Genomic DNA, 144179 nt, shown 5'->3' with positions numbered 1-144179 from the left:
TGCTCTTCTCTGAATTATTTCCAAACTCTCAACATCTTTTTTGTTATATGGTGACCAAAATTGGCTGCAGTAATCCAGGTGTGGTCTTACTAGGGTTTTATAAAGCAGTACTAATACTTTGTGTGATCTTGATTCTATGCCTCTGTTTATACAGCCCAGGATTGTATTAGCTTGTTTGGTTACTGCTGCACACTGCTGGCTCATAGTCAAGTGATTGTCCACCAGGACTCCAAGATCCCTCTCACAGTTACTGTTTTTAAACTAGGTCTCGCCCAATCTGTACTTGTACCTTTGATTTTTCCTGCCTAAATGTAAAACTTTGCTTTTCTCCACATTGAAACTCATTTTGTTGGATAGGGCCCATTGTTCAAGTTTGTCTAGATCTTTTTGAATCCTGAGTTTCTCTTCTGGCATGTTGGCTACTCCTGTCAGTTTAGTGTCATCTGCAAACTTGATGCATTCCCCTTCAATTCCCTCACCTAGGTCATTTATGAAGATACTGGATGGATAGGGTTACAATGAAAATGAAAAGGAAAGAAGATACAGAATATTTTCAAACATGGGATAACTTTTACAAATGGCTAGAAAAACAGAGTAGAGAGTAGGAATGGAAGTTGTATTTATTAGTATCAAATATGTGGATTCAGACAACATGTTGTTTATTAAGCACTAAAGATTTGTAACTATAAAAACTTAATTAAATAAAATTTTAAAAAGATAACTTTCACTGAAGTGGCTTACAACAATTCAGTGCACTCCAGGACTGGCTACACCCCTTTCCAGGTGGCTACAGGGCAGAGTTTTAATCTGATGCCTGAATTGCCAGCCAACAAACCCACCATCTGATCCCTGAAGGAGTGGATCACACAATTGCAGAATACATGGCCAGTGGTTAGAAAAGTGTTAAATGAGGCTAGAGAAGCTTATAAAGTGGAAGCAGACAAAAAAGGGTGGAGCCAAAACCTTTCAGGATGGGGGAAAGAGTATATCTTTCCACAACTGTCCTGAAATTATTACAACCCTCAAAGAAGTTAGAGCCAAAGTTTGTGGGATCTTTTCCTATCAAATTCATAATTAACCCAGTCACAGTAGAAATGGAACTCCCAAAAGCATTAAGACAGGTTCACCCATTGTTGTTTAAACCTAAGAACTGTTTATGGAAAAGAAAAACTTTGGCTTTTTGACTAACATTTTAGAGGAGAAACTGCAGGAAAGATTTAAAGTGGCTTAATATACTGAATCTGTAATTTTGACTGACTGATAAATTGAGTTTTGAATTAAAACATTGATGAAAGATTATTTGAAGGGGGGAGACAACATGGATATCACATATGTATCAAAAAATGATAGGATGCCACATTCAATATTTTCTCCTGAAGGACTTAGCCTGGAAAATCAAGGGCCTCCAGAAGCAATACTTCAAGGCACGATAAATACTTTCCCGGAGGAAATATATGTAATGTTAGGACAAATACAAATGACAATAGACTCAAACCATGACAAAATTTAAAACATATTTGAAGATTTAAAGAAGCATATTTCAATCTAAATCTACAATTAAAAAATACCCAGGAAAGAAAAAATGGAATTATTACGAGAACCATTAAAGTTTGGGGGACAGAAAGAATTTATCTTACTTACTTCATCTTTTGTATTCCCAACATTTGTAAAAATACAGAAACTGTTGAGTAAGCAGACTACATCAACTTGGAAAATTACTAGGCAAAAAAAGAAGATCAGAGACAGATACAAGAGATTTGACTCACCCTACCAGATGGACTATTACATGAATAAACATTTGTTTAAATATGGCTATAAGAATAGAGAATTTCGAACATAAGGGGGCCTCATAACAAGAAGGATAATGATATCTAAGTAATATAGTATGTTTTATAATATATTAAATGTTAAAATAGTAGGTTGATGTAACTGTTATTAATATATAAGGAAAATATAAACTGATTAAAAAGGATGTTATATCTAGATACTATAAGACAGATAAAAATTACAAAACAGAACAAAAATTATAAAAATAGGATGTATGCTGAACTAATGAGATAATGGTTATGAGAATATATAAGCTGAAAAAGATGTTATATAGAGACATTATTATTATTTGTATAAATATAAAAAATGCCTATACCTAATCATTTATATCCCCTTCATGGATTACTGCCTTGTCGTGGCGAAGGGGCTTGCGTAATTCAATGAAGCTATGAGCTATGCCGTGCAGGGCCACCCAAGATGGAAAGGTCATAGCAGAGAGTTCTGACAAAACGTGATCCACTGGAGAAGGAAATGGCAACCCACTCCAGTATCTTTGCCATGAAAACCCTATGGACAGTACCAAAAGGCAAAACGATATGATGCTGGAAGATGAGCCCCTCAGGTCGGAAGGCGTCCAATATGCTACTGGGGAAGAGCAGAGGGCTAGTACTAGTAGCGCCAGAAAGAATGAAGCGACTGGGCCAAAGCCGAAAGGACGCTCAGCTGTGGATATGTCTGGTGGTGAAAGGAAAGTCCGATGCTGTAAAGATTTTTTCTCCATAGGAACCTGGAATGTAAGATCCATGAATCAAGGCAAGCTGGACGTGGTCAAACAAGAGATGACAAGACTGAACATCGACATCTTAGGTATCAGCGAACTAAAATGGACAGGAATGGGTGAATTTAATTCAGGTGACCATCAGGTATACTACTGCGGGCAAGAATCCCTCAGAAGAAATGGAGTAGCCTTCATAGTCAATAAAAGAGTAGGAAAAGCAATACTGGGATACAATCCTCAAAATGACAGAATGATCTCAGTTCGAATCCAAGGCAAACCATTCAATATCACAGTAGTCCAAGTCTATGCTCCAACCACCGGTGCTGAAGAGGATGAAATTGACCAGTTCTATGAAGCCCTACAGCACCTTATAAAACTAACACCAAAAAATGATGTCCTTATCATCATGGGGGATTGGAATGCTAAAGTAGGAAGCCAAAAGATAACCGGAATAACAGGCAAGTTTGGCCTTGGAGTACAAAATGAAGCAGGGCACAGGCTGATAGAATTTTGTCAAGAGAATACGATGGTCATAGCAAACACTCTTTTCCAACAACCCAAGAGACGGCTCTACACATGGACATCACCAGACGGTCAACACAGAAATCAGATTGACTATATGCTCTGCAGCCAAAGATGGAGAAGCTCTATACAGTCAGTAAAAACAAGACCAGGAGCTGACTGTGGCTCAGACCATGAGCTTCTCGTTGCAAAGTTTAGGCTTAAACTGAAGAAAGTAGGGAAAAGCACCAGGCCAATCAGGTATGAATTAAATCATATCCCCATTGAATATACAGTAGAGGTGACAAATAGATTTAAGGAATTAGATCTGATAGACAGGATGCCTGAAGAACTATGGACAGAGGTTCGCAACATTGTACAAGAGGTAGCAACCAAAACCATCCCAAAGAAAAAGAAATGCAAGAAAGCAAAATGGCTGTCTGAGGAAGCTTTGCAAATAGCTGAGGAAAGGAGGGAAGCGAAAGGCAAGAGAGAAAAAGAAAGATACGCCCAATTGAATGCAGAATTCCAGAGAATAGCTAGAAGAGATAAGAATGCCTTCTTAAATGAACAGTGCAAAGAAATAGAAGAAAACAATAGAATAGGGAGGACCAGAGATCTTTTCAAGAAAATTGGGGAGATGAAGGGAACGTTCAATGCAAAAATGGGCATGATAAAGGACCAAAATGGCAGGGACCTAACAGAGGCAGAAGAGATTAAGAAGAGATGGCAAAATTACACAGAAGAACTATACAAGAATGAGCTTAATGTCCCTGATAATCACAATGAGGTCACTGACCTCGAGCCAGACATCCTAGAATGTGAAGTGAAGTGGGCCTTAGAAAAGCTGAGCAACAACAAAGCTAGTGGAGGTGACAGTATTCCAGCTGAGCTATTCAAAATCTTAAAAGACGATGCAGTAAAAGTGCTACACTCAATTTGCCAGCAAATTTGGAAAACTCAACAGTGGCCACAGGATTGGAAAAGATCAGTTTACATTCCAATTCCAAAGAAAGGCAGTGCCAAAGAATGTTCAAACTATCGCACCATTGCACTCATTTCTCATGCTAGTAAAGTTATGCTTAAAATCCTACAAGCTAGACTCCAGCAGTATGTGGATAGAGAACTACCAGAAGTACAGGCAGGATTTCGAAGAGGCAGAGGAACTAGAGATCAAATAGCCAACATACGCTGGATCATGGAGAAAGCTAGAGAGTTCCAGAAAAACATCTACTTCTGCTTCATTGACTATGCTAAAGCCTTTGATTGTGTGGATCATAACAAACTGTGGCAAGTTCTTAAAGAGATGGGAGTACCAGAACATCTTATTTGTCTCTTGAGAAACCTATATGCGGGCCAAGAAGCAACAGTGAGAACTGGACACGGAACCACTGATTGGTTCAAAATTGGGAAAGGAGTCCGGCAAGGCTGTATACTGTCGCCTTGCCTATTTAACTTATATGCAGAGCACATCATGAGAAAGGCAGGGCTAGATGAATCAAAAGTTGGAATTAAGATTGCTGGAAGAAATATCAACAACCTAAGATATGCAGATGATACCACTCTAATGGCAGAAAGTGAAGAGGAACTGAAGAGTCTCTTGTTGCGAGTGAAGAAGGAGAGTGCAAAAGTTGGGTTGAAACTAAACATTAAGAAAACCAAGATCATGGCATCCGGCCCTCTCAATTCCTGGCAAATAGATGGGGAAGAAATGGAGGTAGTGACAGATTTTATTTTCCTGGGCTCCAAGATCACTGCAGATGGGGACTGTAGTCAAGAAATTAAAAGACGCTTGCTCCTTGGGAGGAAAGCCATGGCAAATCTAGACAGCACACTAAAAAGCAGAGACATCACCCTGTCAACAAAAGTGCGTATAGTCAAGGCTATGGTCTTCCCAGTTGCAATGTATGGCAGTGAAAGTTGGACCATAAGAAAGGCTGAGCGCAAAAGAATTGAGGCCTTTGAACTCTGGTGCTGGAGAAGACTCCTGCGAGTCCCTTGGACTGCAAGGCGATCAAACCGGTCAGTCCTAGAGGAGATCAACCCTGACTGCTCTTTAGAAGGCCAGATCCTGAAGCTAAAACTCAAATACTTTGGCCACCTAATGAGGAAGGACTCACTGGAGAAGAGCCTAATGCTGGGAAAGATTGAGGGCAATAGAAGAAGGGGACGACAGAGAATGAGGTGGCTGGATGGAGTCACTGAAGCAGTAGGCGTGAGCTTAAATGGACTCCAGAAGATGGTAGAGGACATGAAAGCCTGGAGGAACATTGTCCATAGGGTCGCGATGGGTCGGACACGACTTCGCAACTAACAACAACAACAAATCATTTATATATTGAAAATATTAAGAATTATATTTTGGTTAAGGTTGAAGAAGGAAAATACAAATGGGAGAAGGGAAGATCAAACAAATGTATCATTAATCAATATATTAATTAGGGAATTCTTAAATTTAATCATTATTGACTGTTAATTACTTATTACTGACCTTTTTTCTAGTTAAAATATAAACCAAGACAACACGATGTAAACCAGGCAGACGACACCAAGCTGTTATGTACATAACTGTCTGTCTGTCTCTAATGTGTGTGTGTGTGTGTGTGTGTGTGTGTGTGTGCATGTGTGCGTGTGTGTGCACACCTATCAGTATGTCTTGACTAGGGTTCAGTTAGTCTAGGAAGGAAGGAAGGTTGCTTGTGTGCCATGTGTGATATTTATTCCTTTGGCCTGAGGTGAAACTGTCTGAATTGATATAAAGTGTACAATGCATTGCACTGTGCTTCATATTCCAATGATATGTGTCAGAATCCAGTTATATTTAATTTCTATCTATCTTCTCTGATTTAAAACTAATCCTTATTATCTCCTGGATTCTGTCATACTACTAAAGGGGAGGGCGTATGCATGGGTTTTTTACTACTTTCACTTCCTTTATTCACTACAAAGTAACCTTTTGTTGATTCACTTTGGGTCTGCTAACCATAACAATGTGGCCATCTGCCTTTCATCCTATGACCCTCTGAAACTCTCCTCTTTACCAACAGCAGAAATCAACTTCTTGAAGGGGGACCCTACGGACTTAAAAACCCAAGGAGATCAACCAAAATTAACAATGGAAAAACATCCATGGGAGAAGAAAAGGGGCTACCTGAAATACCAGAGGAATACAGAGATCTTGCTGAAGTTTTCAGCGAGAAGAGGGCAGATGAGCTTCCCCCCTACTGACCTACGGACTGTGCCATAGAATTAAAGGCTGGGGCAAAACTCCCAGATTATACTCCATGAGCCCAAAGGAGAAGGAGGAAATGGAAAGATTCATAAAGAAAAACCTAAAAAGGGGGTTCATTGAGCCAGCCAAGCCTAAAGTGGACACTCTGGTCCTCTTTAGAGAGAAGAAGGATGGGTCTTTATGCTTATGCGTTGACTATTGCCTATTGAACACAATCAGTGAGAGCAACCTATACCTCTTACCCCTCATGAAGGACATGTTATCACACCTCTCAAAAGGATTTTTTTTTTACTAAACTAGATCTAAGGGAAGTGTATTACCACATTACAATTAAGGAAGGGGATGAATGGCAAGCTGTATTTAATTGCCTAATGGGGTGCTACCAATTCAAAGTTTTGCCATTTGGATTACAAGGGGCCACCGCAGTATTTATGCAATTAATCAACGAGGTACTAAGGGAGCACCTATTTAAGGGTGTCCTGGTTTAACTAGATGACATCCTTATCTTCACTGAAACAAAAGAGGAACATGTCAACCTAGTCAGAGTGGTTTTAAAGAAACTGTGAGCTGCCCACCTACATGTCAAATTATCGAAATACCAATTCCACAAGGAAAGAATAGACAACCTGGGTTATCGCATATCCCCACAGGGTATTGAAATGGACCCAGAGAAGCTTAGAACAGCATTAGAATGGGCACCACCTTGCACAAGAAAGCAACTGCAAAGTTTCCTGGGCTTCGCAAACTTTTACCGCCAATTGATCCCCTCATTTGCCCAGATAGCCCTGCCCCTCATGAACTTATTAAAAACAAAGGGAGTATCCTCAGTAAAACCTAGCCAGACACTAAAATGGACAATGGAATGCCAAGCGGCATTTGAGAGATTAAAGAGACTCTTTTCTGCAGAACCTATCCTGAGACACCCAGACATGGATAAGCCCTTTGTAATACAGGCATATGCAAGTGATGTGGCAGTGGGGGCTGTACTATTTTACAAGAAAACGATGAAGGGGTATTGCAACCCTGCGTGTATACATCCAAGAAACTCACCAAAACAGAACAGCACTGGCCCGTGTGGGAGAAAGAGGCATACGGGATATGGTGGTCATTACTTATGTGGCACCAGTTCCTTGAAGGGAATAAAATCCCTTTTCAGGTGTGGACAGACCACAAATATCTGGAAGCATTGAAAACACCCAGGAAGCTCAATCCCAAGCAAGCCCGCTGGTCCCAACATTTTCACCAAACGCTCAAGCATTTGCCGGGGGGAAAGAACTTCCTGGCAGATGCACGATCTCGCATGCCCCAATATAACAGCATGCAAGCCACTGATTCTAAACCACTTATGGCGGGATCACAACTGGCAGTGCCAGTAACTACCAGAGCCCAAGCTAAATTAAAAATGCAGCTGGATAGCCAAACCAAAATTGAATTCCGGAAAACTTTGGAAATGGATGAATGATTCCAGAAAAATAGACATGTGTGCACAATGAATGATGGACTGCCTTGGGTGGGGAAAAAGTTATATATACCAACCACCCAGTGGGTCATATTCATGCAGCTTTGCCATGACACCAAATCAGCAGGGCATTTTTCACTGCCAAGAACAGTCACCATTACAGCCAAAATTCCCCCCCTCCAATCATGGTGGAAGGAGAAGAACACTTTGAAATAAAGGGAATCCTAGACTCTAGAAGATACCATGGGGCAACTCAATACCTAGTAGCATGAAAACACCTCCCCTCCTCACAAAACAAGTGGGTCCATAAACGTCATGTAAAAGCCCCAAAGCTATTAAAGAAGTTTCATTCAGAGTTTTCTAACAAGCCAGACTATCTTTTATACCAGTTTTGTTTTCTTTGCAGGTGAATTTCTTATTTTTAAGGGGAGCAGGATGTCAGAATCCAGTTATATTTAATTTCTATCTATCTTCTCTGATTTAAAACCAATCCTTACTATCTCCTGGATTCTGTCATACTACTAAAGGGGAGGGGGTATGCATGGGGTTTTTACTACTTTCACTTCCTTTGTTCACTACAAAGTAACCTTTTGTTAATTCACTTTGGGTCTGCTAACCATAACAATGTGGCCATCTGCCTTTCATCCTATGCCCCTCTGAAACTGAGGGAAAAAGAGAGGGGGAAAGATGCAACACCTGGGATCTGGGTAATAAGAGGATTGAATGTTTGTGCCGACAGAGCCAGACTGATGTTATCTTTTCTGAAGTTAACACGTAGAAATCTGCCGGTTTGAAACGCCCAGAAGAACTGCAGGGTGGGGGGACTGCTTGGGAACACTTTAAAACAGGGGTGTCAAACTCAATTTCATTGAGGGCCACATCAGCATTGTGGTTGTCCTTGGGGGGTGTGTGTGGCCAGGATGGGTGCAGCCTACTGGGTGGGTGTGGCTGGAGTGGGTGTGGCCTACTAGGTGGGCATGGTCAGCTCTACATCGTTCACATCAAGGGTGCCTGTGGGGGCCTGGGCAGAAATGTGACAGATCTGAGGGTCTCTGACAGAAGGGGGTAAGACTTGGGCAACTGTCAAGGCATGGTCCACTGGAGGAGCCTCACTGTTCCTCTCAGGCCATGTGAGGGGGGGGCTGGATGGTGCTACAGGCCACAGTGTTAAGTTGTAGCCGCCGCGTGGACACAATGAAGAGACTAGGTACATGACTGTTCTGTTTATTGATTACATAATGGAAGCCATGGTCCTTCCCTTGTTAACCCCTTATATACTACTGATGCCCCACCAGCTGACCAACCCGATTACTCCATTTTCCCGCCAGTCAGGTAACACCCAACCCGGTGTCGTATATTTCCCGCCAGACAGGTTTACCTATCACATCACCTGGGTGATGTCAGTGATGTTAGGTTGGCTCCGCCAGTCAAGCATCCTACATACACAACACCCCTTTTCCCCCCACGAGAACAATTACTATCCAATCCAAACACCAACAATCACCTCCAGTTATGGTCTCACGTAATCCTTAAGATAGGCCAGAGTTTTGTGAGTTCTGACAGGGTACCTTCCCGACGGCTTTCCGGACGGCTTTCTGGCCTCTGTATTAGCTGGCTTACTGTCCACAACATTCTTTTCATGTGAGGACTCTTTTCCCAATGACTGTTCTACAGTCCCTGTGTGGTCTGTAGCAGATTCCTGATTAGGCCGTCCAGCTGTGACTGCTTTGCTGCCAACTTCAGTTGTTTCTTGCCTAAAACGAGGTGCAGTTATGTTTGGTACAGAGAAGGCCGCCGTCGGTACTGGAGGTTGTAGACCCGCTGCCAAGTCCACTTGTGGTTCACTGATTGGCCTTTCTTCCATCTCTGAGTGAACCACTTGTTGTTGAGGTTGTTGAAGTTGCAGACTCTCAGGTACCCGCTTCCTCAGTTGATCAATATGTCATCTGATCTGCCTTCCCCCTTCCCCCTCAACAACATAAGACAATGGTCCCATTTTGTCAACCACCACCCCTTGCATCCACTTGTCACCCAGTCCATAGTTCCTGTACCAAACTAATTCCTCCACAGGACAGTTCCCTAGCTGTGTTGGGTTGTTCCGCCTCTGCGGCCACCCTGTCTGGGTGAAGTCTGTCCAATCTAGTGATAAGTCTCCTACCCCAACGCAGCTCAGCTGGGGTCTTACCCATGGCTGTACATGGAGTTGTGTGTTGAGCCAATAAAAATTGTGCCAGTCTCTGATGCCAGTCGCCCGCTATCACTTGTCGCAGTGCGGCTTTCGTTGATCTTACCATTCTCTCTGCCAATCCATTACTGGAGGGGTGAAAGGGTGCTGATGTTGTGTGTCTAATCAAGTTGGCCCTGATAAAATCCTGAAATTCAGTAGATGTGAATTGAGGGCCATTATCAGAAACAATTACGTCAGGTAACCCATGTGTGGCAAAGAGCCCTCTCAGCACCTGTATGGTCTTTGCAGATGTCATACTTTTTACAGGCACCACCTCTAACCATCTAGAATAACTGTCCACTATTACTAAGAATGTTTGTCCCTGGAATGGACCTGCATAATCTATATGTACCCTAGACCACGGGTTGTGCATTGTCTTTCACCTATGTACAGGAGCACGTGGTTGTTCAGGTCTGGATCTTTGGCACTGATAGCAACTTGCCACTTGTTCCTCAATAGCTTTATCCAGACCTGGCCACCATAAGTAACTCCTTGCTAATGCTTTCATACGTACAATTCCCGGGTGATCCTCATGCAAGTCTCTCAAGACCTTTTTTCTGAATTTTTCTGGTATTACCACTCTATTTCCCCATAATAGGCATCCTTTGTGTGAGGACATCTCATTCCTCCTCACAAAATAAGGCTGAAACTGCGATCCAGGGTTTTTTTCTTGCCAACCGGATTGTACCCACAGTGCCACTCTGCTGAGCACTGCATCACTCACTGTACCCGCTGCAATGTCCCTTGCCGTGAGGGGGCATTCAGGGAGTTCTTGTATGGCTAAGATTTGGCAGGCTGGAGCAGGATCTGGGTCATTGGACAGTAAAGGCAACCTACTTAATGTGTCAGCATGTCCCATCTCCTTCCCCGGCCTGTAAATCATTTTGAACGTATCGGCAGAAAGGAATATTGAGCATCTTAACACCCTTGGGGACATAATTTGTGGTGTTTGTCTGTCTGTTGTGAAAAGTTCCAGCAAGGGTTTATGGTCTGTGAAAATAGTGAACTCTCTTCCATACAGATAATCATGAAATTTTTTAATGCCTGCTACTATTGCTAATGCTTCTTTATCAATTTGAGCGTAGTTCCTCTCTGCCCTAGACAACATTCTGGAATAATAAGCAATGGGTTTCTGCGACCCATTTGCTTCCAAATGGCTTATTACAGCTCCCACTCCGTAAGGGGATGCATCACAAGCTAGGCAGATGGGCTTGTTCTCAATGAAATGTGTCACAGTGGAACTACTGGACAGTAACTGTTTAAGGTTCTCAAAACTATTGTTGTGAACCTTATTCCACGTCCACGGTGTTTTTTTTATCTAACAGCCTGTGTAAGGGTTCAGCTATAGCAGCCTTATGCAGAAGAAATGTGTGATTAAAAATTAATTAGCCCCCAAAAAGCTTGTAGTTCTGCCTTATTTTTTGGTGCAGGAGCCATTTTTATAGCCTTAATTTTTGATTCAGTAGGGTGTATGCCTTGGGCATCAATTTTATAGCCCAAGAACTCCATGGATGTTACCGCTATGGAACATTTCTCCCTTTTAAGTTTAAGGCCAGCTGCCCTGAATCTCTCCAAGACAGCTTCTAACCTGCTAGCTAAATTTTCCTCATCCTCCCCAGCAATTAATACATCATCAAAATAGGGACATACCCCAGGAATACCTTTCAAAGTTCTCTCCATCGCTTCTTGAAAGATGCCTGGGGCTGCTGAGATTCCAAATTGTAATCTGTTTACCTTGAACACCCCCTTGTGGGTGACGATGGTTTGGGCGTGCGCAGTTTCCGTAGCCACCGGTAACTGTTGGTAAGCTTGCATTAAATCTAACTTTGCAAAGATGGTGCCGGACTGCACAGCTGAGAGGACATGCTTCACCATCAGAACCGGGTAAGCATGCGGATTAATTGCTCTATTTAATGTCGCTTTATAGTCAGCGCAGATTCGAATCTCCCCATTGGGCTTGAGGGGGGTGACAATGGGGGTTTCCCAGGGCCCTCCATCTACCAGTTCTAACACCCCTTGGCCTACTAACTTTTCCAGTTCGCTCTCAATTTTGTGTTTGAGAGCGAATGGAACTCTCTGGGTCTTAATCCTGATTGGCAAGACCTCAGGATTTAAATTAAATTTAATGGGGGGCCCCGTGTATTTTCCCAGCGTCCCATCGAATACGTCTGCAAATTTTTTGCAGACATATTCGAGATTCTTTGACTGAATTGTATTTATTCCTCCTAACCAAATTCCTAGTGCCCCAAACCAGTTAAGCCCAATTAAACTAGCTCTTTTCCCCTCAGTTACCAGTAAATCCAATGGGCCCTTAAACTTTTTGTAACACACTTCTATTGTGGCTGTGCCCATTAATTTAATCGGTACCTGTGTTATTTCATCGATCTCCGCTTCGCAATCCAGCTCTCCCACCCCGCCTTCCACAATACCTTGTTGATGTATTGATCCTCTTTCGGCATTGCTATTTTGGGGGGGCTCCCGTAACTCACTGTCCTCATGAGTCATTAATTCTTCCATGACCTGCAACAGAGTTCGGGTGGGCTTAGCGATTACTTTATTTTGTAACCGCTCGTCCCTCAGACCAAAACTATTCTGTCTCAGATCCTGTTCTCCAGGTCTGGGAATGTGCATCTGCAAGCAGCTTCACGCACAGCAGCTACAAAATCTGTCAGGGATTCGCCCGGGAGTTGGTTCCGACGCACGAATTTCCTTCTCCAGTATAGTTCTGAACGATTAGGTGTAAAATGCTGGCTCAATTTCCTTGCTAATTCAGCGTAAGTGATGGTTGCCACAGGAGTCGGGTGACACAGGGACCTGGCTACCTTATAGACTGCCGGTCTGCTGAGGGATAGTAATGCAGCCGCTTTCTTTTGGTCTTCCATGATGTTATTGACTAACAAGTATCCCTCCACTTGTCCCACATGGGCTTCCCACTCTTCTGGGTGATGCACATCGAATTCTCTGATCACTCCCAGGTTCGCCATTCTGTTGTCTTCTTGACAGTATTTTCAAAAATTCCCGCTTCGTGCTGCTGCACCTCCGCTCTTTGCGCTGTCTCCGCTCTTTGCGGAACTTGCTTGATCCGGCCGCTTTTTCTGCATTCAGCTCAAAGCACTTCACGGGATCCCACCTTTGTCACCACTGTTAAGTCGTAGCCGCCGCGTGGACACAATGAAGAGACTAGGTACATGACTGTTCTGTTTATTGATTACATAATGGAAGCCATGGTCCTTCCCTTGTTAACCCCTTATATACTACTGATGCCCCACCAGCTGACCAACCCGATTACTCCATTTTCCCACCGGTCAGGTAACACCCAACCTGGTGTCGTATATTTCCCACCAGACAGGTTTACCTATCACATCACCTGGGTGATGTCAGTGATGTTAGGTTGGCTCTGCCAGTCTCGGCGACTGTTGCTTCTGTCCCTCGGTGGTCTCGCTATTGTTGTTGCTGGTCTTCTTTGTCATCCTGCGTTGTCGCGGCGATCGCTCCTCATCGGTGTCTTCTCAAACCTCTGTGTTATTTCATCGATCTCCGCTTCGCAATCCAGCTCTCCCACCCCACCTTCCACAATACCTTGTTGATGTATTGATCCTCTTAGAGCATTGCTATTTTGGGGGGGCTCCCGTAACTCACTGTCCTCATGAGTCATTAATTCTTCCATGACCTGCAACAGAGTTCCGGTGGGTGTAGCGATTACTTTGTTTTGTAACCGCTCATCCCTCAGACCAAAACTATTCTGTCTCAGATCCTGTTCTCCAGGTCTGGAAATGTGCATCTGCAAGCAGCTTCATGCACAGCAGCTACAAAATCTGTCAGGGATTCGCCTGGGAGTTGGTTCCGACGCACGAATTTCCTTCTCCAGTATAGTTCTGAACGATTAGGTGTAAAATGCTGGCTCAATTTCCTTGCTAATTCAGCATAAGTGACGGTTGCCACAGGAGTCGGGCGACACAGGGACCTGGCTACCTTATAGACTGCCAGTCTGCTGAGGGATAGTAATACAGCCGCTTTCTTTTGGTCTTCCCTGATGTTATTGATTAACAAGTATCCCTCCACTTGTCCCACATGGGCTTCCCACTCTTCTGGGTGATGCACATCGAATTCTCTGATCACTCCCAGGTTCGCCATTCTGTTGTCTTCTTGACGGTATTTTCAAAAATTCCCGCTTCATGCTGCTGCACCTCCGCTCTTTGCGCTGTCTCCGCTCTTTGTGGAACTTGCTTGATCCGACCGCTTTTTCTGCATTCAGCTCAAAGCGCTTCACGGGATCCCACCTTTGTCGCCACTGTTAAGTCGTAGCCGCCGCGTGGACACAATGAAGAGACTAGGTACATGACTGTTCTGTTTATTGATTACATAATGGAAGCCATGGTCCTTCCCTTGTTAACCCCTTATATACTACTGATGCCCCACCAGCTGACCAACCCGATTACTCCATTTTCCCGCCGGTCAGGTAACACCCAACCCGGTGTCGTATATTTCCCACCAGACAGGTTTACCTATCACATCACCTGGGTGATGTCAGTGATGTTAGGTTGGCTCTGCCAGTCAAGCATCCTACATACACAACACACAGAGTGGTGGGAAAGTATTTGAGATGAGGGAAGGAGAAAAACAGGCAAGAAACACAGCTGGGGAAGTGTCACCCTTTGTGAGGAATGAAGAAATACACCATTGCCTGGAAGTGGCCAACACATGGCCCTCTTCTACTTCGCATATCTGGCTTGGTGGGCTCTGGGGGAGGGGATGCCATGAGCAGCATAAGAGTTGAATTTACCTGTGCAATGCTGCCCAGCCCCCAGCCTCCCCAGTTTCAGCAGGCAGCAGGGCAGTCTCCTCACAGCACCAAGAGGCTGAGCCAGGCAGTGCAAAGCTTGCCAGCTTTGCACCTTGCTGCCTGCTGAAACTGGGCAGGCTGAGGGCTAGGCAGCATTGCACTTATCATCAGATTCATACCACCCAGCTCAGCTCTTGGCACTGTGAGGAGAGTGCCCCGCTGCCTGCCAAAACCAGGCAGGCTGGTGACTGGGCGTCATCATGCTTCTCTTTGGATTCATGCTGCCTGGCTCAGCCTCTCAGTGCTGTGAGGAGAGTGCCCTGCTGCCTGCCGAAACCAAACAGGCTGAGGGCTGGGTGGCATCACACTTCTCTTCGGATTTGTGCTGCTTGGCTCAGCCTCTCGGCACTGTGAAGAGAGCACCCTGCTGTCTGCCAAAACCGGGCAGGCTGGGGGCTGAGTGGTGGCATGCTTCTCTTCGGATTCATGCTGCTCAGCTCAACCTCTCAGTGCTGTGAGGAGAGTGCCTCACTGCCTGCCAAAACCAGGCAGGCTGGGGGCTAGACAGCATCACACTTCTCTTCAGATTCATGCCATCTGGCTCAGCCTCTCAGTGCTGTGATGAAAGCACCCCACTGCCTGCCGAAACCCCTCCCCTAGAGCCCATCAAGCTAGATATATGAAGTAGGTGAGGGCCATGTTCTGGCCACTTCCAGGCAATGGTGCATTTCTTCATTCCTCACAAAGGGTGATACCTCCCCATTGTGCGCCCAGTTGGCGGGGCCAACATGGCAGGGACCAGTCCCTCGCTGTTTCCAGATGGCCTTGCAGAGCTAAGACTGAATGCATTTTAGCATAGATGGCCACCACAAAATTGTACATTGGCTCCTGGCTGGCCTGGGCCAGGGCCAAGGCAGCATGGGCTGTTCCCTCAGTTTCCAGGATGGCTTCACGGGCCACATGAAACCATTTCGTGGGCCGCATCTGGCCCCTGGGCTTTGTGTTTGACATGTCTGTGTTATAATATAAAAACAGGCTCCATCATGCAATTTCACCTGCTATTTTGACTTTTTTGATGACCTCCCTCATGGGTGAGTACAACTGGTTCCTGTGTACACTTTACAATATTTACAATTTATAGCTCTTCATGTCTTGTGTCCTGTTGACCTATGGGAATTTGCAGCAAAGCATGTCCTTGCCTCTTGAAGTGAAACAATTGGGAGGGGAGACTTGCTATGGCCTTCCCATTGTTAACCTTTAGCAGAAAAGTAAAAAAAAAATCCAATTTCTCTGAACTTTTGGATTATAGTAACAGCAGGAGGAGCAGGTTTTTGTGGCTTTTACTTATTATCTTTGATTCACTAATGCTGTTTTACAGTTTTGCTCTTGCTTTGCTTAGGTGAGCTTAAATGATTGGGGTAACATATAAAGTAAAAAATAAATAAAATAAAATAAAAATGTCAGTTCGGCAATCTATTAAGGAAAGGAGATACTCATTTTTTAAAAAGGGCTTTCATTTAACAGGCACTGTCAAACGGGCAGGCTACCTCTGCCCCGCTTCCACCAGCAGCGTTGTCCTCCAGGAAGGGAGACTGAAGGAAGGAGCCTTTATCCACTGCTTGGTGCCCAGAGAAAAGAACTTGGTGTTGTTTTTTTCGGAGGGTCCTTGCCATCCCCGCCCATAATCCCCCCCTGCCTGCCTGGCTCCGCAGATCTTTGCAACTCAGGAGTTCCTACGAATGCAGACAAAGGTCCTCATGTACTGTATAAATGAGCTTTACCAATTGGAATAAGAATACAGTATTATATTGTACACAGGGAACATCAGATTGCCTGACAGTGTATCTTGCTATTAGGTCCTTGGTCCCAGGTGCTTCGGTGGCTGGTCTCTTCTGATCTACTGTATAGAGGTTTAGGATCAGAAGAACTGGGCATTTAATTCCTGTCTGCAGCAAGAATGACACAGCTGCAAACTACAATATCCCAGTATAATACCGGTAGCTGCTTTAGCTCAAGTAGTACAATAGCATTCCCCATAATTGATGGGTTGATTTATTACCTTACTTGTGGTTGTAACAATAATTAGCCCAGTATGGGGATCACACTCCTTGACGTTGCTTTTTTTCTCTCTCAGATTTGTTGGCTTGTGCTGGATGTACCCTTGGAGTATTCAAAAGAGTCTATCTGTGAAATAGTGGGGGGGAAAGAGTAAAGAAAGGGATGGTGGTGAATGCCTCAAGGGCAAAATAAAGCATATTTTATTTGTAGGAAAGCCTGACAAATTTTGGATGTCAAGAGTATTATAAAACAAAAGCCATGCAATTTTTGTACAATTTTATAGAATATATTTTATTAACTTTTAAATGTGTAAGATAAAGACAATTCTTTAGCCCACTATATTGTGTGTTGAATGATGGATTTCACTGGTATTTTGGGATAACACTGCCATTTGTGTATGTATATATGCATGCACTTGCCTGTATGTAAATGAGAGAAAGCTGACATAGTGTTCAGTTTATGTTGCAAATCAAGGAACAACGTGTATACACTTATTTCATTCATAGATCCAGAAATGGGATAGGATCTTTTCAGGGATTCATTTAACAGGGGTGTCAAACTGCTAGCCCGCGGGCCTGTTTCATCATACCAAAGCCACACACACCCAGTTGCTGGCAATGCAAAAAGAGTCACAATATGTCTTGACACATCATGTGACATGGCGAGTTTGACACCCGTGATTTACAGGTTTGAATCTGACTTGGCAGTTGGAGGAAAAAGAGGTGGTTTTTTTCTCACTTACATCTGACCCCAGCAACATCCAGCCTAGGAAACCTCAGTCTTCCCTCTTATTTGCAGTAGGCTATCCTTCTTGAGTCCCCAGCCCTCTTTTGCCTCTTATAGTTAGCACTGAGATGATCCTCAGCTCAACAATGGCTGGCTGATGCTGTAAACCAATTCTGTATATATTTTGGAATAAAAGCAGTTTTTAAAACCACTTCAAGATGATAAAATTTGTAACTTTTTAAAGAGTTAGTTTATTCCCCACTCTACCCCAAATTAAGGGACTACAGAGTATAAAAATTAAAAAGAAATCTTTCAGCATATTTGTATTTATATAAATGTATAAATCAATATAAATTATGTTCATTATATGTATACAGCTGTAGGCAAAGACACACACACACACACACACACACACACACACACACACACACACACACACACACACACACACAGAGACAGACAGACTCTCAGCTCCCTATTTTAGGAAACAAATTCTCAACCAAGCATTGAGTGGAAGAGGAAGCTTCTGTTATTTTATTTGGGGAAGAAATGGAGGTGCATTCATACAATTCCATTTTAACAGAACCTCTGAAATGGAGTCGATGGGGACCTTAACTGCAATTGTCGTAGGCCTGCTTTTCTTCATTGCATTTCAGAGTTAGGGATATGGAACATGGCTTTTCTTACTTATTTGCACTATTTGTCTGAATCTGGGAGCTTCAAGGACTTCCTTCTCAAACTGATTTCACTTAGCTTACTTGCTAGTTGGTAACTGGCCTTGCTCCTAAACAGTTTTTTTTCCTGCATACAGTATTTAGTTCAGATATTTTTGACTTGGCTGTCGCCCATATGAGTTATGAGTTACTGTATGAGAAAAACAGCCTGAAAAACTCAGTTTAACATAGTGCCTAAATATGGGTTGCAAAATTTGAGGCAACCCCACCTTTATGCACTTGAGTGCAACGGATTGTGTTTTGTTATTAGGCATTAACTTGGTTAGGAATGGATATTCAAGAGGACAGAATACTGAAGTGGAACCCATTGATTTGTGCTACAGAGCTCAGCTAGAGGGCAGCAAAGGCAGAGGAACAAATACTGGTGGGACAGCCCTAGGAATTGCCATAATTCAGTGAGAAACCACATGCAGAAGGTCTGGACTCCGAGACCAGTAGAACTGCCCCAATCTGGAGAAGCCACTGCCAGTTATTGTAGATTAGTCATCTACAACCTCATGCCATCTATAAAAGCTGGACTAGACCTTTCCTTATCTTCATGTGTAGCTCAACAAATGGAAGGTATAATATAAACCTGAGCTTAGATAGACCTTAGTTATCCGGACAGTACAAGCAGTTTCTTCTGAGCCCCCCTCTCCCCCATAAAATTTCCCCACAGTTTCCAGGTCACATGAGAATTCTGGGACTTGCCCGAATGTGTTACTTTAGCCATGAATGGAGATGTGCACCGAGGGTACAGTGTAAAGAAGGATGAAGATGGGCCGTTTTCCAACTACTGGAGACACACAGTTCAACTCTCACTGTAGGAATTTCCAGCTTTAGATCAAGGGAGGGTTGCGCGCTGTGGGAGGACCGAATGGGGACGAAGGTGGATGGCTTTGCGTCTCTTTGGAAGAAAGGTGAATCCGGAAACGAAGCCCGCGAAGAGGTCCAACAGGAGAAGAATTTCTCGGTTATTGGCGCTTTCCAGCCAAAGGCACCTGCGGTGAGAACCGAGGCGCGCGTCTAGGGGCGCGCGAGAAGGGCGCCTCCCTTTCGCCGCCCACCCGCTTGTCATCATCGACCCCAGCCTGCCTCCTCTTCTTCCAACCTGTCGCCGTCTCGGCCCCTTTTGATGCTGCTGCGAGGAGGAGCCTGAAGCCTCGCCGGCGCCGGTGGACAGAGCGGTGGCGGCGGCTCCTGCTGCTGCCATTGGTAACGGCCGCGAGGCTTAGCGAAGAAGCCCAAAGGGAGAGAGCGATCTAGGCGCGCCTTAGGTGTCTCTTCCCCGCGCTACTCGCCTGGCTTCCCCCGGGGAACTCCTAGCATTGCCCCACGCGCGACGCGTTCTCCGGCTCTTTTTTTGCCACTGTTGACAGGGGAGGCTTCGGGTTTCGAGACGCCGGGAGGATGCTGCTCTCGGCTTGACACAGCCGGGAGGATGCTGCGAGCTTTGTGACTGGCTCTGACCTTGTTGACCTTCGCCTGCGGGATCTTCAGTTTGTCCTGAGGGAAAAGAGCCGCCGAGAGGGAAAGCTTGGGAGGCTTCGAGCATTGCTTTTTTCGCCGCGATCCTCTTCCTGAGGACTATGGACTGATCACCGCTCCCTCTCCAGCCCTATGGAGTTTCCGCCGGTATCAGCGAGCACTTTGTGCCTGCTCTTCTGCCTGAGCTCCGGTAAGGGCAAGGAGCCGTGGGTTCCCCACCAATCCCCCTTTTCCCCGAACCCCCGCGAGGTGGCCTTGATCCGACCGGCTCTTTGTTTCTCATGGGGAGAATCGAAGTCTGTCTCCGCCAGGGAAGAGGTCGGGAGGATTGTTGGGAGCCAACATCCGACTCCCAGAACTTTGTCAATAGACTGCACGACACTAGGTCTCGCAGCCTGACTGGCAGGTGCGGCTGATCTAAGGGGAGCTCGGGTCCTGGGTCGTTAGAGAGGTGAAAACCGGGGTCGGGTGAAGAAAACGTCGGAGGGAGAAAAGTTGCCCCTATTCCGTGGTAATCTTATTTTATTTTTCTGGATCCAGTGTTCGGCATTGGCGTGGACCCTTCGGTGCAGATTGATGTGCTGAGCGAGTTGCAGTTGGGGGACTCTGTGGCTGGAGTGCGGCAAGTTCAGGGACTGCACAACGGCAGCAAAGCTTTCTTCTTTCAAGGTAGGGACGCCCACCCTTTCTGGGTTGCAGCGGTGGCCGAGAGCTGATTCTCCGGGAAGGGTCGGCTGAGTCCACCTGAACAATTCCAGAGCTTGCTGACTCAGGCATTTGATTGAACCTTTTCCATTAGTTTTGAAGGCAGGCACTATTCCATTGGGCTCATCAGGCAAGATTTGCTCAGCAAGGATTCTCCTGCTCCCCCACCCCACACTCCCCCACCTCCCTTCACCTTTCTAGTTCTTCTTTGACTGATAGGCCTTTCATTAAGGGTCAGCATGAAATCTGGTGACAGATGGCTTATTTTGCTAGCCATAGAAAGCCCTGCATAATAAATACGGATTGGTTTAGACAGGCTGAAATTGGTTTATTTGCTTGATTAAGTTGTTGCTTAGAAGAGAATGCTGGCAATAAGTACATTGCAGCCTGTATCTGGCATTGCAAATGTTGCATGAATAATGTCAGTCACTCAAAAATATTTGCCTTTTCCTTTGATTAAAACTCCCTGAAAGAACAAAATAGAAGAAACCCCATTATTTCTGTATACAATAACTTTAGCAGTTTCTAATTAAGCTATTTTTCCCCTTATAGTTCCTTTATTCCTTAGTTTACAAACAGCAACATCTTCCATGATTTAATGATTTTATAAAGATAAAATATTTTCTGTTGAAAGTGCATTCGTTGTTTCCATTCTGATTTATTTTGGCCAAATTACATAAATTAATGTGTTGTGAAACTAAACTGTAGAGCTGATTGCCTTTTTAAAAAAATAATTAATACATAATTTCTTTAATGCTGATAATTATTTTAATGTAGTCAAATTTTAGAGAGTGAACTAGTAATAATATATTGTTAGGTATTCCAGTAATGGGAAAAGTTTTTCCCCCCTGGTGTCAAATGTAAGATAAGTGTAACTTTATAAAACAAATGTAAAACAAGTGTTTTTAAATGTCAACAAAAATTACAGCCTTTTTCAGATTGGGGTAGAATCCAAAAACCCAATCAATTTCAGATTTTGATAATGAACAATTCCAGATATTTTTAGAGGTCACCAAGTTGGGAAAAGCAAGTCCATAGCTGCCCACATAATCACTGGAAGTTCTGTAGACACTGTTCTTTTAGAGATCAACCAGAGTGTGTCACTGTAACCATTATCATAGAATATTTTGGGCATTTAAATAGAAAGATTGGCACATGCAATTTTTATATAGAGGAAGCCTCATTGCCCCAAGATCTACATTAACGGTCACTCAACAGAATGAAAATCTCAAAAGTCAGCTTTGGTACTAGTAACACGAACACTTCAGAATGCTGCTCATTGTTGTAAGAGATAGATTTATTCTTGTCTTTTGTTTAAAGAAAAAAATTAATGGATTTTTTTTTTGACATTTTAAAGGTTTTAACATTTATTTTTGTTTTGCTTCTAGTTTCCCTTTTTATTCTCTCCCTTATCAAGTCATTCAGTAGAATGTTGCGATGAGCGACCGGTCAGGGTTCTGGCTTCAACTCTTAGAGCCCCGTAACAGGGGTGGGAATTTAGAGGGACCCTCGCAAGGGTGATCACCTTGAATATGGAAGGATCCTGCCCTTTGCCACCGACCCAGTGTGCCGGACTTTCAACGGTCACACTTGGGAACTGCGATAGTTTAGAGCAGAGTCCTAGGACAAACTGAGACACCAATACAAGTTTGCTCAAGGTGAGGAGCACGGGAGTGCCCGGTGTGGATGTTGTGCCCCCCGAACAGCTCTGGACACTCTCTCTTTATTAGGCTGTTTCATTTGGGAGGGGCAGGTACACACATGAGGGAGCAACATATGGAAGTATAGAAGGTCAAAGGGAAAACATAACTCATTGTATACATCTGCTAATGAAGAGAGCAAAGGTCATCACAGGAAACAATAAAGCATAGCTTATCATATTACAAATGCTAACAAAGAATACAAGGGTTGTCATCAGTCAAGAAGGCATATCTTAACTTGCAAGGCATGACTTGAAAAACATGATTTGAAACATAACTTGAAACATAACTTGAAACATAGACAATTATAAAAGACAAGTCTTTGTTATAAATGAAGCAAGGGGCAAAGGTTTATCACAGGAATGCAGACTTAAATGGGGGAAGGCAGAGGCCCCATCTTGAAGCAAGGACAACTATGAACAAGTGTAAAGAGATTTATCACTACAACTCAAGAATGCAAAACTGTATAACTTTTAATATAGAAATTAAAAGGGTCTTTTGTAGGTAGAGGAAAGCAACTATGAACAAGTGTAAAGAGATTTATCACTACAACTCAAGAATGCAAAACTGTATAACTTTTAATATAGAAATTAAAAGGGTCTTTTGGAGTCTGGGATAATTACAACTCCTCCTTTTCTGTTTTTTAAAGCCAATTACTGAGAAGGCCCCTCAATGTCCAAAACTTTCTCTTCTGGGATACTTACGCGGGAAAAAGAGAAATCCTACGATACCTCCTGTGCCGGCGTCAGTGTTCCTTTCAAAGAGTGTTGGTGTGAGGGTGCATCAGTCTCTGGGTCAGAAGTGAATTCTAAAAGAGGATGTTTGTATTCACTGTCAACAGTGTTTTTCATCAACAGAATGTCATCGCTAATGCTGCTCAACCTTCGTTGTAGAAAATTTAAAAGTTTACCCATGATACATGGGCCAATTGCGCATGCAAGTAGTAATAAAATTAAAGGACCAGCTATAGCTGAGAAAAGGGTGGTCAGCCAGGGAGAAAAGTTAAACATTCCTTGATACCAAGTATAATGCTGGGAGCGTTCCCTTTCTCTGTCTTTTAATCGTTTGTCTAATTCTGCCATGGAGTCAAGCACAATACCTGAGCTATCAGTGTAAAAGCAACATTCCTCTTTCAAAGCTACACATAGGCCTCCATTTTTTAAGAAAAGCAAATCCAAGCCTCTTCTATTCTGTAAAACAACTTCCGATAGTGAGGTGAGAGAATTTTGGAGAGCGACCATAGACTGTTCGATTCGTTTAAGGTCTGCATCAACTTCGATACTTAACTTGCGGATGTTTTGGTCACCCAGGACCATACCTGTAATACCTGTTGCTGCGCCAGTGGCTCCCAGGCCTAAGAGAATGGCTAAGGTCACAGTGCTGATTACCTCGCGTTTAGCTCGAAGAGAATATTGGGGTGGTTCCATACGGGAGATAAAGTCATTATCAGAAAAAACAGACATTTTTGGGAGAAGGTAAACCTGGATACAAAAGGCTTTTTGTGTGTGTAATATGTCTCCACTGACACATGCAGTGGCACCAGTGGAGCAGGCCCAGATGGATCCATTGGAAGGAATGAAGAACTGACCCTTAAGTCGTTTGGAAAGATCTGCTGTTGTAGAGTGAGTATACATTATAGACCACCCCTGAGCTCCATAAGGAAGTCCTAACCTTTCATTTGGTAAAAATATCATACAAGATATATAAGCGTCAGATGAGGCATTAATACAATAGTGGGAGTAATTAGAGGGTACATATCCAAGACAGCATCCTTGGCCTTCAATGGAAAATATAGTTATAGAAGAATTGGACCACCTGCAAGTGGCATCAGAGGTGCTATTTGCAAATGGGGAGGGGGAGCCAATAGCTTCATAATAAGGGGGTAGAGAAGATAAACACAACCAACATTTAGTATCATTGTCAGGGAAAGCATGGGCTGCTATTAGGGCGTCGTGTGTGGAGGAAACAAGAGTTATCAATGGATTGGTTTCCCTTGGAAAGGGTTGTAAAAAAGGAGAGTTATTTTGCTTATTCGGACCCACAGGTGGGGATACTTCTAGGGACATGGTGAGTCGAATTATAAAAATATTACCTGGATGATTGTATGTGGATTTACCATAGGATCTGCCCCCCCACCTCTTCCCTGCTAACCAAGCAGCAAGCGGGAGCCCTTTTCCATGTGATGTGAAGGTAACGTACATTGGGTTGAGGCGAACACCACAGCAGGCCCAATTGCTGCATGATGACCAAGGCAAGTTGGAGTCCGGCCCCAGTCCTGCCTCGATGTAATCAGTAGTGTAAGGTGCAGTCCACCAAATTTTTCCTGTGGATACACATTGCCAGGATTTGCAATACCAATCAGAAGCGGTTCCACATTCATCTATATGGGATAGGTCTGTACTATAGCCTGGGCAAATGTACAGGCCTGGGCCTATGTTCCAGACCTCACGAGGGGAAGGATTGCACTTTGTTTTATGCTTAAATCCATGGGCTCCTACGAGCATTTCAGCAAAGTCAAAGTAGAGCGTGGGAAACCAGGGCCACAGGGTACGGTTGGAAATGGAGTATAGGGTGTTTCCTTGAAAGTCAATGATAGTCCAGGTGTAGTTTGCAGGGCGATGCTGGTTGTTAGGGACGGAGGGCAAAGAGCGCCGTGGTCGAAAAAAATGTTGTCGTGGTGATGAGGCTTGTAGGATGTTTCTTGGAGTGGTTGGTGCAGCAGGCTGCGCATCGGTCCAAGCAATGTTACGCGGCCGGCGGGGAAGTGACAAAGGACGTTGGTTGTGTCCTCGCTGGCTGTGACTTGGCGAAGCCCGTTGATGAATGCGATGATGAGGCGGCGGGGAAATTTTGCTTCCTCCTTCACAGTGGCCGATGAGGCGATCAAAAGACCAGAGGCACTTTAGCGTGTTGACAGGAAAGGGGTGTCTGCAGCGGACGTAGCGTACAGCACAGGGATCCTTTGAATAGGGTGGGTATCTGGAGAGCCAAGAAGCAAGCAGAGAAGGAATAGGAGGGTAGGAGGCAGAATATGAAGAGAAAAGATACACGGTTTGATTGAAACGAGTGCCATTGGCTAGAAATCCAAGGCAGGAGTAAGAGCCAATAGTGGAGGGGGTGACTGTTACATGAAGGAAAATAGCACATGGAAAATAAGTGTATTTAATATGTGCCGGAAAAGGAGAAGCAAGATAACGACCACGGTGTTGCAATGTATAATTACAGTGAGGTAGAGAGTCATCTCGAAAAGTGAAAGTGACAGATGTGAAGGGGGGTGCAAGTATAATATGCGGGTCAGCCCTCAATTGAGCTGTCGCTAAAGAGTAAAGGCAAAGACATAGAGTCAGCAGCAGGGGAAGGCTTTGTGATAGCATGATAGGGCCGTACACAACGTGCAGGGACCCACAATGTGCGATCTGGAAGTTGGACTGCAGCGTAGCCTTTTCCCCAGGTGATCAGGGGTACCGGTCCTTTCCAAGCAGGATCTGGTAGTTGCCTATAATAAACAGAAGGTCTGGAGGTTGGACAAGGAGGGTTAGAAAAATGTCGAGAGGCGGCTGAAGTAGCTGGTGACCCTGTAAGGTTCAAAAAATTGAGAGTATAAAGACAAACATTAAGAACATTTTGCAACACTGGGAGTGTCGGGGGGCTTGCGCCTTTTGCCCCTAAATATCGTTGCAATGCATTTTTGAGTGTTTGATTTGTGCGTTCCACAATAGCTTGCCCTTGGCTATTAAATGGAATACCAAATTTGTGTACAATGTCCCACCGATAGCAGAATTCCGAAAATGCAGTACTTGTATACGCAGGACCATTGTCAGTTTTTAAAACTTTAGGACATCCCAGTGTTATGAAAGATCTAATACAATGATTGATTGTTTGTTTGGCCGTTTCCCCTCTTTGTAGGGTGGCCATGATAAAGCCTGAATACGTATCTACGGATACATGAATATACTTCCAAGGGGCAAATGGAGGAAATTGTGTAACGTCCATTTGCCAAGTCTCACAAGCTTGTGTACCTCTAGGATTTACTCCTTCAGGGGTACTTCGAGCTTGAAGACTACAAGTAGGGCATTGTTGAATGATTGCAGCAGCTTCTTGGTGTGTGAGTCCGAATTGCTTTACAAGAGCCTTTTTGTTTTGATGAAAATATGAGTGACTTTCTCCGGCTGTTAAAGCATAAATCTGTAAGACAGATTTACAGGCTTCGTCCGCCATATGATTCCCTTCTGATAGGAATCCTGGAAGATGTTGATGACTCCTAATGTGTGCTACAAATAGTGGTGTTGTCCGTTTTTGTAACAATTGTTGCAGCTGTAAAAATAAAGTCATTAATGATGGTGGTAAAGAAGGAGAAATATAGGCATCAAAAATGGAAAAAACAATGTTGGCAACATAAAGACTGTCTGTGATTATGTTCAATGGCTGATTTTGAAAAATGGAAAGAGCCAGATTAAAAGCAGCTAATTCAGCTTGTTGAGCTGATGATTGTCCCATAGTGAGACGTTTGTGCCATGTGGAATCAAGTTGCCAAACACATGCTCCAATGGCTTTTGAACCATCCGTAAACACTGTTAGTGCCTGTGGGATAGGTTGTTTTGCTATTGGATTAAAAATTGTAGTTGGGATTGTTTTGATCAATTGTAGTCGAGGGTCTGTGGGGAGGTGGCAAGATAATTTTCCATTCCAATTTTCAAGAGCAATTTGAAGGACATCTGAATTTAAAAACATTTCTTCCCATTGTGTCAATCGGAAGGGGAGATAAATTGTGTCTATTTCAAGACCCATCATTGCCTTTGCCCGTTTCCGAGCTTTGGTAAAAAGAGCAGCAAGTTGGGTGATTCGAGAAAAAATAGAAGTTTTTGGAGTGTGAGAAAGGTGTAACCATTCCAAGATTAAAAGTTTTTTGCTGCTACTAATTTGCATAAGAATTCCTGTATACAATTGCGGAGTGGAAAGAACAGCCAAAGATATTGGAATATTGGCTTCTAATCGATCCACCCACAAAGTACGAAGGGCCAGATTAACCTCTCGAACCACTTGTAATTGATGTGAATCTAGGATGATTTTATCTGCAGGATGCTTGGGGCCTATTAAGGCCTTAAATAAAGGAGATAAGATATTAGTAGGAAGAGAAAAATAAGGTCTAGCCCAATTCAAAGTACCAAGATATTGTTGTAATTTGACCAAGGTAGTAACTGGTCCAATATTTAAAAGTGGAAGATCGGGGGCAGCTGCAGCTGCAAGTACCTTATGACCCAAATATTGTACCGGATATTGTGACTGTATTTTGTCTGGGGCTATAAAAAGACCAGCAGAATTTAAAAGCTGAGTAAGGAAAGGGACTGTTTGCATAACAGTACCCTTTGGGCCTTCTGCTGCGATCAATATGTCATCCATATAGTGATAGACCAAGATTTTCGGATATTTTTGTCTAAATGGTTCTAAAACTTTATCTACATAGTATTGGCACATTGTTGGAGAATTTAACATTCCCTGAGGAAGAACTTTCCATTGGTACCTTTTAGTAGGTCTGCTATTATTAAACTCAGGAATAGTAAAAGCAAAAAGAAGACGGTCAGGTTCTGCAAGCGGAATAGAAAAGAAACAGTCCTTTAAATCAATTACAACAAGGTCATAATTTTGAGGAATCAGATTAGGATTAGGTAGGCCACATTGCAATGGGCCCATTGGTTGGAGAATGTCGTTGATCCTTCTGAGGTCTTGTAAGAGACGCCATTTTCCTGATTTCTTTTTGATAACAAAAATTGGTGTGTTATAGGGGCTAGTAGAAGGCTCAATATGACCCTGCTGCAACTGTTGTTGGACTAAATCTATTAAAGCAGTGAGTTTTTCAATAGGAAGTGGCCATTGATCTACCCACACGGGAAGACTAGATTTTAGAGCAAGTGACAAAGGTTTAGGCAGCATATTTAAGGAATATGTAGAGTAGCCCGAAGTTGAGAAAGAAGATCTCGTCCCCAGAGGTTACAATGAAGAGGCAAGACGTAAGGTTTAAGAAAAGCAGTAGCCGAAGAATCAGGAGTGGAGGCAGACAGCCAGTTAGTGCTAACCTTGGCAGCCTGTGCTCCTCCCACTCCCTGAACGGCAGAGGTATTGGTAAGAGGCCAATCAGCAGGCCATTCAGCTGTACGGATCACGGAAACATCAGCTCCTGTATCTATTAGACCAGAAAAAGAACGGCCTTGTAAGGAAACAGTAAGAAAGGATTTGGAAACATGAATAGGTTGATGCAAAGAAAAAACACCAGGGGTATCGTCAGTTGGTGGCGACAGAAAAATTAGTGTGGCGACTTGTGTGCCTGCTTTAAGGTGGAAGGTCCTATCGCCATAGGCAGATAAAGAAAGATTATGAAGTGAAGTAGAGTCATAAAGGAAAGGAGCAGCGACTACTCCTTCAACAATTAAAACAGAATTAGGAATAAGTAAAGCCGGAATATTAGAGGGGACAGGCTTCTGTAATGTAATTGATAATGGCATGGTAAAAATTGATCCAGGATCATCATATGTTATATCTGAAGTTAAAGTAACAGGCAATGAAAATGTATTTGAAGATTGAGTGTTTGCCAAATCAAAAGGAAGTGTGGAAATAGTTCCAACCTTTGGTGCGGGGCTGGTTGATCGCCCCGTGTCTAGTTTCCCTGATTTTGTTGAATGGAAACATTTGCTCGACATTGTGAAGCCCAGTGGAAGCCTTTGCGGCAACGTGGGCAGACTGTTTTTGGCTTTGGGTTGGGGGGTGGCTGTGGTCCCCGTGCTTGGCCACGAGGCGCACCCCCTCCCCCAGGTTGTCGACACTGATTTTTGAAGTGACCCGGTTTGCCACAGTTAAAACAATTCCCTGTTCTTGTAATAGGAAAAGCTTCCGGAGAAGTTTCAGGAGATGTTTTGTTAGCAGAAATAACTGCCGCCAGTGCTTGCATCTTATAGGAAGTTGTCCCTACACTGCGACAGAGTTCTAAAAATTCTGCAAGTGTAACTCCTGGTTTGTTAGCAATGGGTTGTAAGACTTTCTGACAGTCATCATTAGCATTGCTATAAGCCAATTTAATAATCAATTCATCCCTGCCAGCTTTATTATCAAATTGTCGTTCTAATGCCAATTGAAGGCGACTGATAAATGTAGCATATGGTTCTGTAGGTCCTTGAACAATTTTGAGAAAATTTTGAGCAGATTCTCCAGAGGCATCATCTACGTGGCGTAAAGCTGCCATTGCACAGAGATGTATTATGGCAAAAGCACGCCGGGGACAATTTTGCTGTTGAATTAAGGTGGCAAATTGACCGATGCCCAACAAGTGGTCACGTGTTACACCCTGAGGGAGTCCTTTTCGGACCTCAGATTCAACATTTTTTTGGTATTCTGATTGCCAGATGACATATTGAGCAGGAGTTAAAAGCATAGAAAAAAGAGTTTTCCAATCATAAAGTAGCATTGTCGAATTGGCATCTACTAATGAATTAAGTAATCCTTTAACATATGGCGATTGGATACCATATTCTTTTACTGCCATTTTCAAATCTTTTAATAATTTCATAGGTATGTTTTGATGAATTGCGGGACCCCCTCCCGGGGCTATACTTAAAGGGTAAAGAGAAGTTTCTTCAGGAGAATTCATCAGAAAAACAGATGAAGTTAGAAGATTTGTTAATTGGCCTCCTGGCAATAAGGTTGGAGAAGAGGAGTCTAGAAATTCAGAGGAGGATGGAGAAGGCAAGGAAGGTTTCTCAGAAGATGTTGTAGATGGTGCAGAAGGATAGGGTGGTGGTGCTTCAGGTGAAGGCGAAAGATCAGAAGAAGGATCAAGAGGTTTAGAAGTAGAAGATGTCAGATCTAGAGGAGATGGCAAAAGTTTTAATGCTGCCATCACTGCTTGCCATGCGGACAGAATGTCAGCAGGCGCCCTGGGATGATTGTGAAGATATTTCCCTAGCTTTTCCCAGGTTACAACAGACAAAGTGCCTGATTCCGGATAAGCCGGACAATTCTTGTTAATATATCGTAAAAGTTTTGTTAAAAGTCTCTTTCCTACAGGATGGACCATGGTGCCATTGTGTTTTTGAACAAAATTAGCATTCTGCACTATATTAAAAAGTTTGTCCCTATGACCTGACGAAACTTTGGAAATTGGGGAGCCCATTTACTCACGATTTGAAGCCTTCTCCGAGGTGCGTGAGAACAGGGAGTGCAGGCAGCACACGCCTGGACAGGAGTCGTGCTGTGGAGTTGAAGCCGCGATCCAACGGACGAGCCCCCAGTTGTTGCGATGAGCGACCGGTCAGGGTTCTGGCTTCAACTCTTAGAGCCCCGTAACAGGGGTGGGAATTTAGAGGGACCCTCGCAAGGGTGATCACCTTGAATATGGAAGGATCCTGCCCTTTGCCACCGACCCAGTGTGCCGGACTTTCAACGGTCACACTTGGGAACTGCGATAGTTTAGAGCAGAGTCCTAGGACAAACTGAGACACCAATACAAGTTTGCTCAAGGTGAGGAGCACGGGAGTGCCCGGTGTGGATGTTGTGCCCCCCGAACAGCTCTGGACACTCTCTCTTTATTAGGCTGTTTCATTTGGGAGGGGCAGGTACACACATGAGGGAGCAACATATGGAAGTATAGAAGGTCAAAGGGAAAACATAACTCATTGTATACATCTGCTAATGAAGAGAGCAAAGGTCATCACAGGAAACAATAAAGCATAGCTTATCATATTACAAATGCTAACAAAGAATACAAGGGTTGTCATCAGTCAAGAAGGCATATCTTAACTTGCAAGGCATGACTTGAAAAACATGATTTGAAACATAACTTGAAACATAACTTGAAACATAGACAATTATAAAAGACAAGTCTTTGTTATAAATGAAGCAAGGGGCAAAGGTTTATCACAGGAATGCAGACTTAAATGGGGGAAGGCAGAGGCCCCATCTTGAAGCAAGGACAACTATGAACAAGTGTAAAGAGATTTATCACTACAACTCAAGAATGCAAAACTGTATAACTTTTAATATAGAAATTAAAAGGGTCTTTTGTAGGTAGAGGAAAGCAACTATGAACAAGTGTAAAGAGATTTATCACTACAACTCAAGAATGCAAAACTGTATAACTTTTAATATAGAAATTAAAAGGGTCTTTTGGAGTCTGGGATAATTACAGTAGAAGCATTCATTTTTACTTCCTATCCATTCCCACATACCATTAATCTGTGGTGTATCATAGGAAGTGGTATAATTTTTTCAGCTAGGATGAAAAATTAATGAATATAGATAGGCATCTGCCCTACTTTATTTTGATTCTTAATGTTGCCATTTTCCCATTCTCAGAGTTCTGAAAATCTATGTAACTTCTTGTCCAAATCATGACAATATATTTTGATATATTTGGCAAATAGAGATCTAGAGGTATTCAAGAGTATTCCTTACCTAAACTAGGCATTTTGCTTAAAATATTAGTGCTTTATAGCTAATTGTAAATTGATTCCAAAATCTGGGTAGATGCCTGGAGATCTTACAGAGAGAAGAGTGATGGTTCCATGAGCCAATAGTGAAATGCTACATAAAAATTGCCTACTATTAAGGAAATGCCTCTTTCTCTGTGGCCCTACCTCAGCACAAAAGAGAGAAATCTGGAATGAAAGACAAAACAGGAATTGGATTACCTCTAACTACTCAAGATTGTTATCTGATCAAATTAAGACTGATGAAGGGAATTGGGGAGAATATAAAGACATAACAATGGGGCCATATAAAATTGTTTTGCCATGCAGATTTGCTTTGTTCTGCTATTCCTGGAGTAATATCACTAAGAAGCCAATCAGATGTTTCCTTGTGATGCATTCTCATGAAACTCATTAGCTCTGTGCTGATCAGGTTGTGTAGACTTGGCCATATAGATGGTATTTCTGGTTTTCATTGCCTCTATTGGGATTATTTTTGCCATTAATTATTCCACCCCTGTGTTTATCTCTCTCTCCCTCTCTCCCTCCCTCCCTCCCTCCCTCCCCCCTCTCTCTGTGTGTGTGTGTGAGAGAGAGAGAGAGAGAGAGAAACACACAGAGAGAGAAACAAAAAGAGAGGGAGGGAGGGAGAAAGGGAGGGAGATGACTACTTTTTTGTCACTGGGAAATCTGTCAGGCTTCCCTTCCCTTTCCCTGGCAAAGCAACAAAACAAACAAATAATCAAATAAACCCTTTGAAGAAGAGATTCCAAGGCAGCAAATTTTTAGATAAATAGGCATAAATAAAGTTTATTTATGCAAAGTTTCAGATAAATTGTACAAAAGCAATATAGCTATTGTAAATGAATCTCTGTGACTCTGGTATCAAATATAAGCTTTATTTATAGTGAACTTAAGGCTTAAATTCTTTCATTTTTTCTGTTGCCTGTATAATGTGGCATCTGTCTTTAGCAACAAACAGATCTGGTATGTTTTTGACCATGTAAGCTTTCACATCACCTCCCACTTCAAAAGCAATTCTTCCTATCCACTTTAGGTAAGGAAGATTGGTGCTTCTTTCCTCCCTCTTTTCCACATAGCCAACTCAGCAAGGTTCTGTATTTTTTCTGCAGATTCTCTGCATCTATTGATGTTGAACACCTCTCCTCCCTTCTCTCCCCCTCTAGGAGAACCTGGTGAAAAGCAGTATCTCTTCCCTTTTCCCATCCTAAAATGTAATTTTGTCTGAGGGAGAGAAGATGGAAATCTATCTTTACATACCCCAGAGAGATAACTACAAGTGGGCAGTTTCTGATACAATAGCTTGATCAGATGCAGTTCCCAGATCAAAACTCATCCCTGAAGGATCTAGTAAAGCTGGGTGGGAGGCAGGAAACTGCCTATTGTAATTTGGGGATAAGAGGCAGGCAAGGAAAGAATATTCATTTGAGAAATGTATTCACTTATTATTCTCCCATCCCCATCCAGAAGGGTGTCCTGCAGAAGGTTTCTGGTTGACAGTTAACATAACATCTACCAGACCAAGTGCTTTTTCCTTCAGGGTTTGAATTGCTAGCAAATGTTATAGGAGGACTGTAGGGCCACTTAGGAGGCCTGGACATGTGTGGATATAACAAATGGAATTGGTAAAGAATACAGAATTCATGGACATTCTCTGCTGCTTCCCAGGTTCTATATTCATTTCTGCCAAATCATATATCCCAATTTGCTCCTTTTCATTGAGACCCCAAATTATATTCCATTTTGAATTCCTCACCCAACTGAGATTGGAATATAAGGAGCATGAAAGACATTCAAGGACTGAAACAGAACACTGGGAAGTGGATGTACTTTTATTATAGTTGGATGTTGCAGATAAAAAAGTAACTGGATTAATCTTAGCTGGTATATTGAAAGGACCAATAAATTTGTCATTGTGGATTTGCTGGTTTCAGGGATACGTGAAAAGTAGTAAGTAGTAAGCAATGTGCAATCCCTAGTAGACTATCACCACCAGGCCTTGCTGGTGATGATAATCAGCAGTACATTTATAGGAAGCTTTGACAAGATTAATATGTTGCTTGAGGAGCTAGTATGCTGTAGAGGATGTGGGGCACTGGTGTGTAGAGTTAAGCAGTTGATATCGGGAAACTATAAGTTGTTTGAAAATGTAGCATGCATGTAGAATAATAATAACTTTATTGTCACTTTGAATACTAATTGACATACATTAAAATAAAATTTAGTTACATACAGTTCTCAAAGGGTCACCACCTCTGATATACACCACATAAATACGACATAAATAAATAAATAAATAAATAAATAAATAAATACAAAATTATGCATATACCCACATATTTAATATGACAGAGAAACAACAGTCTAGTTCAGGTTATGTATACATGTGTATAGCGAGAAAAACGAATCTTGCAAGTTTACCAGATGAACGGCATAGAGAACAAATGTAGAATATGAAGCTGTTATATGAAAATTCAGCCATAGGCCAGTTGCCTTGCTGGTAGTTTTCAGTGAAAGTGTTATTCCAGGACTAAATATGTTCTTTAAGTATCATCATAAGCTTGTGGTTTATGTATCCAAGAAAAATAGAGCTTAACATCTATATATTGGGAAAGGGAATATACTTCCAAAACAATCCATGAGTTGAATGCTATTTGAGATAAGGTGATTGGGGACATCTTAGTACCAAAAATATAGCAGATGAGTAAACAAGCATTCTGTACTGCACAGACAAGGCTGTTACAGAAAACAAAATGATCCACCTTGTTAAAAGGTTAACTAGTATAGCAGCTTAAAGTCTTGAAAAGTGATAGATCAGTAATAAAATCCAAGAAAACAATGTTCCATGGTTTCCATGGGACTACAGGCTGATATGGCTAAAGATTTCATGGCTAAAGGTTTAGCCATGATAAGTTATGACAAGAAGACATATATGATAGGTTTTGACATTTGCTTGGATGTGAGGGCACTCAAATCTTCAAGTTAAAAATGGATAGTTTTAAATATTCAAACATGCCTGGCTAGTCTACTGTCATAGCAAAGCTTCACTAGCCTCATGTATTAAAATGTATATTTGGAATGCATAATCAATTTTGGGCAATTCTCCCTATTCCCAAGAAAAGAGAAAGAATGAACTCCAAGTTCCCAAGAAAAAGGGAAAGATGAAGTTTTTACAAAAAAGCCTTGTCACTGTTGCATACACATTTATTCAGTGTGGGGTGTGTATCTCAGTGTCAGATCCACCATCTTCAGCTTGGCGCCTTGCTGTGTTCTGCCATTAACTGAGGAAGGGGGGTAACAAAAGGGCAATAAAGCTGGATTACTTTATGATGGGAAATTGGGAGGGGGTTATGATGGGAAATTGGGAGGGGGAAGTTGAGGGAGAACAGAGCACTTTGAAATCTAGTTCAGGCTAGCGTGCTGGTATCTTCAAGGCTGTTTTGCCCTGAGAGTGGAATTTCACCATCCCAAACACCTCAGCATTTCCCAAAACATCTCAGCTGTACTGGATTGGCTACACAGAGATGGACCACAGGGGGAGGGCTAGGGGAAACCAGGGGTTTAGTTCTGTATTGGTGCCCAGGAATTTTAGATTCCACTTGATTTTACTATAATCAGTATCTCTTAGTAAAACTATCTTTTGTTTTCAACCAAATGGGGTCAAGAGTTTACTTCCCTAGGAGATCAGACTGGGGCAGGTCTGACACTCAGCTTCTAGAGTCTCTCCAAACAAGACTAGTTTTCGTGGTGAGATGGGATGGGATGTTTAAGTTTTCAGATCACCAGATACAAATGAAATTATTCAGGTCATTAAGGTCAAGGAAGGGATGTTGGTAACCCTGAATGTTAAAGGCATACTACCAGTGCTCAGGGATGCTGATAACAACAAAATCAGGTATGACTGCCTTTATGTTAAATCTGGCTATGTAGAGAAGCTAGGAATGTTCCTGGTATAATGACTGAAACTGGTTTCCTGGCTGATGATGGAAAATCTCCTCTCTTTGGTAGTTGAGGAATTCAATCTGCCAACTCTGTGGCCAGCTTCATTAAAGTTTGGAAGCTCATGTGCTCTATGGAGACCATGGACTTATATCTAGTAATCTCAAATCCAACCATCTTGGTGAGCATAACTTGGTTTTTGTCTTTATATTAGAGCAGCTAATGGATGATGCAAAGAGAGGAAGGAGTTTTAATCACCCCCATTGATATGAACAAAACATCCCAGATGAATTCCCTGATCTGATTATAATACAAAATTACCTGTGATATCCTTAAGGTGGTTGAACCCAAATGGGCTCAACGCAATACTGTAGGGGAATTTCACAGCACTTTAGCACTCAATTCTGTCCACTCTCTGATATGTAATTGGCAGCAAGAAATGCACTGGGCACTCGACAGCATTGTCCTGAGAGACCTTTTCTTGATGGTTGGTCCCTTTGTTTTTCAAGGTTATCTGGAAAATAAAGCACCAGACATGGAGCCTGGAGTGTACAGAATAAGGAAGATGACCTTGATGAAGTATACAGAAACCATTACCTATGGAAAGGGGGCTGAAAGATGGCCAAAGAAGAAGATTTGAAAGTGGCTCAGAGAGATGACTCTTTAATGCACTGAAATATAAGGAAAAGATATAGCACAAACTGACTTGCAACATTTTATTAACAAACTAATAAAAGTAGTTTTAGTCTTCCTCTGGAGTTCATTTCTTGGTATGGTTTACCTGTTGGATTGTGCTGTACCTCATCTTTTACCCAATTTTACCCCAAGCCATAGGGAAGATTCTGTTGACATTCCTTCCTGTTGATGGGAGGCTATAAGGGTCTGGATGGGACAGGTAAACAGACTGAAGCTGAATTAAGGTAAGACAGAGTTAGTGCTTATACATTGGGGTGTCTATTAATGTCAACGTTGCCTCTGGATAAGCAGACACTACCTCTGAAAGAGCAGGTACAAGATTTTGGTGCTCTTCTGGATTCACAGCTCCTGTTACAACATAGGTAGAGGCCATGGCTATAGGGACTTCTGTGGATCTGGCTACAGTGATTCACACATTTATCATCACTTGGCTTGATGCAGTTTACCTGAGGTTATCTTAAAAACCATTTGGAAACTGCCATTGGTCCAGAATGTGAAGGCCTATATACTTACTAGTTCCAGTGTTGGGCTGTATAGTACTGATTCTGCAGGTCCTGCAATGATTGCTTGTTAGTTCTGGGTGCAGTTTAAAGTGCCTTTAATCCCTCACAGCAGTCACCTGGGTATCACAGAGCTACTTTTCCCAACCAGAACCAGCCTGACTTATTAGATTTTGTAGGGAAGGGCTGCTGGTGGCCCCAAATTTCTCATTTCTTACTGAAATGAGATTGTGCTGCTTCTCTGTAGGTGATTTTGCTATTCTAGAATGGTTTCCCCTTAAAGATCAGACTTGTTCTGTCCCAACTGACTTTTAGGAAATTTCTAAAACAACTATTCTGAGGGGTCATATTCTTGATTTAATGCATTGTGCCATTTTCATTATATTATTTGCTTGTAGTTTTATTGTCATTTTTATTGTTATTTTACGATGGATGTTTATTTATGTGTGATATACTCAGGGCTTTTTTTTCTCATAGAATGCTCAGAACGGAGTTCTGGCACCTTTTTTGGATGGAACCTTGTAGGGTAGGCAAGGCGGGTTGTATGACATGTGTGAGTTCCAGCACCTTTTTCTTTTACAAAAAAAGCACTGGATATACTTACAAGCTACCAAGATTTAGTTGAATGAAGAAATGCATAGGTCAAAGAAGCAAATAATTCACATGTACAAAACAGTTCCACTTGCTTATTTTTTGAACCAGGAATAAAGTTGACATGAAAGTTAAAATGGGGGGGAAATGTATTCATCTAATTTTATGTTCTGTTGGCTTTTGCAAAGTTTTGTAGTATGAGAATAATGCTCAGGTTTCTGTGATGAACATACTGTGTAAAAGCCTTCTCTATTTGATCACTCTCACTGGCCGATGTCATGAGATCATCTATCACAGCTAGAGTAATTTGATTTGGCGGAAACAAATCATCATCTTCAAAAGAAGATGGAAGCCCCTCCATAAACTTAATATAAGGGAATTTATTAAGCAATTCTTTGTACAGAGGTTGCCAACAGCTATAAAACCATACAATATTTTGAGGCAATTGAGACAACACGACATCACCATGTTCTAACATTTGTTTGATAAAAAAAGATTTGCCAGAATTGGATGGACCGCTTATAATACAGGAGAAGGGGTGTACAAATTGTGCAATATTTTCCACCATCCTTAATAGCCATAAGGCACCATACAGTACCATTTTATTTGCTTGTAGTTTTATTGTCATTTTTATTGTTATTTTACGATGGATGTTTATTTATGTGTGATATACTCAGGGCTTTTTTTCTCATAGAATGCTCAGAACGGAGTTCTGGCACCTTTTTTGGATGGAACCTTGTAGGGTAGGCAAGGCCATAAGGCACCATACAGTAATCTTCGCTCTTTAATAATCTTTTATTATACACTACTTTTAGAGTTTTACGGAGGACTCTCGTTTCTAGGGTCCACTGTTTCTTAACCCTAACAATCCCCAACTGTTACCCTGATCTCTTTTTTTCTCTCTGCACCAGACAGACAATAATCATCTACCAAATCTTTCAAGCTGTCAAAATTAACCTTATTGCTATTACCTCAGTTTAGTGTGATTCCCTTCACCTTTAGTACCGCTTCACCATTGGACAAAGCATAAGCATACGTTTTGGGACCGGCCGCAACAAACTCTGTTATCGTAGTGTTTGGAGGAATCTCACTTGTCAGTTGACCTAAATAATCACCCAAAGGAGGTGTCCACGCCCCCTCTCTACTTATAAAAATGACTGAATCGGTGTCATGGTATAGGCACCTATCGCCCATCCCATCCAGTAGCCTGTATAATTCCAGCCGCGCATAAGCTGTTGTAAAGCTGGCAATGAATACATTAGTGCATGTGTTTTTGGTGGGGTGGTTCTTGGCTGTTTTCCACATCACAACGGCTGTCTCCGTATCCATAAACTCGCATGAGGAAACATCATCAAAAAGATATTTGAATAGTTCCTCAGGATTTGTTACCATGGATGTGGTCAGGCGATTGGAGCTCTGCCCAAACTTGCCCCACAGTGAGTTTAAGAAGAGTTTTGCAATCTGCCTTTTAGCAGGATTTACTTCAATGTGGTCACGTCGTAAGCGGACACCTTCCATCTTTTCATAATCCTGAATATATTGCTCTTTATCCTGTTCTGTTTTGCACCAGTCAGGGTAACCACTGGCTTCCTGTTTCTGTCTAAGATGCGTGTTCATATAACCTGAAAATAGCCCATTTGACGTTCTTTCAAAATGCCAGATCTCATAGATTTCAACAATTCTGTAACCTTTTTCTAAAGCTACATTCAATTCAACAGTACACCATGTCCCAGTCAGAGCTCTTTCCTCATCATTGTGTTTACAGGGGGTGGTTTGCAGTTTTTCTGTGCAGGTTGCGCACAAACTAAACATTAATTTGCCCCGATTTGTGGGGTAGAACAGGGAAATAGAGATTCCTTGGCGGAGACACTTTGACTTTGGCTAACCCAAAATATTGCTTTATGTCCCCAAAGTTTTGGTAGATGATTTGTGGATGGCCAATTGGGTACTCCTTGGTCTTATTCACAAAAGGGAACAGACTGGTGAAATCGTAGTATAAGATTTGTTCACCAGGTTTTGGTTTGTAGTACAGACATGTGAGGGACGTGGTGGCTCAGTGGGTTAGGATGCTGAGCTTGTTGATCAGATGGTCGGCAGTTTGGCGGGTTGAATCCCGAGTGCCACGTAACAGAGTGAGCGCCTGTTACTCGTCCCAGCTTCTGCCAACCTAGCAGTTTGAAAGCACGTAAAAATGCAAGTAGAAAAATAGGGACCACTACGGTGGGAAGGTAACAGCGTTCCGTGAGCCTTTGGCGTCTAGTCATGCCGGCCACATGACCACGGAGACGTCCTCAGACAAACGCTGGCTCTTTGGCTTTGAAACGGAGATGAGCACCACCCCCTAGAGTTTGGAGTTGTGAGCGATAAAAGTACATCCTTTAAAATTAACATTTATAAACTCCTATACAAACTGTTCCAGGCATCTAACACCATAACAATCCCAACTCACAATGTCTTTATCATACCACTCCTTCAACATATCCCTGGCATAGACATAATTAGGTATATGGGTTCCTGTCTCTTGACAGCATTCAAAATCATAAATGATGTATCTTTCACCAATTTGTGGTCGGACCAACGATTTTAGAAAGCATAAATGCCCATCCAAGCTTTCAACCTTCTCATAGCACTGTCCACACTTGATTTCCTTGCACATTTTGTGTGTGTGTGTGTGGGGGGGGGGTAAAGACGTAAACCCCACACGTTTCACAATATGCTTTATTCTTGCAGTCAACCTTCCCCTCCCTAGCGAGTTGTGTGTGTCTTTCAAGACACCCCTTAGACTGGCAAAGCACTTTGCATCTACGGCAGTGCATCTTCTCTGCCTCCACCTCCTGACATTCTTGCTTGAGGCATGCTCTGCAGATATATTGGCAGCCATGATTAAATTTGTGGTGGTAGAGTGTGTGGCAGAATTTACAGAAATAGTGTTCACCCAGGAAGCCCTTGATATTTTTGATGCCATAGTAGTGCTTGTCGTGTAACAATATAAACACTATTTTTTCTTGCTGTGGGCTACCTGTGACAAAAAACCTCCATCCACCCTGCATATAAAACAAGATCTTTATAGTGACCCTTAAATCTTCTTCAAAGAGGTGTATCTGAGAAAAGTCAATCCTGTTTTCTGTGGAAACACCCAGCCTGCTGTGAAGTTCCCTGGCCCTGGTAATAATTTCTTGATTTCTATCATCCACACCAATCAGATAGAGCAAACAGCTGGCAAAACACAGAAATTCACCTACCACATTGAAATCTACTAGGTGTTGTCTTTTTTTCTTCAGCACACTGCTGAGCAGTACAGTGTTTAACTTGCTAAGCCCACCCTCCTCCCTGTTCTTCACAATAGTAATCACTAATAGTAAATTACCCCCCCCCCCAATATCTCTGCCTTGCTTTGAAGCAGATTTTCAACACTGGTCAGAAAATCATCAGCATTTAAATCATTCACATGCCTCCTAAGAGAAAAGAGAGGATGATTTAGCCCATCTGCATCCAACCGAAGTTGAACGAAATCATTTGGACCTATGACCCTGGCAACATTATTCAAAAGAGTCTGTATCACATTATTAATAGCCTCTACAGCATCTACAAAAGAGTGGATCTGGTCAAGATTAGCAAATCTATATTGTTGATAGTGTTCCACAGCCCTGAAATTTCGCATAGGCTTCTTCCATGCCTGCACCATATCCAGATAAACATCATTCATATTCTGAGAGTTTGCAGAGTTAGGGGCTTGTAGCGGAGGCATAGAATGACATAACTCCTCTTCTGGTTGAGAAGCTTACAAGCTTACTGCTAAGCTTGTAAGCCGCCCTGAGTCTTCGGAGAAGGGCGGGATATAAATGGAATTAAAAAATAATAATAATGCTACTTGTTATTCACTATGAAATTCGTAATATTCTAATGTGTCTAGTATGATCCTGATGTTATGTCTAATTTGTCTTTTAGGCAAGAACTGTTTTGGTCAGTATGAATAAATTCTGCTAAATATTTTTTAAAATCTTTGTGCCATTATAGTCATGAAAATCTTGTAATCCGTGTTCAATAAAGAAATGGGTCTATAATTTTTAATACAGGTCAAGTCAGCGTTTTCTTTAGGGATTAGTGAGATGATTGCTTCTTTCCATGAGTTTGGAATTTTTGCTGTGTTTAATAGCTCATTAAATAAATCCAATAGAGTTGGGACCAAAAGTTCTTGGAGGTTTTTATATATTTCAGACGGTAGTCCATCAGGGCCAGGTGTTTTATTACTTTTTTGTTTTTAATAGCTTCCATAATTTCCTGGACTGTTATATCTTTATTTAATATATTTTGAAATTCTTCTGAAACCTTCGGTAGGTCTGCTTTCATAAGATATTGTGATATTCTTTCCTCCGTGATCATTTCCTCCTCTGTATAAAGATTGTTATAGAATTCATCCCCTTCATGGATTACTGCCTTGTCGTGGCGAAGGGGCTTGCGTAATTCAATGAAGCTATGAGCTATGCCGTGCAGGGCCACCCAAGATGGAAAGGTCATAGCAGAGAGTTCTGACAAAATGTGATCCACTGGGGAAGGAAATGGCAACCTACTCCAGTATCTTTGCCATGAAATCCCTATGGACAGTACCAAAAGGCAAAACGATGTGACGCTGGAAGATGAGCCCCTCAGGTCGGAAGGCGTCCAATATGCTACTAGGGAAGAGCAGAGGGCTAGTACTAGTAGCACCAGAAAGAATGAAGCGACTGGGCCAAAGCCGAAAGGACGCTCAGCTGTGGATGTATCTGGTGGTGAAAGGAAAGTCCAATGCTGTAAAGATTTTTTCTCCATAGGAACCTGGAATGTAAGATCCATGAATCAAGGAAAGCTGGACGTGGTCAAAAAAGAGATAACAAGACTGAACATCGACATCTTAGGTATCAGCAAACTAAAATGGACAGGAATGGGTGAATTTAATTCAGATGACCATCATGTATACTACTGCGGGCAAGAATCCCTCAGAAGAAATGGAGTAGCCTTCATAGTCAATAAAAGAGTAGGAAAAGCAATTTATTTATTTAATTTTTATTTTAATTCCATTTATATCCCGCCCTTCTCCGAAGACTCAGGGGGGCTTACAAGCTTAGCAATAGCCTTCATTCTATGTATATGCCTGCTTATTAGGGCTTTCATACACCCCCAAGCGGCATTATTACAAAGTCAGCTTATTGCCCCCAACAATCTGGGTCCTCATTTTACCTACCTCGGAAGGATGGAAGGCTGAGTCAACCTTGAGCCTGGTGGGATGCGAACCTGCACTAATTGCAGGCAGCTGGTGTTACTTAAGGAGGCATTAGCCCACTGCTCCACCAAGGCTCCACCAAAAGCAATACTGGGATACAATCCTCAAAATGACAGAATGATCTCAGTTCGAATCCAAGGCAAACCATTCAATATCACAGTAGTTCAAGTCTATGCTCCAACCACCGGTGCTGAAGAGGATGAAATTGACCAGTTCTATGAAGCCCTACAGCACCTTATAGAACTAACACCAAAAAATGATGTCCTTATCATCATGGGAGATTGGAATGCTAAAGTAGGAAGCCAAAAGATAACCGGAATAACAGGCAAGTTTGGCCTTGGAGTACAAAATGAAGCAGGGCACAGGCTGATAGAATTTTGTCAAGAGAATACGATGGTCATAGCAAACACTCTTTTCCAACAACCCAAGAGACGGCTCTACACATGGACATCACCAATCAGATTGACTATATGCTGTGCAGCCAAAGATGGAGAAGCTCTATACAGTCAGTAAAAACAAGACCATGAGCTGACTGAAGGGAACGTTTAATGCAAAAATGGGCATGATAAAGGACCAAAATGGCAGGGACCTAACAGCTAGGGATTTCCAGAAAAACATCTACTTCTGCTTCATCGACTATGCTAAAGCCTTTGATTGTGTGGATCATAACAAACTGTGGCAAGTTCTTAAAGAGATGGGAGTACCAGACCATCTTATTTGTCTCTTGAGAAACCTATATGTGGGCCAAGAAGCCACAGTGAGAACTGGACACGGAACCACTGATTGGTTCAAAATTGGGAAAGGAGTCTGGCAAGGCTGTATACTGTCACCCTGCCTATTTAACTTATATGCAGAGCACATCATGAGAAAGGCAGGGTTAGAGGAATCAAAAGTTGGAATTAAGATTGCCGGAAGAAATATCAACAACCTAAGATATGCATATGATACCACTTTAATGGCAGAAAGTGAAGAAGAACTAAAGAGCCTCTTGTTGCGGGTGAAGAAGGAGAGTGCAAAAGTTGGGTTGAAACTTAACATTAAGAAAACCAAGATCATGGCATCCGGCCCTCTCAATTCCTGGCAAATAGATGGGGAAGAAATGGAGGTAGTGACAGATTTTATTTTCCTAGGATCCAAGATCACTGCAGACGGGGACTGTAGCCAAGAAATTAAAAGACGCTTGCTCCTTGGGAGGAAAGCCATGGCAAATCTAGACAGCACACTAAAAAGCAGAGACATCACCCTGTCAACAAAAGTGCGTATAGTCAAGGCTATTGTCTTCCCAGTTGCAATGTACGGCAGTGAAAGTTGGACCATAAAAAAGGCTGAGTGCCAAAGAATTGAGGCCTTTGAACTGTGGTGCTGGAGAAGACTCCTGCGAGTCCCTTGGACTGCAAGGCGATCAAACCGGTCAGTCCTAGAGGAGATCAACCCTGACTGCTCTTTAGAAGGCCAGATCCTGAAGCTAAAACTCAAACACTTTGGCCACCTAATGAGAAGGAAGGACTCACTGGAGAAGAGCCTAATGCTTGGAAAGATTGAGGGCAATAGAAGAAGGGGACGACAGAGAATGAGGTGGCTGGATGGAGTAACTGAAGCAGTAGGCGTGAGCTTAAATGGACTCCAGAAGATGGTAGAGGACAGGAAGGCCTGGAGGAATGTTGTCCATAGGGTCGCGATGGGTCGGACACGACTTCGCAGCTAACAACAACAATGCACCAAACCAAAAGTTTTATTTAAGTGCCCACAACAACTCTTGTTGTAATTTCTAGTTGTAATCTCCCACAATATATTATAAAAAGTAACTGTACTACTTATATATCTTATAACATCCACATATAACATCTTTTCTGGTTGGCTTATGTTTCAATTGTATTTGTAAAGATCATCTTATTAAGTCACTATATGTCCTGTTTTCAAGATTCTTATTTAGGCTTGATTTCTCCTCAGTATTCAAATCATTCTTATCAGTCACAATTTTCTCAAAATTAATTATCTTTAAATGTCCAAACTTTTTATTCGCATACATAATATTTTTACATTTCATATATCAGAAAAAATTGTATACTACTTATGTATCTTATATATCCTCTTACTGTAGGGCCCCTTTTATCCAAACTTTATCCATTTTTAAACCATATTCAAACAAGTGTTTAATCATATAGTACTGAATCTGGTAAGACAAATCAAGTCTCTTGAGTCTAACTCTAGCCTTCTTCTTTTGCAAAGTAGCTTTCCAAGTCAGTATGTTCCTTTTGCCAGGGGATTTCTGTATTTTTGTAAGTGTTGTTGGGAGTAAGAAAGACAAGTTAAGTAGGATGTATGCTTTTTGTCTCCCAGACTCTAATGATTCTCCTTGCAGCTCTATAATCCATTTTGTTAAATCTTCTTTCTTATCCTCAAATTTGTTTTGAAATCCTGAAAGATAAAATATCTTTTCCATTTTCATGGTTGTGAAAAAATCTTGTAGATTTTCTTCTGTTTGGGTTAAGTTGTGGTTCTCTTCATTTGTAGCTTCCCTATTTAAGTCAATTTCTTTTAGTTTGTGTTCTGTTATCTCATTTGTATGTTCATTCTTTATTGTTGTTTTCTGGGAGTTTCATAATTGTAAGTTTAGGTTGAAGATGTGCTCATTTATGTCATCAAGGTTGTTTTTAATCTCATAGTGGTTTGAAATCATTGTCATTTGAATCTGTCACAGCATTGCATGCATTTCCTCCTGGAAAGTATTTGCCTTATCTTGAAGTATTGCTCCTGCAGATCTCTAATGTTCCAGGCTAGGGCCTTCAGAATGGAATATTAGATGTGGTTTCATGTCACTTTTAGATAGGTATGCAACATCCATTTTGTCTCCCCCCTCCAGATAGTCTTTCACCACTGCCATAGTCTCTGTGATTAGCCTTATCAAACCAGCCAATCTTAAAATCCAAAGAACCAAATCTAATATAGTTCTTATCTTTTTATATGGTTTTGTAATCAAATGTGTTTCCAGTTGTCAAAGCATCATTGAAAGCAGTGTTTTATAACAGTTCTTCTGTTCAGGGGTCTTAGAATTATCAACCAGCCAGAATTTCAGTCCAGAATGTTTAGCCACCTAAAAGCTTTCCAATAAATCCCCCCCTAGGAGATTAGCCAAAATCAAGATTTTTCTTTCTCTGCAAACAATTCTTGGGCTTAGAAATCACAGCTCAGTGAGTATTTATAGTCCCAGAAGGCCAGCGGTTTTTAAAACAAATGTAGTTCTCACTCTATAATAGATAGCCCTGTTGTATTTTCTGTCGTCTGTTCCCAGTTGTTCTTTATTTGGGTAAAAATCACTGAGGTTCAAAGGAACACTTTTTTCTATTGCTGGGCATCTTATCAATTTCTTTGTCAATGCAGCTATAGTTATACCCTAATCCTTCATCAGATGTCAGTATCTATTCATTTTTCAACTTTTAAAACAAAGAATTATTTTCTTATAGTTTCATCAATACTCTTTCAAATGTAAAATCTTAACAGTTTTCATAATTTTCAGATTTATCCAGTGTAGCATTATTAACTTCATTTCAATATATTTCTGTCCCCCATAAATATTAATTTGCTGCTTCCATCTATGGAAGGGTGGGAGTGTAGTCCCCTCCCTTCTCCCTTTCGGAGGATTTTTTGCTTCTTGGGCATCTTTTCCAGGAAATCAGTTACAAGATAGGAGAGAGAGGATCTCAACCATTTCCAAACATGCTATTCTCCATTGTTTTGGTTAGTGCTTTTGGACTTCGGCTGCCGGTAGCTTGGGCTAGTTACTGAGGTGTGGCTAGCCTTTCTCCTATCTGGTTGGAGGGCTTCCCCCAGATCGAGCAGATCAATCGCCATCATTCTGCAATCAGCAGGGGGCCCTCCTTCTTTGTCGCCTCTCTGGGGTGACTTTAGACCCATTTAGGGTCCCCTGGCAGGGTAAAACCAGCCATGGGGTACAGAGCCCTGCAATCCCTTGGTGGTGTGTCTACGATGCAAGACTGGAAGTCCTAAAAGTTGCATTTTAATTGACTATATATATTAAAGGTTAATAAATAGGGATTTATTCTACTGGGGACCCCTGCTATATATAATAAGCATACACCTTCAATAACCTGCTACACTTCAGAATTTACTATTTTATTACTTGCCCATTTATTCAGTCATGACCAACATTTAGAAGTCACTTCCTCCTATAGTTCTGCATTTCATTTTTAATAGGTATGTACAGCTTCACTATGGGGGCTGTTCTGTTACATACATATTACTATATTACCATTTAACTTTAGATTTATACATATAGTAGGGAATAGAAGGGAATATTTTAATAAATAATTATGCAGGCCTAGGACTTTCAACCTTGGGTAAAAGCATATCTCCAGGTGGGGGAATGTCAACCCTATAAGACAGTCCAAAGGGAAGCCAAAACCATGTATATTTTTAGCCACCATTCCCTGCTTTTATTTTCTAGGGAACTAGGGAGGGCCCCTTCTGAAATGCTAATTCCTACCCCATTTGTCCTTTGAACTCACATTATAGTTATTATTTGTGTCATTTCCTCCTGTCTCGCAAGGCTATTTTCAAAACCCATTACAGTATTGCATTTATTCTTGAATGGATGTTGGAATCTGGGTGATGAGAACAGAAAATTACTGTTTCCTGGGAATAAGATTTTAAATAAATGGCTCCAATTTCCCCTTTTAACCAGAATTTCTAAGCCTAGGCATTTTGCAGTCCATGCGCCTTCGGTGTCTAGTCATGCCGGCCACATGACCACGGAGACGTCCTCGGACAAGCGCTGGCTCTTCGGCTTTGAAACGGAGATGAGCACCGGCCCCTAGAGTCGGAAACGACTAGCACACATGTGCGGGGGAACCTTTACCTTTTTTACCTTTTTAATGCTAAGGGCAACACCCAATATCAAAGTAAAAATTAGCTGTTTAGTTATATAAGGCTGAGATCTGCATGCTAAAACTAGCAATCATTAATCTGGATAAACAAAGATATAAAAGAACAGAGAACGGGAACACAAGTAGCAGTGAAAGGAAATAAAAAGTATATTTTGCATTTGTCTCTATTTTTCCTGCCAACTTTACCTTACCAGTTCCCACTCTCTCAGGGCTCTTTCTGTAATTGAACTACCAATCAGAAATGTTTTCTCTGTGCGTTTGAGCCTCAGCATTTCTAATTTTAAATAATGAACACCACTGCCAAACAGATAAAAGTCACAGTGCCATGAATGTGTAATAGGGTTCCACTTCTCCCATGACCGTAATATTGATCCAGCAACATAGTAGAAAGACTTAGTAGTCCAGGAAGGTCCCTAAAAGGTCCTTATGCTACAAATCTTACCATGCAGAAAACAAAAGAAGAAAATAAACCACTTGTTTGTCTACAGCTTTTGCTGTACTGTATTGTTATATTTTTACACTACAGTGAGCCATAATAGTTTATATTTTAATCAATAAATAGTGAATCTGAACTCGCAATCTTTACCCTGCTTGCTAGATTTATCACAGAGCTAAATTAGATTTACTTAATGAATAAATCTGTATAGTCTAAATATAACAAGCACAGGTAGCCCTCCACCATTAATGATGGTAATTGGAACCAGCAACTCAATCACTAAGCAATGCATTGTGAAAATGTGACCACACCAATGTATGATAGTAGTTCCTGCAGTCCCAGTTGCCATTGTTAGATGAATCCCATGCAGTCCAGTGCCCACTTGATTGCCATTTGCAACCACCTGGCAGCTTTCCCACTGACTTCGCTTTTCAGAAGCTGGCAGTGTAGTTCACAAATGGTGTTCCCATGACTGCAGGGTGCTGTAACATCATTGGTTGCCAATTTGCAATGCTGTGACCATGGGTTTAGTGCCACAGCTACAGCTATAAGGAATAGTTGTGACTCCCCTCATTCAGCACTGCCATAACTTTGAATGGTCAGTGAACCAGTGGTTGCGGAATGAAGACTACTTATGTGTCTTTTTTAGATTTTTTTCCCCTCCCATCTTTTATTTTTCTTTTCCATTTTCCATTTCCATTTCCATTTTTCTTATCAGTTTAGCCAAACATCTCTAGACAATAAAGTGTGTGTGTGTGCGCGCATATGCATGTGCATACAAGTGTGTGTGTGTGTGTGTGTGTGTGCATGTCTGCGTGTGTTACCAAAACACGCAAGATAGAAGATGCAACAATTGAATCTCATATGTAACCACAAAGGGACAGGATTTCCATTGCAATGCCATAGTTATCACTTTTCCTTTTTTGATCCTCCCCTAGAGCAGTGTTTTTCAACCACTGTTCTGCGGCACACTAGTGTGCCGCAAGATGTTGCCTGGTGTGCCATGGGAAAAATTGAAAAATTCAAAAGATTTTTTAAAAAAGACTCTCCCCTTGCGAGGGCGGCGGCTTCTGCTTTCCCTTTCGCTGCCACACCAGTTTGGTCGCTGCTCACCATGACCTTGTTGACTGCCGGTAGCAGGGCGGCCGCGCGCCTCTTGGGAGCCAAGGTGAAGGGTTTTTTTCCCTCCCCCCCTCCGTTCGGCTCCTTCCCTTTTTCGGGGGGGAGTGGGGGGGTGACTGTTCTTGCGAGCGCCATGACCGCTATTGCCGTGACTTGGGCTTGGCTCGGGAAGGGGGAAAGAGGAGAAAAAGGGGCTGCAAGTCTTGTCACCGCAGGGCAGTCTCTCTCGTGTCCGCCTGGAAGTTCTCGGCGATTCCCTTCCCACGTCAGCTTGCAGAGCAGCCGAAGTGCGATTTGGGCTGGGTGTTTCCCCTCGCACGCAACCCCCCCTTCCCCCTTTTTGGTCGTGCCAGCCCTACGGAGGCTTGGCGCAGAGAGTTCCTCGGGTTGAGATGGGGTGTCTTCCCCATCTCCGCGCGCTCTCCAGCAGCTGCGAGCTTCGCTCTCGCTCTTTAGTCTCCTTTCTTGTCCCGCTGTCGCAAAGAGATGATTATGCAGTTGTCAGGGTGGGGTGGCTAGAAACGGGAGGGAGGTTGGTAGTTGGGAGATCTGGGCTCGCTAAAGAAAACAAAACACGAACGAACAAGCAAACGTCGTAAGGTAACCCCTTTCTCTCCCCCCCACCCCGCTTCCTTCCAATACCGTGAAGTTTGACCACCTTGGCCTTTATGGTATTCTTTTAGGCCTTGGCGGGACGGCTCACACTTTTTTTTACGTTCATGTGACCTCTGAAGGGGAAGCTCTTGGATCTCTTGTCATTGTTCAATCTGCATATAATATACTCGAATACAATTTTAAATTGGTATTTAGGGGAAAGATGCATGCTGGGTATTCGGTTCCTTTGGAAGGCATGAAACTGATACGGCTAGCTAGACCGAGCTGGTAGAAAGACAGCTTGGACAAATATGTCTATTTCCCCTCCCCCCCCTTTCGGAGTGCCTCGTGATTTTTTTCATGAAACAAGTGTGCCTTTGCCCAAAAAAGGTTGAAAAACACTGCCCTAGAGATGCTGCTAGTCCTGGAGAACTAAAATAACTTGCAAACTGTTACTTAACCATGGATTTTCTCATGTATCATCATAGCTGTTTTAATTTTTTAATAGAGAAAAAAGGATAATTTAAAGTCTCTTTGAAGTTATGTTACATAAAAAGGATACATAGGCAGTTGGGGATTTCCCTGTGTGCTTAGAGTAATAACCAGAATTATTCAAACTTCTTTTTAAAATTACTTTGCAATGATGAAAAAATATATTTCTGCATCCTAATTTTTATCACTGAGCATATTACACTTAGAATTGTGATTTTGTTAAAAATATATATTTTATTGTTTTTTACAGTAACAATCTTTAGTGCTTTGTAGACAGTGTACTGTCTGGGTTCATATATTTAAAACAATCAATGGTAATTAATTTCTACAATTAATCAATATGTTGATAATATATTTCTTGATCCTCTCTTCTTCCTGTAATATTCTTCTTTTGTCTACATTATAGTTCTTAATATTTTCAGTATATATCAAGTTGAATATAAACATTTTAGTATTTATGCATATAATAATAACATTAACATATAACATGTTTTTAATCAGCTTGTTTCCATTGTATTTATAAAAGTCATCTTACTAAATCATTGTATGTCCTGTTTTCAAGATTCTTATTGAAACTTAGTTTCCCCTCAGTATTCAGACCACTCTTATCAGTCATAACTTTCTCAAAATTCATTACTTTTGTTAAGGAAATTGTTGTGCAGAGATCTCCTTGTGCTACCAAGGAGTTGCACAGACAAGGAAAGGGTACTGAGAGCAGCAAGAGTCACACAAGAGTACACTGAGTTGTAAAAGCAAAAAGTATTTTACTTTTGAGGTGGTGTAAAAACAAAAATGCACAGTCAAAAATAAACAGTCCAAGTAGCAATCCAAAATACAAAGTCTTCTTACCGGTCCAGAGGTCAATACACAGTTCAGGTAACAGAGCAAAAACAGTAACAGTAACAGTAGAGAGCAGTGAATTCAGAGAGAGAAAGAAGCTACGTTACTAGCTCCCTCTTATGGCCATGAGAACACTTACACACCCATTGGCCAATTAACATCTTAAAGACATAGCATCATGGTTAATATATTTTCAACCCAACATTGTAGGCTAACACCATATGCCTAACATTCTCCCCTTTGGGTAGAATAATATATAACTCTTACAATCTTATGCACATCCTTTCACAATTAGCACTGTGTTTTACAGCACTTTGTACCTTCGTAAAATGGTCTGCAATATTTACATCAGATGAACAATACTCTAGCTGTATTAATTTATCTTTGACACATTGTCTGACATTTAAATAACGAAGATCTGTAAGTTTGGATCTGTATGTTTGGATCTTGTTCTTACTGCAGTATTGTTTGCCATCTTTATTGCAGCTTGATTGTCCTCATATACAATGAATGGATCATTTACATTTAAACCCATATCTAACAATAATTTTTGTACACTAGCAGTTCTGTACATAACACTGATAGACATGAAAATTCAGCCTCCATTGTAGACAAGCTTATGTGTTTTTGCCTAATGGACTTCCATCCAATCAAAGAATCACCCAACATTACAGCCAACCCTGAAGTAGATTTACGAGTGCTTGTATCAGAGGCAAAACTCGCATCTGCATATGCAGTAAGGATTAACTCACGATTTGGCTCTAAGTATAACGAGTAATGAATAGTCTGCTTGAAATACCTTAATACTCGTTTAGCTGATTGCCAGTGTCTAACAGTAGGTTCATTGTTGTACCTAGCTAATTGGTTTACACAGTAAGAAATATCAGGTCTAGTCCAATTACTCAGATACATAAGACTTCCTATCAAAGATTGGTACATAGTCTTATCAAATACAAGACTCTCAACATTAGTGTCCTTAAAATTCATAGCCATCGGAGTTTTTGCTGGTTTACACATTTCCATATTGTATCTCTTTAATAACTGAGATATTTTACTGGCTTGCGACACCTTTAAACCCCTATTCGTTTTCACAATATCTAACCCCAAATAGTGGCTTATTTCCCCAAGATTCCTAATTGTGAATTTATTTTGCAATCTTGATATGATAGTTTGTGCTTCTAACTCAGTTTTTGTTATTATTGCAATATCATCTGTGAATAATAAGAGAAAAGATAATGCTCCATTGTGTTCTCTTCTAAACAAACAAGGATCAGCATTACTGGCTACAAAACCTAATGCACTTAACTCATTAACTATACATTTATTCCACTCATAGCCTGATTGTTTCAATCCATAGAGGCTTTTCTTTAATTACCAACAATCATGGTCTCTATCATTGGTCAATCCTGGTGGTATTCTTAAATAAATAGTATGTTGCAATGGAGCATATAAATATGCAGTTTCAACATCTACATGGTTAACCATATATTGGTTTTTAGCCGCCCATACTAAAGCTGCTCTTAAAGTAGTTGCCCTCAGACTGGGTGCAAACACCTCGTCATAATCCTCAGTAGTTTGGGCAAAACCTTGTGCAACCAAACGTGCCTTATGGGTTACGGTCCCATCTACACCCTTCTTTATTTTATATATCCATTTACAACCTATAGCTTGCTCACCGGGTGGCAGTTTTGCTTTCTCATAGACCTTAAGATCCTGCAAAGACTTCAACTCCCTGTTCATTGCAGCTTTCCATGATGCCTGTTCCTTTTCAGGATACATCCTGATCTCATCATAGTTAGTAGGTTCTAAACTAACTTGACATATTACACTTGCTTCATAGTGATCAGGTGGACGTCTGATGCGAGTTGAACGCCAAGGAATTACAGGGCTTTGAATTTCTGACTCCTTTCCTTCCTCTGTTTCCTCCTTTATCTCCCCTATCTCCTCTTCATCTTTTATATTTACAGGAGATGTATTATCATTACTAGTTACGTTATCAGAGGAGTCCTCAAACACTAGAGGATCAGTATTAACAGTTCCTTGCTCTAACCTATCCCAACCAACGTGCTCAAGGAATTTGGCACTTGCACTAGTATATACATTGGTTGTGCCTTGTTCCCAGAAACGATAGGATCTGTGATTAGCTTCGTAACCTACGAAGTATAATTGCCTAGCCCTATGTTGACCTTTACTCCTGAGTTGTGCAGGAATGTGGACCCAAGCTGGGGTGCCAAACGTGTGCAGGTAATCAAGGTTTGGTCTTCTACCATGCCATATTGTATATGGTATTTTACCAGTAGAAGTATTAACAACTATATTCAGAACATGGTTTACACATTTTGCTGCCTCCCACCACAGTCTATCTGTTAAGTCAGAATCCTTTATCATGGTTCTCATCATGGATTGTAACGTTTGCCCACATCTCTCAACAAATGCATTATGTTGAGGCCTATAAGGGGCTGAACGTTTATGCTCAATGCCAGCTGATTCTAGCATATCAACAAAGTGTTTGTTTGTAAATTCAGTGCCATTATCAGTAATTATGCACTGAACCTTTCTCTTTGTTTTCCTCTCAACGAATTTCAGCCAGTTTGCAAATTGTTCGAAAGTGTCTGCCTTTGACTTAAGCAGATAACAAAAACCATATCGAGAGTAACGGTCCAGTATACTTAAAATATAACATGACCCTCCTAAACTTGGTTTCATGGGTCCAATTAAATCTGCAAACACAACTTCCAAAGGTACAGTTGTATTGAAGCCATTTAACCTGTTTGCAGGAGTTGCCTTACTCTTTTCCTGATTACAGGCATTGCAATTCAAATACTTACTACATGGCTTCAGTTTAATTCCTTCTACTAACTGAACTGTTTTATGTAGTGAGTTAAAGTTTACATGCCCTAACCGCCTATGCAATAAATGTATACATTCATCATGTGGCTTCTTGTTCTCACATATTGAGTTAGCTTTAACTGTACTAACCTGGTTACTTGTGAGAACGAATAAACCATTTTTCAAATTAGCAGTTACACAGGTTCCATTCCTCTCAATAGTGCATTGCTCCCCTCTGAATGTTACCACAAACCCAACTTTAACCAATTCCCTTACAGATAACAGGTTGAATCTTAGTTTAGGTATATATAACATAGGTAACTGTTCATCAATGCATGGACAATAGGAATTACCTTCACCAGAGGCCTTCATCTTCCAACCGTTTGCCAGTGAAACATATTGGTTGCTGTTTTTCATATTAATAAACCTCTTTTTCACTTTAGTAATGCATTGTGAAGCCCCACTATCAACAACCCACAATTCATTATTTCTGGATGTTGGTTCACCAGAAACAGCCAAACCAATGCCCTTCTTAGCCTTCCCACTGCTATATACATTCTGTTTTCTACCCTTTCTACAGAATTTGTCTATATGCCCTCTAGCCCCACAAGAATAACATTTCTTGACATTGTAAGCAGTGGTGAATGGCTGCTCCTCTTGTGGCTGTGTCTCTCTCAGCTGGTCTCTGTCACGCCTCCTTCTGGACTCTTCCAGCAGTCTTCCAGTAATGTTAGTCAAAGTCAGTTCCTCTCTGGTCAGGACTTCCAAAGAAGAAACATACTCGTCATAACTCTCATCCAAAGATGACAGAATAATGTAGACCTGATGCAACTCTGAAAAAATCAGCTCCTTTTCATGAAGCTCTTGAAAAGTTGCCTTCATGTAGTTTAAATGGGTCAGCATATCTCCATTCTTCTGCAGGTGAGCCCTAAACAGCTTACGTGTAAGGTGTATATGTGCACCCACACTGTCTCGAACATAAAGCCTTCGCAAAACGCCCCAACACCTAGCAGCAGACTCCTCACTACGAATATGGACAAGCTGCTGGTCATTCAGTGTTAGCCCAATAATGCAAAGAGCTTTCTCATTGTTTCATTTAAAGTCGACTATCTTTTTTGCATCCTCTTCATTATCTGGATCCCAAGCAGTAGTATCTGGTGGGTTATTTACAACAGTCCATAGTCCTTCCTTGCACAAAAGCAAGCAGCATTTCATGGACCAGGAAACATAGTTTGTTCCATCCAACTGGGTTATCCAGGAGATGCCTGACAACAGTTCTTGTGCCATTTTACACCAAATAGCTATCACAAACTCAGCTAGGAATACTGTGTGTACTAACTCTCAGTACAGGCCTGGGCCCATAACCAGTGTTAAGGAAATTGTTGTGCAGTGATCTCCTTGTGCTACCAAGGAGTTGCACAGACAAGGAAAGGGTACTGAGAGCAGCAAGAGTCACACAAGAGTACACTGAATTGTAAAAGCAAAAAGTATTTTACTTTTGAGGTGGTGTAAAAACAAAAATGCACAGTCAAAAATAAACAGTCCAAGTAGCAATCCAAAACACAAAGTCTTCTTACTGGTCCAGAGGTCAATACACAGTTCAGGTAACAGAGCAAAAACAGTAACAGTAACAGTAGAGAGCAATGAATTCAGAGAGAGAAAGAAGCTACGTTACTAGCTCCCTCTTATGGCCATGAGAACACTTACACTGAGTTGTAAAAGCAAAAAGTAGTTTACTTTTGAGGTGGTGTAAAAACAAAAATGCACAGTCAAAAATAAACAGTCCAAGTAGCAATCCAAAATACAAAGTCTTCTTACCGGTCCAGAGGTCAATACACAGTTCAGGTAACAGAGCAAAAACAGTAACAGTAACAGTAGAGAGCAGTGAATTCAGAGAGAGAAAGAAGCTACGTTACTAGCTCCCTCTTATGGCCATGAGAACACTTACACACCCATTGGCCAATTAACATCTTAAAGACATAGCATCATGGTTAATATATTTTCAACCCAACATTGTAGGCTAACACCATATGCCTAACAACTTTTAAATATCCAAACTTTTCATTTAAATAGACCCTCTCAATGTTTTAACATTTCATATATTCTAAAAATATTATACTACTTATATATCTTATTCCTCTTACTAAGGGGCCCCTTTACAAGCTTTATGTCAAAAGTCCTTACCACCACCTGGCTCCAACAGGAAACAAGTAGTAGAGTTCACAGGTGGCTGGCTTTAATAAAGGAACCTTCTGGCATGCGTTCAGTTACAGAACAGCAAACAGATTGACAGCAAAACAAAGTTAGTGCTGGGAGCAATTGCCTCCCAGCGCTTTACATATGCTTTTCCCAACTGGTCACACCCTCCACCCACCTAACCAGCATCCGGAGCATGAGCTGATAAGAGCAATTCAGTAGGATGCGCTGCAGGCTTTCAGCTTCTGGCTCCCTGTTGCTTCCCTGTGCTGAACAGCTGTTAGGCAGAATGGCTGTGGAGCTATGGAGCCAATGGTCACGTAGCTATGCTCTGCCAGGTTCCTTGTCGATGGGCCAGGTAACAAGAGAGGGAAGGGCTGTCATCACTGGCTTTGTCGCTGGCCTCCTCCTCGTTCCCACTGTACTTGTTCCCCAATTCCCTCCTGTTTGTGTCAAGCCCACAGGGGCTTGACAGTCGGCCCCCTCTACCAGGGCTCCACCTGGAAGACAAGGAGAAATGTGTGATTAATCACGGGTTATGATGGATGATACAGCTGACCCCTTTCCTGGTTTACGGGGACAATATTTGTGGAAAAGCTCCAGCAATCTGGGGGCTGGGATGTCTGCTTCCCCCACCCAGGACACCTCCATAACAGAGTACCCCTTCCACCATACAAGGTACTGTACTCCCCCCGATGGCCTGTCTGTGGACCCGTCAAAATGACAGGGATGACAAATGGCCATACGGGTTCGCTCACCATTGGACCTTCCACTTCCCCATCCACACTGTCATAAGCTACCAGCTGATATCTCATAGTGGCTGTTCCCTCCTCCTCCTCCAGGACCCCCCTTGAGGTGTGGGGCCTCCTGCATGTTGCGCAGCTCTCAATGTCTCTGGGGTCTTCTTAGGTATGGCTCTGGCTCTCCCAGGAGTCCCTAGGTTCCCCCGTGGAATGGGAACTAGATACTCTGCAGCCCAATGTCCTGGCTGGTTGCAACAGAAGCATCTAAACAATTGGCAAGAGGTATCCACGGAGGGACCCGGGCCAGGGCCCTGGGCTATTCGGCCTTCACCTCTCAGTTTCTCCATGGTCCTGCACAGCCCTCATGGGCCATCCCCCTTTGTCTGGAATTCCTGCAGCCCTGCATCCAGGTCCACCACCACTCACTGCAGGCTTTCAGCTTCTGGCTTCCTGTTGCTTCCCTGCATTGAACAGCTGTTAGGCGGAATGGCCATGGAGCCATGGAGCCGATGGTCGCGTAGCTATGCTCTGCCAGGTTCCTTGTCAATGGGCCAGGTAACAGGAGAGGGAAGAGCTGTCGCCACCAGTTTTGTCACTGGCCTCCTCCTTGTTCCTGCTATCCTTGTTCCCAATCCCCCTCCCGTTAGTGTTGAGCCCACAGGGGCTGGACACTTTATCTATTCTTTATCTATTCTATATATATATTGACTCGTGTGTCTTGACTTCAACTTTAATCTTCTTCTTTTGCCAGATCACTTTCCAAATCAGTTTGGCTTGCCAGGTTGTATATTTGCAAGTGTTGTTGGGGACAAAAAAGACAAATCAAGTAAAGTATCTGCTTTTTTTCTCCCACGTTTTAATGATTCTTCTGACAGTTCTTTAAACCATTTTATTAGCTCTTCTTTTTTAATCTCAAATTTGTTTTGAATTCCTGGAGGATAAAGCATCTTTTTTCCTTCTTTATTATAGTAAGGTTTTGCACATTTTTTTGCTTGTATTAAGTTGTAGTTTTCTTCATTTGTAGCTTTTCTATTTAAGTCACTTTCATTTAATTTATATTCTATTGTCTGATTTGTTTTTTCATTCCTTGTTGTCATTTTTTGAGTGTCATTTAGTTGTAGGTTTGTTAGAGATATGTTCATTTATATTGTCAAACTTATATCTAATCTCATCATGGTTTGAAACAATTATTGTTTGAATCTGTTGCAGCATTGTGTATATTTTCTCCTGGAATGTATTTGTTTTGTCTTCAGTCATTGTTCCTGCAGATCTTTGAAGCTCCAAACTGGGGTCTTCAGGAGAAGGTATTGGGTATGGTTTTCTATCACTTTTAGATAGGTATGTAATATCTGTTTTATCTCTCTCCTCTACGTGGTTTTTCATCGGTGTTATAATCTTTTTAATTAGCTTTATCAAACCAATCCATCTTAAAATCCAAACAGCCAAATCTTGCATAGTTCTTATCTTTATATAATGGTTTTATAATCCAATATGTTTCCAATTGTCAAGGCACCACTGAAAACAATATTTTGTGACAGTTCTTCTTCTCAGGAATCTTGTAATTATTAACCAGTTGGGATTCAGTCCACGTATTTGGCCATCTAAAAGTTTTCCAGTAATTTCTCCTTTAGAAGATTAGTCAAAGGCCAAGATTGTTCTAACTCTGCAAAGAGTTCTTAGGTTTAAGAGTGCATCTCAGTGTGTTTATAATCCCAGAAGGTCAGCAGTTTCTAAACATATGTAGTTTCACTCAGTAGTAGATAGCTCAATGCTTTGTTCCCAGCTGTTTTTTTTGTTGCTATTTCTAGGTGTCTTGCCAAATTCTGGGTCAATGCTGCTGTAGTTTTCTCAAATCCTCCACTAGATGTCACTGTTCATTTTTCAACTTTTTAGAACAAAGAGTTATTTTTGTGTGTGTGTGTGTGTGTGTGTGTATGTGTGTGTGAAATCAGGAAATCAGATATAAAAAAGGAGAGAGAAGATCAAATTCCTCACCCAGTTTCAAGCACGCTGGTCACGTTGTGCTGGTTAGTGCCTTTGGACTTTGTCTGCCAAGTAACTTGGGCTGGTCAACAAAGTGTGACCAGCCTTTCTCCTATTGGGTTAGAAGGCTTTCCCTGAATTGAGTGAAATGACTACCATCATTCCAGAATCATCGGGGCACCCTTCTTTTCTTCGCTGTCTCTCTGGGGTGACTTAGACCCATTTAGGGTCCCCTGCCAGTGGGAAACTAGCCGTGGGGTGCAGACATCCGCGATCCCACAACTGGGCGCTACGGCACAAAACCGGAAGTTTCCTAGAATTGTGAATTTTATTGTCTGTTTCTTGCAAAAAGTAAATGCCATAGTGTTTTGTAAAGAGCTGCAGTGTGTTTTAGCCTTTGGGTAAGATACATATTTTCCTGAGTATTTTTCCTTTTTCCTTTACCAACTTTGGTAAACAAACTGTTTATGTTTTCAGACTTTGGTGTACATTTTACAGAATACAAATGTGTAATACTTTATAATTTTAGTTTATGATTGGTAAAACAATGAACACTGAAGTAATTGCTTTTAAATTGCTCCATAATTTATTAACACTGATATTATGTAACAAAATAAGGAATACTAAGGAAATTAAATGTAATTTCAAAATTAATACAATATTGTTACAAAAAAGAACAATTTAAACATCCTAAACTGAATAAAATTTAAATTTCCCTTCGATGAAAATTTGGTAAAAATTTCTAGGAAGACATGGTTCTTATAGATGGAATCATTTTTGTGCTCTGAATTGAAAACATGTTTATATGTGAAAAAAAACTTTCTAAATGTTTTAAACATAATTTTTAAAAATAGCATTTCAGTGATGAGGATGAATACAGTTGTTTCTGTGCTTACTTTGCTTTTGAATTAGAATAATTTGTTTTTGTTTTTGTTTTGCTTTATTTCAGGAACTGCAAGAAATATAAAAGCATCTCCAGAGAAAGCTGAACTTTTTTTTCAGAAACTGAGAAATAAACATGAATTTACCATGTTGGTATCTCTCAAACAAACACTCTTAAATTCAGGTGTTATTTTTTCTGTTCATCATTTATATCACAGGTATGCATAAAAATATACATTTCTTGACATTTATTTATTCATGGTATATTTAAACTGATCTATAAAAAAATTAGGATCAAACCTACTTTATACTTAACAAGGGAGACCATTGGAAAACTGAAGCAGGATTAAGCACTGAAAAAATACTTTTGGAATAAAGCAAAAGCAAAAAGAATGCTTGGCTATGATAGCACCTAGTTGAGCTCAACTCCAAAAAGTCAAATTTTCCCAACTTAGAACAAGCCTAAAATAAATCTAAAAGATGACAGACAGTAACTTGGGCAGTGATCCTATGCATATCAGAGGCAAATTTTATTGAAGCAGATTAGATTTATTTCTAATACATTTATTGAGGACTGTGAGAGTAGTTAAAACAGGGCTTTTAATTTTGAAATAGTGAACATTCCCCAAAGTTGTAGAAGTCTACCTACAGAAAACTAAAGAAGACCTGAGGGCATTTGTAAGGCAAGTCATATAGTAAGGCAAGTCTTATCACAGGTAAAAGAGCTGCTACCAAAGTTCTTGTGTATCTCCTATAGCAGACGAAACAGTTAATATATGTCTCTAGCAAAGAACTATCAACATGATCCTTAAAGATATACGTAGAATCTAATGTAGTTTGTGGCTATAAATTGCATATGATAAGCTACTGAAACATTTTTTTCTTTGTTGTCTAATTAGTAGTATAAACCATAGTAATCTTTTCTTTCCTCCTTTCCTCTGTCCCTTCCTTCATTAAAGGGATATGTTTTTTTCCTGCATAGGCTGTAAAACATCTACCAATGGATTTTGTTTGGTGTATGATTGTTCAGATGCTAGTTTTAAAATGAATACACATTAACATTTAATAATATGCTTATTAAACTGCTTTTTGGATATCTGAGGCCAACAGGATTTTTTTTAAAAAAATTGAAAAATTGTTTAGGCCTTAGAAAGCTGCTTATAGAAAAAATAATGGTTTTACTCTGTAGAATTGGCTAGCATAAAACTTTCTGTGTTTAAAGTCATATTCATATGCCATATTTAGTTAGTTTTTTTACAACTTTCAAACATTGTGGAGTGAAATAAAACATATAATGTCTATCATAGGGAGATAGGACTCAATTATTATTCATAAAGAAAAAAGCCATGAGGAATCATTTAGAATGCGGTCCTGTAATTTCTGCATGAGATATTCCTGATTTTCTGAATCTTTCAGTGATAGATGGTACTATAGATCATAGCATAATAGCCAATATACAGTACAGTAGTTATTGAGACTTCTTTCTGGAAAGTATTGCCAATTATTTTTGTTCTTAATCTGTCTATTAAACATGGGAAAAGGAATAGTTATTTGAGAAGTATCAATAAGTAGTTAATGAAATTTACTGAATTTATAATAAGAGTGTCAAATCTGCAATGAACCTGACTAAAGGCATCTTGTTCATTTTCGGTTGCCACAAGATTGGGGGGAGGAGGTATGGGAAGTTCTATGCTAACCTAAACAATTCTTTGTCCTGTGGGAACCAAGGTCTTCTCTGTTCTCTCAGCTAAGGAGGGAGGGTTGAGCTTAATGTCAGAAAGCCCGCCAAACTATTCTATTGGTAAACCTAGTTGATTGCATAGATTTGGGGTGGGAATGTTAACTTTGTAATATTGTTGCTTTTGGAGGGAACTTTAGTCTTGGTTTCACTTTTGATCATGCCAATACTTTGTAACCAATAAACATGTTCTTAGAGGAAAACTCAAGCCTCGGAGTTCTGTTTTAATTGGTCTCATCTATCAGAACCATGTGCAGGTAATGTGCAGTCTGATTTTATTGGAATCTTACAAATAAATAGGGCAGATATGACTAAAATGATAAATAAATACAATATTTATATTAATTATTGCTAGCATTCAGTGCATATCATGATATTTACTGCCTGCATGTAAACTTTAAAACAAGATAAAGATGTACAATTTAACAGATGTTGACATATTTGCCTCCCATTGCCAATTCCATTGCAGGAAATGAGGACTTATTGAGATTTTACCGCTAGCTGGTGTTGAAATATTATTTTGATATAATTCAGCTAACAGTGACATATGCCTCATGGATTAAAAATGAGTTGAAGTCATCCCATGGGAAAAGGAAAAAATGCTGCAAAGCAAAGTTGTAATGTTGTTAGGTGCAAATGGGCCTTTTCTGCTGTAGCATCTGCATTGTAGTCTTCTCTCATTATTCTTGACCTTTCGAATCTCTCTGAAGACCTGGTCATGCCAGCAGGGCTGGGGAACCCAGGGATGGATGAACTCATGTGGGGCTCCATTAACATCTCTCCATCTACTATTTCATTTTCCTTTTAGTTCCTCTTTTATAGATTTTAATGCTTTTCTAATAATTATTAAATAATGTTTTAGGAAATTATTGTTTTATTTTATTGGATTTTTGTACATCTGTCAGAACCCATTCCAATTTCATTTCTATCTATCCCCTCTGACCCAAAATCAAATCTCACCTTTCTCTGGGTTCTGCCATACTCCCAAGGGGGAGAGGGGAATATGCCCATGGGATTATTGCCTCTGCTTCCTCTATCTGTTACAATGTAACCTTTTGCTTTTGTTTATTGCCTCTGCTTCCTCTGTCTGCTACAATGTAACATTTTCCTTTTCTGCATTATATCTCTCTCTGAACTTCCCCTCCCTAAACTGTTAGCTAGAACAAGGGAGGGAATAAGGAATGTAATCTCTGTGCCTTGTTTATTTCTACGCTCTCAGAGGAAGGTGTGAAAACCTGCCTGGCCAATGCTATGTGAACCGGAGATGGGCCAATGTTATCTCCCCTTTTCCCACAAAGGACCTAACACCTGGGGGTTGGCTGGCCCACACTGGCCAGATGAACTATGGGGAGGGGTCTTGCCTGGGGATACCTTAACCTATCATTCTGTGTGGGAAATCTCAGATCCTATCTATTATTCCTGCTATCAACTACTCTTAATAAAAGTTCCTGCTTTGAAGAAATAGCTTCCAAGAGTTCTGCTTTCTTAAGATGTGGGTTTGAAGTGGGTCCTGACATTAGACAGGATCTGCAGTAATAGTCAACCTGGAAGGAAGACCCTTACTGGAGGACTTTGCAAAATCCACAATGTTAGATAATGGGGCAGGGAAGGAAGAACCCGCCACAAAGGGGGAGCCCTCCCTCTGGCCAGGACCCTGCCAACTGTCGGGATCTGAGACATCCTACTCCTCCTAAGATGTGGGGGAGATGCGCAGCCACAAACCTCAGTGGTCAATGGGTTTTGGAAAGAAAGACTAATGGGAGAAGAGATCAAGAGAGGTAACCCTGAGATGAGGCAGCCACCAACCAGGATGGAAGCAAGAAATGGAGAGATCCCTTCACCTTAGTGAAGAGAAAAGAGATCATGTAGAGTTGGACCTTGGAGAAAGCTATTGATCTGATGAAAAGAACCCTCGGCTCTCTCGGGGATGAGAAACCTGAACCCTGTGTCCACACCATTATCTTAGGCTGCAGCCAGAGAGACACTGAGGGGGAGTCTGAAGCTGAGGTCCTGGGGATGTCCACCGAGACTGCCGAGACAGCAGCTACCACTTCAGCAGCCCCCACTCCCCACCAACCCATGGCTGCTGATCAAGATGGGAGAGATCACCGACGATGACAAAGGCACCGATCCATCCAAAAATTTCCACTGCTGGACGTGAAATTTGGGAGATAATCATGATGCTTGGGGTTCTTCCTAGCCCAAGTCCTCAGCTACATGGAAGAATACGGACAAGATATCCCCAATGACAAAGCCCATATCTGTATTGTACAATCTGCTCTGGACAGAGTGGCCACAGACTGGGTGGTGGACCTGCATGATTCCAATGCCTCAGAGCTCCACAACTTCAATCACTTCATGTCCTTAATGAGAAGGTGATTCAAGGACCCCCTGGCTGACTGAAAAGCCTGTGAGAAGATCAAAACAGTGAAGAAAGGCAGATGCCCAATAGCTGAATATACACAAGAATTCTTGGCCATCTCGGGCTTCTGGGTGGCAAGGCTCCGTTGCCGACAGCCATTTCAGCTGTCAGCCCCGTTGTTTCTGTAGAACCACCAAAAACAGCGACAATCAGCTGTTTTGGAGGCTCGGAAGCCCACTCCTCGGGAGAAGAGGAGGGGTTGAGCGCCCAGGCAGGGGTAGAGCTCTCCCAGACTGCCAGAGTTCAAACTCTGGTGGTTGAAGGATTGAGCCCCCCCGCAGTCTGAGTTTGCTCCGGACTTTGGGACGCCTCTGCTCCAGGGCTTTGGAGCAGAGCAGGACGCAGCAACCATCCCTGCCAGCAAGAGTGAACCTTGGATTACCTGGATGCAGGCAGAGCGATGCAGGAGAATTCTGTCAGAGCAAGTATATGAACTTTAACTCAGTAGATTTTGTGGAGACTTCTAAAAGTGAAAGTGCGCAACAGAATTGAGTGGGCAAAAATGGCTGCCAAATCATCTAAAGTTTCTAGAAGTACGGGGGCTTTGCCAGTTCAGCAATCTTCCTTACAGGCTTACCCCCCCTCGGTACCTGCACCCGCACCAGCTTTGACAATAAAAGATTTGCAGGATGTTTTGCAAGAGGCTTTGAAAAAGCAGTCCCAGCAATTAACTCAGCAATTAGCTGAGCTCATTGAGGAGAAGAATACAGAAGTGAGGGCAGACATCTTATTAGCATTTCAAGGCAGTACCACGAGATGGAATTTGCTGTGAGAATTAGAGGTTTGAAAGAGGATCCTAAGGAAAATTTGAAAAATGTGGTTTCAGAAGCCCTTGAAGGGGTTTTGGGGCGCTCAGCAGAAGATATTATGGTGGATATAGATCAAATTTGCAGCAAATTTGCAATTGCAGAGCAAGAAGTTTTAATTTTAAAAGAGATCCCTCCAAAAATTTTAAGGAGAAGGAAAGAATTTGCCTTTTTGGCAGAAGAATTAAGAAGACGGGACATCCAGTTCAGATGGGAGATCCCAGTAGGTATGGTGGTGATGTATGCGGGCACGAGATATCGTCTTCTCACAGTTTTACAGGCACGTGATTTCTATGCCAATATTTTAAAAGCAGGCCCCATACCACTTCTGGAATCTAAAAGGAAGAATGGGGAAGGACAGCGTCAACCACAAAGTGAGAGTTTGCAAGGTGCTGAAGGAGCTACGCAGTTGAAAGATGGAGAATTCCAGAAAGTTGCTGGAGTGGATCAGATTTCAGTATCAACGGAGGAGGTCAGAGACCAAACAATGACACGCACTGCAGCCAGACAAATGAGACAAGAGCAAGATCAGCAGAGAGCTATGATGGAATCGCAAAATCTTACTTATAGTGAAGCAGTGGGAGGAGCGAGGCCAAAGAGAGTGCAGGTGATTTTGGAAGAGGCGCTCCAAAAGCTTCAGGTCGCAAAAGATGGTGACAAAGCTTCTAACCTGGAATGTTAATGGTTTGAATTCACCACATAAGAGAAAGAAAGTACTTCACTATCTAAAGCAATTTAAAAAACGATGTTATTTGTTTGCAGGAAACACATATTCGAGTGGCTGATCAAAAATATTTGGTAAACTCTAGGTTGGGCACACAGTTTATTGCTTCTGCGCCTGATAAGAAAAATGGAGTGGTTATTTATGTCAAGAATACTTTTACAGCGAGTTTAATTGAAGCAGATAAACAAGGAAGATATGTTATAATTGAATTATTAATAGAAGGCAAGAAAACGCTTTTGGTTGGATTATATGCACCAAATCAACAGCAAGGAGACTTTTACAATTTATTACACAGCAAGATTATTCAGTGGGATTATAAATCTTGTGTTTTTATGGGAGATTGGAATGGCGTTTTGGATGTACAAATGGACAAGGGAGGTCTTTTTAAAAGCACTCCAAGTCATGCCAGACTGCCTAAATCTTTTTTTGAGATGAAGGATGACTTGGAATTGAGAGATGTTTGGAGAGAAAGGAATCTGCAAGAAAAAGACTTTTCTTTTTTCTCCGATAGGCATCAATCTTTCTCCAGGATCGACTTTGTATTAATTATTAATGATTTTTTTCCTAGGATTAAGAAGTTCAAGATTTGTCCAAGAACTATATCTGATCATAGTCCAGTATGGTTAGAGATAGAAAAAGATAATGGAGATAGACGGTCTTGGCGTTTAAATGAAAATTTGTTTAGATACCAGGAAAATGTGGAAGAGTGTAAAAAACAGATGAAAGAATTTTTTAAAATTAATATGCATAAAGGTACTTCTATTGAGATGGTTTGGGATGCAAGTAAAGCTTATATGAGAGATGTATTAATATATTTGAATAATAAACATAGACGTAAACTGGAATTTAAGAGGAAAGAATTAGAGGATGAAATTAAGGAAAAAGAAAAGGCTTTAATTTTGAATCCATCTGATGGGAAGATCAAAGAGGTAATTACTTTATTAAGGGGTCAGTTTGATACCTTAATGGCAGATCAAGTGGCAACTAACTTACGGTATGCTAAACATAACACTTTTTGCAATGCTAATAAACCGGGTAGACGGTTAGCTTACTTGTTAAGGAAGAAGCAAAGAGCTTGTAATATAGATAGAATAGAACATAAGGGTAAAGTAGTGTATCAGCAGAATCTTATTAAAAAGACTTTTGCTGATTTTTATTCTAAGTTGTATGCTAGAGATAAGATTAGAGATGTAGATATAGATGAATATTTGATAAAAGCAAATATTCCTGTTCTTACGCAAGAACAAAAGGAAGGGATGAACCAATTGATAACTGATGAGGAATTTTTTTTAGCAATTAAACAATTAAAAGTGGGTAAAGCGCCGGGAACTGACAGTTTGACTGCTGTTTACTATAAAAATTTACAGTTAGAAATGGTGGAACCTTTAAGGGAACTGTTTAAGACAATTCAATTGGGAGGAGGGGTGCCTTCATCGTGGAAAACTGCTTTTATTTCATTGATCCCGAAGGAAGACCAGGATGCTACCCAAGCTAAAAACTACAGACCAATATCGCTTTTAAATACTGATTATAAGATATTTGCAAAAATCTTAGCTAACAGATTAATGAAGGTAATGCAACAAGTGATTCATAGTGATCAAACTGGATTTATAAGTGGTAGACAAATGAAGAATAACGTGAGACACATTGTAGAATTTTTGGAAAGAAATAATCAGATCCCCACAGCGCTGATCTTTTTGGATGCTGAAAAAGCCTTTGATCAATTGGATTGGCAATTTTTGATGAAAGTATTAGAGAAAATGGAATTTGGGGAAATTTTTTTACAACCTATTAGGGCAATATATCAAAAGCAAACAGCCCGTATAATAGTAAATAACAGTTTGACGGAACCATGTAATATTGAAAAGGGTACAAGGCAGGGGTGTCCGCTGTCACCTTTATTGTTTGTTTTAACATTGGAAATATTACTGATTAAAATACGAGATTCGAACAAAATCAGGGGAATCCAAATAAGAGATCAGGATTATAGACTGAGGGCGTTTGCGGACGACCTGGTTATTACAGTAACTCAGCCAGATTATTCAGTTGTAGAATTGATGGAGATAATAATGTTATATGGGAAAGTTTCTGGATTTAAGATAAACATACAAAAAACCAAAATATTGTCTAAGAATATGACTGTATTACAAAAGGCTGTTTTAGAAGAGCTAACGGGATTTGAAATTGTTAAAAAGATTAAATATTTGGGGATATATTTGTCACCCTCAAATGTGAAGCTATATAAAAATAATTATGAAATGTTATGGAGAAAAATACAAAAAGAATTAGATAGTTGGGAAAAATTACAATTATCTTTATTGGGAAGAATTGCAGCAGTGAAAATGAATGTTTTGCCAAAAATTTTATTTTTATTTCAAATGATACCTATACTTAAAAAGGATTTAAATTTGGAGGAATGGCAAAAAGGAATTAATAAATTTGTTTTGGCAGGGAAAAAGCCACGAGTTAAATTTAAGATAATGCAAGATACGCATGAAAGAGGCGGTCTTAAAATGCCTAATTTTAAATTATATTATGAGGCTGCTGCTCTGTCATCGATAAGTGACTGGTTTAATTTAACACAAGGAAGATTATTAAATCTTGAGGGTTATGATTTGTTATTTGGTTGGCATGCATATTTATTGTATGATAAGAAGGTGGATAATGTGTTTAAGATACATATTTTAAGACATGCTCTGTTGCGAGTTTGGAAAAAGTATAGACATAAGTTAAATTACAAGATACCAATTTGGGCAATACCTAAACATGCAATAGAAAATATAAATGTGGGATTTAAACATGATAAGATTACATATAAGGAAATCTTAAGTTTAGAAAGGAATGTATGGCAATTAAAGCCATATAATATTTTAAAAGAAGAAAAGATTGTATGAACTTGGTTTCAGTGTGGGCAATTACAGGCAAGATGGAAAGAGGATCAGAAAGTTGGTTTCTCGATGATTGATGAAAATTTGGTAAAACAAATTAGAGATCAAGGTCAAGCACATATAAAAAGGATATATAATGCATTGATAGAAATTGATTCAGAAATGGAACTTGTTAAAGATTGTATGATAAAGTGGGCCCAGAACTTTCAAGAATTTATAACAATGGACACTTGGGAAAAGATTTGGGTTAGAAATGTAAAATTTACACAGGCCCAAAACTTAAGACAGAGTTTTTATAAAATGTTTTATAGGTGGCATTTAGATCCTAAAAAATTAGCAAGTATGTATCCGAACTGCCAGCCCAAATGTTGGAGGTGTGGTTGTGAGGATGCAACGTATTTTCATATATGGTGGACTTGTAAAAAGGTTAAAGCTTTTTGGATTAAAATTTGGTGGAATATGCAAAAGATATTTAAGAAAAGGATAAAGTTCTCTCCACAATTGTTTTTATTGGGTATTATTACAGATACTACTGTTATAGATACAAAGTTGATGTTGCATTTAATTACGGCAGCGAGACTTTTAGTAGCACAATATTGGAAGAAGGAAGAACTGCCGACTATAGAAGAGTGGACTTTGAAAGTTTCTAACTTGGCGAAAATGGCAAAGATTTCAGCATATTTGAAAGATCAATCGCAACAGAGATACATTGTGGAATGGAGAAGATGGATTGAATATATTCAGAATAAATATGGGACTAAAAAGTATCATTTAGCATTTGAATAAGTAGCGGATTTTTTATGACGTATAATTAGTTAATAGTTATTTTATTAATATTTTGATTATGGAGAGTTAAAGTGTGATAGAATTTAACTTTTTATTATTGTTGTTAGCATATTTTAGATTATGCTTGTTTGTATTATTATTTTTATTTTTTTATTTATTTTTATTCCATTTATATCCCGCCCTTCTCCGAAGACTCAGGGCGGCTTACAAGCTTAGCAGTAGCCTTCATTCTATGTATATGCCTGCTTATTAGGGCTTTCATACACCCCCCCAAGCAGCATTATTACAAAGTCAGCTTAATTGCCCCCAACAATCTGGGTCCTCATTTACCTACCTCAGAAGGATGTAAGGCTGAGTCAACCTTGAGCCTGGTGGGATGCGAACCTGCACTAATTGCAGGCAGCTGGTGTTACTTATTATACCCTGTATTCAGCTCTGGGAAGTCGGGGAGGGGGGAGGGGAGGGTAGGGGGGGTTGGGGAGGGGGGATGCGGAGGAGGGGTTTTTTGTATTTAAAATTGTATGGTAAAACTTTTCAATAAAAAAAAAGAATTCTGGGCCATCTCCAGCAAACTGAACTGGCTGGAAGACATCCATTTTAGCCACTTCAAGGATGGCCTAAACTATGACCTGTACGATGCTTGCCTACCACCCACACCAACTACATGAATGGTACGTCCTGGCGGAGAAAGCAGAGATCCACCTATTGAAGAGGCACCACTGAGGAAAACTGTGGGGCCGCTCACCCCCTGAACCATTGCATGAAACAAGGCCAAGAAGTCAACAGGCTGTTTCAAATGCAGGAGAGAGGGGCATTGCACCATAGAGTGCCACTTGAAAGCAGCGCAACAAAAACTAGATCAATCACTGGCCAGAAAATCAGGGAAGTCCTCAGCCAAGCCATGAGAACCCACCATGAGAGCAACAGAGGCTGTAGAGTCCCCACCTTCTGCCAAGCATGGGCAAGGAACTCCAGCCTACACTGCAGGGGCACTGGATTCCTTGGATGACAACCTGGAGGATAAACCCCTGTCTAATATAGACAGTGACTATATTAGCCCCTTCCATGCCCGAAGTTGTCCTAGTAGACTCTAGTAGACTCTAGTAGACTCTAGCTGCACCCACTGCCTCATTAGCCCAACACTAGTGGGGAACTTGGGCATCCCAGTGAGGAGGCTGAAACAGCCTATCTTCAAGGCTGCCCTTGAAGACTACTCGGAGGCTCCAACTGGTGCAGAATGCAGCCGCGCGAGTTGTGGTGCGGGTGTCCCGACACTCCCATGTAACACCTGTACTCCGCGAGCTGCATTGGCTTCCGGTTGTCCTCCGGGTAAGATTCAAGGTGCTGGTTACGACCTATAAAGCCCTAAATGGCATGGGTCCGGGTTACTTACGGGAGCACCTGCGGCCGGCATCAACTTCCCTTTGTCCAGTGCGCTCCCACAGAGAGGGCCTCCTCAGGGTGCCGTCAGTCAAAGAGTGTCGACTGGCGGCCCCCAGGGGGAGGGCGTTCTCTGTGGGCGCGCCAGACCTGTGGAACCGTTTACCGGTGGAGCTCCGGATGGCTCCCGACCTTCGCTCCTTCCGACGTGACCTAAAAACATATTTATTTGAACAAGCCGGCCTGGTCTGATGGGTTTAGGGGTATTTTAATGTTATTGTATTAATTGTATTGAATTGGGCTGTAATATTTAATATTATTTTTTAATTTTTGTATGTTGTATTTTATTGTATTGCCCTGTACACCGCCCTGAGTCCTTCGGGAGAAGGGCGGTATAGAAATTAAATAATAATAATAATAATAATAATAATAATAATAATAATAATAATAATAATTATTATTATTATTATTATTATTATTATTATTATTATTATTATTATTATTATTATTATTATTATTATTATTATTATTATTATTATTATTATTATTATTATTATTATTATTATTAGGCCAGCTAGATGGGTCCATAGCAGGGAGGTGCCACCTACCCTAGCCACTTTACCAATCCACCTATCTCTGGGGGACCACGAGGAAGACAAAACCTTTGTAGTAACCCCAGGCATGGAATACCCAGTGATCCTAGGTCTGTCATGGCTAAAGAAGTGGAACCCCCAGGTAGATTGGAGAACAGCAGAGCTCAAATTCCCGAAAGGGGGTCACGCAAACTCGACACCCCAAGAAGCCCTATGAAACTCAGGAGTGAAGAAAGTGTCGATGGGAGAGGAAAAGGGGTTACCTGAAATACCAGAGGAATACTGAGACCTTGCTGACGTTTTCAGTGAGGAATGGTCAGATGAGCTTACTCCTCACTGACCCATGGACTGTGTCATAGAAATGAAACCTGGGGCAAAACTCCTGAAGCCTAGATTGTACTCCATGAACCCTAAAGAGCAGCAGGAGATGAAAAAAATTCATAGTGTCCTGTACCAGCCTACGACCGGCCTTGTTTGAGTGGCAGGGACAGCCCCTTTTTATAATCAACAGGCTGGAAAATCCCAACCCAATTTATTTACAAAGAAATCAAGAAAAGCTGGAGTCCGAGATGGTGCTGCCTTGGGAGGAGAGGCGATAGACGGCCGAGCCTCTTGTTGTTTTTCAGGCTTCCTGCGGCGATATTCTGCCGTTTCCAGCCCTGGAGAGGCTGGGAGAAGCGGAGGGGGCATCTTTGGAGGCGAGGTGTGATGCAATCACCTCGCTGGAAAAAGGAAAACACCCCGAGGATCTGGAGGCTTGAAAGAGGGCCGCAGTTTGGCAGCCCCGAAGCCAATGACTCAGCAGTTTGAGAAAAAGGGAAGTGAGAAAGAGTGGAAGTGAGTTTAAAGACTTTCTGAGCGAGCGCGCTGGCGGGGTGCTAAGCAGAAGTGAAAAGAGCGGCAGCCTGTTATCGAGGGTGGTTTTGGCAACAAATATTTTTTTTCCCTTCTTTTCTTTTCTTTTCTTTTTTCTTTTCTTTTTTGTTACCCCTTTTGTCTTTTGCTGCCATGAATGCTGATTAGAGGCTTAAATGGACTTGTCTACGAATATGACATGATTGGTGGAAGCTTTCTCTTCCCTGAAAAAATTAGTGTATTGCTTTGCGGACTTATAGAAACTGACGGATATTGATGTGACTCCTTCTTTCTTTTTTTTCTTCTACCTAAAGAGCGGAAGTGAAATTATTAGAAGGAAGTACGGGGTTTGTGATAAAGTTTCTGGGAAGGAGTCAACCTGTGTTGTACAGTAGTGTGGAGAAACCTCCTGGGACAAACTGAAATGTCTTTAACGACAACGTCAACTAAAACCTTAAGGAAGGCCCCTACCTTGACAGCAGCGGCCTCTCTGGTTACGACGCCACCAGTGGGTAGGAAGTCGATGGAGAACCTACCAGCAACAGAAAAATCTGCTACAATTCAAGGGATTTATACGATGTTACAAAATATGCAGGACATAATGGAGAGGAATTTTGACAGCTTGAAGGCTGAGTAGCGGGACATGAGAGAGGAGATGAAGGAAATTAAAGGAAAATTGGGTGCAGTCCAGGTGACTCTGGATACGCATGAAGAGTGAATTAAAACAGTAGAAAAGGACTCTGAGAATATGGAGAAGCGGATGGAGAAATGGGAGCACAGGTGCACGCAAGCATCCAAGAAGCTGGAAGATGATATGGTGTACCTGGAGATGGAGAAAGCGGCCTTTTTTTTGCGCTTCCAAAATCTTATGGAAGACAGAGAAGAACAGCTGGAAGAAGTGGTAGAAGAAATGATTGCAGACCTGGTGGGGAAAGAGAAAAAAGAGGTTCGGTGCGATATTGATGAGGCTTTTCGAGTTTATACCAATTATGCCAGGCGATACAGCCTCCCTAGGGAAGTGCATGTTAGGTTTACCAAAAAGGCGCTTAGAGATGAAGTGCTTCATAGAGCGAGAGATCAACCAATTCAGTATAAAGGCCGTCCGGTTACAATTCTTAAGCAACTGCCAAGAAGGGTCCGAGAGCAACGTCAACGCTATCAATTTGTTACTTTGCAATTGAGGAAAAAAGGTGTGACATATAAATGGCTGCTTCCAGAGGGGCTCCTGGTGATGTGGGAAGACCGAAAGATAAAGATTGAGAGTCTACATGACGCACAAGATTTCTATAAAAAATTTTGTGGGACTAGTGATCAGGAGAGTGATGGAGAAGTAGAAGTCAGAGGGAGGAGAGGAATCTGGGGGGAGTGGAGGGGGGAGGGGGGGAGGGGGGTGGAGAGGGAAAGGGAGAAGAATATAAGAGGGTAACTAGACAGACTACCAAATCTAAGGCCCCACATAAGTAAGGATGTGTCAAGGGGTGAATTTTTTGACACTCAATGTTAATGGTCTCAATGCTCCTGTTAAGAGAAAAAATATCTTAACTAGATTAAGGAAATGTGGAGCTGATGTATTATGCCTTCAGGAAACTCATATTAAGAAAAGCCAAATTAATTTGTTGAGTTACTCTAAACTAGGGAAATTATTTGTAGCATCTGCTGAGGAGAAAAATGAAAGGTGTAGCAATGTATGTTAAGGAGTACTTGTGTCCTAAAGAATTATGGGCGGACCCGGAGGGGAGAAGCCTGATGCTGGAGATAGAAATGGTGGGAAGCAAAGTGTTACTGGTAGGCATATATGCACCTAATAATAATCAGGGAGACTTTTTCCAGAAAATATATCAGAAAATATTAGATCTGGAGTATGAGCAGATGTGCCTCTTGGGGTACTTTAATGCGGTGGTAGATAGGGCTAAGGATTACAAAACAGGGAGGGTTGATTTGAAGAAGAAAAAAGGGAAAGATAGGAGGGTCTTACCCAAAGTATTTAGGGATATGTGTGAAGAATTTGGCCTTAGGGATATATGGCGTGTGATTAACCCAGCCTCTCAACGTTATACCTACTACTCCCCCAGGCATAACTCATGGTCTAGGTTGGATATGGTATGGTTGTCGGAGGGGCTGATACCTTATGCAAAAGATGCCATGATTTTGACGAACGAATGGGCGGACCACAACCTGGTGGCTATTACATTGATAAGGGGGAGTAGAGTGAGGAGTAGATGGATGATGAGCCTGGAGATCCTGAAGGATACGGTTTTTGTACAAAAAATTAAACAAGAGATGAGTCTGTTTTTTTTTAGAAAATAGGACGGAAGGGATGCCCCTACGAATAGTTTGGGATACGGCTAAAGCTTATTTGAGAGGCTTGATAATAAAACAGATGGCATTTAAACGTAGGAAGGAGGAGGAAAGTAGGAGGGAAATTGTTGAGCAACTTACTAAGGCAGAGAAGGCTCTCCAGGTAAACCCACAGAAAGTTTACGGGAAGGAGCAGGTGGATATTTGGAGGCATAAACTCAACCTTGTGAACCAAGAGAAAATAGCACGTCAAATTAGGGTGGCGAGGCAGAACTATTTTGAATATGCCAATAAGCCAGGGAGATGGCTTAGCTATAGAATAAGGAAAGAGAAGGAAAGTAGAAGAATTGAGCAGTTAGAGGATAAGAGGGGGACACTGATAGGGGATAAAGAAGGGGAAGAAAAGATAGTGACTGAGTTTTTTACAGAATTATATCAGGAAGAAAAGGTTCCTGAGGAGAGGATTAAACAATACCTGACGGAGTCAGACCTTCCTAAGTTATTTCCTAATGAGAAAGAGGCCTTAGATCAGGAGATAACAATAGCAGAAATTGAAAAAGCGGTCAGACAACAGAAATGTCAGAAAACCCCAGGCACTGACGGAATTCCTGCAGAATTGTATAAGGTATTAGTGGAATCATTGGGAAAACATATGAAAGATCTATTTAATGAAATTTTGGATGAGGCTATAGTCCCGCAAACTTGGTTGGAGGCAAATATTAGTTTGATTCCTAAGGATGACTTCCCTTCGAAGCATATTAAAAATTATAGGCCAATATCTCTTCTTAATTCAGATTATAAAATATTTGCGACAATAATTGCGGATAGATTAAAAATTTACTTAAACCAATTCATACATACAGACCAGAATGGGTTCCTTCCCACTAGACAAATAAAAGATAATCTCAGAATTATATTAAATGTTCTGGAGTATTATGAAAGCCGACCAGATAAACAATTAGCTTTAATATTTATCGATGCTCTAAAAGCATACGATAGGGTTAATTGGGATTTCCTAATGTGTCAGTTGGAACATATGGAGTTTGGGGCTAAATTCTGTAATATGATTAAAGCAATCTATACTAAGCAGGAAGCAAGATTGTTGATAAATGGGAATTTAACTGACAAATTTGATATCTGTAAGGGCACTAGGCAGGGTTGTCCACTCTCCCCACTTTTATTTATCCTAACCTTAGAACCCCTACTGAGAATAATAAGGAAAGATGAGGAGATTACTGGGCTTCAGATAAGAGACCAAATTTATAAACTGCAGGCGTTTGCAGATGATATGGTCTTCGTTTTGGAAAACCCTCTGGAATCCAGCACGGCATTACTAAAAAGGATTGAGGAATTTGGAAACGTGGCTGGTCTGAAAGTAAATAAAGATAAGACAAATATATTGATGAAAAATCTTTCAAATAGAAGTAAACAGATGTTAGAAGACACTACAGGGTTTAAAATCGTGAAGAAGGTGAAATATTTAGGAATCTGGTTGACCGGAAGATGTTCAAGTATTAGGGAAGATAATTATTCTAAATTAATGATACAAACAAAAATGGACCTGGGAAAATGGGGTAGGATACAGTTGTCATTATTAGGAAGGGTAGCCACGGTGAAATCTTATGTTTTGCCGAAATGGAATTTTCTTTTTCAGACAGCACCAGTTAAACTTTCGCTGAAATTTTTAAAAGAGTTAGCGGGGGTAGTTTCTAGATTTGTTTGGAAGGGGAAACGGCCCAGGATTGGGGGAAAAATGATGCAAGAAATTAAGGAAAGAGGGGGCCTTGGCTTACCATACTGGGAACTTTACTATCAGGCTGCCCTCTTAGTTTGGGGCAAGGAATGGATAAGTGTAAGGAATAATCGATTGTTGAGTTTGGAAGGATTTGATTTGCTGCAGGGATGGCATGCAGCTCTTTGGCGGGAAGGTACTCCTCCAAGTAAACAGTTTACTCGCCACTACATAAGGGATATACTGATTCGGAATTGGGATAAGATAAGGGCTACGTACTATGCGCAAATTCTGTGTTGGTTATCAACTTTGGAAGCCTTGACCCATCCGACCCTACTCAAGAAGGGAAGAAGACCAACTTATAAAGAACTTTTAGATAGCAGGGGAGAACTCAAAACACAACAAGATCTGGCTCAGCAAGGGTTTCAATTGGAGTGGTGGGCCTACCTGCAGATCCAGTCAAGGTATAAGAAGGATAAGGAAGGAAGGGGTATTTATCTGAATCTGCAGGAATTAGATAAGATTCTGCTGGGTCTGGAGAAAGGGATGATATCTAAGTGCTATAAATTGTTGCTAACTAGGGTAGTAGGGGAGGAGGTGGTAAAAGATGCGATGATTGCCTGGGGGAAGAATTTTGGTTATGCACTTCCACTTGAGAAATGGGAAGAGATTTGGTGGACTAATATGAGGCTGGTGGTTTCCACGTCATATAAGGAGAACATATACAAAATGCTTTATAGATGGCATCTCCCTCCGGCTAGACTTTCCAAAATGTTCCCCGGATTGTCGGCCAATTGTTGGAAGTGTGGTAAAGGGATTGGCACATACTATCACTTATGGTGGACATGTCCGGAAGTGGTTAGATATTGGATGAGGATCCAAAAATGGATAGAGGAAATCACAGGGTGTTTAGTTGATCTTAAACCAGAGACGTATCTGCTTGGCTCCAGGCCTGGAAATATTAAGAAGGAAATATGGTATTTGGTTTTACATATCTTAACGGCAGCATGGATGGGGTATGCTCAATTTTGGAAGGCAAATCATACCCCGCCGGATGAAGTTATAATTAGGAGAATACTTGATTGTGCAGAAGCAGACACATTGACCAAGAAGTTGAAGGGTAAAGAAGAGACACCAGCATTTCTATCATGGAATAAATGGTATATTTGGATGGATAAAAGATTAAAGAAATGAGGGTGGCTTGGAGGTTGGTCAAAAATGAAGTGATATAGACTTCCGGGTGGCAAGGCGTCGCCGAGGACAGCCGTTTCCAGGCTGTCCGCTCCGCGGCTTTGTAGAATCGCCGAAAACAGCAAAAAATCAGCTGTTTTGGTGGTTCGGAAGCCCCCTCCTCGGGAGAAGAGGAGGGGGTGAGTACCCAGGTAGCAGTAGAGCTCTCCGGGGCCGCCAGAACTTAAAGTTTTGGCAGCTGAAGGATTGAGCCCCCCCGAGGCCTGGGTTTGCTCTGGGCTGCGCAGCGTTTCTGCTCCGTGCTTTTAGGAGCAGAACAAGGCGTTCACAACCATCCCTGCCAGCAGGAAAGGATTTCGGACAACGAGGATGCAGGCAGAGCGATACAGGAGATTAAGGTGAAAGTGGACTTTTGATCTTTAGCTCAATGGACTTTGCAGACTTTGAAAGTGAAAGTGCGTAGCAAGCAATAGTGGGGGAAAATGGCGGCTAAATCTTCCAAAGTTCTTAGAAGTGCGGGGGCTTCCCCGGTGCAGCAGTCTTTGTTGCAAGCTTTATTGACCCCTGCATCTGCACCTACGCCAGCCCTGACAGTTAAAGATTTGCAGAATGTGATGCAAGAAGCTTTGGAAAGCAATCGCAGCAAATAGCTGAGATTATAGATGAAAAGCTGGATGAGAAGTTAACAGAAAAACTAGCTGAAGTTATGGATGAAAAGCTGGATGAGAAGTTAACAGAAATAAGGGCGGACATTTTGCTTGCATTTCAAGGCATGGCTATATGTATCGAGCGCTTGGATGAAAGAGTGGAAGATCTCAGCCAAAATAATATTAAATTTGATGCAAAAATGTTAGAGACTGAGAATGTGGCGGATAAAATTGACAGTGACTTGACCTTGGTGCAGTACAACGAGATGGAGTTTGCTGTTAGAATCAGAGGCTTAAAAGAGAATCCTAAAGAAAATCTGAAGGAAATAGTCTCTGAGGCTCTGGAAGGGGTGCTGGGACGGCCAGCAGATGGAATTGTGGGAGACATAGATAAAAATTTTCGTGTCAATTCGTGGATTGCAAGACAAAGGAAATTACCCAGAGATGTGGTCGTTTATTTTACAAAGAGAGCAATCAGGAATGAAGTTATTCAAGCCACTTACAACACTAAGCTTGTAATTGCTGAGCAAGAAGTCCTGGTTTTAAAAGAGATCCCTCCAAGAATTTTAAGGAGAAGAAAGGAGTTTGCTTTTTTAGCACAAGAGCTCAAGCGACGTGATATCAAGTTTAGATGGGAGATACCAGTGGGTATGGTGGTGATGCATGAAGGCATGAGACATCGTCTTATTACAGTGATGCAGGCACATGATTTTTACAGTAATGTTTTAAAAGCAACCCCCATACCACTTTTGGAATCTACAAAGAAGAATGGCGAGGGAGAGCCTCAAGGTGCTGAAGGAACAACGCAGACAGATGAGAAAGCTACAGGAATGGATCAAATTTCAGTATCATCGGAAGAAGCTAGAGACCAGAGGATGACGCGTGCTGCTTTGAGACGAATGAGACGAGAGCAAGAACAAGACCAGCAGAAAGTTATGGAACCTCCAAAGCGTACCTATAGCGAAGCTGTGGGAGGGGCGCGACCTAACAATGTTAAGGGGATTCTGGAAGACGTGCTCCAAAAGCTTTGGGTTGCTAAGGATGGCAACTAAGCTTCTAACTTGAAATGTTAATGGCTTAAATTCACCACAGAAGAGAAAGAAAATCTTTCAATATTTAAAACAATTTAAGACTGATGTTATTTGCTTACAAGAAACACATATTAGAGTTACGGATCAAAAGTACTTATTAAATTCAAGACTGGGTACACAATTTATTGCTTCTGCAATGAATAAGAAGAATGGAGTGGTTGTTTATATCAAGAATACTATGACAGCGGAGTTAATTGAAGCAGATAAACAAGGAAGATATGTTATAATAGATTTGTTAATAGAAGGCAAAAAAACGCTTTTGGTTGGATTATATGCTCCTAATCAACAACAAGCAGACTTTTATAGTTTATTACACAGCAAGATCACTCAGTTGGATTACAAATCTTTTATTTTTATGGGAGACTGGAATGGTGTCTTGGATGTACAAATGGACAAGAGTGGTTCTTTTAGAAGTACTCCAAGTCATGCTAAAATTGCCTAAATCCTTTTTTGAGATGAAGGATGATTTGGAGCTGCGAGATATTTGGAGAGAAAGAAATTTACAAGAAAAGGATTATACTTTTTTTTCCGATAGACATCAATCTTTTTCTAGGATTGACTTTATATTAATTACTAATGATTTCTTTTCTAGGATTAAGAAGAGAAAGATTTGTCCAAGAATCATGTCTGACCATAGTCCAGTCTGGCTAGAGATTGATAAGGATAACAGAGATAGGCGCTCCTGGCGTCTAAATGAGAACCTGTTTAGAAATCAGGAAAATGTGGAAGAATGTAAAAAACAGATGAAGGTTTTTTTGAAACTAATATGAATAAGGGTACTTCTATGGAAATGGTTTGGGACGCTAGTAAGGCTTACATGAGAGGTGTGTTAATATATATGAATAATAAATACAGACGTAATTTGGAATTTAGGAGGAAAGAATTAGAGAATGAAATTAGGGAAAAAGAAAAGGCCTTAATTTTGACTCCATCGGATGTGAAGATTAAAGAGGTTATTAATTTATTAAGGGGACAGTTTGATAAGTTAATGGCTGATCAGGTGGCAACTAATCTACGGTTTGCTAGACATACTTTTTGTAATGCCAATAAACCAGGTAGATTGTTAGCTTATTTGTTAAGGAAGAAGCAAAGGGCTTCTAATATAGATAAAATAGAATATAAGGGTAAGGTAGTGTATCAACAGAACCTTATTAAGGAAACTTTTGTTGATTTTTATTCTAAACTATATGCTAGAGATAAGATTAATGAAGCAGATATTGATGTATATTTGAGGAATGCTAGTATTCCGGTTCTTACACAAGAACAAAAGGAAGAGATGAATCAATTGATAACTGAGGAAGAAATTCTTTTAGCAATTAAACAATTGAAAGTGGGTAAAGCGCCAGGTACGGATGGATTGACTGCTGTGTATTATAAAAATTTACAGTCTGAGATGATGAAGCCATTAAGGGAATTGTTTCAGACAATTCAAATGGGAGGAGGGGTGCCTCCGTCTTGGAAAACTGCTTTCATTTCTTTGATTCCGAAGGAAGATCAGGATGTCACTCAAGCAAGAAACTATAGACCAATAATACTTTTGAATACGGACTACAAGATATTTGCTAAGGTTTTAGCTAACAGATTAATGAGGGTACTGCAACAGGTAATTCATGGTGACCAAACTGGGTTTATAAGTGGTAGACAAATGAAAAATAATGTGAGGCATATAGTTGATTTGTTGGAATTTCTGGAAAGAAACAACCAGATCCCTGCTGCGCTGATCTTTTTGGATGCTGAAAAAGCCTTTGATCAATTGGATTGGCAATTCTTGTTGAAAGTATTAGATAAAATGAATTTTGGGGATAAATTTCTACAACCAATCAGGGCATTATATCAAAAGCAAACAGCCCGTATAATAGTAAATAACAGTTTGACTGAAGTATGTAATATTGAAAAGGGCACAAGGCAGGGGTGTCCGTTATCACCTCTATTATTTGTTTTAATATTGGAGATATTATTGATTAAAATACGGGATTCGGGGAAAAATTAGGGGAATTCAAATAAGAGATCAGCATTACAGATTGAGGGTGTTTGCAGATGATCTGGTTGTTACGGTGACCCAGCCAGAAAAATCTGTTGTAGGACTGATGGAGATAATAATGCAATATGGGAAAGTTTCTGGATTCAAGGTTAATATACAAAAAACTAAAATGCTGTCTAAGAACATGACAGTATCACAAAAGGCTGTTTTAGAAGGGTTAACTGGATTTGAAATTTTCAAAAGGGTTAAATATTTGGGGGTATATTTGTCACCCTCAAATGCAAAGTTATATAAAAATATATTATGAAAAGCTATGGGGAAAAGTTCAAAAAGAATTGGATAGCTGAAAAAAATTACAATTGTCCTTATTGGGAAGAATTGCAGCAGTGAAAATGAATGTCTTGCCGAAATTTCTATTTTTATTTCAAATGATACCTATTCTTAAAAAGGATTCAAACTTGGAGGAATGGCAAAAGGGTATTAATAAATTTGTTTGGGCAGGGAAAAGGCCACGAGTTAAATTTAAGATTATGCAGGACACGCGTGAAAGAGGTGGTCTCAAAATGCCCAACTTTAAATTATACTATGAAGCTGCTGCTTTGTCAGCGATAAGTGATTGGATTAATTTAACACAAGGAAGATTATTAAATCTTGAAGGTCATGATTTGTTATTTGGCTGGCATGCATATTTATTGTATGATAAGAAAGTGGATAATGTGTTTAAGGTGCATATTTTAAGACATGCTCTGTTGCGAGTTTGGAAAAAGTATAGACACAAGTTAAACTATAAGATACCTTTATGGACAATACCGAAACACGCAATAGAAAACATAAATGTTGGGTTTAAACATGATGTGACTACATATAAGGAAATTTTAAGTTTGGAAAGGAATGTATGGCATTTGAAGCCGTATAACTTTTTACAAGGAGAAAAGATTGTTCAAACCTGGTTTCAGTATGGGCAACTACAGGCCAGGTGGAAAGAAGATCAGAAAATTGGTTTTTCAATGACTGATGAAAATTTGGTAAAGCAAATTAGAAATCAGGGTCAAGCACATATCAAACGGATATATCTTGCATTGATAGAAATTGATTCAGAGACAGAACTTGTTAAAGATTGCATGATAAAGTGGGCTCAGAATATTCAAGAAGTTATTACAATGGATACTTGGGAAAAGATTTGGGTGAGAAATGTAAAATTTACGCAAGCCCAAAATTTAAGAGAGAATTTTTATAAAATGTTTTATAGATGGCATTTAGATCCCAAAAAATTAGCAAGTATGTATCCGAACTGCCAGCCTAAATGACATCCTGATCTTCCTTTGGAATCAAAGAAATAAAAGCAGTTTTCCAGGATGGGGGCACCCCTCCTCCCATTTGAATTGTCTGAAACAATTCCCTTAATGGCTTTACCATCTCTAACTGTAAATTTTTATAATACACAGCAGTCAATCCATCCGTACCTGGCGCCTTACCCACTTTCAATTGTTTAATTGCTGAAAAAATTTCTTCCTCAGTTATAAATTGATTCATCTCTTCCTTTTGTTCTTGTGTAAGAACAGGAATATTAGCATTCATCAAATATATATCAATATCTGCCTCACTAATCTTATCTCTAGCATATAACTTAGAGTAAAAATCAACAAAAGTCTTCTTAATAAGACTCTGCTGATACACTACCTTACCCTTATGTTCTATCTATATTAGAAGCCCTTTGCTTCTTCCTTAACAAATAAGCTAACCATCTACCTGGTTTATTGGCATTGCAAAAAGTATTATGTCTAGCATACCGTAGGTTAGTTGCCACTTGATCAGCCATCAACTTGTCGAACTGTCCCCTTAATAAATTAATTACCTCTTTAATCTTCACACCCGATGGATTCAAAATTAAGGCCTTTTCTTTTTCCCTAATTTCATTCTCTAATTCCTTCCTCCTGAGTTCCAGATTGCGTCTATATTTGTTATTCAAATATATTAATACAACTCTCATATAAGCTTTACTAGCATCCCAGAGCATTTCAATAGAAGTACCCTTATGCATATTAATTTTAAAAAAATCCTTCATCTGTTTTTTACATTCTTCCACATTTTCCTGATTTCTAAACAGGTTCTCATTTAGACGCCAGGAGCGCCTATCTCTATTATCCTTGTCTATCTCTAACCAGACTGGACTATGATCAGACATAGTTCTTGGACAAATCTTAATCTTCTTAATCCTGGAAAAGAAATCATTAGTAATTAGTATAAAGTCAATCCTAGAAAAAGATTGATGTCTACCGGAAAAAAAAGTATAGTCCTACTCTTGCAGATTTCTTTCTCTCCAAATATCTCACAGTTCCAAATCATCCTTCATTTCAAAAAAGGATTTAGGCAGTTTAGCATGACTTGGAACACTTTTAAAAAAAACCACTCTTGTCCATTTGTACATCCAAAACACCGTTCCAGTCTCCCATAAAAATAAAAGATTTATAATCCCACTGAGTAATCTTGCTGTGTAATAAACTATAAAAGTCTGCTTGTTGTTGATTAGGAGCATATAATCCAACCAGAAGTGTTTTTTTGCCTTCTATTAACAGTTCAATTATAACATATCTTCCTTGTTTATCTGCTTCAATTAACTCCGCTGTCAAGGTATTCTTAACATAAACAACCACTCCATTTTTCTTATCCGTTGCAGAGGCAATAAATTGTGTACCCAGTCTTGAATTTAATAAGTACTTTTGATCCGTAACTCTAATATGTGTTTCTTGTAAACAAATAACATCATTCTTAAATTGTTTTAAATATTGAAAAACTTTCTTTCTCTTCTGTGGTGAGTTTAAGCCATTAACATTCCAGGTTAGAAACTTTGTCACCATCCTTCGCGACCCGAAGCTTTTGGAGTGCCTCTTCCAAGATCACCTGCACTTTCTTAGGTCGCGCTTCTCCCACAGCTTCACTATAAGTAAGTTTTGGAGGTGCCATCATGACTTTCTGCTGGTCTTGTTCTTGCTCTCGTCTCATTCGTCTCGAAGCAGCACGCGTCATCCTCTGGTCTCTGGCCTCCTCCGATGATACTGAAATTTGATCCACTCCTGTAGCTTTCTCATCTATCTGCGTTGTTCCTTCAGCACCTTGTAAATTCTCAATGCGTAGTTGAGGCTCTCCCTCACCATTCTTCTTTGTAGATTCCAAAAGTGGTATGGCGGCTGCTTTTAAAACATTACTATAAAAATCATGTGCCTGCAACACTGTAGTAAGACGATGTCTCATGCCTTCATGCATCACCACCATACCCACTGGTATCTCCCATCTGAACTTAATATCACGTCATCTTAATTCTTGTGCCAAAAAGGCAAATTCCTTCCTTCTCCTTAGGATTCTTGGAGGGATCTCTTTTAAAATCAAAACTTCTTGCTCAGCAATTGCAAATTTAGTATTGTAAAAGGCTTGAATAACCTCATTTCTAATTGCTCTCTTTGTAAAATAAGCCACCACATCTCTGGGTAATTTCCTTTGTCTTGCAATCCACGAATTAACACGGGAAATTTTGTCTATATCTTCCATAATTGCATCTGCTGGTCGCCCCAGCACCCCTTCCAAAGCCTCAGGAACTATTTTCTTCAAATTTTCTTTAGGATCCTCTTTTAAGCCTCTGATTCTCACAGCAAACTCCATCTCATGGTACTGTACCAAGGTCAAATCACTATCAATTTTCTCCACCACATTTTCAGTCTCTGTCATTTTTGCATCTAATCTAATATTATTTTAGCTGAGATCTTCCACTCTCTTGTCCAAGCGCTCGATACATATAGCCATGCCTTGAAATGCAAGTAAGATGTCTGCCCTTATTTCTGTTAACTTCTCATCCAAAAGCTCTGTGAGCTTTTCATCCATAAGCTCAGCTAATTGTTGTGATTGCTTTTCCAGAGCCTCTTGCAACACATTCTGCAAGTCTTTAACTGTAAAAGTTGGTACAGGTGCAGGTGCAGGGGGAGGGGGCAATAAAGCTTGTAACGAAGACTGCTGCACCGGAGAAGCCCCCACGCTTCTAAGAACTTTAGAGGATTTGGCAGCCATTTTCACCCACTATTTCCTGCTACGCACTTTCACTTTCAAACTCCGCAAAGTCCATTGAGTTAAAGATCATAAATTCACTTTCACCTGGATCTCCTGTGTCGCTCTGCCTGCATCCAGGTTCTCAAAGGTTCTCTCTTGCTGGCAGGGATGGTTGCTGACGGCCTGCTCTGCTCCAAAAAGCCCGGAGCAGAGGCACCCCGCAGTCCAGAGCAAACTCAGGCTTCGGGGGGGCTCAATCCTTCAGCAGCCAAAACCTTTAGCTCTGGCGGCCCCGGAGAGCTCTACCCCTATCTGGGCACTCACCCCCTCCTCTTCTCCCGAGGAGGGGGCTTCCGAGCCACCAAAACAGCTGATCGGCGCTGTTTTCCGTGGCTCTACGGAGCCGGTGGGGCTGACAGCCAGAATGGCTGCCTGCGGCGACGCCTTGCCACCCAGAAGTCTCGATATAATGTGAAATTTTTGAAATGGTTTTCAATTTTTTGATTTCTTCATTTTTTGTATATTGTAAATGGTTTTTTTTGTCTTTGTTGGTGTATGGTGTGTTTTTAACACAAAATGTAAATAAAGATTCATTTATAAAAAAAAGAAATCAAAAGTTCAAACAAGAGTTAAACCAAAAGTTCAAACAAGAGTTAAACAGGAATAACAGACCAGGACTCTAGCAGAAGATCTTCAAACGGTTTCCTTCAGCAACCAGCACCCCCCACACCTTCCCCTTTTATCAGCAGTCCCAAGGCGTGGCTTCTCATTGCCTTCTCCTCCTCTCACCAAGTTGCCTCATTGCCTTTCTCTGTTCTACTCTGCTGGATTGCCTCCTGCTCCTAGCGTCCCTGAATAGATCCAGCTGTGAATCATCTACGTCCAATACCTCATGCTCACACTGCTGAGTCTGATGAGGAACATGATGGGATGGGCCAGGCTGAGAGTCCTGCAGTGCATCAGAGCCTTCCTCTGACACCAAAGCCTCTCCAAACCCCTCCTCCTCCCCCTCCTCTTCAGAATCATCAGACTCAGCTGCCGGTATCACAGGCTGACACTGAATCACAACACATAGACAAAAACCTGGAGACGGGATTTATCAAACCTGTCAAGCCCAAAATAGCTGCCCTGGTCCTTTTCAGAGAAAAGAAAGACAGCAATTTGCGCATGTGCGTGGGTTACTGTGCCTTGAATGCAGTCAGTGAGAACAACCTGTAGCCACAACCTCTCATGAAGGACATGTTATCGAAAGGGAGAATTTTCACCAAACTAGACCTAAGGGAAGCGTACTACCACATTAGGATTAAGGAAGGGGACAAATGGAAAACTGCATTTAATTGCTGGATGGGATGCTACCAATTCAAAGTTTTGCCATTTGGACTACAAGGGGCCCCTCCAGTATTTATGTAATTAATCAACAAGGTGCTAAGGGAGCACCTATTCAAGGGGGTCCTAGATGACATCTTTATCTTCACCAAGACCAAAGAGGAGCATGTCAGACTGGACAGAGCAGTTTTAAAGAAACTGCAAGCTGCCTTTCTATATGCCAAACTATCAAAATGCGAATTCCACCAGGAAAAAATAGACTATTTGGGTTATCACATATCCCCACAGGGCATCGAAATGGACCCCGAGAACGTCAGGGCAGTACTAGAATGGGCACCACCCTGCACAAGGAAGCACTTGCAAAGCTTCCTGGGTCTTGCAAATTTTTACCGCCAATTCATCCCTTCGTTCACCCAAATAGCCCTGCCCATCACGAACTTGTTGAAATGAAGGGGGAAAACTCAGTGAAACAGTCAACCACTGAAATGGACAATGGAATGCCAAGCGGTGTTTGAAAGATTAAAAAGACTTTTTTCCGCTGAACCTGTATTGAGGCACCCGGATCCAGATAAACCTTTCATAATACAGGCAGACACAAGCAATGTGGTGGTGGGGACTGTACTATTAGAAGAAAATGATGAAGGTACACTACAACCATGTGCTTACACATCCTGAAAACTCCCTGAAATGAAGCAACGCTGGGTAGTGTAGGAAAAAGAACTGTATGCTGTGAGATGGTCGTTGCTCACATGGCACCACTTCCTTGCAGAGAACAAAATCTCTTTTCAGGTCTGGACAGATCACAAAAATTTGGAAGCACTAAAAATGCCCAGAAAACTCACCCCTAAGCAAGTCTGCTGGTCCCAGCACTTTCACCAATTCCGCTTTATCCTCAAACAGTTGCCAGGTGGGGGGGAAACTTCCTAGCAGATGCCCTGTCTCACATGCCCCAATATAACAGCATGTGAGCCACCAGTTCTAAACCACTCAATTAGCAGCACCAGTAACCACCAGGGCCCAAGCTAAGGTAAAGCTGCAACTGGGTAGCCAAACAGGAATCAAATTCCAGAAAATCTTAGAAACAGATGAATGGTTCCAAAAGATTAAACACGTGTGCATGATCAAAGACGGACTGTCATGGGTTGGGGAGAAGTTATATATACCAACCACCCAGAGAGTCACTTTCATGCATCTGTGCCATGATATAAAATCAGCAGGGCATTTTGGATTTGTAAAAACACTACATTTAATCAAAAGAGAGTTTTGGTGGCCATTCATGAAAAAGGACATAGAAAACTATGTGACCAGCTACCCAACTTGTGCAGCTGCTAAGAGGTTGCAAGGGAAATCGCCCAGACTGCTACAACCAGTGGCAAATCCCTCGGCCATGTGGAAAGAAATATCTATGGATTTTATAGTGGAATTACCAGAAAGCAATGGAAACACTGCCATCTGGGTGGTTATGGACCTGTTTTTAAAACAAATGCACTTTATCCCTTGCCAAAGAATCCCCACCGTGAAAGCCTTAGCGAAACTATTCATGCAGCACATCTACAGACTGCATGGGGCACCCCAACACATCATATTAGATAGGGGAGTGCAATTCACATCAGAGTTTTGGAAAGAATTTTTATCCCTCTTAGGAACCACTCAAGGGCTGTCATCTAGTCATCATCCTCAGACTAATGGATTGGCTGAACGTTCAAATTCAGTACTTGAGCACTATTTAAGGTGTTTTATTAATTTCCAGCAAATGAATTGGATGGACCTACTTCCTTTTGCAGAAGTTGCTTACAATAAAGCAGTCCACTCCAGCACAAGCTACACTTCCTTTCAAATCGCCACCAGCCAAAGTTTCAACCCTATGCCAGATCTAACCCCAAATGAACCAGCAATCCCATCACTGAAAGAATGAGTATCCCAGTTACAAAACACCTGGCCAGTGCTTAGGAAAGCCTTAGACGAAGCTAGACAAGCACACAAAACACAAACAGATAAAAAAAGAGTCAAACCTAAACCATTCACTGTAAGAGAAATGGTATATTTGTCTACAAAATCCCTAAAATCCCTACAACCTTCTAAAAAACTTGGTCCAAAATATAAAGGACCTTTTCCAATTAAAAGAATCATAAGCCCAGTAACAGTAGAATTAGAATTACCAAAGAACCTCAGACAAATACATTCAATCTTTCACTGGTGCCTGCTGAAACGAGAACACAGTCACCCTTACAGCCAAAAATCACCCCTCCACCACCTCCAATCATGGTTGAAGGAGAACAAGACTTCGAAATAAAAGAAATACCATGGGGCAACCGAATACCTAGTAGTGTGGAAACACCTTCCCTCCTCACAGAAGGGTCACCCAAACTGTTAAAAAAGTTTCATACAGAATATCCCAACAGACCCGACTAACCTCCATACCTATTTTGTTTCTCTACAGGTGGATCTCTCCTATTTTTAAGGGGGGGGGCAGAACCCATTCCTATTTTATTTCTATCTAGTCCCTCTGACTGAAAATCAAATCTCACCTTTCCCTGGGTTTTGCAATACTCCCTAGGGGGAGGGTGTGTGTGCTCATGGGTGTATTCCGTCTGCTTCCTCTATCCATTACAATGTAATATTTTGCTTTTGTTTATTGCCACTGCTTCCTCTATCTGCTACAATGTAACATTTTGCTTTCATACATTATATCTCCCTCTGAACTTTATCTCCCTAAACTGTCAGCTAGAACAAGGGAGGGAATAAGGAATGTAACCTCCGTGCCTAGTTTATTTCTATGCTCTCAGAGGAAGGTGTGAAGAGCTGCCTGACCATCGCTGTGTGAACCAGAGAAGGGCCGATGTTATCTCCCCTTTTCTCATGATGGACCTAACAGCTGGGGATTGGCCTTCCCACACTGGCCAGACAAACTATGGGGTGGGGTCTTGCTTGGGGATACCTTAATCTATTGTTCTGAGCAGGAAATCTCAGATCCTATCTATTATGCCTGCTATCAACTACTCTTAATAAAAGTTCTTGTTGGAAGAAATTGTTTCCATGATTTCTTGTTTCTTAAGATGTGGAATTGAAGTGGGTCCTGACAGCTACTCTAATATTCTAATGCTGGGAAATATCAGAACCAGCAAAAGTATTGCCCTTCCAGCCTCTTCTCCCTGTGGCTGATGTTTGTTTATTTATAGCTTTTATATGGCTTTCCAATTTACAACATGACTTGGGTAGCACTAAAAGAACCAATAGCAAGAACCAATTACCTTGACCTGGGTTAGTGATTGGCTTAATTTAACTAACAAGAGAATACTTCATCTTGAGGGATGGGATTTGGTATATGGATGGCATGCATATTTGCTTTATGATAAGAAGGTAGATAGGGCTTTTAAATCCCATATTCTTAGAAGTGCTTTATTGCGTGTCTGGAAAAAGTATTATTATAAGTTAAATTATAAAATACCGATTTGGGGAATTCCTGGACACGCGATAGAGGGCGTATCTATGGGAGTGAGTATGGATATGGTTTCTTATAAGGAACTACTTAGATTGCAAAGGAATGATTGGCAACTTAAACCAGTAGAGGAGTTAAGACAAGAAAACATAAGTTACTCTTGGTTTCAATATACCCAATTGAAAGCTAGGTGGAAGTCAGATCAAAAGGTTGGCATCACAATTACAGATCAAAATTTAGTAAAACAAATTAGAGATTCAAATTGTGCACATATAAAGAGGATATATAATGCTTTAATTGAATTGGATTCGGAAACGGAACTGGTTAAAGACTGCATGATAAAGTGGGCACAAAATATTCAGGAACCAATTTCGTTGGACACCTGGGAGATAATTTGGGTCAGAAATGTTAAATTTACCCAGGCTCAAAATTTAAGAGAAAATTTTTATAAAATGTTTTATAGATGGCATCTGGATCCCAAGAAGTTGTCCAACATGTATCCTAATTTACAGTCTAAATGTTGGAGGTGTGGTAGTTTAGAAGCTACTTATTTTCACATGTGGTGGACTTGTAGAAATATAAAAGCTTTTTGGATTAAAATTTGGTGGAACATTGAAAAGATTTTTAAGAGAAAGATAAAGTTTTCCCCGCAATTGTTTATATTGGGTATTGTTGTAGATTGTGATGTTAAAGAAACTAACTTGATGTTGAACATGATAACGGCAGCACGGTTACTGGTGGGACAATATTGGAAGAAGGATAGTTTGCCCACTGTAGAAGAATGGGTGTTTAAAGTTTCGAATCTTGCAGAAATGTCTAAGATTTCTGCTTATTTAAAGGATCATTCACAGGAAAGATATATTTCAGTTTGGAGGAGATGGATAAATTATATTCAAAACAAATATGGGACTAAAAAGTTCCATTTAGCTTATGAGTAGATTTTAGTGGGATATTGTTATTGGTACGTTGTTTGTAGTTATGTTAAAAGAGAGTTAAAGCGCATTATGAATTTGGTTAATTTTATATTATGCATAATTTTTATTTAGAATATGATTATTGTAACTATAATCCTGTATTTAGCTCTGGGAAGTGGGGGGGGGGAAGTGGGTGGGTTTGGGGTGGGAGGGATTTGGGGATATATTGTAAAATTTTGTTTTTGTAAAACTCTTTAATAAAAAAATAAATAAAAGTTCTTGTTGAGAGAAATTGCTTCCAAGAGTTCTGCTTTCTTAAGATGTGGGATGGAATTGGGTCCTGAAAGCATCATCAGAATTATTTCCCATGAGATGGATGGCCATATAAATTTCATTAATTAATAAGTAAATACAAACAGGAGCATAGCCTAACAATCTGTGTTTTGAACATATGTGTTGTGAATGGCTAGGAAGACACTTTTCATGCTTAATTTTTCTATATTTATTTTTCCTTATTACTCTAGTTTGAAATGATTCTTTATATGTCTATTAGTCATCTTAGAAGAACCCTTCACATGCACATGAAAAAATAGATAATATTCTATGAAACTTTATGCTAAATGTAATCAATATCATTTGTTGCTTTTGCTTTAACATTGTGTCTGATAACTTTCTTATGACACTAGTCTTATTGACAATGTTGACATTTCTCTGCTACATATATCAGCTTATGTGATTATTAAATACATAGGGTAAAGATTTAATACACCTGATATTCAACATCTCTAGGTACTCAGTTTGGAAAAGCTGCTATTAATAAATCAGTGATGTTGATATTATTTTACAATGCTGGTAACCCTCTCCATCCTTTACTTTCTTTTAAGTAAACAGCATTAATACTGTCTAATATTGTCTTATTCCCTTATATACCAATTCATCAAAATAGCAAAAATATATTCTAATCTAATCTATAACATGCACTAATTTTTATTAGCCGCATTCTTTTGCATGGGAAGCTTAATAATGACATATTGTTTAGAATATTTTTAAATAGAATACAGTCAAATATGCATAACTAAGAGTAAGCTTATAAATTCAATAAAACATGCATCTGGGTCTTTATCTACAGAATTATCTATAGAAATATATCTTTTATGGAGCAACAGTATTGTTATATAGCTTTTATGTTTTTATGGTATACTGCCAGGGTCACAGAGAATTACATAGGCAGTTTATAATTTTGATGGATAAATAGATAAATATATGTATTTATAACATATAGTATTTTATACCAGGCTTCTGTAGATGGTACTAGATTATATGAATAATCTAGTATAATAATCTAGATAATCTAATAATAATCTAGATAATCTAATAATCTTAGTACTAGATTATATGAATACAACCACTATTCTACATTTTATATAGATAGAAGAAGTGAATGTTAGATTTAATTAATGCTAACATTTTGCAATAACCTATCTCTATTCCTATGAGTAATTAAATTTTATTTGCTTCAATCAGTGGCTTTACAAATTGATTAGGAAAGAAAATAAAATTAAAATATTGGGTTTACTCCTTTTCTCTTTTGTAAACAATTATTTAATCCTTTTCAAATTTTGAGATGGAAGAAATTATTATATTAGATTATGTACCATTGACATTTTATATGTTCATTCATTTATTTATTTTTTAAATCAGTAAACCCAAAATATTTCCTTGTGTAAGAACGAAAGAAAGAAAGAAAGAAAGAAAGAAAGAAAGAAAGAAAGAAAGAAAGAAAGAAAGAAAGAAAGAAAGAAAGAAAGAAAGAAAGAAAAAGATAGAACATAAGACTGCTTATTTCATGGAAACATGCATTTATACAATTTTGGGACATTTATGACAGTTATATGTTTAATTTTTGATGTAATTTCAAATTTGAGTTCTTCTTTGCCATACTGAAACCAATTTAGGAGAAAATCTAACTATGCAGTCCCAAAGATGCTTTTTTCATGAAGCAACTGGACTTTCTTGTTTTTCTTTGAAGACATTTCTCTTCTCATCCAAGAAGCTTCTTCAGCTATGACTGGATGGTGTGGAATGGCAGGATTTATATTCCTTGCAGACAGCTGGTTATTTGCATTCTTTTAGTGAGTCATTGAAGCCCTTGGAGGCTTATCTGTGTTGTCAGGGTCACCTGAGCAGTGCCAATGGGTGTGGAGCCTTCTTGGAACTGTTGAAAGGACTGTGTTGTAGACTGGAGATAGCTGATGTCATATCCCTCCCCCTCTGTTGAGAGAGGGCTGTTCAATTTTGACATAGATGGCCTCTTTGACCCCTCTTTCAAACCAGCGGTCCCCTCTGTCCAGAATGTGGATTTTGCTGTATTCGAAAGAGTGGCCTAACTATGAAGTATTTTTTTTATGAATAGCTGTTCATTTTTATTGTAGTTTGTATGCAAAGAAGCATGTTTTCTATTTCTTTGGTGTTAAGTTACTTCATAATTTTCTGGTCCATTTCTGATGCAGATACTTGGAACTAGAAAGCAGCGGCCATAGAAATGAAATTAGATTGCACTATCGTTCAGGAAACCATCGCTCACACACCGAAATATTTCCTTACATTTTGGCAGATGACAAGTGGCACAGGTTGTCCTTAGCAATCAGTGCATCACATTTGATTTTGCATGTAGACTGCAATAAGTAAGTTAAAAGTTACAATTTGTATCAGTAATTTGTATTAATTGAAAGAACAGGACTTCTTCTAAAAAGTGTTTTTTTCTTTTCCAAAAATAGAATATATGAGAGAGTGGTGGAAAAGCCATATATGAATTTACCAGTTGGCACTACATTTTGGTTGGGACAGAGGAATAGTGCTCATGGTTTTTTCAAGGTATGTTTTTTTTTCTTGAAATCCTTTTACAAAGTTTAGGTAGACATAGTCATTTAGTTTAAGCAATGCATGTATGATTGTCTTATTTTTTTATTTATTTATTTATTTATTTATTTATTTATTTATTTATTTATTTATTTATTTATTTATAAATTTTTATACCGCCCTTCTCCCGAAGGACTCAGGGCGGTGTACAGGGCAATAAATATCAAAATATAAATACAAAAGTTAAAAAAGATTAAATAATTATGCCCAATATAATACAATAATTAAAACTATGTTAAAACCAAATCCAAACCCCAAACCCATCAGACCAGGCCGGATTGTTCAAATAGATAGGTTTTTAAATTGCGTTGGAAGGAGTGAAGGTCGGGGGCCATCCGGAGCTCAACCGGCAAGCGGTTCCATAGGTCTAGCGCACCCACAGAGAACGCCCTCCCCCTGGGGGCCACCAATCGACATTCTCTGATCGGAGGCACCCTGAGGAGGCCTACTCTGTGGGAGCGCACTGGACGGAGGGAAGTTGACGCCGGCAGCAGGTGCTGCCGTAGGTAATCCGGACCCATGCCATGTAGGGCTTTATAGGTCATTACCATTATGATTTTAGTTTCTCCAGCTTAGGACACTCTGGGATGTTTTGCTATTTAAATTAGATTTTTTTGTGTTTTTGTTGCATGTTTTATGAAGTTAAACATGATATGAAGTTATTTTCCTCCTATACTGAAAGAAGAAAAGATAGTCAACAGGTTGAACTAAACATTACACTAATCGTCAAATCCCTCTGTTAACTATCTATGTGCTAACTATTTAGCACATAGAAAGTCCAGCAATGGTTTCCAGTCTCTTATAAAGCTCTCTAGTCCATTATCTCTACTCCAGGAAGTTAATTTTGCCATCTCTGCTAATTTAGTCAATTTCAAAAACCATTCTTCAACAGTCAGCATCTCTTCCCCCCCCCCAGTGTTTGGCAAGTACAATTCTCGCAGTTATCACCATGTGAATGAATAATACTCCAAATTGTTTTTCAACTGGCTTGTCCATCATACCTAAAAGAAAAACTTCAGGTTTCATTAATATTTGTATCTTAAATATATTTTGCATTGTCATTGTTATGTTTATCCAGTATGTTTTCACATATTTGCAAAACCACCACATATGATAAAATGAACCTGGATTTTGACTACATTTCCAGCACTTACTAGAAATCCCTTTATATATTTTTGCTAGTTTACTTGGGGTCAAGTATCAATGATACATCATTTTATGAAGTTTATAAAGTTTTTCTTTCCAATTATAATTTAATGTAAATTTTAGTCCATTCATCTGATTTATCTAGCATTATACCCAAATTATTTTGCCCATTTTACCATAACTCTTTTTAATGTATTTATCTTCTAGGTTCATCTTGAGTGACATTTTTTATACTTTAGAAATCAAGTGGTCACTTCCAGAACATAAATTAACCTCCAGTTCAGATTTAATTCCTGTGAAAATAAAACTTTTTTATCAAGTTTAAATCTTTCAAAATTCTATACTAATTAAACCAATCACAAGCAAATTCTTCACTTGTCTTTATCTTGAATCCCTCTTTTTCAAATATCAATAAGTCTCGATATGTCATCCATTTACATTTCGATATCATCTTTGTTCTATGTAGCACTTTATCAGCTAATCTTCTTTTACACTTCCTCCATCGATTGCCTAATAGCATGAATCCTAAAAGCTTTGTCATACTATAGATAGGCATGCCACCCAAATCTCAAATCAAAATCTTCAGTCCAAAAAGGCTTTCCAGAACTTAGAGGGTGAATTGAACACCCCTATTGGATATTATGTGATTTGAGGCACCATGAAGGTGATAAATATGCTGCACAAACAACTTAGCCAAAGTCTTTACGGTTGGGATCTTCTGACACAGGATAAAATCGGCTTGTGTAGAAACCAAGTCGGTGACAATCCAAATGACAGTGTTTCCCTTGCTTTCAGGTAGCTCCACAATAAAATCCATGGATCTCTCTCTCCAGGGTGCTGAAGGGCTCACTACTAGCTGCAGGAGAACAAGCATTTTCCCTTGCCTATGATTAGCAGCAGCACAAGTTGGGCAGCTGCCTACATAACTATCAATATCCTTCTTTAAGCAAGGCCACCAAAATTGTCTCTTAAGTAGGTGAAGAGTCTTTACAAACCCTAAGTGTCCTGCCATTTTTCAATCTTGAAAGGCCTGCATGATTCTCAGTCTCTGATTTGCAGGGACATACAGCTTTGCTCCAACCCAAGCCAACCCATCTTGCACTGAGCAGAAATTTTTATGGCCACTGAACCACTCATTCTTCTCCAGTGCCTTCTTGAATTTCCCGATCACCACATTGTCTAACAGTGGAGGTTTCTTAGTCTGCGCCCTCAAAGGGGCTGGGGCAGCCAATTGCTGTGGGGAAAGTAGAGATTTAACCACTTCTGCCTTCCCACTGTTATATTGTGGCATTTGTGACAAAGCATCTCCCAGAAAGTTTTTTCCCCCTGGCAGATAGTGGATGGAGAAATTAAAAGGATGGAAGTGCTGGGCCCAGCATCCCTGTTTCAGAAACAACCTCCTGGGGGTTTTCAAAGCGTCAAGATTCTTATGATCAGTCCAGACCTGGAAAGGGATTTTTCTCTCTTCTAGGAAATGCCTCCAGGTTAAGAGGGCCCATCTTACTGCATAGGCTTCCTTTTCCCAAGCAGCCCACAGTTGTTCAGTGTCCGACAATTTTTTTGGATGTGTAGGCACAGGACTGTAAGTGGCCCTGCTGATTTTTCTGCAATAACACTGCCCCCACTGACACATCACTAGCATCTGCCTGAATTACAAATGGCATTTCCAGGTCTGGGTATTTCAGCAACGGTTCCATGGGAAAAAGTCTCTTGAGTTTCTCAAATGCAGCTTGGCATTCAGCTGTCCATTTTAGTGGCTGGTCAGGCTTTGGCTTACTCTCTCCCTTAGTTTTCAGTAAGTTTGTGTTGGGGAACATGATTTGAGCAAACAAGGGGATAAATTGCCTGTAAAAGTTGGCAAACCCCAGAAAGCTCTGAAATTTATTCCTATTTCAGGGAAGGGTCCATTTCATGACAGCTTGCACCTTCTCTGGGTCTATCTGCACCTACACATGAGAAATACGGTAGCCCAGATAGTCAATTCTATCCTTATGGAATTCACACTTTGAGAGCTTGGTGTAAAATTTAGCAGCACAGAGATTCTTTAAGACCGCCCTGACTAATTTCACATGCTCAGCTTTAAATCAATGTAAATCAGGATATCATCCAAATACACCAGGACTCCCTTATACACGAGTCCATGGAGAACCTCACTGATCAGTTGCTTCAACACTGCAGGGGCTCCTTGTAGCCCAAAAGGGAGCACCCTGAACTGGAAGCAACCTAATGGGCAGTTGAAAGCAGTCTTCCCTTCATCCCCCTCCTTAATCCTGATGTGATAATATGCTTCTCACAGGTCTAGCTTAGAAAAGTTTTTTTCCCTTTTGCCAGGTGGGCTAACATGTCCCTCATGAGCAGCAGGGGGTACACATTTTCCATGGATACCATCCTTAAGCACCTATAATCCATGTAGAGTCGAAGAGACCCATATTTCTTCTCTCTGAATAGAACAGGGGCTGCTACCCAAGGTCTGGCAGGCTGGATGAAGCCCTCGGCTAAATTCTTGTTGATGAACCTGTGGAGCTCATCTAATTCCCTAAGAGTCATGGAATACAGCTGTGGCTTTGGCAACTTAGCCCTGGGGTTGATCTCAATAGCACAGTCCATAGATTGGTGAGGGGGAAGCTCATCCAACCTCTTCTCACTGAAAACCTCAGCTAGATCTTGATAGTATTTCAGAATGCTCCGAAGCTCTTGCTCACTCAGCACAGAGGCTAATTCCTGCTTCAGACCCTTTATTCTATTTCCAGGCTACCCTGGGAGAGGCGCTCTCTTCCTTGGGAACCTTAGTCACCCCTCTCTCCAGATGATTAGGGGGTTCCATTTCTTTAACCAAGTTAGCCCAAGAACCAAGGACCATTCCATGCCAGGAGCCATGATGAATGCTAAAGTCTCTCAGTGGTTTCCCATGGTCAGTCCCAGGGGTTTGGTGACAAAACGTGCTAGGATGCCCCCTGCTATGGACCCATTAAGCTGGCAAAAAGTGATAGGGTCCTTGAGTTTTCTTATGGGCATGTTTATGGGGTCAATAAGTCCACTTGCTGATGGATTGTCATTGTAATCACTCTCTGATGTACCCAACTCATTGTCCATTGGGGTTGGAACTCTACCCCCTGCCTTTGGGCTTGGGAGAGCTCCATGACCTCTGTGGACTTCAGGGCTGTGTCTTTCAAGCACTGGGTGGATTTGCTTGGCTTCCCTCCAGAGGTGCGATCCGACTTCCTAACTGGGGTTTGCTGTGGCACTCTGTAATGTGATCCCATTCCTTGCCACAGTTGAAACAGGCAGTGGAATGTGGTTGGGCTGCAGAAGTTGTGCTGGTCTCTCCCCTTCTCTCAGGCTTGCTTCATCTCCCCAATTTCATAGGATGGTACATGTTCCAGGTCTGGTCAATTTCCAACTCTTCAGCCAAAAGACGCCATTCATAGAGACAAGCAGGTGCTCAACGAACCACATAGGCATTGTACAGGTCGTCGTTTAGCCCTGTAGATCCTGGAAACTGCTTATCGGGATCTCTTTGAGCAAGTTCAGGAAGCAAGCCAAGTCTTGAAACTCCTAGGCTACTGGACGGCACCCATGTTTTATGGTTTTTATGTGATCCCTAGTTTTCTGGTCTGCCAGGCGGTCTTCAAAATGGATTCTCATTGTGGTCATGAAGTGGTTAACATTCTGAAACTCAGGAGCATTGCAGTTATATAGGGTGGTTCCTTCCAGGGCTAGGCCGTGTCATTGGGCAGATGCCTCCAAAATACTTGCATGTAGGTCATGAGCCAGGAAAAAGCCCAACTGCTGAGGATCCCCATCTAATTTGACTCCAAACAGAACCAGCTTTAGTTCCTCCTGGGGAGTTCTCTCTCTGGGTGGTCAAGGGGTCTGTACTCTCTGGGGGTTTGCTTGCTGCCATGGTGCTGGTATAGCCTCCACTGTCTCTGTCACACCCATGATCCCCGCTGCCATCTCCATTATCACTGTCTCTCCTTCTCCACTTCCAAACTGCTTGGTCAGTTCTTCCTCTTTTATTGGGCAGTTCAAGGATTTGGCTTTTAGGTCCTCAAAAGCTATCATGCAGAGACAGATGCCTCTCCAATTGGGGCACTACTACAGACCTTGCTTTATGTAAGGACTTGCCTCAACTAGATCTCCCAAGAAAGCATAACTCTTGAAACAGGCATTGTCTTAAAAGAAACTTTTATTGAAAGTTAGTGATGTCAAGAGAACAAAGCAAGGTCTGAGATTTGGCGTGTAAAGGGTTATATCAAAAAGGCAATTTAAAACTCCTCCCCCCAGTGTCCAACCATCCAGTTGAAATCCAACCAGTCCATAGGTGCCACCATGTTATGAGAAGCTGGAGGTTTAATGCTCATCTCAAGATCTCTTTCAGTTATGTTTCCCAGTGGTTCCAGGCTCTGTTGTCTGGAGATAAGGCAGATGTTTTCGGGTCACATTTCTCTCACCCAGAGGGAGGGCATCTTGTACAGAGCAAAGCAGAGCACAGCAAAGCAAATAATAATCCTCCATGCAGTATTGCAAGCCCTGAAAATACATAGGCAAAAGCAAGAAAGGGAGAAATGGAAGGATTAAAGGCAAATACATTACAGGGGCTCTGACACCCAATCCAAATTCCAACTTTTCCAGTGCTTAAAACATAAAGGCCCAGTTCAAGTTCTCAAATACTTTTTCTGCATCCAGAATGTTTAATGCAACCTGTTTGTTGCTATGTTGTTGTAAATATTCAATTATATTCAAATATTCAATTATATTCAAAATTACTCTTACATTATGTTTTAGTTGTCTTTTAGGTAAGAAACCACACTGGTCTTCGTGTATATAATCGTGCAAAACTTCTTAAAGCCTTTCAGCTAAAATAGATGTAAAGAGTTGTAACCATTATTAACGAGAGAGATTGGCCTGTAATTCTTCACAGAAGTTAAATCCAGTCCATCTTTGGGTATTAAAGAAATGTAGGCATTTAATTGTTACATTTAATTGATTACTTTTTCCTCTTTTTTTCAACATTATTTTTTTCTTTTTTGTTGTTAGGTTTGAATGTATGCTTTTGTTTTGTTTCATTTTGTTTGTTTGTTTTACTGTTCTGTATTTTATTTTATATGATTAAAATAATAAATAGTATGAATCTGGCTATTGAATATCTATAGTTGGTATTTTACAAGACTAAACAAGATTCCATTATTGTATAGTAAATTTCCTCCAAAGTTAAATTATGGTTGACCTTTTTTACCTAACAGAAAAAGTTTAAATTATTTGTTTGTTAATATAAAGATTACTCTACTTGATTTTTATTTTATCAACCATGGATGGGAGTATTTTACATACTATAGAGTTTGGTTTTAACACATTACATTTGTATTTATTTTAAAAAATATGGAGGACTGTGAATAATTTGATTATACATTTTTTGTAGTCCTAAAATATTTATATTTTGTACTTGGTATGGTACATCAACATTCATAACAGATTTTTGAATGGCTTACCCACATAGATGTTTCATTTTCTTCCTCTAACTAATTTAAGATTTGTAGAATGATATAAATGAAAGGAAATTAATATTTATTTTCTTGTATCATATTCATGTGATTTTATTTCATATTTTCTTAATCTGAGTTTCTCTGCAAGGGAGTCCTGATGGGATCACCCATAGCAGGCCTAATAGCAGATGCAGTCATGCAATGACTTGAATCTATAGCTCTACGCACCATCCAACCAAAATTCTGGACATGCTATGTCCCTGACACCTTTGTCATCATCAAACGCTCCCAAATTGAAGAAACACATCACCTACTCAATAACATATTCCCTGGGATCAAGTTCATACACAAAGAGGAAACAGACAACAGACCCCCATTCCTCGACATTGACATAAGGAGATTAGACAATGGAGAACTGGAAACCTGTGTCTATTGCAAACTCATGCACATGGACCAGATCCTCAGCTTTGCAAGCAACCATCCCACCACACACAAAAGAAAATGTGTGTCAGACCCTCAACTTTTATATTCCTCTTTACTTTTGGGTTATGCCATTTTGCTTGGAGGGGGGAGGTTTCTCTGCCAGACTGTTGAGAGGCAAGAGGTCTGTCAGTGTTTCCTCCACTTTGTTCTGTACCCCTTTGATGCATCTGGGTGTGAATGGGAGAGGAATGTGCCCTGGGCCATCTGTCCTATCTCCACTGCAATGGGAGGAGAATGCGAGGAAACAAAACCCTGAGAATGGTGCTTGGGAACTGTGCTTATCACCTTGGTTCCCATAACAATTTCACACCTGAGGATTGGATGAAATCAAACTGGTCATTTGGCCATTGGGATGGGGTTTGAAAGGGGTCCTTTAATGTAATGTTTCGTGTGGGAAAACATAAGATCTTGCTTTGCTCTTCTACTATCACTGACTCTCAATAAAAGTTCCTTTTGAAACAGTGCCTGTTTTAAGAGTTCTGCTTTCTTGGGAGGACTAGCTGAGGCAGGACCTTACACTGTGTCCAGGCCATCTTCAGAAGGGCCAAGACACACTGCAGCACCACAACACTAAGAAAACCAGACGAGAAATGGCTGCTTGAAATCTTTGTCCATAACAAGTATAAAAAAAAATCATATTCAACACACAGTACCCAAACCACACCACACCACATAGCCAATCACCACGCAAAAACTAACCCTATCATTCACAAGAGGGGTATTGGGAATGACAGCCAGAATTCTCCAACCACTAGGAATAACAATAGCCCATAAACCCACAGCCACACTCTCCTGGGAATTATCCAGAACCAAAGACAAGATACAGAAGGATGAAAGAAACAATGTAATCTACAAAATCAACTGTAACCATTGTAACCAATTCTACATGGGACAAACATCACATCAATTAAAACCAGGATCCACGAACACTGTCTGGCAGTCAAATGCCACAATCTCAAATCTTTAATCTCTACCCACACTGACACCAAACAATACCAGTTCAACTGGAGCAACACAAAATCATTGGCCACGCTACCACCCACCATGCTCATGAATTCATCGAAGCCTGGCACTCTGCAAGCAATTCCATCAACAGACACATTGACCTACAACCAGCCTATGAGACAGCACCAACTTTCAACCAACCCACCCAAGCCTCCCTCCCACCAGCAGTTCACCTCCCAATGACCCTGACCTGATGTAACTTCCCCATCACAAGAATCACTGATAACTCACACCTGAACCATCACAAGACACATCACAGACTCTCATTTGACACACCCACACCTGAAGCCCTTATAAACAGAAGAACACTGACACTGACATCCCCTAAACTCTGCTGAAGATGTTACCTAACCTGGTAACAAAACCAACCCACAAACTCAGAGAACAAACCTTCACCTTCATGAACAGCAATAACCAGTGGGGTTATTGAGAAGATGGACTTTATTCCTAAAATATATTCTGTTCAGTTCGTAGTTAACTTTGTATATCTTGTAGGACTAATTTCACACAAGTGTTCAGACCAATATATTTTATCATATTTTATTCCATCATTATGTTTCACTATAATGGCCTTTTTAGATGAATATGCTTCATTTAAATAATCATTAAGACTTGGATTTTTATTTATTTATTCTTAATTGAATTTCACAGATATACAGTACCCAAAATATTTGAAATCAGTGTGGCTGCTAAAAAAGATTAGTGCTTGATTTGTAATCAGGAATAATCAGCTGCTGAAATTTGGAATATGATCATACCTTATTTTCTGGTACAAAATATTTTGTTCCTTTAATAACTGTATACTATATATTGCTTCATATATTTTTATAGATAAAGTATGCCTTTGAAATTCACACAGGCTTATGTAAAAAGAAATTAATAAATATAACTGTCTAATGTGTCTAAACATCAATGGTTGTATATTCCATTTTACTATTAAATCAGGTAACTTGTGATCCTTTAGAAGCTGTTTAATTATTATTCCTACTGTCTGTCACCATGCCATGCTGGCTAGATGTAAGCATTGAAGTTCAGCAAAAAGGAAGTTTTAAAAAAATAAAACCTAATTTTCACTAAGTTAATCCCATCCTCACTTCCCAGTACTATAAATATTCTTCTCAGTTGTGTAAAAATAATTCCAGATCAGGAATGGAATTTTGTTTGCACTTATTTCTGTACAATTATTTTTAAGACATTTATGAAGTATAATTGCTCAAGACCTTCGTGATTTGGAATACAGTCTACCATGCATTATCTTGCCTAAATCCTTCTTAAATAAATTAACTTGTCACCATTGTAGCTATATTGCCATATTTTATTTGAATGAATGTCTCAAAACTCAGTTAAACTGCATAATATGTCTAAATTGCTTTTAAAGATCACTTGAAAACTTTCCTTTGGCAACTAAATAAAAGTGTCAGTGAATTCACAGCAAGCAGTCTTTTCCTAATTAATTACACCTTGACATTTAATCTTAAATCTCTGAAAATTGTTGAATGCATAGATGTATTGGTATGTGCATGCTACAATAATGCTACAATAAATAAAATAGAGAAATAATGATTTCATAGAAACCATGTTTTTGTTTACAGGAAGGTGCAAAAAAAGTATACTAAAACTGTGACAAGCTTTTTTATATAGAAATATTTTTGGGATATTATACAGATAGTCCTCGACTTGTGAGCACAATTGAGCCCAAAATTGTTAAGTGACCATTTGTTAAGTGAGTTTTGCCCCATTTTATGACCTTTCTTGCCACAGTTGTTAAATGAATCATTGCAGATGTTCAGTTAATAATATTGTTATTAAATTAATCTGGATTTCCCATTGACTTTGCTTATCATCTGCTAAACATCTGCTGCCCCTAGAGGTGAGAGCTCTATGGGGCATGCCATACCCAGTGCGGCTGCTCCAGACTTCCATCCCCCCCGAGAATTGGCTCTGTGGCCGTCGTGAGAGGACGGTGGTAGGCCTGCCCGGGGGGTTTATCCAGCTGAGTGGCAGCGGCTGGACGGAGGCCTGGGACTCCTTCTCTGAATAGATCCTCCTCATGGACTATTATCTATGGACTGCCTGCGATCCGGACTGCTATTTATGCCTTCCTTTAAATATTCTTCCACGGACTTGTGCGCCCTCAGGGGTGCTCCCCCCTCCTGGGTGCGACCCGCCTTGCCAGCCGATTATAACCTCGAGGAAGGGCCCATTTATTGGGACCCTGAGAGTTGGCTGGGCACGGGTAGGGGCCTTCGACGTAGACCTAATAAGAGGCCCCTGATTATTTTTCTGTCAAAATTTTTTAGGGGGTTAGGGAGGCGGGAGGGTTCTTTTGGTTGTTTGGATAAGGGGGGCTATCCAACTACCGCTGTTCTGGCTAGGGCCGATGTAGATCGCAGGGGGGAGGAGCGGGGGTCGGTCGCCTCCGGGGCTCCAGGGCTGGTCATGGGGCTACCTATTCCCACGACATCAGGGAATGGCAGCAGATGTAGGAGCAGAGGGCCGTACCGATCTCAGGGAAGGCCTCTCCGCTGCTTACTAGCGGTGGGGCACTCCGACCCTCTGGCTCTACCCCAAGGTCCCGGGAGTGAGGGTGTGCAGCCCCCTGAGCTCCGGCTGGTGTATTTGAACGCCAGGTCTGTCTCTAATAAGGCTCCTCTCATTCGTGACCTGGTCGAGGGTGAGCAGGCGGACCTGGCTTGCATCACGGAGACTTGGTTGGGCCCAGAGGGCGGGATTCCTCTGGTTGATCTTTGCCCACCAGGTTTCCGGGTGCTGCACCGGCCTCGGGCTCAGGGTAGGGGTGGGGGTGTGGCCGTTGTTATGAGGGAGACCTTGTGTCCGCGGGAGGCCACTGTTCCTCAGATAGTCGGGTGTGAGTCTCTCTTTCTGAGATGCGGCCCTGGTGCGCAGTTGGGCTTGCTGCTGGTGTACCTTTCGCCTAGTCACGCAGCAGCAGCCCTGCCTGAGCTGCTCGATGTCCTCTCTGGGCTGGTGGTTGAGTTCCCGAAACTTATAGTTTTGGGGGACTTCAATCTACCATCGCTGGGAGGATCATCTGAGTTGGCTCGGGAGTTCATGGCTTCCATGACGGCCATGGACCTGACGCAAGTAATTTCGGGACCGACTCATGAGGGAGGCCACACCCTTGACCTAGTTTTCTTATCTGGACGGTGGTTAGATGATCTTGGTGGGGGCTCTCCATTTATTATGCCCCTGTCATGGACCGATCATCATCTCCTGCGGCTGGTCTTCCGTTTTGCCACCCCCCGCCGTGGGTGTTTGGAACCAATTAAATGGTACCGCCCCAGACGCTTAATGGATCCCCAGAGGTTCCAGGCAGCGCTGGGGTCCCCACCTGCCTCCCTTGCTCACAGCTCGGCAGATGCCTTAGTGGAAGCCTGGGAAAGGACGGCCACTGAGGCTCTTGACCGAGTTGTACCCCTGCGGCCCCTGACCCGGTGCAGATCCCGTCGAGCTCCATGGTTCTCTGCGGAGCTCCAGGAGATGAAGCGTCGGAGACGGGGCCTAGAGAGCGGTTGGAGGTCCAGCCGATCCGAATCCGACCGATTGCGATTAAGAGCCTACATTAGGTCTTATCTCGCTGCGATAAGGGAGGCGAGGTCTAACCACTTCGCCACCCTTATCGCGTCCGCAGATAATCGCCCGGCCGCCCTGTTTAGGGTGACTCGCTCCCTCTTAAATCAGGAGGTGAGGGAGGATCCCTTGCAGGGTCGTGCCGAGGAGTTTAACCAACATCTGTCGGACAAAATCGCTCGGATTCGGACCGGTCTGGACTCTGACTGGGCAGAGTCTGATGAGCAGGACACGGGCGGTCTTGTCGATATCACCTGGGAGGAGTTTGATTCTGTGACTCCGGAGGAAGTGGACAGGATCATGGGGAGGCTGAGCACCACCACATGTTTATTGGACCCGTGCCCTTCCTGGCTGGTCTATGCAGCCCGGGAGAGGACACGCAGCTGGTTCCAGGCAGTTATATCGGCTTCTCTGAGTGAGGGTAGCTTCCCCGCCGTCTTGAAAGAGGCGGTGGTGAGGCCTCTCCTCAAGAAGCCTGCCTTGGACCCAGCTGTATTAAACAACTTTCGTCCTGTCTCCAACCTTCGCTTTCTTGCGAAGGTTGTTGAGAGTGTGGTGGCGCATCAGCTCCCTCTGGTCCTGGATGAAGCGGATTATCTAGACCCGTACCAATCGGGTTTCAGGCCCGGGCACAGCACGGAGACGGCATTGGTCGCGCTGGTGAATGATCTCTGGAGGGCTCGGGACAGGGGATATTCCTCTGTTCTAGTCCTATTAGACCTCTCGGCGGCTTTCGATACCATCGACCATGGTATCTTGCTGCGGCGTCTCAGGGGACTGGGAGTGGGAGGCACAGTTTTACAGTGGTTCTCCTCCTATCTCCAGGGACGTTCGCAGTCGGTGTTGGCAGGAGGGCAGAGGTCGACCGCGAGGTCTCTCATTTGTGGAGTTCCTCAGGGGTTGGTCCTCTCGCCTCTCCTGTTCAACATCTACATGAAACCGCTGGGTGAGATCATTCGTGGCTTTGGAGTTGGGTATCATCAGTATGCTGATGATACCCAACTTTTCCTTTCGACCCCAAACCACCCCAGTGATGCCCTCAACGTGATGTCCCGGTGCCTGGAGGCGGTTCGGGTCTGGATGGGGAGGAACAGACTTCAACTCAACCCCGACAAGACTGAGTGGCTTTGCATACCTTCATCCCGGGTTTATTCGGATATTCCACCTCTGGTTATGGGGGGTGAACTATTACCCCCCGTAGATAGGGCTCGCAACTTGGGAGTCCTCCTAGATTCACGGCTCACCTTGGAAGACCATGTAGGAGCTGTGACTAGGGGGGCCTTCGCCCAGGTTCGCCTGGTGCGCCAGTTGCGGCCCTATCTTAGCCGGGATGATTTGTGCACGGTCACTCATGCGCTCGTGTCCTCTCGTCTGGACTACTGCAACGCTCTCTACATGGGGCTGCCCTTGAGGACCACCCGGAAGCTCCAACTGGTACAGAATGCAGCCGCGAGAGTTGTATTGGGAGTCTCCCGATACTCCCACGTTACACCGCTGCTCCGTGAGCTGCATTGGTTGCCAGTTGTCTTCCGGGTGAGATTCAAGGTACTGGTAACGGTGTTCAAAGCCCTCCATGGCATGGGGCCGGAGTACCTTAGGGAACATCTGCTGCCGGCATCAAGCTCCCTGCGTCCTGTGCGTTCCCACAGAGAGGGCCTCCTCAGGGTGCCACCGATCAGAGAATGTCGATTGGTGGCCCCCAGGGGGAGATCCTTCTCTGTGGGCGCTCCGGAGCTGTGGAATCAGCTACCGGTAGAGCTCCGGATGGCGCCCGATCTTCGCTCCTTTCGTCGCGATCTCAAGACGTTTCTGTTTGTACAAGCCGGCCTAGCCTGATGGGGATTGGTGGGGTTTTCTATTGTCTTAATTTTTAACTTGGTGTTTTAGAATTCTATGTCAACTGTTTTAACATGGGCAATTATTTAATCTCTTTTTAACGTTTGTATTTAGTATTTTATTCTGCCCTGTAAACCGCCCTGAGTCCTCAGGGAGAAGGGCGGTATATAAATATTATTAAATTATAAATTATAAATTATCAGAAGGTCACAAAAGCTGATTACCTGATCCCTGGACACTGCAAATGTCATAAATATGAACCAGATGCCAAGCATCCGAATTTTGATCACATGACATGGTCATAAATCTGAAAAATGGTCATAAGTCTCTTTTTCCAGTGCCATTGTAACTTTGAACGGTCAGTAAATGAACAGTTGTAAGTCGAGGACTACCTGTATTGCCAGGAATATAAACTTTCTTGTATCACTTTGTTACAGGGCATAATGCAAGATGTGCAATTTCTTATCATGCCTCAAGGATTTATCTCTCAGTGCCCAGATCTTAATCGCAGTAAGTCCTCTAGTTTTTATGCCACAGTATCCAGGATGATGGTTCTTGTTTAATTTTTTATACACTAAGATTAGTTCTTAAAATGTATTGCTCTTCAGTGCAACTTGAAATTGAAAGGACAATCTTATGAATGTCTATAGAGTTGCTATTTGTTCAGTCAGCTTTGGTAAAGATATATAAGATTGCAAATTTTTTTTTGCTTAAAGGAAGTACAATGGGATCAATGCAGTGTTTGTAATTTCAGCATGCCCAACGTGTAATGACTTCCATGGTCTTGTGCAGAAAATAATGGAGTTGCAGGATATTTTAGCCAAAACATCCGCAAAGGTAATAAGCTCTTCAGAAACTTTTTAGTGAACTGAATAATACTAACTTATTTCACTTAAACAACAAAAATTGATTTGAAGTGCAGTTTTTACGCAAATCTAAGGTTATTGAAAATCTAAGTAAAGCTTCTTTAAGAACTACTTAGTATTTCTTAGTAAATTAAGTAAAGCTTCTTTACTTAGAAGTAAATTTTATTTAATTTAAGGTGATTACTTCCAAAATGTTAAAATAATATTCTCATTGTTGCTGTTAGCTTAAACTGATAAAATATAAGACATTTTTTATATCAGTGTTCTGAAAAATGATCCTAATTTGAAATATAATTGATTCAACAAATGAATATATGACTTGTTTTTAGCATTGTTATAGAATTTGCACATACATATACACATATGTTCAAACTATTCCTAATAGCTTGATCTTCTTGGATTAATTGTATATAATTAGATGATTATATTATTACCATTACTGTATTACTATATTAATTACCTGAAATGATAATTACATAGCCTCAATTATGCTAAGAAATTCCCTAAGTACATGAAATTTTATTGTAAAATTGCCATTAAAAGCAGAAGAAAGAAGAAAAAAGCAAGAGAGAATAAGTTAATAAAAGTTATCTCTGTATACTATGTTAATTAGTTGGGGATCTGTTTATTATTCCATAAAGAAGAAATAAAATTCTTTCAAAATGTTGTGTGAAATATAGGTAACACCTAGTATACCTCAGAAGTAACAAAATACATTGGCACATAATTGTGCAATTTGATATTTGATTATTAAAATATTAACAATAATGTTTAGAACAATTTCATTCCCTCCTAATAGTCAATTGGACATGCTACAAAATTTAAAGTGTTGAATTATGTACTTATCATAAGAGAAAATGTAGCATATTCAAATTAGTGGTCATAAGAACTTAAGACCTTTCCTTAACTGCTTTCATTTTTAGCTTCAAGCTAGGATCAAAATTTCTGTTTTCACATTTAGCAATATTCTTCTGTAGATTGAGATGAATTACATAGTGAGCTTAATTTGTGAAGGCAAATCTTTCTGCAGTTAACAAATCTCTTTCTGTGACCTAGCTGTCCCGAGCTGAGCAGAAGATGAATAAATTGGATCAGTGCTATTGTGAAAGAACCTGCAGTATGAAGGGTATCAGCTACAGAGAATTTGAATCTTGGACAGATGGCTGTAAGAACTGCACTTGCATGGTATGAGTGTAAATTTAAAAAAAATTCTAGGACCTAATTGTATATGAAAAATGCTTACGTGTTTTGATAAAAAAATATCAGACCAAATTACTTAAAAGGAAAAGAAATCCTAGTGGCCAAAAAAATTGCAGAATCTGTAATTTGGCCAACCAGTGTTATAAAATCTTATGCATCCTGTCTTGTTTTGTAGAACAAAATAAATTTATATAATTTTTTGCAAATTTTATTTACATTATAATATAAGTTACACTTTCTCTTTTAAAATGTTGCACCATACTTTTATGCAAATACTTTTGATGAAATAGAGCTACTGTCAGAACCCATTCCTATTTCATTTCTATCTATCCCCTCTGATCCAAAATGAAATCTCACCTTTCCCAGGGTTCTGTCATACTCCCAAGGGATGTGCCTGTGGGGTTATTGCCTTTGCTTCCTCTTTCTGCTACAATGTAACCTTTTGCTTTTGTTTATTGCCTCTGTGTCCTCTATCCACTACAATCTAACAATTTGCTTCCTGCCTTATCACTCCCTCTGAACTTTATCTCCCTAAACTGTCAGCTAGAACAAGGGAGGAAATAAGGAATGTAACCTCAGTGCCTGGTTTATTTCTACTCTCTCAGAGCAAGGTGTGAAGAAGCCACCAACCATCACTTTATGAGCTGGAGATGGGCCGATGTTATCTCCCCTTTTCCCACAGTGGATTTAACACCTGGGGATTGGCCGTCCCATATCCGGCTATGGGGTGGGGTCTAGTTTGGGGATACTTTAGTCTATCACTCTGCCTGCTATCAACCACTCTTAATAAAAGTTCCTGTTGGAAGAAATTGTTTCCAAGAGTTCTGCTTAAGATGTGGGATTGAAGTGGGTCCTGACATTAGACAGGATCTGCAGTAATAGTCAACCTGGAAGGAAGACCCTTACTGAGGGACTTTGCAAAATCTACAGTGTTGGATGACAGGGCAGGGAGGGAAGAACCCATTGTGAAGGGGGAGTCTCACTCCAGGCGGGACCCTGCCAGCTGTTGGGATCTGAGATGTCCTACTCCTCAGAAGAAGAAGTGGTGGAAATGCACAGCCACAAACCTCAGTAGTCGATGGGTGTTGGGAAAAAAGATGAATGAGAAAAGTCATCGAGAAAGGTGACCATGAGACAAGGCAGCCACCAATCCAGATGGAAGCAAGAAATGGAGAAATCCCTTCACCTTAGCAAAGAGGAAGGAGATCACACACAGCACTCAAACTGGATCCTAGAGAAAGCTATTGATCTGATGAAATGAACCCTCGGCTCTCCCAGGGATGAGAAACTTGAACCCCACGGCTGCATCAATACCTTGGGCTGCAGCCAGAGAGATACTGAGGGGAAATCTGAAGCTGAAGTCCTGGGGATGTCCGCTGAGACCACTGAGACAGCAGCTATCGCTTTGACAGCCCCCACTCCCGGCTGACCTGCAGCTGCTCATCAGGATGGGAGACAACAATGTCAGTGGCAAAGGCACCGATCCATCCAAAGATTCCCACTGCTGGAGGCAAAATTCAGGGGAGAGTCGCAATGCTTGGGGTTCTTCCTAACCCAAGTCTTTAGCTACATGGAAGAATATGGACGAGATATCCCCAGCAACAAAGCCCGCATCCGCATCATGCAGTCTGCTCTGGGTGGGGTGGCCGCAGTCTGGATAGTGAACCTGCATGATTCCAATGCCCCAGAGCTTCACAACTTCAACCACTTCATGTCCTCTCTGTGAAGGTGATTCGAGGAGCCCCTGGCTGACCGAAAAGTACGCGAGAAGATCAAAACAGTGAGGCAAGGCAGACGACTGGTAGCTGAATATATACAAGAATTCCAGGCCATCTCCAACAAGCTGAACTGTCCAGAAGACATCCTCTTTAGCATTTGAAAGACGACCTAAACTACAACCTGTATGATGCCTGCCTGCCTCAAGGGGACCCACACCGACTTGACAGATGGTACATCCTGGCAGAAGAAGCAGAGATCAACCTATTGAAGAGGTACTGCCAAGGAAAAATGTGGGGCCACTCACCTGACCAGCGTGCGAACTAGCAAAACCGCCAGCCACAGCCAATCCCCAGGTGTTGGGCATCCCAGTGAGGAGGCTGAAACAGCCAATCTCATTCAGCCAGTTAGATGGGTCCATAGCAGGGGGTGTGCCAGCTACCCTAGCCACTGTTGTGATTCAGGGTCAGCCTGTGTGTTTGGCAGTTGGGTCGGACGACTCAGAGGAGGAGGGGGGTGTTGAAGACCTTGCTGAGGGGGTTGAAGATCTTGCTGATGATAGCCCTCAGCCAGGCCCCTCCCACTTGGTCACCACGGAGACCCAGCTGTGTGAGCCTGACAGCGTGGATGAAGATGACCCACAGCTGGCCCTGTTCAAGGACGCCCGACGCAGGAGGCAGTCAATTAGGAGTAAACAGAGGAAGGCAATGGGGCTTCTTGGAAGGAGGCAGAGAGAAGCCACGCCCTGAACTCTATATAAGGGGAATGTCTGGGAGGGCTGGTTTGCTGAAGGCAACCGCTCGGATGGTTCATGTTTCTTTAAGCTCCTGTTTCTTGGTTCGTGTCTTGTTTGTTTTTGTTGCAATAAATTTGGCAGGCGTAATTCCAGCCTCTTGCCGTTTGTGGAGGGGTTGTCCCTGCCTTTTCTGCAGGGCCGGTAGCAGGCTGGTACAGAACAGTCACTTTATCAATCTACCTATCCCTAGGGGACCACGAGGAAGACATAACATTTGTAGTGACCCTAGGCATGGAATGTCCAGTGATCCTAAGGCTGGTATGGTTAAACAAATGGAATCCCTGGGTAAATTGGAGGATTGCAGAGCTCAATTTCCCAAAAGGGGATTGTTCAAACTTACCACCCCAAAGAGCCCTACCAAGCCCAGGAGTGGAGAAAGCATGATGGGAGAGTTAAAGGGGTTGCCAAAAAATACCAGAGGAATACCGAGACCTTGCTGAAATTTTCAGCAGGGAACGGGTGGATGCGTTCCCTCCTCACCAACCCATGGACTGTGCCATAGAAATAAAACCCAGGGCAAAACTTCCGAAGCCCAGATTGTACTCCATGAGCCCTAAAGAGAAGGAGGAGATGGAAAAATTCATAAATAAAAACCTAGAAAGGGGATTTATTGAATCTGCCAAGCCTAAAGTACCCCCCTGGTCCTCTTTAGAGAGGACAGCACTTTGCGCTTGTGCATGGATTACCACTCCATGAATGCAATCAGTGAAAGTAACCTGTACCCCCTACCCCTCATGAAGGACATGCTATCCCACCTATCGAAAGGAAGATTTTTTACCAAACTAGACCTAAGAGAAGTGTACTACCACATTAGGATCAAGGAAGGGGACGAATGGAAAACCGCATTTAATTGCTTGATGGGATGCTACCAATTCAAAGTTTTGCCATTTAGACTACAAGGGGCCCTGCAGTATTTATGCAATTAATCAACAAAGTGCTAAGGGATCACCTATTCAAGGGCATCCTGGTTTATTTAGATGACATCCTTATCTTCACCGAGTCCAAAGAGGAGCATGTCAACCTAGTCAGAGTGGTTTTAAAGAAACTGCGAGCTGCCCACCTATATGCCAAACTATCAAAATGCAAATTCCACCAGGAAAAAATAGACTACCTGGGTTATCGCATATCCTCACAGGGCATCAAAATGGATCCTGATAAGGCCAGGGCAGTGCTAGAATGGGCACCAACTCACACAAGAAAGCAATTGCTTCCTGGGTTTTGCAAACTTTTACCTCCAGTTCATCCCCTCATTTGCCCAAATAGCCCTGTCCCTCACAAACTTGTTAAAAAGAAAGGGGGAAAACTCAGTGAAATCCAGCCAGCCACTGAAATGGACAATGTAATGCCAAGTGGCGTTTGAGAGGTTAAAGAGACTGTTTTCTGCCAAAACCATACTGAGGCACCCGGACCAGGATAAACCCTTTGTAATACAGGTGGACGCAAGCGATGTGGCAGTGGGGGCTGTACTATTAAAAGAAAACAAGGAAAGGGTAATGCAACTGTGTACATACATATCTAGGAAACTCAGTGAGACAGAACAATGTTGGACTGTGTGGGAAAAGGAAGCATATGCTGTCAGATGGTCATTATTTAAGTGGCACCATTTCCTTGAAGGGAATAAAATCCCTTTTCACATCAGGACCACAAAAACCTGGAAGCACTAAAAACACCCAGGAAGCTCACCCCTAAGCAAGCCTTCTGGTCCCAGTACTTTCACCAATTCCATTTTACGCTCAAACACTTGCTGGGGACAGATGCACTTCCTGGCAGATGGACTGTCTTGCATGCCCCAATATAACAGCACATGAGCCATCAGTTCTAAACCTCTCATGCCTGAACCACAACTGGCAGCACCAATAACCACCAGGGCCCAAGTTAAAATAAAGCCACAGCTGGGCAGCCAAACTGGAATTGAATTCCGGAAAACTTTACAAACAGATGAATTGTTCCAGAAAAATAGACACATGTGCACGATCAAAGATGGGCTGCCATGGATGGGGGAGAAGTTATATATACCTGCCACCCAGAGGGTCACTTTCATGCAGCTGTGCAATGATACAAAATCAGCAGGGCATTTTGGATTTGTCAAAACATTACATTTAATTAAAAGGCAATTTTGGTGGCCGTCCATGAACAAGGACATAGAAAGCTATGTGGCCAGCAGCCCAACTTGCGCAGCTACTAAGAGGTTGCAAGGGAAATCGCTCAGACTGCTACAACCAGTGGCGAATCCCTCAGCCCCCTAGAAAGAAATATCCATGGATTTTATAGTGGAATTACTAGAAAGCAATGGAAACACTGTCATCTGGGTGGTTAAGGACCTGTTTTCAAAACAAGTGCACTTTTTCCCTTGCCAAAAGATCCCCACTGCAAAAAACTTAGCGAAATTATTCTTGCAGCACATCTACAGACTGCATGTGGCACCCCAACGCATCATAACAGATAGGAGAGTGCAATTTACATCAGAATTTTGGAAAGAATTTTTATCCCTCTTAGGAACCACTCAGGGACTGTTATCTAGTCATCATCCTCAATGCAATAGATCGATGGAATGTTTGAACTTAGTACTTGAGCAATACATAAGGTGTTTTATTAATTTCCAGCAAATGAATTGGACAGACCTACTTCCTTTTGCAGAAGTTGCTTACAATAAAGCAGTCCACTCCAGCACAGGCTACACTGCCTTTCAAGTAGCCACCAGCCAAAGTTTCAACCCTATGCCAGAACTAATCCCAAAGAAACCAGCAATCCCATCGCTGAAAGAATGGATATCCCAATTACTAAACACCTGGCCAATGGTTAGGAAAGCCTTAGACAAAGCTAGATAAACATATAAAGCACAAGCAGATAAAAAAAGAGTCGAACCTAAACCATTCACTGTAGGAGAAATGGTATATTTGTCTACAAAATACCTAAAATCTCTACAGCCCTGTAAAAAACCTGGTCCAAAATATATAGGACCTTTTCCAATTAAAAGAATCATAAACCCAGTAGCAGTAGAATTAGAACTACCCAAGAACCTCAGGCAAATACACCCAGTTTTTCATTGCAGCTTACTGAAACAAGAACAACAGTCACCCTTACGGCCAAAAATCCACCATCACCACCTCCAATCATGGTTGAAGGAGAACAACACTTCGAGATAAAAGAAATCCTAGATTTTAGGAAGTATCATGAGGCAACCCAATACTTAGTAGTGTGGAAACACTTCCCTCTTCACAGAACGAGTGGGTCCACAAACGTCAAGTCAGAGCACCCAAACTGCTAAAGAGATTTCATACAGAATATCCCAACAAATCAGACTAACCTCTATACCAGTTTTGTTTTCTCTACAGTTGGGTCTCTCCTATTTTTAAGGGGGGCAGGATGTCATAACCCATTCCTATATCATTTCTATCTATCCCCTCTGACCCAAAATCAAATCTCACCTTTCCCTGAGTTCTGCCATACTCCCAAGGGGGAGGGGGGATGTGCCTGTGGGGTTATTTCCTTTGCTTCCTCTTTGTGCTACAATGTAACCTTTTGCTTCGTTTATTGCCTCTGTGTCCTCTGCCCACTACAATCTAACAATTTGCTTCCTGTGTTACCACTCCCTCTGAACTTTATCTCCCTAAACTGTCAGCTAGAACAAGGGAGGAAATAAGGAATGTAACCTCAGTGCCTGGTTTAGTTCTACGCTCTCAGAGTAAGGTGTGAAGAAGCCGCCGACCATTGCTGCTTGAGATGGAGATGGGCTGATGTTATCTCCCCTTTTCCCACGATGGACCTGGGAATTGCCCATCCAATACTGGGCTATGGGGTGGGATCTTGTTTGGGGATACTTTAGTCTATCACTCTGCACTGGAAATCTTGTATCCTGTCTATTATGCCTGTTATCAACCATTCTTAATAAAAGTTCCTGTTGGAAGAAATTGTTTCCATGATTTCTGCTTTCTTAAGATGTGGAATTGAAGTGGGTCCTGACAGCTACTCTAATATTCTAATGCTGGGAAATATCAGAATCAGCAAAAGTATTGCCCTTCCAGCCTCTTCTCCCTGTGGCTGATGTTTGTTTATTTATAGCTTTTATATGACTTTCCAATTTACAACATGACTTGGGTAGCACTAAAAGAACCAATAGCAAAAATAAGACAAAATAACAGTACTAGGTACAACGAAGGTATAACTATTAAAAAGCCAACAGGGAGACTTCCGGTGGCGGCGGAGCGCCGGAGACAGCCTTTTCGGGCTGCCCGCGGCTCAGCTGTGTAGATTTCACCCGAAACAGCGCCGATCAGCTGTTCGGGTGAATTTGAAGCCCCCTCCTCGGGAGAAGAGGAGGGGGTGAGGCCCCAGGTAGGGGTCGAGTTCTCCGGGGCCGCCTGAGTTTAAAGCTTGGGCGGCTGAAGGATCGAACTCCCCCGTAGCCTGGGTTGCTCCCAGCTGGTCAGCGTCTCTGCTCCGGATTTCTTGGAGCAGAGCCAGGCGTTTACGACCACCCCTGCCAAAAGGAAAGACTCTGGAATAAAAGGAGCAGGCAGAGCGGTACAAGAGGAAAAGGTGAAGAGGATCTTTATTTTTACTCTCGAGCTTAATGGACTTTTTAAACTTAAAGTGAAAGTGCGTCACAAGTGAAAGTAAAAGATGGCGGCTAAACCTCCCTCAAAAACTCTTCGGAGTGCTGGAACTTCTCCGGTGCAACAGACATCGTTGCAAACCTTGCTTCCTCCTGCTGCATTGACATCGAAGGATTTACAAGATGCCCTTGAAAAACATGCCCAGGTAATTTTAGTAACATTGGGTGATAAATTGGCAAAAATGGAGGAGAGAATAGAAGAGAGGATGGAAGAGAAATTTAGTGCGATGAGGGTAGACATTTTGTCTACAGTGGAAAGTGTGGCTGAATGTGTGCAAGGTCTGGAAGAAAAAGTGGAAGATTTGACTCAAAAAAATGCTGTACTAGAAGTAAAGGTATTGGAGAATGAAGACTTAAGAGACAAAATGGACAGAGAGTTAAGCCTTGTTCAGTTTCACCAGATGCAGTATGCTGTTAGAATCAGAGGCTTAAAAGAAAATATTAAAGAAGATTTAAAGCAGCTGATTTCTGAAGCCCTGGAAGCAGTATTGGGTCAGCCAGCATCTGAAATAAAGGGATGTATGGATAAAGTTTTTCGTGTTAACTCATGGATTGCCAGACAGAGGAAGCTACCTAGAGATGTGGTGGTTTACTTTACAAAGAGAGAAATCAGAGATGAAGTTATTCAAGCTGCCTACGACACTAAAGTAGTGGTTGCTGACCAAGAAGTTTTGGTCCTAAAGGAAATCCCTCCAAAGATTTTAAGGAGAAGAAAGGACTTTGCATTTATCGTGCAGGAACTTAAGCAACGTGATATAAGGTTCAGATGGGAGATTCCAGTTGGGCTGGTGGCGATGTATGAAGGTAAAAGATACCGTCTGGTTACTGTGGCACAGGCGCGTGATTTCTACAACAATGTTTTAAAAGCAACCCCACTATCACTTTTGGAAGCGGCAAAGGGATCTGGTGAAGAAAAATCTCATGAGGCTGAAGATGGCCAGACAGAGGAGGATGGTGCTGGAAGGGATCAATTTACAACTTTGTTGGCTGATGCTGGAGAGCTAAGGGTGACGCGTGCTGCTTTAAAAAGAGCAAAACAAATAAAAGAACAAGACCAGCAGAAGTTTATGGAACTTTCAAAGCGTACTTACAGCGAGGCAGTGGGAGGAGCGCGGCCCAAAGAAGACAGGGCCATTGGAGAGGTGCTCCAGAAGCTTCGGGGCGACAAGAATGGCGACTAAATTCTTAACTTGGAATGTTAATGGACTAAATTCGCCTCAGAAGAGGAAGAAAGTTTTTCAATATTTAAAACAATTTAAGACTGATGTTATATGTTTGCAAGAAACGCATATTAGGGCTATGGACCAAAAGTTTTTATTGAATTCAAGATTGGGTACGCAATTTGTTGCCTCTGCAATGAATAAGAAAAATGGAGTGGTTGTTTATGTTAAAAGTGCTATAACAGCGGACTTAATTGAAGCAGATAAACATGGAAGATACGTAATGATAGATTTGTTGTTAGAAGGCAAAAAAACGCTTTTAGTTGGTCTGTATGCTCCTAATCAACAACTACAACAGGCTGATTTTTTTAGCTCACTTCATACAAAGCTTACTCAATTGGATTACAAATCGTTTATTTTTATGGGGGATTGGAATGGCGTTTTGGACGTACAGATGGATAAGGCTGGTTTTTTTAAGCGTATTCCGTGCCATGCCAGATTGCCTAAGTCTTTTTTTGAAATGAAGGATGATTTGGAATTGCGAGACATTTGGCGTGACACACACCTGCATGAAAAGGATTATACTTTTTTTTCTGATAGACATCAATCTTTTTCTAGGATTGACTTCATTTTGCTGACTAATGACTTTTTTTCTAGGATCAAGAAGGTAAAGATCTGTGCAAGAGCTATTTCTGACCATAGTCCAGTATGGTTAGAGATCAATAAGGACAATAGAGATAGGCGCTCGTGGCGCGTAAATGAGAACTTGTTTAGAAATCAGACTGGGAAGAATTGCAGCAGTGAAAATGAATGTCCTGCCTAAATTTTTGTTTTTATTTCAAATGATACCGATTCTTAAGAAAGATTCTAACCTGGAGGAATGGCAGAGAGGTATCAACAAATTTGTTTGGGCAGGGAAAAGACCACGAGTCAAACTTAAGATTATGCAGGATACTCGTGAAAGAGGTGGCCTTAAAATGCCTAATCTTAAATTATATTATGAAGTTGCTGCGCTAGCAGGTATAAGTGATTGGATTAATTTGACACAAGACAGATTATTAAATCTTGAGGGCCACGACTTGTTGTTTGGTTGGCATGCATATTTGTTGTATGATAAGAAGGTAGATAATGTGTTTAGAGTGCATATTCTAAGACAGGCATTGCTGAGAGTTTGGAAGAAGTACAGACATAAGCTAGACTGCAAGATACCATTGTGGGCAATTCCAAAACACGCAATAGAAAATATACATGCTGGTTTCAAACATGATATGACTACGTACAAGGAGATTCTAAACTTGGAAAGAAATGTCTGGTGTTTGAAACCATATAGTTTCTTGTGAGATGAGAAGATTGTTCAGAATTGGTTTCAATATACTCAGCTACGGGCCAGGTGGAAAGAAGATCAGAAAAATGGTTTTACAATGACTGATGAAAATCTGATAAAGCAAATCAGAAATCAGGGTCCAGCACATATTAAACGGATATATCTTGCATTGATAGAGATTGACTCAGAAACAGAACTTGTTAAGGATTGTATGATAAAATGGGCCCAAAATATTCAAGAAGTTATTACAATGGACACGTGGGAAAAGATTTGGGTGAGGAATGTAAAATTTACACAAGCTCAAAATCTAAGAGAGAACTTTTATAAAATGTTTTATAGATGGCATTTAGATCCTAAAAAGCTGGCAAGTATGTATCCGAATTATCAACCAAAATGTTGGAGGTGTGGTGATGAAGATGCAACATATTTTCATGTATGGTGGACTTGTAAAAAGGTTAAGGCTTTCTGGATAAAAATTTGGTGGAATATGCAGAAGATTTTCAAGCAAAGGATAAAGTTTTGTCCGCAACTCTTCTTGCTGGGAATAATTACAGATGCTACGGTTGTGGACACTAAGTTGATGTTGAATTTAATCACGGCAGCAAGACTTTTAATAGGCCAGTATTGGAAGAAAGAGGAACTGCCGACTATAGAAGAATGGACTTTAAAGGTTTCCGACCTGGCAGAGATGGCAAAGATTTCGGCTTACTTGAAAGATCACTCGCAAGAACGTTATATTATGGAATGGAGAAAATGGGTTGAGTACATTCAGAACAAATATAGGGTTAAGAAGTTTTATGTAGCATTTGAATAAGTCTTCCTTCGTTTTTTCTTTTTTTATTTCCTTTTTTTCCTTTCTTTTTTCTTTTCTATATATATTTGATATTATTAAGATTTGTATTATCCTGTATAAGCTAGAGAGTGATGGATTTTAGAGTTTATGGTTGTTAGTATATGGTTGCTTATGATTGTTTTTTTCCCCTATACCTTGTATTTAGCTCTGGGAAGTCGGGGGGGGGAGGGGGGGAGGGGTAGGGAGGGAGGGAGAGGGGAGGGGGAGGGGGGACTGTTAAAGATAAACTGTATGTTAAAACTTTTCAATAAAAAAAAAAGCCAACAGGGAGTCAAATTTGTTAAATGACACTAGAATGGAACTCATTCTAAACCAAATGCCTGAGGAAATAGCCTGATCTTCTCCATTACAATGAATATTAGGATTTGTGGTCAGAATGTATTAAAATATGGCTAAAGCTTATAGAAAGTAGAAACGTGAGTGAAAGGTTATTAAAGCAAAGAAATAAGTGTAACAAATTCAGTTCATTTCAGTGGAACTGATATAAGGAGTACATTAAAAATAGCAGATGGCTTTAGGATCAGTTCACAATTATACTATATTTTATGCTGTAGGAAATGTAGCCGCATTTATGTGTCTGGTTTTTTTTGTAAATAAATTTTATTAAACAAATTTTAAATAAAAAAACAAGAACATTATTACAAAGTACTGAAAAGTGCATCAAATAGAAAAACACCAAAACATCCTAGACACCAAAAAAACAAAAACAACAACATTAGACAGGACCGGGGAGTGTAATACTACCCCTAATTTCTTTTTCTCGTGCATCCCAGGCTAAGTAAGCTTTAATTACCAAATATTAGAAATCTATAATTGTATATATCTCCAGATTCTATACCTCAAATAATAATACACAATCATCTAGTATTTCCCCCGTTGAGATTAAATATTCTATTTTGTAACCATGAATACCAGGAGTCCCAACTTTTATTGAAAAGTGATTCACTTTTCCCTTTGAGAATATATGTCATTCGATCTGACTCTGCACATAGTAATACTTTCTCTATTACTTGATAGTCCGTTGGGATTTCCTTCGTCTTCCAATATTGCGCATAAATCATACGCGCCACTGTTGTAATATGTATTACTAGATACCAAACATTTTTTGGTACTTCTTGTGGCTTCATCCCCAAGAGGAAAATAGCTGGGTCCAATTGAAGATCATATCCTGTTATTTGAAATAACCAATTTTTTATATTGGTCCAGTAACACCTAACCTTTGGACAAGTCCACCATTGATGGTAGAAAGTGCCCCTGGCAGAATCACATTTCCAACATTTGTCATTTGCATTGGGAAACATTTTTGAAATTCGTGCGAGAGCTAAGTACCATCTATGCAACATTTTGTACGTATTTTCTTTAAATGCCGTTGCTAACGTTAATTTTATATTTTTCTTCCAAATTTGTTCCCACTCTTCTAATTCTATAGTGCGACCAATATTTCTCCCCCAGGCAATCATTACGTCATTTATTGTTCCCCCTTCCATCCCATGGAACAAAAGTAGATTATAGGTCTTAGATAAAAATTTAGCATCACTTCCCCATAAAATCTTGTCTAATCCTTGTGGGATTATATTGATTCCAAATTCCTGCTTATCCCTATTAAACCTTGAGCTCATTTGAGAATACGACCACCAATCCAACTCTATACCCCCAGAATGTAACTCCTCCCTGGATTTAAGATTGCCTCTCAGATCTATGAGATCTTTATACCTATAGTTTCTGTCTGGATTGTGTAACGTTGAATAAATTACAGCTTCCAAAGGAGTAAACCAGCCAGGTATCTTTGTATAGATCCACCCTCTCACCATATGCCAAGAGTTTATCAATACATCCCTAATATAATGATTAGAGAAAACTTTATAGACTATCCTTCCTTGGCCAGAGATAGGCATGCCATCCCTGCGTTAAGTTATATCCTTCAATAGTTAACACCCTCCTTCTAGATAACACAACCCAGTCCCTAATCCAAGCCAAGGCAGAGGCATGGTAATACAGCTCCCAATGTGGGAGCCCCAGTCCTCCCCTTGTTTTGTGCTCCTGCAGCGTTCTTCTTTTAATATGCGGTTTTGGATTATTCCATATGAATCTACCAACTATCTGTTCTAGTTTTTTTAAAAAATTCTTATCTAGTTTTGCAGGAGCAGTTTGGAATAGGTATAACTACTTTGGCAAAATATGAGTCTTAATCACTGCGATTCATCCTAGGATTGAGAGTTGAATGTTTTTCCAGCTGTCTAATTTCTTCTCAATCTCAGTCATCAATTTTTGATAATTTAATTCCTTTATAGATGGACACCTTGAAGATAGCCAAATACCTAAATATTTAACTTTTTTAACTATTTGGATCCCCATCACCTCTTGTAATTGTACCTTGGATTCAGTTCCAATATTCTTTACCAAAAATTTAGTTTTATCTCGATTAATCTTTAAACCTGCTACTTCTCCAAAGGCACTAATTTCCTCCAATAACTTAGGACCTGATTCCAATGGCTCTTCCAAAATAAAAACTAAGTCATCAGCAAATGCTTGAAGCTTATATTGCTGATCATTTATTTTTAATCCTTTAATATTATTATTTTGCCTAATTATAATCAATAGTGGTTCTAAAGTCAGAATAAACAGTAGAGGTGAAAGGGGGCATCCCTGTCTCATACCTTTTTGTATATCAATTTTCCCAGTCAATTCACCATTGAATAATACTTGGGCAGATTGCGTAGTGTAAATTGTTTGTATAGCTCTTACAAAATTTGGTCCAAATCCCATTTTAATCATCTGACATATTAAAAATTCCCAACTAACCATGTCAAATGCTTTCTGAGCATCAAGAAACATCATTGCCAACTGTTTGCTACGGTGCATCTCATAATATTCCAACGTATTCATCACTATTCTCAAATTATCTCTTATTTTCCGATTTGGAAGAAAACCATTCTGATCTGGATGTATAAATTCTCTTAAGAAAACTTTAAGCCTGCCCGCCAGAATTGAGGAGAAAATTTTATAATCTGCATTCAATAGCGAAATGGGTCTATAATTTTTAACCAAGGTACGATCTGAATCTTCCTTTGGGATCAAAGATATATAAGCCTCTGTCCATGACTGGGGTATTTTCCCTTCACTCAAAACCTCATTAAATAAATCTTTTAAATGGCCACTAAACATTTCCAACATCTCTTTATATAATTCCGCCGGGAGTCCATCCGTTCCCGGGGTTTTCCCATTCGATTGTTTCCTAATTGCCTCCTTTATTTCCCCTTCTGAAATCTCTGAATTCAAAATTTGTTTTACATTCTCAGGAACCTCCTATAAATCCACCCTTTCTAAGTAACTTCCAATCCTTTCTTCTAAAATTGGGTCTTTCTTATACAATGCAGTAAAAAATTCCTGAATCACCTTTTTCTTTTGATCATTTGATCCCACCATATTTCCCATCCCATCCTGTAACCATTCTATTTTTCTCACGATTGCTCGCTTCCTAAGCCTATAGGACAACCATTTCCCAGCCTTGTTGGCATGTTCAAAAAAAATTGTTTATTCCTTTGAATTTTCTCTGCTAATTCATGTTGATCCAGGAGGGAAATCTCGTGTCGCGTAATATCTTTTCTCTCCCTCGCTATTGCTGAGGATGGGTCTTTCTGAAGAGCCTCCTCGGCTTCTGTCAACATTCCCATCAACTCCAATCTCTTAACCCTCTCTTTCTTCCACTTATATGCCGAATACTTAATTGCTATCCCTAGAATCACTGCTTTCGCAGTGTCCCATATAATTTGAATTGGTGTATCTTCCCTTCTGTTCTCCTCAAAAAAGTATCCCATTTCCTGGTTCAACAAGTTTTTGAATTGTTCTTCTTTTAAAAGAGCTGCTCTCATTGTCCATCTATACCTCTTCTTTTCTCTTTTCCAAACCAAAACTAACGGGCTGTGATCTGCCCAGTCATTAGTCGTAATCTCTATTTCCCTAACCATCTGTTTCAATTCATGGGATGCCCATATCATATCAATTCGGGTCCATGTTTAATGCCTGGGAGAGAAATAAGTATATTGCCTCTCTTCCCTGTGAAAATCTCGCCATATATCACATATACCTAATTCCTCCCTCACTTGATCCCACACCTTAGGCAATGTTCTTTTTACCCCTTTAAGTAAACGTTGCCCCGGGGTATAGTCTTTATCAACATCTACTATTGCATTGAAGTCTCCTACGATGCATATATGCTCGTATTCTAACCCTGCTATTACTTTATATAAACCTTGAAAAAAGGCACACTGATTACAATTTGGTGCATACACATTTACCAATAAGATCTTCTTCTGAGCCAATCGAAGTTCTACCATCACTACTCTACCTTCTGTATCTGAATACACCCAGTGGGCCTCAATATTTCGCCGGACATAAATCACTACTCCCCTTTTCTTTTGTTCTGCCAGGGACACAAAAACTTCCCCCAATTTTGGACACGCTAGTACATTCTGTTGACTTTTAATGATATGGACTTCCTGGATACAAATTATATCATATTCTAATTTACAAAGTTTGGACCAAGTTTTTTTCCTCTTAGTAGGAGCATTAACACCGTTAATATTGACAGAAAAAAAGGCGAACCTCTTCCTGAATGTCACTGCTTCACTGTATTCTTTATTTTTTTTGCTAACTGTGTCTCCATTTGAGGGCCCGAGCCTCCCAATTCCCCAGCATCTTCCTTATCTATACTCTTCTTTTCTTTTAATCCTCCACTTCTCCCCTTGGAATCCAATTGAACTTCTTCTTGGCTTTTGCCTTCTAACTCCTCCTCACTCTCCTGATTGAACTGAGATTCAAAAAATACATGGGCATCCTGTAAGTTATCAATACGATATCTCTTGTCCTGCCACATAAAAGCCAATCCTTCTGGAATCAGCCATCGGTAGCGAATGTCAAATTTCCTAAACTGACTTGTTAGGAAATCATATTTTTTCCTCTGATCTCTCACTCTTCTTGGTAGCTGCTTAAGAATGATTACTGATCTTCCTTTAAAGGATATAGTCTTCTCTCTTGCTTTCCTTAGAACCTGCTCTCGCACTGATGTTTTATTCAGTCGGACATATCTCTCTCTCAGGAGTTTGTTTCGACGTGCATAACTAGTGTAAACCCGAAATACGTCATCTATATCCCTCAACATCTCTTGTGGGTTCACCTCAAGCACTCCAGCCAAAATCTCTGTCACAATAGTTTCCAACTGCTCCTCTCGGTCCTCTTCAATGTTTTGTAAACATAGGAAGAAGGCAGATTTATCTAATTCAAGGGCAATTATTTCATCCTCCAGGCGTTTATTAGCTAACACCAGCCGGTGTTCCATACTTTCCACTTTTACATCTGTCTTATCCATTCTCGTTTCTACCACCTGGATCCGTTCCTCTTGACTCACTACCATTGTCTGCATTTCCTGGAGCTTCGTATGTATACTCCTTATTTCTCCCTTTAAACCTTCCATCTGGTTACCCATCTCAGCCTTCATTTCCCTCTTTAACTCCTCAAATCCTATAGCTGTAGTCTCCTGATTTTTCAACATTAAGTCTTGAAATGACTTAAACATATCCTGAACTCCCTGTATAGATAAAGCGTCTTTATTCCCTGTCACTGTCTCATCCAGAAATTTGCAAGCTGTCAGGGGTGTAGTTGACGGGGATTGTGTGGGCACAGGCACTATGGTCTTCGTCTTGGCAAAAGTTGTTATGGTCGCCATTTCTGTTATTCTTTGGTGCTCTTCCAAAATAGCCTACACTTACTCAATCTCCAAGACTCCTCCCCAAGCACCTCGTACTCTCAATATTATCCTAATCACCCAATTTCTTCTCTAAGTTTATTAAAGTAGGGGTTAAATATGTTGTTATTATATAAGGCATAAAAAGAAAAATATAGAGAGAATATAGTAAATAGGCCCTATCAATGGCAAAAAAAAGGAAATAAGTAATAATATGAATAAGCCAATATTCAAAAAAGGGGATGTAACCCAGTTCAGTATATTTAAATTCCTTATTCTTCAAGGAAGCGTGGCAGTCCAATTCAGTTCAGTTCAGTTCCTCTTCTCTTCTCTGCTGACAAATGTTATGATGTTAAACCTCCAAGAAAGAAGCAGAAAGAAAAACCCCGATGCCAGATCAAATAGAAAAGGGGGTCTCCAGGCTGTTATGCATTAACAAATTAACAAATCACCATCCAGATCCCAGATATTTCAAAAGGAGAAAAAAAACACTTATCAAAATTTAAAGAAAGAGTCTGTCCATCGAAGAAGAACACCAAAGAAGTAACTGGAATCCTCAAATCAGCCTGTGAGTGTCTCTAAGGCGGCTATTGTTAAAAGCCTGTATTGTTGTCTGCCGCTTTAATCAATTAAGGCTGGATAATACTTCACGCTGCTCACCTCTCAAATGATCAACAAACGAAGGGGGGGATTCTCATTCTCTTTTGATATTCACTCTTAACTCTGCCTGGAACGTCAGTAGCTTCCTTCTAAATTGCTGAGTCACAGCTCCAGGGCAGCCATTCTTCAGGTGCCTTCTCTCAATACCGGCACCACGGGAGGATTTCTCACTGCTAAGCAGGGATTTTGCAAGTTCCCTGCAATTGCCGAGCGTCCTCTCTTCTTCGCCTGCTGATCCCCAGCTGGTGATGGCTATGTAGAGCCGCACAGTATCGGGAAAACAAGCTGCGATCCGTAGAGATATTCCAGGACCCGCTTGTCTGCTGTGACCTCAGCCCCGGATGTCTCAACAGCCAGCATGTGCCTTTGGTTTAAAACATGTTAGCCACAATTTAATGCTTCATGAAATACTCTTCCATTATTGGTATTGTCTATTTTTTGTTAGTGAAGCAGTCTCAATGTTGTAAAGAATGTTAATTGTTCATGTAGAACATACCCAGTTCACTAGATTAGGAAGTCGGCTCATTGCATTTGATTTTATCAGAACTATGCAATTATTATTAATCATTTAAGAACAGGGAATTTCAGTTAAATTTACATGATGATGTTACTAAAGCATTCCATTGGTGAGGGTGGCTACTCTTTTCTACATTCTGCTCTACTTGCGTTTCTCCAACAGATTTACATTTTAGAGCTGTGCTTTATCTTCTCAAATTATTAGTTGACTTCTTACCTAAACAAATGTTTTATAAGAAATTTATAGCTGGGGGCTTCTAGTTTTCCCCAGTAGTGCACAGCCATGGGATTCCAAAAGCTCCACTTCCCACAGCTCTTTTCACCCTGCCAGGGGACCCTAAATGGGTCTAAAGCCTTCCTGAAGAGGCAGTGAAGAAAGAGGGTGTCCCTGTGAGATGATCTCATGAGGTCGATGGATTGTTAAGGTGCTTCCAAGTAAAAGGCATCACGCAGAGATGCAATCATATTAGCTTTATTCAATGATAGATTAAAGAGAAAGAATTACATGGCATGCAGGCATTCATGCCTGCATGTGAGAGAGAAACAAAAGAAAAGAAAGCAAGCTAGCATAGCATAACTGGAACAGAACAAGAACTAAACTGAAGAGAGACTAGAACAAAGAGCAGCCCCTCGTGCAGAGGTATTTATGGGGGGGTCTTGGTCCCTCCCTGACCATAAAACACTCTGCCAATGGGGCTGTAGGGGTCTGAGACCCTTGGCTCATCAGTGGAAGCAAAGAAGCCTCTTTGCTCCCATCTGATGACCTTTTTTGGGGAACTGCCATGGCTGGCACAAAACATCTAACAATTCCCCTTCTTGCCAGCCAATGACAGGGACCAGTGAATGTGTGTGAGGGGCGAGCAGGTGTCATGGACATGCATAAAAACATTCAGAAGGCCAAACACAAACGCTTACACAGAAGGTTGTGCCGGTCAATGGGAACAGGTTTGGTGAACAGATCAGCTATCTGGTCAGTTGTGTGACAGTGTTCAACATGTATAAAACCCTCTTTGGTAAGGTGCCTGACATTTTTATAGCGTATGTCTATGTGGCGAGACCTAGACCCTACTGCATAAGTGCCCGAGATTGCAATTGCGGCTGTGTTGTCCTCTAGAATTTGGATGGGCAGAGGAGGAGATGCCCAGATGCTTGTTATCAGATCATTGAACCAAATCAAATCATTGGCCGTGTCTGACAGGCTGGCATATTCAGCCTCGGCCGTGGAGCAAGAAATAAATTTTTTCTGCCTAACATGCCAATGTATTGGACAGCCATTTAGCAATATGAGGGAACCAGAGGTGCTCCGTCTACTTTTGGTGTCGCCAGCCCAGTCTGCGTCTGAGTAAGCGGAGAGCTGGGCCGTCTTCCCCTTCTCTGGTTCTAGCATAAGGAGAGCATCAGCTGTGCCCTTAAGGTATCTAAGCACCCTTTTAACAGCAGTCCAGTGGAATTCCTTTGGACAATAGATTCACAGCTAAAGCTATGTCAGGTCTGCTCCAATTGCTGATGTATAGCAAGGAGCCAATCACAGATCTGTAAAGCGTGTTATCTGTGAACTCAGAACCGTCCTTATGAGTGTGGTTGTAAAAGTCGCTTTGCATTGGGCTATGCGTAGGATTAGATTCTGTCATTTTGCATTTGGCCAATAATTCCTCTATCTTTTCTTTTTGAGATAGAGCGAACCCCCCCTTAGTGGCCAAAATATGCACACCCAAGTACTTGTCAACCCGCCCCAAAGACTTTAGAGTAAACTTTTCTTCCAGGGCCTTGGCAAATTCATCACACCCTTCCTTGTCAGGCCCTACATATAGTAGGTCGTCCACATAAACTAACACCCGTTCTGTGGTACCCTTGGAGTTGCGTGTGAAGACACATTCATCTGCATGGGATGCAGTGAAACCAACTCGTTCTAAACTCTTTCTAAGACAGTCATACCATAATTTCCCTGACTGCTTGAGGCCATATAACCCTTTGTGGAGCAACCATGTATTTCCCCCTTCTTGCTGGTAGCCAGGAGGAGCCCTCACGTAGATCTGCCGGTCCAAGTTGGCGTGGAGGTAAGCCGTCTGGATGTCGAATTGGAAGACTTCTTCTCCCAGAGCGGCTGCAGTCACGAGGGCGGCCTTGATGCTCTCTGCCCGGACGGTTGGAGAGTAGGTCTTGGCGTAGTCCTCCATGTAGCGCTGAGCGAAGCCCTGGGCTACCAAATGGGCCTTATACAGGTAGAGGCCATTGGCAAGTGGTTTGGCCTTGTAAACCCACCTTGTGCCAATGACTTTCCTCTCCTTTGGTGGTTGCTGGGGGGTGAAGACTTTGAGTTTCTTTAAGCTCTGCATCTCCTTCTCCATCGCGAGCTGCCATTTCTCCTGCTCTTCGATGGGCAGCTCCTGGATGTCAGAGAAGGATTTTGGGGTGACCACAACGCTGTTGACAGACGCGATGTGTCCAATGTCAATTCTCTTTGGCGGGATCCCTTTGTTGGACCGCTTTGACCTCCTTACCTTCTGCCACTCACCGCCCTTTTCTTCCGTGGGTCTCTGAGGCGTCGCTGGGACTGGACGCATCTTCGTCTTGTTCCTCACTTTCGTCGGTGGCAGGGTATGTGGTCGTCTCAGGTGATGTCGTGGTCGGTGTGTCCTTGCTGGGTCGGTTGGCATATGGGCTCAGATCATTCGAGTGGATCTGGGTCCAATTGGAGTCCTCTTCAAAAGAGGCAGATTGGGAAGTCACAGGCCTGCCCCCTTCTCCCAGGAAACGATAGGCCTTGGAGCCAGGAGCATAGCCCAAGAACTTTAGTCTCTGGGAGACAGATCTCCCCTTCTTCCGCAGCTGCTTGGGGATGTGCACCCATGCATAGGAACCAAAAACACGCAAATTTCCCAGATTTGGTTTCCTACCGTGAACCAGGAAATATGGGGTCTGGTTCACAACACTGCTCCAGGTGTAATTGGCGTAGTGGACTGCCTCCCCCCAGTATGATTCTGCGACTCCAGCGTCTGCAATCAGACTACGCATCATGGTTTGCAGAATTCCATTTCTTTTCTCAGCTACACCATTTTGCGAGGGGGTGAATGGTGCAGTAAGAAAATGGCGGATGCCCTTACGCCTTACCCAGTCCTGGAACTTTCGGGACATGAACTCAGCCCCGCGATTGCTCTGCAATTGTGCGATCTTGGTCTTATATTGGGTCTCTACAAAGTTGTACAGTGACTTTATGGTGTCAAAGGCTTCGGTTTTTTCTGTGAGGGTATACATGTGGCCGTATCGTGAAAAATCATCAACGGCAGTGAGAAAATACTTTTTCTTTCCTAGGGATGGTGTAAAAGGCCCAACCAGATCAACATGTACTAGTTGGTACGGGTACTGGGCCTTGCGCAGTGACATTTTAGAAATGGGGGCAGCCTTCCTCTTTGTCTTCTTACAAATGGCACAGTCCAGAAACACGTCACAATCCTTGAGCTGGACTCCCTCAGCAAATTCCCCCATTTTTTTAACTACAGGGAAGCTCGCATGACCTAATCTTCTGTGTAATAGGTGGGCACACTTATCGTGGAGCGGCTTCCCCACTGACACCCTCTTGGCTCTAGTTGCTTTGAGTGGTGCTGTAGGTGCCTGCTGAGATTCAGGTTCCTTGCCCACACTGCCCTTGGAAAGCTTTGGGGCCCCTTCTGAGGTGGGTGGGCTCTCAGGAGAAAAATATGGTAAGCCATTTATGATGGCGATATTTCCAATGACCCTTTGGTTCCGGGTGACATGACCACCCCCCTTTCGAAATAAAACTTCCACCTTGTCATCGTCACATAATTTGATAATGCTTAATAGGTTGTTGGCAATGGAGGTGGCATGTAAAACACCTTCAACTTTTCCAAGTCCAGGTACAGAAACAATGCCCTCCCCAACAATTAAAGCTTTATCACCATTTGCCACTTTGACAGATGAGTTAATTTTCTTTAACCTTTTAAAACCTTGACTCATATTAGTAATGTGAGAAGAAGCTCCAGAGTCCAGTAACCATAAGTCAGTGGAGCTATCAGCCTTTGTTGTGGGGGTGAGGGAACAAGTATGCAGAAAATTTCCCTTGGTATTTCCTTTGCCCCTGCCATGCCCCCTTTCTTGCCCTTTGCCCCTTACTTGATTGGGACCACGTTTGGGGGCTTGTTGTTGATGGGGACAGTCTTTCTTGAGGTGCTCCTCAGAGCCACAGATGAAACACTTAAGTAGAGCATTAATTTGCTCTGAGTTGTGGCGCCCCCTTCTGGCTTGCTGAGTGGTGACTCTGGTGTATTCTCCTGCATCTCTTCTCCTTCTATCTTCTTCGATGAGTCTCCCTGTGAGGTAGGACAGATTTATGTCTTCCCTCCTGGCCGCTTCGAGTGAAACAATGAAATTGCTCCAACTCCTGTCCAGGGAAGCAATAATGACCGCGACCATGTTCGCATCAGTCACTGGGTGGTCTCTGGACATCAATTCTGCCCTGAGTGCCTTTAATTTTGCAAGATGTTCAGGCATGCTGGCACCAAACCTCAGTCTGGTTGTATAAAACTCAGTTGTATGTCTGGTGATGGAACCAATGGTATCGCTGTTGAATAAATTGTATAATAACTGCCAAACTTCACCAGCTCTGAGTCCTACTGGAATGCTGGAGAACAAGTTATTATCCAGCGAACTGAGCAGAGTAGAGTAAGCCTGGCGGTGCCTCCACTCTTCTCTGGGTCCCCACGGGGGAGGAGGTGGTTTCTGAACCATTTCTAGAGTCCCATTCTTTAAGAGATATACCTGTATATCTCTACTCCAACTGTTGTAATTCTCCCCCCCCCAAGTTGCAGTTTTTTAAAGTCACTCGGAAGATCAGATGCTGGGGAAAAATCCCTCTCAGTTCCGTTAGCATACATTTCAGAGGTGTCCATCTACATAAAAGGTAAAGGGAAAGGTATCCCTCTAGTGGGCGAGGAGGGAATTTTTCCTTGATTATTCATTAAATCCATCTTCTCTTCCCAGGATGCATGGGGGGGGGCAGAGCCCAGATTTGCCAGCCTGCATTTGAGTCTTTGTTTTATGCTGCATTGTTTCCTCCTGAGGATTGCAAGTTGCCTCCCGGCAGGATGAAGGCTGGATGGCACATGGATTGCCTGGATTGCCTGATTTGCCTTGAGAAGCCCATCGCAGGTCCTGAAGACCTGAAGGGAAGGTGGGAGGCCGCGGGGGTTGATTGTTGGGAGGCTCCAGGCTGGACCCCTCCTGGCAGTTGGGTCCTGGAGAGAGGGTGGGAGGCTTTGGAGGGAGGCTGGTCACTCCCGATGCTAAAGCTGCTGTCTTTTTGGCCTGTAGGGTTGCAGTTAGGACCTGGATGGCTGTCTCAAGTGCTTCTGTATTTGTATTAGTCTCGGCTGGTCAGACCTCATTGTCATCATAGGACTTTAGGCTTTGTGGTAGGGAGGACCTAGGAATTTGCATGCTACTTTGGCCGGATGCCAGTGATTGCATGCTATTTCGGCTGGATGCCAGGGATTGCATGCTATTTCGGCTGGATGCCAGGGATTGCTGGCCTTCCAGGCTTAGTTGAGGTCTGTCTTTGTTAGACCATGTGGGGTTACTGGGGGCCTCCATCTTGTTTCCGGTTGCCCCAGGAAGCTGTAGCTCACAGCTGGGGGGGGCTTCGCGCCAAAAGCCCTGGGGTCCCGGGGTCACTAAGGGTGGCGGGCGCCATATTTGAAGGCCTCATGGTCGCTAGGGAAAGACTCACCAGGTGTTCAGAGGCTTTCTGCGCTGGTGTCCCCCTCTTTTTCGTTGTAAGTAGCTTTACAAGCAGCTCTTCACGTTCCTGTGCAGTCATCTTGCCCACGCGGCGTTTGGCTTCAGCCAGGTCTGTCTCTGCAGCATCTGAGCAGTCTTGGGCAGTCTGCAAGCCTTCTATGCTTTCCTCTGTGGCGTTCAGGGGTAGAGAGGCATGCGGTGGACTCCCAGATGCTCTGCTGGATCCTCTGACGGGATGGAGGTCATCTGTGCTCTCACCTGCAGTGGAGATTGCTTCAGGGGCTGAAGGCTTGGCTGTAGGCAGGGATGCCGTCTTTGATCGATGACTCCTGGTCACGATCGGAGAGATCCTGCCATCTGTTATAAATGGATTTGTGCTGGATCTCCCAGACATCTTGTAGTATAGTCGCTGGCTGGCTTGGAAGCGTTCCCTTAAACCATGCTCTTGCTACCAACTTGTGAGATGATCTCATGAGGTCGATGGATCGTTAAGGTGCTTCCAAGTAAAAGGCATCATGCAGAGATGCAATCATATTATCTTTATTCAATGATAGATTAAAGAGAAAGAATTACATGGCATGAAGGCATTCATGCCTGCATGTGAGAGAGAAACAAAAGAAAAGAAAGCAAGCTAGCATAGCATAACTGGAACAGAACAAGAACTAAACTGAAGAGAGACTAGAACAAAGAGCAGCCCCTCGTGCAGAGGTATTTATGGGGGGTCTTGGTCCCTCCCTGACCATAAAACACTCTGCCAATGGGGCTGTAGGGGTCTGAGACCCTTGGCTCATCAGTGGAAGCAAAGAAGCCTCTTTGCTCCCATCTGATGACCTTTTTTGGGGAACTGCCATGGCTGGCACAAAACATCTAACAGTCCCAGTGATTCGGAAACGATGGTGGTCATCCCATTTAATCAGGAAATTCTTTCTAACTTGACAGGAGAAAGGCTGGCCCCATCTTGGTAACCAGCCCAAGCTACTTGCAGCCAAAATCCACAAGTACTCACCAGAACATTAGTGAACAGTGTGCTGAAACTGGGTGAGGAATTTGATCTTCTCTCTCCTACTCTATATCCTGAACTTTTGGAAAAGATACCCCAAGAAGCAAAAAAGCCTCTGAAAGTAAAAGGAGGGGGAGCTTTGCCCCACCCTCCCATGGAAGGAAGTGGTGAATTAAACTGTTAAGGGGGACAAAAATATCCTGTTGCTGACATCTAGTAGTGGAAGAGAATATATAACTTTAGCTGCTTTGTTATAAGCATTGGCAGGATGCCCAGAATGAGATAACCTACTTCTTTGACCTTTAAAAAGAACTAACAAAACATTCTGGGCCAGCCGCAATAAGCAAAGATTATAATTGAAAAAAACATAGCTGACCTTCCTGGATGATAAACACCTATTGACCTGGACTTTAAAGCTGTTTTCAGAGAAAGAATTTTTTTTTTAAATTCTAGCTATCATGGAATCTCAAGAGCTTGCAAAAAGAACTTCTCAAGAAAAAACAAATGCTTTCCAGGAGGAAATGTTCACTATGTTGCAACGAATTCAAACAACAATGGCTCTAAACCACAATGAAATTAAAAACAACTTTGATAACATAAATGGACATATCTTTACGTTATCCTCGCAACATAAGAATTTTCAGAAAATGAAAGAATTTACCAATGGAAAGAATTATGATTTAATGCAGATGGAGGAAAACACATGACTGAAGCACCAGAACTGGAAGAGATAGTCCACACCCCAGTATCACAAAATAAAGCCGAAGATAAAAAGAAAAGCCTGACAAAATGGATTACAGAGATTCCAAAAACTATATGACTTGAGAGACAAAAAAGGATAAAAGAAATGAACATCTTACCTGATTTGTCTCTCCCACCCTTAACAACATCCACAAGAAAATATATATGATATGTGAAATGTAAGATCACATGAAGTATTAATATCACTTTACAATGCCTTGGTAAGGCCACACTTGGAATACTGTATCCAGTTTTGGTCACCACGATATAAAAAAGATGTTGAGATTCTAGAAAGAGCAACAAAATGATTGGGGGACTGGAGGCTAAAACATATAAGGAATGGTTGCTGGAATTGGGTATGTGTAGTTTAATGAAGAGAAGGGCAAAGGGGGGAGACTTCCGGTGGCGATGCGACGCCGAAGACAGCCGTCTCCGGGCTGTCCGCTCCGCAGCTGTGTTTGTTTCATCGAAAACAGCGCCGATCAGCTGTTTAGGTGGATCTGAAGCCCCCTCCTCGGGAGAAGAGGAGGGGGTGAGGCCCCAGGTAGGGGTTGAGCTCTCCGGGGCCACCTGAGCTGAAAGTTTGGGCGGCTGAAGGATCGAGCCCCCCCGAAGCCTGGGTTAGCTCCAAGCTGCCCAGCATCTCTGCTCCGTGATTTTTGGAGCAGAGCCAGGCGTTAGCAACCACCCTTGCCAGAAGGAAAGACTCTTGAGTATTAAGGTGCAGGCAGAGCGGTACAGGAGGTCAAGGTGAAGTGGACTTTTATCTTTACTCTCTAGCTCAATGGATTTTATAGCTTTAAAGTGAAAGTGCGCAACAAGTGAAAGTGGGGGAAGATGGCGGCTAAAACTTCCAAAACTCTCCGGAGTGCGGGGGCTTCCCCAGTGCGACAGACCTCGTTGCAAGCTTTGCTTCCTCCTGCACCTGCTCCGGCATTGACGCTTAAGGATTTACAAGATGCCTTTGAAAAGCATTCACAATTAATGTCAGATATGATGGATGAAAAGTTGGAAAAGCTGGAGGAGAAATTGGAGGAGAAGATGGAAGAGAAGTTTAGAGCAATGAGGGTAGACATTTTCTCTACAATTGAAAGTGTGGCTGAATGTGTGCAATGTTTGGATGAAAAAGTGGAGGATCTTAGTCAAAAGAACTCTATATTAGAAGTAAAGGTATTAGAGAATGAAAATATAAGGGACAAAATGGACGGAGAATTGAGCCTTGTCCAGTACGATCAGATGCAGTATGCTATTAGAATCAGGGGCTTAAAAGAGAATCCTAAAGAAGATTTAAAGCAGCTGATCTCTGAGGCTTTGGAAGTGGTATTGGGCCAACCAGCATCTGAAATTGAGGGAAGTATGGATAAAATCTTTCGTGTAAATTCATGGATTGCAAGACAGAGGAAGTTACCTAGAGATGTGGTGGTCTACTTTACAAAGAGAGCAATTAGAGATGAAGTTATTCAAGCTGCTTACGATACTAAATTTGTGGTTGCTGAGCAAGAAGTCCTGGTTTTAAAAGAGATTCCTCCAAAGATTTTAAGGAGAAGGAAAGATTTTGCATTCCTTGCACAGGAACTCAAGAAATGTGATATCAAGTTTAGATGGGAGATTCCAGTCGGAATGGTGGTGATGCACGAAGGTAAAAGACATCGTCTGGTTACTGTGACTCAGGCACGTGATTTTTACAGCAATATGTTAAAAGCAACCCCGCTATCACTTCTGGAAGCTGCAAAGGGATATGGTGAGGGAAAGCCTCAAGACGCTGAAGGCAGACAGACAGAGGAGAATGGTGCTGGAGGGGATCAAGTTACAGTTTCATCGGCTGCTGCTGGAGAGCAGAGGATGACGCGTGCCACCCTAAGACGAGCGAGACAAGAGCAAGAGCAAGACCAGCAGAAAGTTATGGAACCACCAAAGCGTACTTACAGTGAAGCTGTGGGAGGGGCGCGGCCCAAAGAAGTTACAGGGGCCATTGCAGACGTGCTCTAAAAGCTTCGGGACGCCAAGAATGGCGACTAAATTTCTAACTTGGAATGTCAATGGATTAAATTCACCACAGAAGAGAAAGAAAGTTTTTCAATATTTAAAACAATTTAAGACTGATGTTATTTGTTTGCAAGAAACGCATATTAGGGTTATGGACCAAAAGTTCTTATCGAACTCAAGGTTGGGTATGCAATTTGTTGCTTCTGCGATGAACAAGAAAAATGGAGTGGTTGTTTACGTTAAAAGTACTCTAACAGCGGAACTAATTGAAGTAGATAAGCAAGGAAGATATGTTATGATAGACCTGCTGCTAGAAGGTAAAAAAACGCTTTTAGTTGGATTGTATGCTCCTAATCAACAAGCTGACTTTTTTAACTTACTACATACAAAGGTTACCCAATTGGATTATAAATCTTTTATTTTTATGGGAGATTGGAATGGTGTCCTAGACGTACAGATGGAAAAAGCTGGTTTATTTAAGCGTGTCCCGAGTCATTCTAGATTGCCTAAATCTTTTTTTGAAATGAAGGATGATTTGGAATTGCGAGACATTTGGCGTGATACACATCTACGTGAAAAGGATTATACTTTTTTTTCTGATAGACATCAATCTTTTTCTAGGATTGATTTTATATTACTGACTAATGACTTTTTTTCTAGGATTAAGAAGGTAAAGATCTGTGCAGAACTATTTCTGATCATAGTCCAGTTTGGTTAGAGATCAACAAGGACAATAGAGATAGGCGCTCGTGGCACGTAAATGAGAATTTGTTTAGAAATCAGAGAAATGTGGAAGAATGCAAGCAGCAGATGAAAGATTTTTTTGAAATTAATATGAATAAGGATACCTCTATGGACATGGTTTGGGATGCTAGCAAGGCCTATATGAGAGGGGTGTTGATATATATGAACAATAAATACAGACGTACTTTGGAAGCCAGAAGGAAAGAACTGGAGAATGAAATTAGGGAAAAAGAAAAGGCCCTAATTTTGAACCCATTGGATGTGAAGATTAAGGAGGTCATTAACCTATTAAGAGGACAATTTGATAAGTTGATGGCTGACCAAGTGGCAACTAATTTACGGTTTGCTAGGCATAATACTTTTTGCAATGCTAATAAGCCAGGCAGATGGCTAGCCTACAGGTTAAGGAAAAAGCAAAGGGCTTCTAATATAGATAAAATTGAATATAAGGGAAAGGTTGTGTTTCAACAGGATCTTATTAAGGAAGCCTTTGTGGATTTTTATTCTAAACTATATGCTAAGGAGAAGATTAATGAAACAGACATTGATGTATATTTGAAGAATGCTAGCATCCCGGTACTTACGCAAGAACAAAAGGAGGAGATTAATCAATTGATAACAGAAGAAGAAATTCTTATAGCAATTAAGGAACTGAAGGTGGATAAAGTGCCAGGTACGGATGGTTTGACTGCGGCTTACTACAAAAATCTACAATTGGAGCTGATAAAGCCGTTAAAGGAATTGTTTCAGACAATTCAGAGGGGGGGAAAGGTGCCTCCGTCTTGGAGAACTGCTTTTATTTCTTTGATTCCGAAGGAAGATCAAGATGCTACTCAAGTAAAAAACTATAGACCGATATCACTTTTAAATACAGACTACAAGATATTTGCCAAGGTGTTAGCTAATAGACTGATGAGGGTTCTGCAACAGGTGATTCATGGGGATCAAACCGGGTTTATTAGTGGTAGACAAATGAAAAATAATGTGAGGCATATCGTTGATGTGGTGGAGTTCTTGGAAAGGAACAACCAGATCCCTGCGGCGCTAATTTTTTTAGATGCTGAAAAAGCTTTTGATCAACTGAATTGGCAATTTTTGATGAAAGTTTTAGATAAAATGAATTTTGGGGATAAATTTTTGCAACCAATTAGGGCATTATATCAAAAACAAACTGCCCGAATAATAGTTAACAATAGTTTGACTGAAGTATGCAATATTGAGAAGGGCACAAGACAAGGGTGTCCGTTATCACCTTTATTATTTGTTTTAACATTGGAGATATTATTGATAAAAATACGGAACTCGGAAAAAATTAAGGGTATTCAAATTAGAGATCAGGATTATAGACTGAGGGCGTTTGCAGATGATCTGGTTGTTACGGTGACTCAGCCAGAAAACTCTGTTGTGGACCTGATGGAGATAATAGTGCAATATGGGAAGGTTTCTGGATTTAAGGTTAACGCACAAAAAACCAAAATTTTGGCCAAAAATATGACAGTATCGCAAAAGGCCCTTTTAGAAGGATTAACTGGATTTGAGATTGTTAAAAGGGTCAAATATTTGGGGGTGTATTTGTCACCCTCTAATACAAAGTTATATAAAAATAACTATGAAAAGTTATGGGGAAAAATTCAAAAAGAATTGGAGAGCTGGGAAAAACTGCAATTGTCTTTGTTGGGAAGAATTGCAGCGGTGAAAATGAATGTCCTGCCTAAATTTTTATTTTTATTTCAAATGATACTGGTTCTTAAAAAAGATTCTAATTTGGAAGAATGGCAACGGGGTATCAATAAATTTGTCTGGGCAGGGAAAAGGCCACGAGTTAAACTTAAGATTATGCAGGATACTCGTGAAAGAGGTGGTCTTAAAATGCCTAATCTTAAATTATATTATGAAGCTGCTGCGTTATCAGGAATAAGTGATTGGATTAATTTGACACAAGAGAGATTATTAAATCTTGAGGGCCATGACTTGTTATTTGGCTGGCATGCATATTTGTTGTATGATAAGAAGGTAGATAATGTGTTCAAAGTGCATATTTTAAGACAGGCATTGTTGAGAGTTTGGAAGAAGTATAGACATAAGTTAGATTACAAGATGCCGTTGTGGGCAATCCCAAAACACGCAATAGAAAACATAAATGTTGGCTTCAAACATGATGTGACTACGTATAAGGAGATTTTAAGCTTGGAAAGAAATGTCTGGTGTTTGAAGCCGTACAATCGCTTGCGAGATGAGAAGATCGTTCAAACTTGGTTTCAATATACTCAGTTACGGGCCAGGTGGAAAGAAGATCAGAAAATTGGTTTTGCAATGACTGATGAAAATTTGATAAAGCAAATTAGAAACCAGGGTCCAGCACATATCAAACGGATATATCTTGCATTGATAGAAATTGATTCAGAAACAGAACTTGTTAAAGATTGTATGATAAAATGGGCTCAGAATATTCAAGAAGTTATTACAATGGACATGTGGGAAAAGATCTGGGTGAGGAACGTAAAATTCACGCAAGCCCAAAACCTAAGAGAGAACTTTTATAAAATGTTTTATAGATGGCATCTAGACCCTAAAAAGCTTGCAAGTATGTATCCGAATTATCAGCCTAAATGTTGGAGGTGTGGAGGTGAAGATGCAACGTATTTTCATATATGGTGGACCTGCAAAAAGGTTAAGGCTTTTTGGATAAAAATTTGGTGGAATATGCAGAAGATCTTTAAGCAAAGGATAAAGTTTTGTCCACAACTGTTTTTGTTGGGCATAATTACAGAAGCTACTGTGGTGGACGTTAAGTTGATGCTGAACTTAATCACAGCAGCAAGACTTTTAATAGGTCAATATTGGAAAAAGGAGGAACTGCCAACTATAGAAGAATGGACTCTAAAAGTTTCTGACCTGGCGGAAATGGCAAAGATTTCGGCTTACCTGAAAGATCATTCGCAAGAACGTTATATTGTGGAGTGGAAAAAGTGGATTGATTATATTCAGAACAAATATGGGACTAAGAAATTTCATTTAGCATTTGAGTAAGTTTCCTTTTCTGTTTTTCTTTTTTTTCCTTTTTATATGTAATCATTTTATATGAGCTAGAGGGTGATAGAATTAATAGTTTATTGTTGTTAGCATATGGATGCTTATGATTGTTCTTTGTTTTTATACCCTGTATTTAGCTCTGGGAAGTCGGGGGGGGGGGAGAGGGGAATGGGTGGGAGGGATAGGGAGGGTTAGGTAGGGGTGGGGGGAGGGGGGATTGTTAAAGTTAAAATGTACTGTAAAACTTTTCAATAAAAAAAAAGAGAAGGGCAAGGGGTGACATGATAGCAGTATTCCAATATCTCAGGGCTGCCACAAAGAAGAGAAAGTCAAGCTATTTTCCAAAGTGCCTGAAAGGAGGACAAGAAGCAACGGATGGAAACAAATCAAGGAGAGAAGCAACCTGGAACTAAGGAGAAACTTCCTGACTGTTAGAACAATTAACCAGTGGAACAACCTGCCTCCAGAAGCAGTGAATGCTCCAACACTGAAAGTTTTTAAGAAGAGGCTGGACAGCCATTTGTCTGAAATGGTATAGGATTTCCTGCCTGAGCAGGGGGTTGGACGAGATGACCTCCAAGGTCCCTTCCAACTTTATTATTATTATTATTAACTGTCTTATCAGATGCAATTTTTAAAGATTGTTTGAATACAGTTAAAATATAACATGGATTACTGAATTAGTAAATATCGAATGGAATAGAGTTAAAAAATGAAAAAAATGGGGCCTATAAATGAATTTTAGTTTGAGAATGATATGTTTTTTCTCTTTCTCTTTTTCTTTTTTCTTATTCTGAGTAGTATTGTATTTTTTATTATATGAGAAATGTAATTGTTGGGAGGATTATTGTGAGGGAAACAGCTTAGATATTTAACCATAAATCAACTTTGAGAAAATCTTAACAGATAAAAATGATTTCAATTTTGTGGGGAAAAAGTCTAAATGAGAATGTTGAAAACAGGACATATAATGCAACCAAGAGGACTAACTAGAAAAGAAGTTCTATATTGATGCTATTACTAATTGGATAAATGTTAGAAAAATGTTTATATTTAACCTCTTTGTTACTAAAATACTAAGAACTGTTTGCAAAAGAGAACAATATGGGAAGAAGAGAAAATCAAGGAAAGTTGTTATGTAGAGTATGATATGATAAAAATCGACTATTATTGATTGTTGTGAAATGTGAACCCAGACAACATGCTGTTTACTAAGCACCAGGTTGTTAGTGTTTAAAAATTCAATAAAATATAAAATAATAAAAAAGAAATTTATAGCTGCACAATTATTCTTTAGCAGTTTACAGAGTAGAGAGATGTAAAGACAGAAATGCAGAACAACATAAGAGAGATATAATAGTTGATTTGTGGAAGACACATCATAATGTAAAAGACTTTGATTTACGAAAAATCATACTGAAATGTAATAGTAGCTAGCCTTAGCCTTCCAAGTTACAGTACAATACAGCATCTTGATTGAAAATGACAGGATTTGGAACATTTTTAGGAATAATTGAAATGGTTTATCAGAAATCTAAATCATCTTAGAATGTTTTTCACTTTCATAATTACTGTTATATAAGGTATAATATGTTTCAAAGAATTCATGTCTTCAACTGCCCAGTTTTATTTAATTGGGAAATTAATAGACTAGGTTCTGGCAATGATTTTTAAAAGAAGCTTTTGTTTTTTTAGAATGGTACTATCCAATGTGAAACATTCATTTGCCCACTTTTTGATTGTCCTCATAATTCTGCGCCTGCGTATGTTGATGGCAAGTGCTGCAAGGAATGTCAACGTAAGTTTTTAGATTTTTATATATATAATATTCATTGTTCCATATTAGAGTATGTACAACCTTCATTTCTGTGCATTTGTCTCAGGTTTTCACTTTTCACCATTGAAACAGAGTGTTATTTTATTGTTAATGAGATTGGTGCCAGGTGTCACAATGAACATTGATAGATGTTACATTAAGAGAAAATATAGGCAGTTCAGCCAAGTTTAAAGTTAAATGGAATAATTGTTATTTATCATTTCCAATGAGTTTCTGGGTATGACTGTTTAGTATGTGAACTGATCTGTTGAATATCAGAATTTTCTTAAAGGAAATTGTCCAGAAGAAATCCTATATCATGAAATTTAGATATCTACCAGATAGATATCTAAAGATTCACATTGTGTCGTTTAGGGGAACTCCAACCTCAGGATTGGCCAAATGGCTATACAGCAGGTTAAGATACCTAGTAATGGATAATGACACCACTGTAAGCTGTTCAAGTGAATTCTTAGATAAAATCAAATCTGTCAGCATAGAGGAAGATGAGATCATGGTTTCCTATGATGTCACCTCCCTATTCACCTCAATTCCGCAGGACTTAGCACTTGTGGTAATTAAGGACCGCTTACAACAGCATGGGGCAGGGCGGCATCATGATTCACTTAGTAACGAAGACCTCCTACAGCTGATAGCCCTATGCCTGAAAACGTTTTTTACGTTTCAAGGCACCATTTACGAACAGGTGAAGGGCATCTCAATGGGCATCACTATTGGCAGATGAAGGGCATCTCTGGTGTCATCGCAGAGGCGGTCCGGCAGCAATTGGAGACCCAGGTAATGTCCATGTATCGCCCCAAGTTTTGGGTGAGATACATGAACACCTTTGTGGTAGTCAAGAGGCAGGACAAGAACAGGCTGATGAGCGAACTTAATTCCATCTATCCTGACATCCGCTTTACTGTGGAGGAAGAGGCCAATGGGGCTCTGGCCTTTCTAGATGTGCTGGTCAACCGCCAAACTGATGGTTCCCTCCACACGTCTGTTTACCATAAATCCACTCATACAGACAGGATACTCTATTACAAGAGCAATCACCCCACGACTCACAAAGTCAGCTGTATTAGAACGCTTTTTAAGTGTGTGGACACGCACTGCAGCATGAGCAAGGCAACAAAGGAAGAAAGGTGCCACCTGTATTATGTCTGCAAGAGCAATGGATATCCACCAAATTTTATCAGGCAATACAGTAGATCAGGTGAATCTGCCCGTCACCAGCATGGTGACCTTGATGGCATGGATAACACTGCTTACATTCACGGTATATCTGAAGCCACGGTGCGCATATTGGTCCCCTACAAGCTCGGTGTTGCCCACAGACCTGATCAGACTTTGCAAGCTCGTATCATGCACCCTAAAGATCCACTCCCCAATGAAGAGAAGTTCTCAGTCATATACAGGATGGCATGTGAAAACTGCCATTGTAATTATATTGGGGAGACTGCAAAATGACTGAGGACCAGGATACACGAACACGAGCTCGCCATTAAAAGACAAGAACAACACTCACAGGTGTGGGCACACATGTCCACACAAAATCACACCTTCAACCTGGCGGGGGCTGAGGCAATCACATGTGATAACACCAAGGGCAGACGATTGTTCAAGGAAGCTTGGTTTTCTGACCACTTCTCAATCAATTGGCATATTGATCTCCCCCCTGTGTATCAAGCCCTCAGGGGTTGGGAAGAGGAGCGGTGTGCATGACGCAAATGCAGACAATGCGAGCGCTCACAGAGCGCTCCATCAAACCAAGACCACAACTGCATAATTACATAATCACCCCCTCACCGCAGAATGTAAAAAAGAGGAAGAGCAGCTATTTAGAGCCTCCGGCATGAAAAGAGCAATGACCATAGCTAATAGAACTGATAGTAATCCTCTGCTGACAGCAGACACTCAGAGAAAATCACACTCCATAGGAATGAATGCGAGTCAACGCGAAAGAATACGGCCGGTTGAAACAAACAGAGCGGTGGTGCGCTCTATCAGTGGAGTGCAGAAACACTGATGATATAAATGCAGTCTTCCCATGCCAATGATTTCATTCTGATGACATTGGTAGTTAGCCAACGAAACCTTGATTTTTAATAAAACTGTTTTAGTTTTCTACCTTATCACTGTTCTGATTTCTTGTTCTGATTTATGTGTATGTGTGTATGTATATATATGTGTGTATACACACACACACACACACACATACACACATATATACATATATATACATATATGTACATGTGTGTGTGTGTGTGTATGTGTGTGTGTATCCAAAAACTGGAATTTACTTCCATTATGGAAAGTAAAGTTTCCATTATGATCATAAGTCAAGGATTTCCTGAAATATGTATTTATTTGTCATAACATTTTTCACAATGTCACATTTTGAATGTAACATTACTCCTTTCTTCCTCTTCCCCCTACCCACTTCCTTTATGAATACATATCACAAATATGTATTAAACTTTATTCTTTATTTTTAGTTTATTTCTCGAATTAAGTCATACCGATTTAATTACTCTCCATTTTTTCAATGATCAGTATTTTTCCCATTGAAATGAATCTTATATTTGACTGAATCTGAAAAGGCAACACAAACCATACCATTACACAAAAATTCTATGGCTCTTGTAACTACTAAATCTTACAATATATACTGTAGGCTCAGTTCTCTTCTTTATATAAATGTACAATATATCATAT

The sequence above is a fragment of the Vipera berus genome (genome assembly GCF_964194415.1).
Source record: "Vipera berus genome assembly, chromosome: 6".
In the NCBI taxonomy this organism is placed as follows: domain Eukaryota; kingdom Metazoa; phylum Chordata; class Lepidosauria; order Squamata; family Viperidae; genus Vipera; species Vipera berus.
Note: the sequence above shows the minus strand (reverse complement) of the source record.